This window comes from Melospiza melodia, chromosome Z (genome assembly GCF_035770615.1).
Source record: "Melospiza melodia melodia isolate bMelMel2 chromosome Z, bMelMel2.pri, whole genome shotgun sequence".
Classification (NCBI taxonomy): Eukaryota; Metazoa; Chordata; class Aves; order Passeriformes; family Passerellidae; genus Melospiza; species Melospiza melodia.
The window spans coordinates 12,455,643-12,595,821 of NC_086226.1; the positions used below are offsets into that span (position 1 = coordinate 12,455,643).

Here is a 140,179-nt window from a genome sequence, read left to right on the forward strand (position 1 = left end):
GAATGGCAGAGTGATTAGTCATTTTCCCAGGAACTGGCCTGCATGTGCTGCTCGCTGTCTCCAGGAATGTTTATTAGTCACATTACTCATTGCTTGGGCTGACTCAGATGCAAGGCATGACCCCAGTGCTGAGCAGGGTAAGCTCCTGCCAGTTGGAGCCCTGTCCCTTCTGCTGCAGCTACCTGAGCAAGCCAGCAGGGAAGGCAGCAACCACAAGAGCTTGTACCTCTCTTTGCAATTTAATCAATTTAATCTCCTTCCTTAAACTGCAGCTCTTATTTTTCTTACTAGTTTTCCACATTATTCCCAGAACATGTAATATTCCACTTGGTAGGGCTGAACACCTGCCGTGGTGAGGAGGAGGAGGAGGAGGAGGAGGCTGCCAGGGTTGGGAAGTTGCCCATTCCCTGGATGGACTATTACCCTGAAATAGCTGCCTATTGTAAAAGTTGCTATTTTGTCAGCCAGGCTTTCCTTTTGAGAAGGCTTTCCTTTTGAGAAAAAGTTTTCATTCTGTTTGCATGGCAAAGCAAGCTGGGTGGAAAATGTATTGTTCCAGCTCTGCATGTTCAGCTGCCTCCACGACAGCATCACCCCTCAAGGGGAAAATCTCCTCACTTTGAAGGAGTAGATAAGGTACAGTCCTGGTTTACTCAGGGAGAGCAACAGCCACATCCCATCAGACAGATCCATCTTTTATCACCATTTAATTTCTTGGGTGGTGGAGGGTGGGGTGGAGGTGTTTCCCTTCCCCAACTCTCTCCCGCTCCATTTTTCATTGGTTTGAGTCATTGTGGGCACTGTGATGTTGTGCCCTTGATTCTGCTCTTAGGCATTTCACTCATGAATTACAGCCTGGAGCCAGCGCCTGTGGTGCCTGCAGCTCTGCAAGGTCCTGGCTGTCTGTCCCTGTGGACAGGACTGGCTCATCTGTGAGTGCCTTCTTGTCAAGCCCCTTGTGATGGAGACTGCCTGGCAGCGCTGTGACCGACTGCCCTGATTTCTTTTGAATATCCATTCACTGTCACAGCATTTTCCTTTGTTCATTGTGCACTAAGACAAAGACGACATTGTTCCTCTTCCCCTGCTCTTTCGTTTTAAATCTTCCCTCAGTCTTTCTTTCTAGGAAAACAACCGTGCCAGTTCTTTCAACACCATCCCCACAGGCCATTTTTTCCAGCACTTTTTGTTACTGAGATATATGGAGAAGCATGGAAGGAATAGAGCTGCAGAGCACAGACACCCCATGTCCTGTCTCACAAAACAGCAGCTTTCCAACCTAATTTTTTGTTTTGCAGACTCTTAAATAGTTTCTGTTGGCAGTAGTGGCAGCCTACATCATCACTTTTTGTGGACATGGCAGAATTTTCCTAAATTTTTCTGTCTTTTGAAAACATGGGAAGAGCAATATCTAATATTTTCTTTACCGTTTCACTTGCTTCCATTTTTTTCCCTCTCTACAATTTTTTGTTTTGGTGTCAGCAAAGCAGAATTTGAAAATGGAATCACCCATTTATAATCATGTTTAGGCAGCTTTCATTTGAACGGATTGTTTTTTACCATAATACAGATTTCTTTTAATGGGTAACAAATGTTTCATACAGAGGGACTTTAAGCTTTATTTGTGTATTGAGAGAAGATTTTGGTGGTTGCAGATCCAGGGGAATGTGTACTTTGATGCCACATTGGGAGCAACCAGCACTGGCAGCAAAGGGAGAGTCAAACAGAAGATAAGATTGTGTGCTGGGACCAGACAGAAAACATGGATGGTCTGACCCCCTCTCTCCACTCTCATTGTGATGGTGACATATGGGACAGTTCATGGTCCCTGCAAAAACCTCCTGTGTTCATGGTCCTCTGCTGCTGCTGTGTGTGTGTCTCCATGATGATTGTATCTACTCATTCCAGCTGCCCAGGAGCAGTGTTAAATATACAGCCCAGCTGGGTTAACCTGGTTTTGCCAAGCATTGAATTAGCTATATCTGATCACGTGCAATATCTTCAGAAGATATTGCAAAGCCATCATCCTGTTAATTCTTTTACACCTGAGACACAGATGGAGCGAGTCCTGTCTGGAGCTCTTCCCTGGTGTCTCTGACTAGAGCAGTAGCAGGGCTGGAGAGGGCAGCTGTGGTTTTCACTTTTGGAACAATCAAGCTTCCCTCATTCCCACAGTTCCAAGTGTCTTTTCAGAGCAGCACTCTTCAGTCCCACTGAAAGAGCTGAATCCCCCATCTCCCCAGTGCTCAGAGGAGTTCCCACACCCTACCCAGTTGCTGTCACATCCAAATGCACCAATCTGCTGTTGAGAGGCAAGGAATTGACTCTGACTTTCAAGGATGCCTCCAAAGAGACAGAGAGAGCACAATGCCACCATGCCACGATGGTTTTTTTGTGACGTGCTGTGGTGCAGCACCTGTCATTACGCACATTGCTAGGCTCAGGTGTCCTTCCCAAGTAAAGGTGCTGTGGGTTGGATGAGCCACAAAATTCTTTGGCTGTCACAAAGATACATCACAAATGACAAGCCATCATAAATGGCCTCAAACATAAGGCCCATCACCATCAGCTGGTCATCTCAGTTCCGCTAAAGCATGCTGAGAAAGTGTTCTACACCACCCAAACCAACCCCAGAAACAGCCTGGGCCCTTCATCCTGCCACTCCATCCCAGCACAGGGATGTCCCCCGTACGGAGTCTGCAGGGGCTGATGTCTGCACACCCCCGCCCAGGTGTGCAGGGGGATCACACACCAAACCCCAGCTCTGTTAGAGCCACAAGCCAAGGAGGACACAGGTAAGTGACCTGGACTTTTTCCTGTCCCTGCATTGTACACCAAGAACAGGAGGGCTTCAGTGGCCCCTGGAAATAGTAGGGTCTGTTGTGCTGAGGAGTATTTGTTACTATCCACTCTGCCTATCAGGAAGCCAAGGCTGTGCTTGCTAGATCCTGTGGTTGTTTACTCTGGCACAAAATTCAAATAACTCTGTTTGTACTGGGGCATAAGCAGAAATTAACTCTTAAAAAATAAACTGAAACGCAAAGAATATGAAGACATATAAGAGTGTAAGAAAATATATTTATTAAATTTCATGGCAATACTATGGCAAAATTGTTAAACACATGCTTACTTTTAGACACCCAAGCAATACAACAGGAGTTACATCAAGCAAGCAAACTAGGTTTAAAATGTATGCAAAGTTGTCTCTTAGTGTTAGGTTAGTCTTAAATGTCAACTGCCACACTGAAATAGTATATCCCCAACATGATCCCATGCTTCCTTTTTTAAGCATGCATTTGTTTAACTGCTTAGCTGATAAATTTTCATATTGATACACTTTGTTGAATCAGTATTTTACTTGGCATGCTACAGCTTTATTAAAGTGCCTTGTGATGATTTTGCTAAAATTGTGAAAGAAGTAATTTTTCAATAGCAGACTTGGAAGCTGGAAAATTTCAGTATCATTCAGCAACAAAAATATGCTGAATGACTTATTAGATTTAGTGTGTTATGAAGACTATTTTTTCAGCTCAATCTACTGATTTATTCTCAGCATTAACTTCTATAGATGATTATGTCAAATTGGCAAACAATATTTTCACTAGTATTAAACAAAAGTCCATTAAAATCTTCATAAAAACAGAACATAAAAAACATCTCTAAGCAAATTATTTATGCTGTAAAAAATATGGTATAAAAAGAGCTAAAAAAAACATTGAACCTATTCACAGTATATGTTTAAAGTTACAGCATTATAGTACAATGTTGTGTGTTTTTTTCAGGTGACCTGTATGATTCCACCAGTTCTGATATTTTGTGTGCCACAACAGGCTCAAAGTTCAAATTGCTGTTACCTTCAAGTAGGGTTTCAGATATGATGATTCAGTTGTCTTCTCTTTTTGTTATCCCCAGCTTTACAAACTTTTGACATTGTATCAAAACGTAAAATGTTTCTAAAGCCATTCTTGAACCACATTTAAAAAACATGGACAGAGTGGCGTTCAAGGATTCTTTTTTTATTGTGTTACTACTAAAGGGTGCGACCTTTCTATTTTACTTTGCCCTGCTCGAGCTACTAATTTTTAAAGTTTTCTTAATCCACGTAATGAAAAAGTGAAATTTTCATTTTTTGCTTTGTTCCTGGGTTAGTTTTACTCACTATCTTTTGCACAACATGAGACCAAGTGAGCTGCAAAGGTATTGATCCTTCTAGTGGAAGTTGTCCATAAATCTCCACTGAAGCTTGCTTTCAGTCGAAATGCAGATTTGGGACTGTCCTAGAGATTTTGTTAGGTATCAAATTGAAAACCAAGGATTTCATATGCTCTGGTGCACCACAAAGTCACCTGGACAGTGCTGTCACAGAAGAGAGTGAGACTGGAGAGGGATTAACCCCATCCTCTCATGAAACACCCTGCCATTAGACCACCTCACCTGCACAGGCAGGCTGAGCCCCTGCCCTCCAAAACCCAGAATTCCTCTTGAGGTTTTTTTTGTTTCAGTTGTAAAAGCAGAAGGAATTAATGGATGTTTTTGTGGGGGAGAAGTATTGTCATGCACACTGGGACAACTTATAAAGTTACAGAAAGCCTGCCAATATCATCTGAGGTTTGTTTGTATAACATGCTAAAAGGAAACAAACACTGGTTATCTGAGAAGCACTGGGAAAAATCCAGAGTTATATAAATGAGGCAGGGGAAAGAAAATTGTGGTGGAAGAAACTATTTTACAGCTCCTAACAAGATATCTAAGACAGTCTTAAACTGGAATAAAGGGAATAAAACACTTAAAACACTTCTAAATCCTTGTCTAGTATTCGGGGTCTGGGACTGTGTTTCCAGGCTGGCTAAGGAATAGACAAGGGGAAAAAAACAACAAATACTGCCAACAGCATCTTTGAGCCTCATCCACAGAGGGCACCATTTAATGCAAGCACCACAAGGGTTGCAAAGTGTGTTGGGAGGAGCACAAGACAGCAGGTGCTTCCTCCAGACAAAACTGTCTCAGAAGGTATATATTCATGTACAGGACTCCAAAAAAATCACTTTGGCAATTGTAAGCCGACTTCCTCTGCCATATGCACCTAGGCACATGATGATGCAAGCACATGTGTGCGTAAAGGGTTAGGACTTAGTGTTATAAATATTAAATGCCATTTGCACTGAAGTCTTCATCAAAGTCTGTGGCAGAATATAAGATGCTATTTACATGGGAAGCTCTCCACAGATTTATGGTACACAGAGCCTTGTTAGCAATCTCATTCTTTAAATGTTACATTTTTCTAATATCTGTCAAATTATGTTACTATATTTCTATCTACTTGTAGGGGTACAAGTATTCTATTTACAAAGCAGTATTTATTTAAAAACAGAGCACACAATTTATCATTGCCTTTTTAGAGTGGTGTCTAATCACCTTCTCTCTCCAATGCACCCAATCACTTTCCTTTTTGCTCCTATTCATGTTCAACTGAGTGAACTCATGACCACAGGAAACACCACAGCACTCAGCTTTACCCAGCTGAACCTATCAACAACAACATAAAAAGGTGATTTGAAAATGCCTCTTCAGAGCAGCCTAAAGCTTGAGGTCAGCAGGAGTGTGCTGCTGCCACGTTCCTGGCAAAGTCAAGTTCTGGTCCCCCACACAAACCAAGGATGAAGAAACGTGGCAGATCTGCCAATTGTGCCATGGCAAGCAGCACAGCGACGGGAAATGGTTTACCCATGAAAGCAGCAACTAGGGATCATAAAGACAGCAAATGTCAGTTATCGGGTTCTAGGTCTGCCTATACTGCCACTGCATAGCAGGGGAGGTAATTCACTGCCTGCCTGTAATATTAGCTTGCTATTTTGTTGATATATTAACTAGTAGTTCTGTGAGGTATATCACATGCAGATCTACCATCCCAAAATCTAACACAAACGTGAGATCCCACATCTCGGGCATGTCAAAAAACCGAAAATAATGAATGTGTCAAATAGGAGAGTGCACAACGATACATCAAATGTGACTGATGTTCCACATGTACAGTGAACAGTACAAAAACCCATTACAAAACTTAAATTGTCACATATGACAGGCATGGCTCAAAAATAAAAAGCAGCAGAACCGACGACTTTCTTCAGAAAGCAACTGCTTGGCATTAATACCCTACACCTCCAAACACTGATCCTGGAGGACTGAAGTTAGGCATGACACAATCCCTTCTGGTCATATCCCTTCTGGAAGTTGTTGGATTTTGCTTTTTGTTTGGTTCTTTTTAATTTTTTTTTAAAGCTGCAATTTCTACTCTTCTAAAAAATGAAGTAAAAAGGCAAAATAACTAAAAATAAATGTTCAATAAAGGGTAAGATTTTTAACAAAAGGACGGTAAGGAAATGCTGTTTAAACTTTAGGATTCCTAAGATATTTTTCAGAAAAGAAACGTGTCCGAAGAGGCTCATCAGGAAGCTAGAAGGCACTAGTACAAAGAATCTGATCCCCTCTGAAACTTACAACTGTTATCAAAGCATTTAGAGGCTATGAGAGAGCACCATGCTTTGAAAGAGTATTTGGTTCAAAGACATTCCTAAAGATGCTTCACTGGTTTAACATGGCACTTGGGCTCAGAAAGCAAGTCTGTTCCCTGACTCTCCTGGTCATTCATCCCTACTGCTCCGTGTACCTAGGGGTGGCCGATCACATTACACCACCTCTCCCCATGCATCTGAATTCACTGCTGAAGATCTGAGACAGGCATTTGAAAGGCAGCACTGAATAGGCTCAAAGGAAACCACAGAGGTGAAGCAGCTGAGCTTTCAAGTGCTGGAATGACAACTGTTTACTGGCTCATCAGCACTAAGTGACAATGACAGCCACAGATACCGCACACGCTTGTGTCTCTCCCACATCTGCCCCACTCTCCTTACTGAAGCTATTCCTGTTAAACGACCTTTCTGACCTGCATCCTGAAAATCAGAACACCAGGTATATCGTCAAGAATTAGAAAAAAAAAAAAAAGATATTAATAACTAGGTCAGAGGAAGTTTATAAGATCAACATTGAGGCAGAATATACATTTGTGGAGCCTTTCCTTACCTAATCACTAAGAAATGAAGCAATTTAAAATGTTGTTGTCTTTACTGAATAGGAGGAGCAGCACATTGGAAACCTGAGTATGTGATGCTTACGTGTGATTCACCATAAGAACACTGACAATGGTCCTGAACTGCTTCCTGTGAGAGCTCTGTGTGTTCTCTGCAGTTGCCTTGATTTCCAGTCTCCAAATTAAAAATTGGCAGTACTCTCAAATAGCAGTTTGATTTTGTTTCTTGCAATACACAGCCATATGAAAAGCACAGTTATTCTTCATGGTCAGCTGTTCTGCTACAGAGGGGTTTTTTTTTCAGTTGGATCACCATGCAATACTGATTGCTCCTCTGTACTGAGAATCTGCTCTATAAAAAACCCCTACCCACTACCCATACACGCTGGCCATGACATCATCTGCTTTCAATTAAAAGCATATAGCAGCAAAAACTAAAATCCATCTGAGGAGATGGACACATTAAGCCAAATCTATACTAGTGAAATGAAATATTCTAAAAAACAATAATTATGAAAAACAGTTGTCACTATTAGGATTTAGCCTCCTCCCAGCTACCAGTCACAAAGGGCTTAACTGCTTCCTTTCACATGTTAATGTTCTAAGTAATATGCTATGACACTTCTCTTGCGCTGATGCTTGGTCACAAATGGAGGTCAGCTGCCTGTGTTTCCACTTGCAGCCTGCTAACTCAAAGACTCAACAGATGAAGCCTATGTGCACTTTCTGTCCTTTCAGAGGCACCTTGCACTCTGCCAGACCTGCAGACCAATCTGTTTTTTACTACTTCCCAGCTCACTAGTCCGGGAGGCACACACAGGAGGTTGTTACCTATTATGGTAATTATTTAGTGCTTTGCCTTTTTGTCAGTTCTGAAACACCTCTACACATTCGTTCTATGGAGATGGCAGAGACATGCCAGCCTCTGAAACTGAAACACCCATTGCTGCGATTAGGTTTAACCTTATGCTTGGTTTTATTTTGATGGCCAGATCATGCTGTTTGGAGACCAAATGTCTGTCAAGTCATCCTCCTGGTCTACTCTCACACCTTTACAACTAGCAGCCTAGACAATTCAGTCTCCTTATCTGTTTTCTTTAGAAAACCATTCCCATGTCTTTTTTATTAAAAAAAAAAAAAAAAACAAAACGCAAAAACCAAACAGCAATCCAAACCCCAAACAAAGCACAGTAGCTAACGAAATGGAGTTAAAAAAGAAATTAGTTAGAACTTTATGGAGACCCTTTTTGATCAAGCTCATCTGATGCCTCCCCACTGTTTTACAGCAAGAAACAGGTAAATTTCTCAAAAGTTTCTCCTGTAAGCTATTGAAATTCATGTATGCCACAGCCTGAAATTTACACAGTGAAATGTTACAGTTACAGGTGTCTATAGAGATGCACATGGGAAAACAAGCATTTTAAAAGATTATTGTTCTAAAACTCCTTTAAGCACACAAATGTACATAATTTAAGCTTTCTTTGCATCACATATCTGGTAAAGGAGAGGTAGAATTAGTGGCACTAGAACCTCCCTGGGTTTCTCCCTGCCACTAGAGAAATCCTACCTTGTACTCCCAGGTAGGATTTGTATAGAAGGTCCTGTTGGGTTGACACATAAGATCAAAGATCAGTCAGGCAGCAGGTAATACAAAGCTAATACAATAAAGATCATCCAAAAAGCAATTTCTCCTCAAGGACCTAGTCCTACTACCTCTAATTTCATGTGCCAAACTGCATCAGCAGCTAAGGTGAGTAGACAGAGATTTCCCCATGGCTTACATTACTGCATAGTGCAAAGACTGCTAAACACTGAGGGTGAATGGACTACTGTACCACTTCAAAGCAGGAGATCTGGAGCAGAAGCTATGAAATACAAAATGTATTAGTGCAATACATTAGGCAAGATTAACTCTTTAACCAAAAGATTGAAAAAATATAGAGCATTCTAAGGTATTTTTTAAAAAAAGGAAGTTTTAAACTTTATGCAGTTCTTGTTGAGGTTTCAATCAGTGTTACACTTCTTTTCCCCAAGTTTGTACCCCTGAGTCAAACATTTAATAAACATTGTACAGTAGGTACAGAAATTAGTGTCTAGTCAAAAAGCAACAGATTTGAATGGCCATTGCTTTGTAAGTGTTAAACAGTGACAATAACCTTCCATACAGGAGAAGAAAAAAAAATAGCACTCTCATTTGTTCATTGTTTATAACTAGGTAAAAGATCTCAACAGTTTCCAACCACATTGTTTCTGAGTCTTAGGCTGAGATTTGCTATAAATTAAACCTTCAGTAAGGAAATCTCTTGGTGCTGCATCATTTGAGTCTGCACGGTTGAGAACAACTACAACAAAGCAAAGCAATCTTTCCAAGTTATAAATTGCATGAGACCATGTTTATCTTGGAGCACTGTGGGAGGGTAGACAGAGTTCTTTGACTATAATTATCAGGGGCTGTAAATTCAAAACCCCTTATATCCAATATATTTTACTAGAGTAATAACTAAATTGCTATAATTTTGGCCTCTCAGCCTCTATTACAATGGAATATTAACACTTTGACTAACTCAAACATGGTAACATTCAGCTCACTAGAACTTCTGCTGACTGTCTCCAAGAATAATTCATGCCTTTTGCACTTTTCTTCTTCCTTTCTTAACAATACCAGGCATAAAAGCTTATTCAGAAGGCAGGTTCACGTGCAGTGAGGACTCACTGTTAATCATTTGGTTTGTTCTGAAAAAAGTGTGTGAAGGACCACCCTGTGTTAACGGGTTTAGGAGAGTCTTCATCATCTTTTGGGGGAAGCAGAAACTGTCGGGAATTAATTGAACATGGGCTCCCAAAAGATGCATTTTCATTGTTGCTTTCAACTGATCCGGGAGAGTCCGGAGTGCCCATGTTCCACGCGTTTGTGTTTGCTTGAGGTCTGTAACCTGCAGTTTTATCCAATTCCTCTTCCACAGGTGAATGGCCCTCTATTTTCAGAGCACTGATAGAGAGTTGCATTTGTGGCTTATAGCCTGCTGTAGTCACTAAGTCTATTTCTGGCTCCTCCTCTGGTTTAATTTGAGGCTGATACATTGACTGGATGTCAATGTAAACCACCTGAGATGACCCCCCAGGTTCATCTGTAGGGGGATTTGAGATCTCCTCTTCAATGATAGGGGGGCAGTAGGAGACAACAACGTGGTTTTCCATTTCTGAGTCAGAGCCATCTTCAGGCACAGTGGTCTCTGCTGCTGGGGACATCATCTCTGTGTCTTCAATCTTTGGAGCTGTGGACTGTGTTTCCACCACTTCAACACTGTTGGGGGTGCATGGGTTCATTTCCAGTGTTTTAAGTGTTTTATTCCCCTGAAATGAGAAAAAGGAGAAGGGGGAGACACTAAGCTAAAAGATCTGGAAAACCTGAAAGCAACAAGTTGCTGAAATTACAGCAGTTTGGTGGCTTGTGGATTGTACTCATCCCATGGCGACTAGTATGATACATTAAAAAGAAAAAAGTGCCTATCATTTTCTGGCACACATTCCTGTAAATGTTAGAAGTATTTTATGCAAATTAAAGAGACTTGAGATCTTGCAGTATATTTTCAAGAACTTTCTCCAAATCTTGTCTTTGTACAACCCATTTCTGAAGGCTGTTTAAATACTCTGCCCATCTCAACTAATGTATCTACCGGGATAATGGGATATGGCAGATGTCCATACTTCCTGTTTCTTCTAATAGTTCAACAAAGATGCCTGTGTTACTCTTGTATTCTTATCAGGTACTGACACTTCTCATTAGCTGGAAGAAGAGAAATGCAACAATCCTTTCCTAGCTCAAACATTGCAATTAACTACATTAACAGCAACAAAGCTCTAGATACCACCTCACAAAAGTTACTCAGTAAATTGGCTTGTTTCCCCCTGCCACTGAGTTTTTTCCTACAATTGGAACAGATGAGTCAAAGTTTGCAAAAGAATTCTTTAACTGGTTTTATCTTTTAGAAGCTTAAAATACTAGATTTAAAATAAGGGTTACCTCACAGATGTTCCTCTGAAACTGCAGTGCCTTACTGTTCTCAGGATTTGGGATTTCTGGATAAAATGTTTCTTTAATCCTTTAAAGAGAAAGAATAAACTATTATAAAGATAGCAAGGCCTGAAACAGATTGTGAATACACAAAAGGAGTCAGGACACTTCCCTTTAACTCAGAATACTGAAGACATCTGGTGCAAAGATTTAGTGTGTTAAACTTTCACTGAGTATAATGGAAAAAACAGCAATCCCATTTTTTTTTTAAGTTGGGAATTTAATATGCCACATTTACTAAAAGCTGAAGATGATATGTCTATCTTTGTTTGTAGAGGGCACACAAATTACAGTATGTCGCCAGCTTATTTCCATTTGGGAACTGTTTATAAACGGTGCTCACTGGAACAGAGGCTCCTGCAAAAGCTTTTTGCATTCCTCCCTCTGACCTCTCTCCAGCTCAGTTTCTCCCTCACTTTCCACACGATGTTTTTGCCACCCACCTTTGAACAAAGCCCACTAACATCTTTGGGTATAAAGAGAAAACAGGGAGTAACTAAAATCGGGGAAAACCCTAGCACAGAAGCAAACACTTCCAGGAAAAGATGAGAACCCCAGGCAGGCAGTTACCATTCCCTCTTTCGGTAGCAGAAGATGCTGGCCAACACTCCAAGCAGCACCACCACTGCAACGGGGATGAGAATTGCAATGATTAATCCTACAGCTGGGGGATAAGAAAAAGAGGAGGCATTAAATATATATCCAATATAATCAGTAAGTTTTATGGCTTTTCTAATATTCCCCCCAATTCAAAGACCATTCCATTAAACTCAGCTAGTGCAGCAGGTCTGCAAACAGTGACCTACACCATCACCCTTCTCCTTTGCTGGAATTCACAAATTCAGTGATAACTACAGGAATCAGCAGATATTTCTCTCTGATTGTTTAATTACAGAAGGCTTCATGTGCAGCACAAGACTCATTGGTACAGTGATTCTGCTCTTTTTAAGCACTTGCATTGCATTTTCATGCTACCTGAGCTGGCCAAGTTTCTGGTAATGGCTCTTCCAGGCCAACAACTAATTGCATAAACAGCATTGTCTTTTATATGTTTTACAATGCTTCCAATCCCTGAGCTTTAGCTCCAATAGATCTCCACCGCCTTCTTCCATTGATATTAAATGCTTCAAGCTTGATTTTAATGTTGCACCCCAATGTTTAGTCCTTCATGGGAAATACTTTTTTTCTCTTATTTTCTAAAGTCCATCTCTTTCTTGTAATTGTCTTTTTGGGTTTACTTCTGTTAAGGGATCAGTAAAACTGAATTCAAAGCAGAGAAGCATCTGTTTTCAACTTTAAAACTGATAAATATTTTCACAATGTCTTTCTTCCCACCATGTATTAGCAGATATTCATAATGAGAAACCTGACAAAAACAACTGGCTGTCTGAGAAAACTAAGCTCAGACTCTACTATATTTAGTAGTAGGTTAGAAGTTATTTTTTTTGCATACATTACTATGAACTACAAAATAGCTATAATAGAAAAAGATCTTTCCCTCACTCTGAACTGTATTTTTGTATTTATAAATAACCAACTAAATAAAGGTAAAAATTAGACTGTACGCCCAAACCTACAGGACCAGAATAAACCAACAAAATAAGCTCAGCTTTATATACATTGTACAGCCCATGTGCTAAAGACAGGGATAATCAACTTACAGTCTTCCTTTGTCACCACATAGAGGCTGTTTGGAGGGCTCAATCCACCAGCAGTGTAGGCTTGTAGTTCCAGCTGGTAACTCGTTTTGCCTTGAAGATCAAGTATTTTCATAGACTTCTTTGTTAAGTCAGTGATGTTGTTAACTTTAAGTTCTGGATTCCCTGTTTGTTTGGAAGCAGTAAGAAAAGCATAACTTCATAAGAAAGGATTCAAAAAGACAAACTCAGCTTTAGCAAAACTGTCTTGAAGTGAGCAGATGAAACCAGAAGAACAGTCTGTGTAAAGAAAACTGAAATAAAGAACCCTAGCAACGCTGCTTGCTAACACAGCACCAAGCAGCACAGGAGCGTGGTGCTGCTGCTGCTGCAGATTGACTACATTTCCTTACCCTTCTGAGTGTCCTCTTATGAATGCCAGTCAGGCTTCAGTCCTGACAGGACAGGCAGGAAGAATGTTAAATTTATTTAAACCTATTAAATATAGCCTTGTAACCTCCCAACCTCATCTCCCCAGGGTATCTGAGCACAGGACAGCATGACACATTGCCACTTAGTCACTGCATTACTTTATGGCCTCAGTGAGACAGGGTTTTCTCCAACTTTTGCTTTATATTAGAAAACAACTGGGCTAATCACACAAAGGCATTTAAAATGCCTTTGTCACATATCATGAGCAAATTATAACACTGAGTAATGCAACTGAATTATTATTAAAGCATCTTTTGTATTAAAGTGAACTTAAATTATTAAAAAATAAAAAGGAACAATGTAAGCAAGGAAGTTGCAATCTACACAATTAACTTACCTGATTCTGAAAGTCTAGGCTTTAAAGCATCTTTTTCACCTTTTGCAAAGGAAAGAAGATATCCTTTTAGAAATCCTCGGCATTCTTCAATAGGAATGTCTTCCCACTTTACCAAGATAGAATCTGAAGAAGTTTCTTCAACAATAAAATTTGGTGCAGTTTTTGGAGCTGTAGAGAGAGTTATGAAGGAAAAAAACAGTAAGAAATTGCCTTATTACAAAATGCTGAAACCATGTAAGTATTTAAATCAGTTTTATTTTGGAGCTAGCATTTTCCAACCTTTTCCTCAAGACTCCTCACTGTAAAAGTACATGTGAAAGACTTAGCAGGAGTCTACAAAAATATACAGCAATATTGGACTAATTGTTAATCATTACTGCAGTATTAGATACTAAGCGGTGCTAGAGGAAAAATTTCTCTTCGGTCAGTCGTCTTACAGACCCATTCCCTTCTTCCTGCAACAAAACCCTGAAGATTGTATAAACATTCAGAGGACACATGTTAGCTTTTACAGGCTTTAACTCATAGCCTGTCTTAAAAAAAAAAAAAAAAAACAAAAAAACTACACAATTTTACCAGAACTACTCTTAGCAGTTTACACAAGTTATTATGTATTATATATTATTATTCCAATACCTGAGGCCTACTGAAAGTGTTACAGCAGATAATGTATACAGCCAAGTATAATGTCAGGACATTTGGCTTTAAACCACCATGGCTAAACTCATTTTTAAGAATGCATCCATTTTTCTCTTGATGGTTATCTGTCCAAAGGCAAATCTGAAGTTTAGAATGAATCTATGCTCTTGTGCACTTCTCAGTTCCTAATAAGTTTCCTCTGCATGCTCAACGCATTATTAGTCCCTCAAAGTCTTTATATCTTGAAAGCTTCTGTTTGATCTGTTCATAACACACATGGAAAACTCTTCTGGGAAACCTTTCAGAATTTTTGGAGAAATACAAATGGCTGACAATTGAGTTTCTGGTAAAATTGCCTTAACCTCACCTTCAACCTTAGCAATGAAGTAAACAACACCATTTCCAAGGACTCAGATTATGTCAGCAGTTCAGTTTTCTAGGCAAACTATTTTAGCAGAAAACACATTAAACTTCAAAGTGAAATCGGTGCTGTAGTTACAATACAATACAGCTATGGTGTTAAAGGCTAAAGTCATGTCCAGACACCTGGGAACAGAAAGCATTCAGACACTAACACATCTTCAGGCCAGCAAAGCTCAGCACTGGGTCAAACCCCAGTTACCCAGACAGGGTTGGTGTGGGACAGAATACAATTCTCAAAGTGGTTGTGCTCTAGGATCTAGTTTGGATCTATGAAGTGCTTTCATTTCAACACAGAAATGTTATAGATACTTTTTACATTTTTTGAGCTATACTAAATGTGCTTAGAAGTTGGACTTGATGAATCAGAAAAGTTGCCTCTTCTTGTGTAGAAGGGACCACAGCCATGTGGTTCAAATTATGGCTGTGAATTGCTGTGACACTGTGCCACCACACAAGCTGGAGAACACAGGGTTATTGCATACTCTTGGAACTGCAAGCGGCTGGAGAAATGTGTTACAGTTAAACACAGAGAACAAACAGAAGTCAGCAGTACTGCATGGAGATTCTAGTCTCAGCCTCCTACCAACACTGAGCTAAAAAACAGACACAGACTAAGTTCACTTTTCAGAGATCCTGAATGATAAAAGTGCACTCACGCAGCTCTTTCATATACCCAGTTATGTTTTTCAACAACTGATATCCCATGGATTTGCAGCCATACAGAGAAAAGTTGTATCTCACGCCAGGTTTGAAGAGAGCTGCAAGAGAAAACTACTGTAAGAATATTTCACTTCAGAAGAATGATGCTTTTAGATTTCACATGATGCAGATATATACTTATAAATATAAATATATAAATAGTTATAAATATATAAATATTAAAAAACTACAAAGTATAATGGTATAAATACCATTCCTGCTTGTATTTCTACAAAAGCTATGCCATCAGATGTGGTTTAGAAGGAGTAACCAAATCTAGCTCCCAGACAAAGCTTAGTACTAAACAGAGAAGATTCAAAACAAGCTACTCAAATTGCATAAATTGCCCTTTCCATGGGGAAACACAAATTGAAGTTACCAGAAATAATCGCCTTCCTTTCCTCCCACAGCAGCCATCTGCCTCTTCAGAAATACAAATGCATTTGGAAATAACCAGGCTCACTGGAGCAACAGTACAAAAGATATGCAGAAAACTCTCAGAAGTGACAGTGAAACAACTTAGCAACAAACTTCAGTCCTGAACTGACTTTAAAAAACACAGATAGTCATCATATTTATGCTTCCCATGTCTTTGGTGGGAGCACAGATATTTGATGCTATAATGTGTAAATAATTTACCACTTTCTGGGATTTTCTCAAGTTGGGGCTGTACACTGCTTTCAAGACTTTTTCTAAACAAGATACCACTGTGAAACTGCACAGAAGTCAATTGGGTTTTGCAAGAGTTCAGGTCCAGCCTGAGGGATTCTCCTTGCAGGACTAAGAGCAGAGGTGGATTTGGCGGCTTAAGCCCAGCCCTAGCAGCTGGATAACTCATAAAAGAGTCACATGCTGCAAGAAGCATCCCAGTGAAGAGCTCAGGAGTAAAGCAGTGCATCACAGACACTGTATTGTCTGCTTAAAAAAAAGAAATCTCTAGCTAGCACAAACAGAAACAACATGGACACAGTGTTGTAATTACAGACAGAAAAACATATTGCCCCCATTCTTCCAGGTCTCAATCCCCCTCAACCTTCCTATGTACACAGCTCCAAGTTGTTTCCTTGTATGGAGACTTTAATACTAAATGCTTCTAAAAGGCAAATATATACCCTTACAGAAAGCAGAGAAAAAAATCCCACATCTTTAATGGGTTCTCTCTTTCCTCTTCTGCTGCTACTAGTCCCACCACAGCTGAATTTCATTTCCCTGATCTGCCCACCAGCATCTAGAGACCTGGAATGTGCCCTGTTCCAGGAAATTTCAATAGTTGACAGGAAGCCAACACATGGAGGTCACACTTAAAAAAATTTGCCTCATGTAAAAACAACGGATTAGTCTTCTCCCATCCTGAGCAGCACTGTTTATGCTTGGAATCCAAATAAAAGCCCTAACCCTAGATTACCCATTATGCATTAGGCTGAGTTAGGAAATTTTGGCGTACAGCTAGAAGAGGTAATTTCAAAACAGTTAATAAACACAGGATAATAAAAGTTAAATCAAGACTGATATTTGGATTTGGCAAGACTGTGTAAGAAATTAAAATAAACACAGTACCAAGAAGAAATTCATTTATTTACAGAAGTACACAGGAATCAAACAATCTGCAACCTATAGCTTCATGCTGCTCTCATTCCACTTGCTGCTCAGGGTCTCAACCAGAAAGACTCACAAGAAAGTATTCTGACTTACCAGATTTTATCACTGCATTGGTTGTATTTGAAGGAAACTTCTGCCAGTCCACACTACAGGGTTCAGACCCAGATGAATGACACCATTTTACTATGTAGCCACACGTCATGTTGGGGTAAGAATCCCAAGAAATATTAATTCCATTGCCCATTGCCACGGCCTGATCTGTTGTGACATTGTCTGCAACAAAGATGACACAAAAATCCATCAAAGAGCAGACACTTATCTAAAGCCCAAGATGAAAGAAAGCCTTCCAGCCACAGCACAATGGCTTTATAAACGGCAGTCCTTTCTAGGGGCAGTCATTTCTAGGAACGAGAGGCATGAGTGAACTCAGAATTTGGAGCAGTACATTCAGCTGAGCTTTCTGGAGTGCTCACAATCAGACATAGCCTCCAGCAAATCCCTCAGCCAGCCTTAAGTGCAATGAAGAGAAATGCAGCAGCTCAGGACTGGCTTAAAAAGCACTTTTTAAAGGTAAGGATTTACAGCAGATGTCAGGTTCAAATATGAATTGACACCAATCTGGCAGGAGCCTCCAGCTATAAATTCCTGCTGTCATTTCATCAAATGGTTTGCTTTGTGTTTCTTTCAAAGTGTCTTGCTGTCACCTGCCCAACCACAGACAACCATTTTTCATGAAGAATCAACAGCAATAATCATGTCCCTGGTGAACTTTATGGAGGCTTCAGTCTACCAAGGGTAAATTATACAAGAAAGGAAAAAAGAAAAGTTTTGCCTATAGTCTGTTTTTCTTGTTTCTGATTATCAAAGATCTAGCTGCTCTTGTGAAGTGATCAGATCTGGGAACAGCTTCTGATTCCTGCAGCTGCCTTCCATGGCTGTCCATCACATGGGACCCCGCAGAGCTAAGGGATGGTTTCCAAAGGCCACCACAAAAGGGGTGGCCCCGTGACAGATCTGCAAAAACAATCTCAGGGTTTCAGTTTTCCTTTTTCAGTGTTCTTATTTATGCTCCCCATTGAGTCTATTATTTCATTTTATTAAAGTCATAAACCAGGGAAGGCTGAAGGGCAAGGACAGTTTTCAAGAATTAGTGCTATGAAAACTTTACTCTCACAGATGTGCTGCAAATGTCAAAGGACTGCCTATTTCTAAATAATCTTAGCACACAGCTAAGTGTATAATTGTTTTGTAGCTTGCTCACGGCAAGAAAAAGACATATGAATAATAAAACCAAATCAACTCCACAAGGGCCTTGATACTTTCCCCAGAAAAACTACTATGCATCCAGTGAAACTATATTTCTGTGATGCTGGAAAAGATCATATTTCTAATTAGCAGACTTTAATTTTTCTATTTACAGAAAAGAGTTTTTTACTGGCAGTAATCACATACTGTCTAAAAACCATTTAAATACACATTCCACCTTATTTTCTGAGCTAGATGACTAGAAATTCACCATGGGCAGTACTGCTCATTTTGGTGTATTTACATCTGCAACCTAGACTAGAAGAACAAATAACTACTAGCACTAGAACACTACTGTGTTAGGGGAGCCTGGATCAGCCTCAACTCTCTACAGAGCACTGTTCAAAGACAGTGACAAATTAATTATGGCAGTGTATCCTTTGTTTTCAGTTTTCATAAACTCCAGCTTCAGACCCTCTGCTCTCTTATTGACATTAAAAGCACTTACAGACTGCACACAGGAAGCAGCCAGAAAAGATGTCTGGGCAAAAATGTCATCCAGTTCTTTGAATGAGTCATCTTGTATGGCTCCAGTCAGTGACTCAATTCCTATACCAACTCGGGAGCAAATCTTTAATGAGTACAAGTTGGGTAGCACCAAAGGGAGCCTCAGACATCTAAGAGAAAGCTATAAATGAATGCAAAGCTCTAGCTGCCATCAGCTCTCCCACAACACAAACTTATTATAGACCTCTTTGACTTCCAGATCCTGACTCTTTCTCTGCTGAAGGAGAGCTATAAAAGCATTTCAAATCAACTGTCCCATATAGTTACTTTTCCTTCCAATGGGCAGACTAAGAATATACTACCAGGTATTAGCATCAGTGCTGTGACCAGTTCTGGGCTCCTCAGGACAACAGAGACATGGAATTCCTAGCATGGATTCAGTGGAGGGCAACAAAGATGCTTAAGGGAGTGGAGCATCTCTCTTACCAGGGCAGGCTGAGGGAGCTGGGCCTGTTCAGCCTCAACAAGAGCCAGGAGGGGACCTCATCAGTGTCTGTCAAAGCATGCAGGGAGGGCACAGAGGAGGGACCAGGCTCTGATTGGTAGTGCCAAGCAACAGGACAAAAACTGATGCACAGGGTCAGGAACACGAGGAAGAACTTTCCTGTGCAGTGACCAGGCACTGGAACAGATTGTCCAGAGAGGTTGTGGAGTCTTCCTTATTGGAGATACCCAAGCACCATCTGGACACAATCCTGTGCCCTGTGCTCTGAGATGGCCCTGCTTAGGTGAGGAGGTTGGACTGTGGGCCCTTCCAACCTGACCTATTCTGTGATTCTTTGTTTTGGAGCAGTACAAGAAACATTGTATTTCACATGGCTATGCTTTACACAGAAACAAACTTGTTTTGTATCTCACTGCGAATCTCAGCCAGAACACATTTCTTCCCGTAAGAGATGGCCAAGTCTTACCAGAACCTGAGTTGCCAGAGAACCAGCTGTGACACCTGTTCCCCAGGTGGGCACCGAGAAGCAGACCCATGAATGCTCCTGGCAAACAAGTGCAGACAGGCCTTGCTGTGTGAATCTGCTCTCCCTGCAGAGCATCAGCCAGATATGGAGCTAAAGGTTTGGTGTGCAGAGAAGCGTGGACTCGCAATAACTGCTCTGCAATATTATCTACTCTGCAAGCTCAGTGTTAAGAGCAGAAAACCATTATCAGGCTCAGCTATTTCTGTTTACAAAGCCCTCAGCAAGAGCAGCAGTGTTTTAATTGGGAAGCTAAAGCCCTACCTCCTTTTCAAATACTGGCTTTCCTAGCACAAGTATGCCAACACTTTACCAACCAGCCCAATTAATATTCTCCTACAGAGCTCTCAGGCATTGAACTGACAATTCTCGCCTTAAAAAGCCACACAACACCTCCAAAACTTCTGAATCTCTTTAGCATTTAACACTTCTCAGTGTCTCAACGAGAACCACACAGGAATACACTGAGCTCCCTAAATATCAGGGATCCACACCAATGCTTTTGAAAAACACAATTAGCTGTAAAGACTGCACATTATCATTGTTATTTTATGTAACAAGCACAATTAATTGGTGAGACAGTACTCCAAAAGCAAAGCCTTTGTCCTCCCACCCAGCAGATTTGTGTGGGGAAATAAATGCAAACAAACAAAGCATTATTTTTCAATAAACAAACTCTCCTAGCTACTCCCCAAGCTTCGAAGGTGTTTAATTCTCAGTTGGGAGCACTCACCACTTGGAAGTTCCACGCTTGTTATCCTTGAAGGGGGAGATGAGCCCGCGTGGTTTCTGGCTACAACACTAATTACACAGTCACTTTTTCCAAGTTTTATCTCAGTACTGTTTGAGGGTTCAGTGACTACTTTATGCTCCAGTAGTCTCTCTAGCAGGTGGCAGGACACTTCATGAGACACTATTTTTCCATTGGTTTCAGAAAGGGATAAGGGCTATGAACAGACAAAGAGTGTGTTAAAACCAAAATGCAATATACAGAAGATGACACAGGATAATATAAATTTACTGTTCCTGATCTAGTCTGATGACTGTGTAAGATTATAAGGAAAAAAAGTAACTCAGAGTAATTTGAGAATTAACATGTAAATTCCTAAGTTTTTAATTTTCAACTCAGATGCATTAAACATTTAATTCTTCATGTGAAATGCTTCTCAAAGCAATATTTTAATTATAAAACTTTAATAACATTCTTATTTGGGGAAAAAGATTTGTCTCAATAGATGGTTCTATAAAAAGTTAAGAAAAGCAGTCTGGTTTATTGACTATAAACTTTACTAATTTATAAACGTTTATATATATTTATAAATGTATAAAAGTAAATAGAACACATAAAATATTATGCAATATAACTTTACAAAAAACCATCTACCTTCCAGAAGACTATTACGCTTTCACCAGAAGGACTTCTCTCTCTCCAGATATCCGGTCCTCTTGCAGGAGCTAAAAAAAAAAATAAGAGTGGTAGTATTTTTCCCCAGTAGCACAGCAGACAATTTACCATCTATTGAAAAGTTAGGTTTTTTTTTAGGTGACCAATTTTAAAATACGTATCTTCCCAAGTTCAACATTTTATCATCAAGAGTGAGAGGAACTTACGGGCTTCTGATGTGGTCTGCTCCACCACCCTGCTCCAGTCACTCCACCTCCAGAAGTGGTCAGCGGCCGAGCAGCGCACCCGGAGCTGGTACTTGGTGTCAGGGCGCAATGCATTCAGCTCAGCTGTGTAAGTTGAAGATTTCCGCCCAGGCACGGAGACATTGTGCTGTTGAAAATTTACAGAAATTGACATGATACGTGAATCTTTTTTTTTTCTCCTAAATTACACCGCTAGTCAACACCTAAAAAAGCGATGGTTTTTGTCCCCCAAAAATACTGACAGTGTCAAAGCTGCAGTCAAGCTCAATGAAGAAAATAGTGGGAAAAAAATGCAGTCACCCTGAACAAAAACTTCAGAGATCCACCAAAATAAAGTTCTATACAGTAATTTAAGCATACAGTAACGTGCAAAAAGGAGCAGCAACATGGACGATTCTTCACCTCTGCACACAGCAGCAGGTGGTTGTTACCCATCTATCCCATTCAGTCTCCCTCTCTCCCATTTGCATCAAAACTGCTCACATGGGGCAGGCCAGAATTCTGGTGTTCAGAACCCACACTCCCACTGAACACATGCACATCTTGTGGGGACAAAGGCCTTTTTCCTATAAGACATGCACAGAAGTTCACTAAAGACAATCTGCTTGAGCGGGATGTTCATCATGCAGTCTGCTGCCTTCATTTTTCCTTCAGAAGACATTATCCAGGTCCTACCCAGGCAATCTCAGTTCACAGGTCTTATGACAGGACTAGTGTCTCCTATTATTCTTAAAGTAGTGTGAGTCTAGAGAGCCATTTCAATTTCACAATTAAAGAAATCCTAAGCCCAGGAATATTTTTTACTGATTTTAATTATAACACATGTGCATCACAGCTGCCAAAAACTGGACTCCAAGTGACTTTAAGATGCAACTAATTTTGCATTTCTAAAGCCAAATGACAACTTGAAAAATAATAGAAAATCCAAGTAACAACTTGAAAAATACTAGAAAAGCCAACAATCTCTCATGCAGATGGAAATGCTTCTGAAAACATCCTCAAAACGCCATGTAAAACCCCATTGCAATTTCACAACTACTTTTGTGACAGGGAACTCCTGGAGTTTTTTTATTAAGCAACCAGCAACCATATAACAAAGCTATAAAAGCTTTTGCCAAGCTGTTTGCTGCATACAAAATATCTGTGGGTGAGGGCTCTGATACAGGTGAAGGGAATCAAACTGCTGTGGAAGTGTAAGTCCTGACCCTTTTCCACTATCCCAGATGATTGATGCAGTAGCAGAATTCACAAATGAGTCCAGGCCCCAGATTTTGAGCTGCATATTACAAAAATATTTGTAGTACCTAATTTCTGGTATTACTTAACACAAGTTATTAGAGACAAAATATAAAAGCTTAAGGCTTCTGCACTTATTAAGTGCTCTGAAAGTATTTAAAAAATACTCTTTGAGAGTGTGCATTCTCTTATTTTGGAGGCATGTACATAATGATTATCTTCAGTCTTAGCTGCATAATTTCTCTGCCTTGATTTATGATATTCAAGGACATGCTCAACAGCCGTGCCCAGCTGGCAACTAAGTGCAGAGGATGACAGAATACTGCTAAAAATCAAAGTAGCATTGCAAAAAGAAGCCTCTGAGGTTAATGTGCTCAAATTAAAAATTCAGGCTCCGTGCACCAAGACCTACCTGAAAGTCCACAATGTGCCTACTTGAAATGGTCAGAGGTAAGTACACACAAAGAAACTGGGGGTAAATCTCAGGCCAGCTGAAAATGCACTTCTCATTACGCTTCCCCAGCGAGACAGGTCACCCCACACTAACTTCATGCTGCAGAAGTTACTCCAGGTAAACTGGGGTTTACCTACTCATACACCACATGGGAGAATCTTTCCCTGTCCTGCCTCTGCATCACTGGCATATGAGCAGGTTCAGCAGCTGCCTATTGTGGCCACATGCATGTCAACTGCTGGCAGCAAACAAATGAACTGTTCTCTGAGGGGAAAAAATACAGGGAGAAATTCAGCTGCAGCCTTCAAGATCTGAAACAGCCAGTGTGGGTCAGTCTGCAGGGCAGCAATGCATCCTGGAACAAGAGTGTGTTCATACAGCTTGCACCAGGAAGGACAAAGCACATGGACTGTTACCTAAAAGATCAGCATAAAGCACTATGCACTCCTTTCAAGTACCAAATAACATGGTGCATAATTTGGCTTTTCTCTAGTGTTCAAAACAAAAAAAAGCCCCAACCAAACACAACAGGCAATAACAGAGATAAGCAGGAATATTTCTTACTTTAGTAAATGACTTCTACTCATTACTATGTTAATGACTTAATAAGACTACCAGAATGAAGCTCTTAGTGAGAAATAAATTTGAAATGTGATTAGTTCAGTGAATACGTTTAGCATTTGTTCAAAAAAATTATCTTTTCAAAGCAGTGCTTACCAGTTTTCTCTCAGAGTGACTACTGCTAATTTCAATTTGACACAGAAGCCTGGTCTCAGCAAAGCTGCCATTTACAAACCAACGCAGTTGGATGCTTGTAGAGTTGTTCCCAGTAATAGTTAACTTTTCTGGAGCTTTCGGATGAACTTAAAAAATAAAGAGAAAAACCTTCAGTTACAAGAAAAAAATCCAATTACTATAGTTCAGAAAAATCTTATTTTAGAAGATCAGAGAGAATCAGAAGGATAAGTGTTTCAATCAGCAACTGGGAAAACTGGTGCTGGGAAAGCACCTGCAAGTACTCTCATTCCTGATATCTTCTCAGCTATCAAATATGGAAACAGATTTACTTAAGACTGAGTGTACTGCACACATGATAAGGAGTTGAGACACAAAAAACATTTCTCCTCTTAACTGATTTTATCAAAAGAGTGAACCACCAGCTATTTCAGATGATCACAGGTGACGGATGAAATTTACTGAACTTTGCTCAACTTCTGTGAACTTTTAAAATTAGTACTTATAAAATCTGCAAACCAGGAAAAAGGAGGATTCCTAGATGACCCCACCCCAAAATTCCCTTCATAGAATCTTTCAGTAATATTCAGCACTAACATTCACAGCTATCAGAGTAAAAAAATATCTACTGTTGGATTTGGTCCAAATACCTTAAGGAAATATGTACTGTGTTTTGGAAATAACCTGGACAGTGCAGAAAAGAAAGAAAAGGAAACAAATAGGAAACAGCAGCATATCACCTGGGTGTGAAACAGCCCAGTTAATGATTAACAGAAACAAATTATGCTTTTCCCAACTCTGTCAATTGACTCTGACAATTCTAATCTCAGGCTAGTTGAACTGGGACAAGGACAATGAAAAATGTACTATCCTCATATTTAATTCAGTTTTTTGGGGAACAGCAAAATACCAATAGGAATCCCTGAAATCTCAGCTGGGACTGTGGAGGAGAAAAGGGTGGTGAAGGCAGTGCTACAGAGATGGTCATCTTCCTTTCCTTTTTTAAACTAAAGGTCTAAATGAGAGAAGTTACTTCTTTCTCCAAACCCTGACAGATGGTAATGGCTCTTACCATAGAAAACAATAGTCCTGATATTACCTTCTGTCTTTCCACGTTACTTTTTTTTATGCTCCAAATCCTGCTGCTGTAAAACTGTGTCATATTTTGTCCTATAAGTGGACACTGAAATACAGGGTAATTTACATACAGGTTCATAAACTTGCATCTAAATTTTAATTGTTGATGGATAATAGAATGTGAAACAAAACATAAACTTGCTCAGAGAAGCTGTGGATGCTTCATCCCTGGAAGTGCTCAAGGCAAGGCTGGAGAGGGCCCTGAGCAACCTGACCCAGTGCGTGGCATCCCTGTCCATGGCCGGAGGTGGGGCATGGAGAGTGTGTGTGCTGTGCTGCAACTAAATGATTCTTAAGGTCCCTTCCAACTCCAGACACTCTGGGATTTCATGATAAACAGCAGCTGTCTAATTATCAGACCACATATTAGAATTTATCACGCAGCAGTCTGTCCAACACGGCAGCACTGCTGTTGGCATCTCCCTGTACAGTTCATCTTTGCCTCATGACATGCTCCGAGTTGTTTTCAAGTTCAAATTATTGAATATGGTAATAATCTAGCGACAATTAAGGACAATAATGAAAAGTATACCATGTCAGAGCTCTTCAAACCCAAAACTAACGAAAAGCATGTAGGAAATATACTTTTCCTTTTGTAAGTCATAAGCCTTACCTCTTTGAGTTATATCAACCAAAAGAGATGACTGTGCTTGCCCAATAGGATTGGAGACACCTAATATGAAATCATAGGTTTTTTGATCAGGCAGTACTGGAAAGCCACAAACATGGTCTCTGTTCACTTCATTGACTTCACATGAAACATTTTTACCAGATGTTCTACAAAGTAAAGAGAGGAGGGAAAACCTTAGTTTTTGAGTTAATTCCTAGCAACAATCATAAATCTAGACTGAAAACATGGTGCAGAACGATGGGTTCAGTTCACATGGCTTACAGAATGATTTGATTGCAGAGACATATCTAACCCCACAATGCAGGTTAAAGTGGCATCAGTCATGACTTGCCCTGCTCTCACGTGAAACTCTCCTCTTCCACTAGCATAACATTTCCACTCTCTTACTTCTCAAAAGCCTGGAAAACAGGTAGGTCCTGTAAAACCACCTTGCAAGTCACAGCTAAGATTCTGATTGAAAGTATCTTAGTTCAGATCAGCATACATTTGCATTTAAAGAATTTTCTTAATTGCTTAGTGAACTAGTGAGATGCTATACACATTGTCGTTCTATAAGTCCTGTTAAACATGAAGTCAGGTTTGTTATCTAGAATACAACCACTAGTCCCAGCTGTCTTTTAATAAAAAGCAGGAGAGGCAGTCTGTTAACAGACAAGAACAGTGTTGCATCTTTAGTGATAAAATCTAAATTGTGTATCTGTACATATGTACATATATCTATTTTAATTACAATCTGTGTAAGCCTCTCATTCAGTAGCACAAGTTTAACTAACTTTTTCTTCTTTCAGGCATTTTTACTGTGTTCTAGCTGAGCTCTGAGCTCCCTTCACACTGTGCTCTATGGTTCAGCATGGGGTGACAATAAGGATGAGAGTATTTATCCCAAAATTCATGATATTAATCTCACAAATTTGGGCTGAGCAAAACAAGACTGGACAACATTATTACTTATAAGATGAATATGGGCAGTCAGTGACTGAGGCTCCCTTCCTGTGAATATCTGCCCTGTTTTGTCCACCTCTTTGCACCCTACCCAGTGGCTTTTTTAGCACTGGCACTCTAGGCAACATCTGTGACTGTAACTCAAACCTTATTGCCTCCAGCGTGCTTCTAAGCCACCATGAGACTCCATTTCTCATCATTTTGTGTGACTCAGGCCTCTCCTGGCTTCTTTCCCTGACTGCTCCTTTGGAATGACACAAGAGCCTCCTCTCACCATGGGAATTTTGTTAACTCCTCACTAACTTCTAATCACAACCACCAAGGAAGTGGTTGCACTTTCCAAGTGCTATTCCAATATTTATTCTTTTTTAAGGCTTTACATGGCCTGGCCTTAAAGACTATGTAGTGGGACATTAGTTGACTCCTTCCTGTGGGTGAAACCAGTGTTATTTGTCCTTTTCAATGTTCTAACATTTACTCTGCTTGCTCTAATTCTTAACAGCAGGAGAACAGATGGAGGCTAACTACTATTTTCCCTAGTGGCATTTGGGAAATGCCCCACGACCTGTCTTACAATTATTTCTCAGTGAACTTCTGTCATACTGCTTACCAGAAGCTCAGTAAATGTCTGAAATTATCTGAACCAGGTTTCATACAAAAAAAATTAGTGATCGCCTCCTACTATCTCCCTGTATTTTCATACTGGTCTTGACTACATGTTGACAGCAGCCTGATACAGCAAGCCCTTTATCTGATTGTGGGTTCATAATGGTATAAACCTTAGGGAAAGTTATCCTTAATTCCCACTGGAATTTTGCAGAGCTAGACCAAGGTTTTCCAAATCTAGTTTAGGTACAGCTTGCTGAAACTCTTGGAAAGTATTTTAGGCTCTAAATAGGTATGGTACACTAAGTCCCAGGCAGCAATGGAGGTATTCCAGTTGTATCCTTTTACTCCTTGTAGTGCTGATTATTTTACCTTTCAAATAAACTGTACTTTGTTCTTCGTTCTCCATATAGTCCACTGGGCCTGCCTGGTTTCCAGGTGCATTTTATTATCAGAAAGTTGGGTGTTTCACAGCTGAGGTTTTGGGGAATATCAGGAGCATCTGTAGCAGGAAAGGAAACCAAACAGTTAGCTGATGTTCTGCCATCCTAGTGTGACTTTTGGGTTACTGGTTTCCTGAAAGCATTGCTCTTTTGTTTTGCTGGGTCTAGACTGTGTGCTACAAAAGTACATGGCAATAGATACACCCCAACCACAGAAGTAATACGCTTTTAAAAAGTTACAATAAAATAGATGGATAATTATCAGCCCCATCTGACTAACACTTGACTCTAGAATTCTAAGTGGGTGGGTAATCTGGCAAATCTCATGCAAACATGTTCACAAGCTCCAGGCTCTGACCTGGAAGTGTTTCACTGAAACTCTGCCAAGAGTTTTCTGAAATTCTGAGCATCAGTTCAGCTGCTGAGCAATGCAGGAATGCTGCCGGCTGTGCGTCACATTTTCTAACATGCCAGCCCCACCACTGCTTTGAATTCTCCAAACAAGTCGTGTCAAGAAAATAGTCCCTTTAGCATGAATTCCAAACTGAATTTGAAAATTAAAGCAAGCCCTGAGTGGCTCATCCTCTTCACCATGGCTTTGGAAGTGTCCATCTTTTCCTTTTAAGTCTTGTTCTTTGCGTTCATACTAGAGCAGCATTGAGTGCCTTGCTGGAAAAGATGGGCAGTGCTCCCAGCAGACCACGCAAACATGAGACTAGGCAGAGCACTTATTTCAGGTCTTGTACACTTCAGGTGTATGAAACTGGAAAACCATATGCCAAAGGTAGAGCAACAATATCCACATAGAGATATATATCCCCTTCTCTCTGCCCTAGAGAAGGGGAGTTAACACACAGTGTTAATTAACAACAGCGGCAGACTTAGCTCAGATTATGAGCAGTGAGCCAGAAAAGAACACTTTGTTTTGCTAGACCTAGGCTTAACCAAAGTGTTGTGTATGCATATTTACTTCCTTCACCTTTTCTTCCCCTCATCAGCAAGAGGACCAGAACAAGACCTCTCCCCCACTAAGCAGGTACTACAAAAAGAAACACTGATAAGAAACAGACTTGGCATCCCATCTGTTAAAAAAAAAATAAATTGAAGTAAAATCCTATGGGATTGTCACAGCTTTCATTCTTCATCTATTTACCTGCAAGATTTTCCCACAAAGGCAAATTCTCACAAACAATGTAAAAATGGTATATCACTGAGAAGTAATAAAAGGCTGAATTATGTTTTACATTTCTGAGTGAACCCTTAACAGATCAAGTCAATGACAGGATGCACAGGCTGGAGACTGGAACACATTTTCAAAATTATTCCAGTTTCTCCTGTCCTTTTCCTCAACACCAGGGACCTTAAGCTCAAAGACAGGCATTTGTAATAGGGAATGGGATTCTAATGAGCAGCTATTGGAAGATGACAACTCTCAAATTCCTTGTGAGGAAAAAACATAAAAAGCTTTAAAGTGACCAATTATGGGGAAGAAGAATGAGTTATGTTAAGTCATTTGTTTTAGTAGGTATCTGTTTCTGAACATATGTCTGAGCTTTGCATGGCTACACAGAGAAGATACAGAGTGAGTCAGTATCTTTAAAGAAAACACTAAAAGGATGGTTTAGAAGAATGCTCAGCAATTACTGCTTAGAATCCTTTGCTGTAATTAGCTCCTAAGGAGCTTCTGCCCTGGATGAGCATCTGTTGTTGCTGCAAGTTTAACTGTTGTCTTCACTTGACTGATTGGCAAATGAATGTTAGCACTTACAGTTCTTGCTCTCACTCTCACCTAGTCATGGACTATACTAGAACAGATGTAAAACTAAATTGATAGATACTGGTAGAGACAGGGGTTGAATATTCATATGGCAATAAAATACTTGGCAATCCAGATCATGAAGAAGTACCTTAGAACAATGAGAGAAGCACTGGGGCAGGTTCTAAAGAGGGCTTGCATGGGTACCTTCTCATCCATTCAGACTTGGTGTCTCCCCCATGAGCTAGCCTTTCCACAGTGAAATCAAACAAGTACAATCCCCAGTTCAACTTCAAAACCAAACTTCAAAACTTTTTTCCCCAGGAGGGAAAACCCACAATAGTATTTTTTTCCTAGCAGAACCTTAAGAGTCTCAAAATTATTTTGATTTTCCTAAGGTTAGTAATCATGATACATACATCCTACAAACACGACACTTCCTTCCAACCCATGTTTGAGTCTGCACACTACATTTGTTCCGCTGGTATTTGAAACACTGGCATTTAGCACTCTGATGGCATGGCTTCGACGGCTCAGTTGCGTCATTGTATAGGATTTTGATCCATAAGTCATATTTTTTATGTGCTCATCTTCTTCATGGACACAACAAAACACCAAATCTGAACCTACTGCCACCACACGGTCCAGAGGAAACACTCCACTTCCACCAGGCTCAGTATCTTTTCCTAGCAGGGAAGGAAGAAAACAAACAAGAAACCTCACATGAACAATTTGCTATAAACACAGTGATGATCAGCTAAAATGTGACTGAGGAGCACTCCAATGCATACAAATAAATATTTGCTAGGTTTCATTAACTAGCGATTACATTATTTCCCTAATCATAACATCTCAAAGGCAGCAGCCCATGCTCTTCCTAATGCTAACCACCTAATGCTCATCCTCTGACCTTGGCTTAATTCTTATAAAGAGATAGAAGTCCATGTGGTTGCAAGGGAACAAACATACCAGGGATCACTTTTGCTGGGCTCCAGGCACTCCAATCCTTGGGGCCAGCAAACTGTGTTGCATTAATGTAACAGCGAATCTTCACATAGTGTGATGTGCATTCCAAAGGCATATCTGATGTCCAGCTCCAAGAAAGAATGGCATCTTCATGAGTCAGTTTTGAGTAGTAAGTAACCTGCAAAGGTTTTGCACCAAGAAATCAACCACGACAGAGCTTATGAACACCTGTTAATAATGACATATAATCTCCAAAGTGTCAACAGAATGGCAAATTAGGTGAAGTAAACCATAAAATTCTCCTTGATTATTGGAGTGTTCTACCTAACTTTTATGACTTTACCTGGCCAAAAGTCTTAGTGGCTAAACAGCCTAACAGCTAGGTAGACTGTCAGCCAGAAATACCAGAGGGCAGACATTTGAGGGAGAGCAAGCGCATTCCCAAGCATTTAAAGAGGCATACTGCACCCCAGGAATCTCATAGGCAGCTAAATGTTTCAGCTTCTCCAAAACAAAACTCTTCTAATATTAGTCCCAGGCTGCACATTTCATTTTTTGTCCATTATTAAAATTTATAGCACAGAGCTACAAACTGGCCTGGAAGAACTCTGGTTACAAAAAAAGAAAATAGCAAGCTCAGCATTCAGAGATGACCAAGACTGGAGACACTGTTGGAGATACAGAGACAAGGGTGTAAAGTATCTGCCAAATTCATAAGTAAGTTCTAATTCCAAAGTCCCTGTACCAGAAAAAAAAAATTGCTGTGATTAAGTACCCACAGTACAGTAGCCAGTGTTCCCATAACTGTGAAATTTAACAAGAAGTTACCTGCCAGAAGCATAATTACACTCAGGTCCTGCAAAGCTCTACTATCTTGATCATTCCCAGTTTTGTTCAAGTGACATCTCAGAACATTACAAAAGGCAAAAACTGTACATATATTTTTCATAAAAGAAGAAAGGGACTTACTTGTGTGACTACTTCCATAGCTTCTTTTCGGAGTATCTGAATCTGCCAAAGGGCATCCAGTCCATATGGGAAGACCGATCCATTATCACTCCACTTCAGATTCAATGTGGAAGTTGGAAAGTCAGGCATTAAACTAAGAATGTGTGGAGTGACAGGAACAAAGGCTTGAAAAAGAGGCAGGGGAGAAGAAAAAGTCATTTTCAGGTCATTAGTCAGCAGCACCAGCCCTACTGGTGTGTAACAGCCACATCCCTGTGCTCTCAACTGGCTAGTAGCCTTCCAAACATGTAACTCAACCTCTGTAATTACAACAAGGCTCTGTGGCTACTTGAGCATGAGAGTTCTCAGGAAAGCATAGGTGCTGATGAATCATGAGGTAGCATTTTCTTTTAATACCTCAGCATGTAGATGGGCAAGTAACTGATTGTGAATATGACCCTTTGCAATGCATAGTAGGGATGATATCCCATCTTTCCCAACTTTCCTTCAATACCATAGTGATAAAGGAAATATGGTGGCAGTGTTTGAAGTGTGCATGAGAACACTTCTAGGGAGAATGGTGGGAAAAAAATCCTCAAAAGAAGATGTATGTTTTGCAGACCAGTAGGGAGGTGGGGACTTGCAACAAAAAGTGAGAGTGACAAGGAAGGAGACCAGAAGCACAGGATACAAGAAGCTCACGTGAGGTTCTGAGGATCACAGGGAAAGTGATTTTAAGCTACAAGAAGCATTAAGGGCATGAGATCCTGACGGGGACAGGACAGGGAGAATAAACAGAAGCATCTCTTCTAAAAATGTGTTGTGGTGAAGCAAGAGGTTGAGAAACAGGGAAGTATCTTGGTAATACAAGGGTTATAGCAGTTTATTTGGCGTAGTGCAAGCTAAAACATTTTAAAAATATATGTGATACATCCAGCTTCAGTCCTGACCAAGGATCTGAGAGCCTGCAAAGTGTTCAGCACAATCAATACACTGCCCACAATAACCTGTGATGAACTGAGAGACTTATCATGTTGACCAAATATTTTTGAATTGCATTTTGTATAAGTTCTTGAACTGCTCTTGACTGAAAACAGAACCATGGATAAGAAGTGTTACTGACATCAGAATTTGACTACACTGAAGGAGTAAGCAGGCAAACCAAAGGTAAAAACTAGACCAAGTATGGCAGATTGCATCACTGCCATCTTCTGTTTACAACTTCCTTCTTCGCCTGGAAGGAAGCGGGAAAAAGTCTCATTTACTTATGTAGGTAGTTTAGGAATTTGTTTACAAATGCTTCTTAATTTATAACTACGACTAAAAAGGGAAAAGAGTGAGGGATGCAACATTCTTGCATTTTGTTCTCCTGTCACATTCTGCCCTTGATTTTTTTTATGCTATGAACTATGGGTAAGAGGAGCATTCTTTCTCTTGAAGGGTTAGAGAACACAATCTATAAAAATATGTGGAAGCTTTTCATAGAGTCAGTATATCAACATTCTACATACAGGAATGCTGCCAAAGAAACCTGCAAGCATCTGAAAAGTTGTTAAACATAGTATAAAGGCCTTAGGTACACACATATGACCTGGTACTTACAGATGTCTTTCTGGTGAATTACAAATTCTCTGGTAGAAAAAGCAGTTCCAGAGCTTTTGATTGTCACTGTGATGGAGCTCTCTGGGATTGGAATCTCAACTCTTCTCTCCTTAGTTTTAAAACAGACTTGAGGGGTAAGGTCACTAAAAGGACAAACAGGATTAAGCAGTTATTTCAGCTGATAGAAAACTAAGGCAAGTTAAGTCCTATTCTTGCACACTAATAAAATACAAATTCTCTGTAATAAACAGAAAACTCCATATTGAGTTTGTGAAGGACTTGCTTGGCTTTGGTAAATATCAGATTAATGGCATTCCCTCATCTTTCAAGTCACTTTTATCATAGTGGTAGGTTGTGCAGTGGCTGCATAATGCAACCAACTAGCTGTTAAGAGAACACTTCAAAGCGAAGACCTTGCTTTTTAACCAAAATCATAGAATCACAGAATTGCTAAGGTTGCAAAAAACCTTTAAGGTCATCAAATGCAACTGTTAACCTAGCACAAGCACCATGTTCACCATTCAACCATGTTCTTAAGTACCATATCCACATGCTTTTTAACACTTGCAGGAATGCAAACTCCACCAACTCCTTGGGCACTCTGTTCCAATGCTTTCCAACCTTTTTGTGAAAAAATTTTCTTAACATCTAATTACACTTGAGGCCAACAAAATACATGTTTCTGAAACCTAGTCACCATGAATCAACATTTCGAAATCAGAAAAACAAAAAAACCCAAACCAAACCTAATAGCATCGTCCCCTCCCTTTGTGTTTCCTGACTCACTCTCCCTCCATTTCTTCACAACCCATGTGCCCTCACATGGATTGAAAGAGAAGGATTACCCGCCACGTCCACATCTTAGAACAGATCTTTAGCTCCCTTCTGCTGCTCAGCTCACAGGGAAAGAGCAGAGAGCATGGCAGAGGATTCCTAAGATCCCAGGTGAAAATGTAGCCCGTGCTTAATGTTTGTGCAGAGCTCAGCACAATGTGATCTGGCTTTTGTCTTGAAGATGTAGATATATACAGGAAACAATAATGGATGGGTCAAGTCCCTTTGCTCATTATCACTGATATGCAACTAGAAAGGCAGAAAGTTTGGAAAAATCCAGACCTTCCTCTTGGGGGAATGACGGCAGGAAGGAAAGCAGAGAGAACAATGCCAGACTTCCTGCTGAGGGACTGTTACTCACTTATGAACTGGAACAGGACCCTGGAGCTCCCATCAGCTGGAGTCAAGAGCTTGGGTTGAACTCTTAAGATTCACACAAGATTCTGGGCTAGCAAAGGCCAGCTGAGACTTGAGTGCTCAGAAAGGCTGTTCCTCTTCAGTACTGAGATATTATTAGAAGATGTTTGGGCAACTAAAAAACAAAACCTCTGTCCCTCAGGGATGTCTGCAAGCTCATCTCAGACTTTCTGCTTCAGAGACCCCAGCCTGTCCTGCTTTGCTAAGGAGAAACAGCAGCGGCTACATGACTGTTCCTGTTCAGAGGGCAGTACCTCATGAACTCTGCACTTCTGAACTCTGGCCACAGAGTCATATATATGGTGTTTTTTAAATAGGAATGATAGCTGGCAATGCAGCAGGAATAATGAGACACAGAAAACCAAGCATGTAGGTGGACTAAGTGCAGCCAAGCCCTGGGACCCCAAGGAAAAGTCTGGGCTGCCTGCAGAATTTGCAGGAAAACAAAAAGACAGTACAAATATCTGGATTGGGGGCAGGATCAAGATGCAGAATGGATTTGAACTCATCCCTAGCACATGATAAGTATTTGGCAGATCCACAGCATGGGGAATTGAACATGTAGTTCTCATTAGTGAAAAACACACAGAAGATTTAAGGTTTTTTTAACTTTTCTCAAAATTCTCAACTTTCATTCACTTCAGAAAAGCTGTTTCAATTGTGAAATAATTTTTATGTTTCCTCTAATACAGCTTAAAATTTATAAAGGTTCTAAGACAGTCGCTGAGAGATTGTTCATGTTTTTCCACACAAAATCCACGTGAATCTCAACACTTGTGTCATTTATTCTACTGCTTTGGCCCACAACATCAGAATTCACTGCTTCCAACTCTCATTTCCTTTTGGACTGAACCTGTTTTGAAGCTATCTCTCAGGAAAACTCTGAGCAAGGGATAGGCAGACACACAGAGAAGTCTGAGTAAATAAGAGCATCTTCCAGTCCTTTGAAAACAGCAAGCAGATTTTGGCAGGCAAATTATTAGCATGGAACAGTTTTGCCAGAAACCCTGCCATTGACTGAGTTAACAGGGCCTAGGGGAAGCACCACCCAAGGAAAACTGGTGGGGAGATGCTGGGAAACAACAGCATCACACTTTCCATGGGCAGTGACTGAAGAAAAACTGTACCTTCATCACAATTTGGTATTTTTTAACCAGGTATGTGGAGAGACTTACTTGGTAGTGTAGCAAAAGTCAGTTTGTCCATGTCTTCCTCTAGAAGAGACACCCCAAGTACAGAGCATTTTATGTAAGTTGTGCGTTACACATTTCAAATTCTGGGGGTCCCCTGGAGAGCCTGAAATAATATAAAAAATACAGTAAAAAACTGCAGGTCAAAAATGAGCAACTGTAAAACAACTGCTATTTTTCATATCTGTAGCCATTCTCCTTAAATTTTTATTGCATGCATGTCTGGCCAGTATTTTAAAACTATTGAATGATTTGTGTGCCTGATTAGACAGCCACAGACTCACAGACTTGTAGAGGTACCCGAGATCTGGATTTAAACTCATACATAACAGAGGCAGCTGCCTCTTTCCACAATACTCGTTCCTTGCCTAGCCTAATAAGCAGGCTTTGAGCCAATGGCAAAACCACAAGCTTTGATTTTAACATAATGAGTTTTTTGCTCCCCTCCATGTCATACATGGACGACAATTAATGACAGAAGGACAGTTAATGATAATGTGTGAAATGGCTGAAGAGAGCCAATATATACAGCAAAAAGGTTTCAATGCAGACATTTACACCAATACACATGCAGACTATCAGTGGTTACTATGGAGAATTTAATACCCAGTTTTGCACTGGTTTCCAAGATGCTGCTGGGTGCTGGTGGAAAGCAGAGACCAGGCCTGGCACTGCCTCCATCCTGGGATGGTGCGGGGCCACAGAGGTGACAGGTTTTGAACATACATATAGTAGGAAAGCAATGCAATTACAAGGTACAGAAGCTACAGAGAAAAAGGAGTTAGTGAATTACATTGCAATAAACTTACCTATCTCTTGGCCATACACTAAGCTTCTTAAAAATAAAATAGCTAGTGCTAAAAGGCAGCGGAGGCTTGAGTTCTTCCACATTCTTCTACTGTTTGTTTTAAGAATAGCAGCTTTAAGCAGGAGTAAACGTCATCTTCCAACAAGCTGGTCAGTTCTAAAATTAAATACAGAAATAAATTAAAAAAAAAAAAAAAAGACCAAAGTTTTAAATTCTGGACCTGGTATGCCACAAATACCACTTTTTGTTCCATATACTTTTCTTCTTCAGTAATGCTCCCAGGCATAGCAACTCCTTTTCCTTCATCTGGCAAACAAACCTCTTCTCTGTTACAACAACTCCCTGATTCATGCATTTTCTGTAAGACATTTTCTCAAGAATCATAGACATATAAAACTCTGCAGGTCATAGGTACTCTTCAGGACTATCTAATATTAGGACAGAACAGACATGGCAGAGTATTCTCCTAGGATAAGGCTCTTCATCTTAGATGAAATGCCAGATCTACAAAGATATTGTATACTGTGAATGGGAAAGTCCTCTAATTAAGATCAAACACACCATCTCTTTTCTTCTTTCCTCTGCTCAATTTACAAAAAGCTGTGATTCAAAGCTATGGGATACCCAAGATATTGCAGAACCATATCTGATGACCCAAGATCACTGGTTCAATCCAGTGTTAACTAATAACCCCTGGAGGAAAAATAATGGAGAAAAAAAAAGTGAGCCATTTCTTTATCAAAAAATAATTCTTTCTGTAACTACTGGCCTTAGCATAAACACTTATCTGGAATATTATGTTTAGTGTGTTCACAGAAGATTTAACAAGCTTCTTGTTTTAAAAAGAGAAGGTCAGCTGTTCAGCAGGACCCTGGTAAACTCAGTTTAATCACACATCATCCACTGTTAGATTTTGTTCTCAAAAGGGAAAAACTGCAGGAAAACCTATCTGAAAGCTCAGTCAATACCTGGTGCATGGTTTCCCTGCTACCTGAAGTCTGTGAAGGCATAAGCACCCTTCCAGAGACCATGTAGCCAGAGGTCTTCTCAGCAACAAACAGCAGGAGCTGGGTGATTTTCATGTTAGAATATGACCAAGCCTACCTGTCCTACAGAGCAGCTTTGTTCCCATTTTGTCCAGGATCCTATCTTGAAAGGCTCCTGACCTTGACTCAGAAATATCTTCCAAAGCCAGGTAAACATCATTAGAATAACAAACTTTTACACAAAGTCTCTGTAATTTTAAAAGAAACCCCATTACACTGAAGTTCCCTGCACCACCAGGTCTGTGCTCCCTCATCCCCTGTATTTTTATGAACTTGGTTTTTCATTCGTTTGGGTTTTTTTTAAGGAATCTTCCCTTAGGGGACAGTTGTAAATGTGTGAAATGCTCTGTGTGAGGAGAAACACAGCAGCACTATGCCAAATAATCCAGAGCTGCTCACAAGAGGCCATTTCTCTTGGTCTGCAATAACCAGGTTGAGGGAAAGTTCTAGGCAGCACAAGAGATGAGAGAAATGCTATGGTCAAGACCACTGTTACATATGGAGGGGCACCCATAAAGCTTAGTAATTATTTTAATTTCAGCATGTTCTCAAATAATTTGAAAACCTCACAAAATAAATACTAATTTAAGATATACTGCCACCACAGAGTATATGTTTTCATATATTCCCAATTTGTAATATCCATGCTGTGCAGCTTGTTAAAAGCTGTGCAGATCTGCTGTGCAGATCAGGAGCAGAGGTTGACAAATCCCGGAAAAGACGAATCAAGAACCAACCAACACAGAAAATATATTTATCTCTGTGCCAAATTCTCCCTCTGCATTCTGGTGTATCTCAGAGTACTCATATTGTATTTCTCTAAGTTACTCATGAAAATACAGAATGTTCTCTCCAGGTTTAAACATTGCTCACAAACCTCCAACTTTGTAAAAAGAGTGAATACCACTCAGACAGGCCTGGAAGTTACATGAATAAGATGACTGATTTCTATTTCAGTCTATGAAGTATATGTAAATTTTATCTTTTTCTGCGGACTTCTTCAAAGGTTATTTCCAGTTTGCAGAAAAGTCCAAACCCAGAATTTCAAGCTCTAGAGCACAATTAATTGACAGTCCTCTATCAGCTGGCAAAGTCAAGGAGAGATTAAAAGGCACTGATTCCATTTGAAGAAGAGAGAACTGAGCTGTGATGTTAATTAAATCTCAAGCTTTTCATGTTCAAGTCTCTAAACACATAACCTGTGTAGATACATGCAAAACCTGTTCAGTCATGCCAGGTTTATGAGGTAGATTCAGCAACTACATATGTGTGTGTGTGTATTTTAGGAAAATCTGGTTTTTGCACCTCTTTCAACACGTAGCTCACTGAGTTGTCCTCCTACTGCAGAAGTTTTAAGAGTAACATCATAGCAGTGCATTACAAGAAATCTGAGTCATACCAAGTTCTCCTAACTCAAACAGTTAGGAGAAATTAAGTTTTAATTTCAGTTTCAGAGTCAGGCACAGAAGTGAACCCATGTAGTCTCATGCAGGGTATGATGAGAGTTTTGTAAACTGTGATCTTTCATAACAAAAATAAACTCCCTAGCTCTTATTTTCTTATTCACATTTTATAACTTGCTGAAAAGTTGGCTATTAGAAGCCACATGTCACATAATTAAATGCCATTAGTCAGGAGAAAAGATTCCCATTTATAGCCTTGTTTTAATTAAAAAGTTACAAAATAACTCAAGTACTTTAAAAATAGGAAGTTTACTTTCTTTGGATGAAAGCTGCCTTCCATCAGTTCAAGACTAACTCAAACAAGGCATGGATGTTTTTCCTTACCCTGAAAGATATGAAAAGCATATTATCCTCCAGACAGAGGTACTCTTAGAAGCATGGATATTTATTTAGTACAAGAGAGCTCAACATTGTCACAAGAAGGTAAAACCTTGACCATGGTTGCCTGGAGTGCAACCAGACCAGATGTTACTAAGTATGATTATCTTTATATTGCAGGTCTCTGATTTTAAAAACAGTATGAAGGGTGTTACGTCCATTGTCTCCACTAGAAAAAGCTACTGGAATTAAACCACTTTTAACAGTTGTCCATCTTAAAAAAATAGCACATCCCATTACAATCTCATTTCCTTGGGCAGTATATTCATGTCACTTCACTGGCATTATCATCAATGTTCCAAATGTGCTCCACAACTATCTCCTGGTCCATTTTAAGCACATTACTTTGTCCTATCTCCAGCAGACAAAGAACAGTTTATCCTCTGCCTTGCAGCAACCTCTTACATAGAAGATGACTGGTATCAGATCTCCAATAGCGCCTCCCTTAAAAGCTCCAATTTTTTTCACCATTTCCCAATCTCAGTTTTTAGATGTCTGATCATTCCTGGAATAAACATTTCTCAGTGAACCAAAGCTGCTGTATACATAGTTTTGAAACATCTCTGCCCTGAGGCCTGAGCATAATCAAGAACAATGAAGGAACTTTCCTAAGGCAAACCTATGTGTTTACAAAGCCCATGACATATTTGCTTTTTCCTACATTCAGACCTTGTTGACTCAATATCAGTGTGTGATCCAGCCTCAGATACTGCACAAAGCTGCCACTAGCTGTTTATTTAATACTTCAGACTCCAATCTCATCCTCAAACGGACTGCAAACCTCCCGACTGAGCGTGAGTGTGTTTGCACAGCAAATTCACCTTAAAGTCTTTGCCTGAAAAGGTCTTTCACTTTTGAAATTTTAAAATATGGAAAGAGCCTCCCAAAAATCCATGCTAAAAAAATTGTGGGTGCATACAGAAAGTACTCACATGCAAATTCATGCCACAACAACAGCAGGCACGAATGACAGGCTTCAGTGTAAACTGCCCTTCTCTAAGAGCAGCTCCTACAAGCAGGATTCCATAATAAGTGCTGGAAGGTACAGCACATGGGAATGCCCCGACTTTTGCCCAGGGCTTCATGTCACGCTACCCTTGCGCCCTGTGGTCAGAAAAAAGAAATTCTGAATTTCTTTTTACACAGACAAGGTAGCAGAAGAACAGTTAGATTCAGATTCTTAACCACTGAAGCCAGCAGTTGGTGGCCAGTATTTAGAAGAGGTCAACAGTCATCACGGACTTTTAAATTACTTTTAAAGACATTTTGATGCAGTCAGTGCATCTACGCACTGTATCTATCTCTAATGAGCAGATAGATCAGAAAGGGAAAAGTACTCCAAGACAATAATGGGAAAATATGTGAGGACAGCTTTGCCTCAAACCCTTGTCAGCTGTAAAGAAGGTTAAAGGCTCTGTGACAAAGAAATGAGGGCAGCTAAGATATTACCAGCCTCTTTAGACTTAACCTCTTAAAGAGGAAAGCAGAAAATAACTAGCATGTCTCTTTCTGACTGTGTTTGTTATTACTTATTTCTTGGATTAACTGGCTCTGTGTATCTTTTTTTTTTTTTAGCATAGCTGACCAAATGCTCAATTCTCTTAAAAAAAAAAAGTGTTTTCTTAGTCAGTTGTAACAGACCCGTTCTCTAAGCACAAAAGTCCTTCAAAGCTTTGTTGTACTTTTGAGTTTTCTGGTCTCTGAATGTATTTCATTGTCAAGTGCATGGAAACCACTTTGAAAACAAACAAACAAAACAGCTAAAGAAAAAAAATTAATAATCTTTCCAGACTGCTTTCTGCCTGCAGCCTGATCTGACAGTCACAAGCCTCCAGACACATTTTTTAAAAATGTCTATGAATTGAGGATTAGTTGCCAGAATTTTTATATATATAATTCTGCTCCATAAGCAGATACTTGAAAAGAAATGGTTAAAAAGTCAGCTTATACAAAAGGTTTAGGAAGCTAAGTCAAGAAGTCTAGATGAAACCATGAAATCAGTAAAAATACATGTAGTAAAGGCAAATGAAGAAGTCTCTTTGTCAATAAATTTTATCAAGTTAGTATTTTTATTTTGCCTCCATAGCTAAAGGTATCATAATAATTTATCAATAATGGGATATTAAAAGCTCTCAAGGAAAATTATTACATACCATACCATCAAAATATTGTACAGAATGATAAGAGGTTGCATTTCTGGCAATACTAGACAGCCATCATCCCAAATACTATCAGGCAGAAATGCAGGTGATATGTATGTGCCTAGATCAAACCTTTCTAGAAGAAAAACTACTCTCCTCAGCAGGTGGAGAAAGATCATTTTACTTATCTCTGCTGAAGGATACTAATTCAACCTTCAAAGTGAAAAAAACACACTCACATCCAGGTAATAATGCATATATCAACTTATGCATTCTACTGTTGCCAACTGAAAGCTTCCAAAAAAATTCCCCTATCTGAAAAACCATGCCAGAAGTACACATTTCTGGGAAACCAAGCAAATGGCCAATACCGCTGACAGTAAAAGCAATGAACACAGAAACAGAAGATGAACTGCCTTTCTTTAGCACAGCTGATCCCACAGGCTTCAGTCTTTGACTTTAAAGCTAGCTGAGTAATAAAAAAAAAAAAAAAAGAATTAATAAGATTTATTTGTGGGAGAGAGAGCTTGGCTGTTTTTCAATAGAGTACATTCTTTCACCTCCTTGAAAAAATTTCCAAAGTTGAGACAAAAATCTCTAGTAATCTAGATGCAGGCTTTCCCTCTGTTTTATAACATGGCACTATTCCACTTTATTAAAGATTTGCAGGACATGAATCACTGAAACTTGTTTATAAACGGAGACTGAGTCCCATTTGGGAATCTGGCTTTCCCCAGTTCTGAGGAATTAATTTAAAAATCTGCTATTTCTTTTTCTGAAAGCTGATAAAATAATTTAAGTTTCCTATCTGCACCAAATGCCTTCTAATCTGCAGCGGAAGAAAAGAAAACAAAGACAGGGTGTTAATATATTATTCAGTAAATGTGCAGGAGTACACAAGGCCAAACTCACAGTCCTATGAGACATTTGTTTTGTCAGGGTCTTTTTCCTGTCAAGCACAAGAAGAGAAATTCCCTCCTCACTGCCTCCTCTAGCTGCCAAACAGCAGCATCACCTCCGAGATACCACAGTTAATCTTGCAGGCACCCCAGCCCGCCTCTGCAAGAAGTGAGGAGTCAGGAGACAAGCTCAGGGCAAGTATCAACACTTCAGCCCTTCATTTTCAAAGCTCCTGGTCTCAAGCACCACCTACAGACAAAGGCATTTTAGCAAGAAATTTTACCAACAGGGGTAAAAGTGCACCCCAGATGGAGTAAGTGTGTCACCTGTCTCAGCTTCTAAGGCCAACTTGCAACTGCACCTGCATTCCAGTAGTTTTAGTTCTTCCTTTTTTTTTTCCTGATTCCAGGACTGTTAGACACTATGGAAATACAAATAAGCAAGCTGCAGACCGGGAAAGCTGCAGGCTATTTCCAGGTGGCGATTTGCATGAGAAGCACCTTTCCCTGGCAAGGGCGTGAGATGACAAATTCATGAACAAGTGCCACAACACAAGGATGATTTTACTAAAGCATTTAGCACCTCTTGGAGAGCACAACACATACACAAAAATTGAGACACTCAGGACCTGCCTTTTGAAAGAAAGAAAAACATGTAGCAGAAGCAGACATCAAATACTTCATATTTGTACAATGTATACAATTTTGAGATGGATTTGGAAAGTACAGTTGGAAGACTCCTTCATGTAACTCATGTAAACCAAAAAAAACCCCACCAAACACGAACAAGACAGAGACCACTGGGAAGAATACCCCTGCTGGGATTGATGAGCTGGAGAGAAAAAAGCATAGTGATACTGAAGAGGTGGAGCACTCAGGCAGAGCAGTGGACTGAAAGGGCAATAAAAGCAAAGAAACACTGCAGCAACTGATGATATTTTTCTACCACAATCAAAAGGTAACTTATTAGGTGACTTTTCTTGCTTTTCAAGCAAAATATGCCTTTTGGACACTTTGCCTTTTGCTCTCATATGCCTGCTCTCCATTAAAATGTATGCTAACTTAAAAACTCTTAGTCCTACTAGAGTAATTTTTTTCACGCATTGTTCAGTGCTCCTAGCGTGAGATTTTTCAGAAGAATGAGGATACTTTCAAAGGAAAACTGGGAGTCTCACTCCTGATCTTGGATGTCCTTGCCATATCAATTAGTCATCAAGTACATGTTTAAATACAAGCACACCAATGACTACTAGGAGCACAGCTCTGCTCTCCAGATGGTAACAACAAAAAACAAACTCTTTTGTGAAACACAGTGAACCCAAATACTACCAAAAATAGACTAAATATGTTTTGGGATATTTGCAAGCCTGTTCATGATTTATTGTTGTTACATATTAGGACAATATTATTATAGATTACCCCTAGGCCTTATTAGACATCAGAAAAGGCACGCTAGAAAGGTCTGGACTGCAGAACAGTAAAGTTTGACTTCACTCTGCAGCCATTTCCTCAGCAGGGTTTCTCCATCCAGATGCTGAGTTTCACCAAGTTTGTAAGGACACAGTATGCTGAGATCTCACCTCCTTGTCCTGACTGAACTGAACTTGAGCAGTGTGTTCAAAGGTTACTGCCAGGGTGAGGGGACAACACATTATCAGATAAGCCCAGCTTCCTTAGGAAGTCAGCTCAAAGTAACAAGCACAGATTCTCCTGCCATAGAGGTGCAGATGGAAAACACCTAATCATCTGAACAAAGAACAAAGCAAAGGGGTGAAGGTTAAGGGATGCTACTGGCCAAAAGGGAATTTTTGATCTTCTAGATTATTGTGCTGTGCAGGAGAAGGAAACAGCTCAGAGTCACTTACACACTTGCGTTTTACCCCATTCAAAAATTTTCTTGACATTTACTACAACTGGCAAATTAATATTGTATGGGGACGAAGGATGTACTTTAATAAATCTGATTCAGCTACACACATTTCCTGATATGCTTGAATTTGGTGACCTCATGATCAACACACTTCCTTGAATTCTTGTGCTTTGCAACACAGCATGGAACAAGCACAGTGAGCAAATGCACACAAGTCTGATTACTAAAAAATACCTCTTAGTGGCTATCCACTATGCCTTTTCAATACTTAATACAGGTGAAAAGCATAGAAAAGAAATGCACCCACCCTTATTTTTTTCAGTACATAAGCCCAGAATCCAATGAAAACATACAGAGAAGTTTCCACTTCTCCAGTGCTTATTGCATTTTACTGACACGTAACTGGAAGAAAATATAATCTAATTATTTCAAAGCACCATTTCAGTTTTGGAGGGTACTGTCAGCCACTGTGTAGCTCTGAAAACAGCATGTCTTTGGAAGAAAATGTCAACTGCCCACATTGTCAGCTGCATTTTACTCAGTATTAGGTTCAAGGGCCAGACAACATCACTCAGTCTTTATAAAGACTGCAGAATAAAATTGCTGTTCCTTAGAAGAGTCATGTTATCTGCATAATACTATCCCTGCCGGTTCTCTTCAGCTCATACACCCTCATGAATTCACATTTAAGAAGTCGACCTTATTAATGAGAGTTTATTTTCCTTTATCTGGAAATATCCAAAAACTTACTTTGAACTATATGACCTTTAATCTTCTTTCATCACAGGAAAAGCCTAATTAGTTTTATAAGAGAACACTGATAATTTCTGAAGCAATTCCAAGTGTGTTTTTTTAAAAAAACCGGCAGTGACCCAAGGGTTGGAGTCCTTCATTGTTTACAATAAAACCTGTGGTATTCAAATTATTTTTAAGGTACAATGAACCAAATCCAAAGAAAGTCTCTTTTCACATGTACAAACAGCACATAAATAGATTAAATGCTGAAATGCAGCTTTTGCATTAAATAATATATTGAGAATAAAGAACAACAGTTATGCGATATCCTTTTAGAGTGAATGTAAGGAATGAGAATCACTTACGAGAAATAAATTGATTTTTTTTACTAATCAAGGAAATGGGCAATTCCTGAAACTACAGATCTATATTTTCTGATGAATTCCTGTTGTACTAACCTTTATTGAGATTAAAAGCTCTCAAGACTGGTTGTAGTTCCTTTCTTAATAACTATCTGACAGATCACATGAAGACATACTCCAGCATATTATCATGTATGACCACCCTTCCACTGGGGTGGGAAAACACTTTTCTCTCTGCACACAAATTGGCCCTCAGTGCTGCTATTCCCCTTCCAATCTTGACAAAGGAGAAAGGTCTACAATGCAGCAGGACATTATCAGAACAAGTCAGTCCATGTGTAATTACATAGCAGTTGTATTTCCTTCATTTATTTCCTTCAAATGCTGTTTTAATTGTACTTTGTTGCCCTTGGACTTTTTCACTTACGCATATATACATGCATGTCCCTCCTTTTAAGGTGGCAAAGTGGGAGAATTAAGTACTCAGCAAATATTGACTTCTAGTTAATACACTGGAGACAGTCTCTTTCCTAATTAAATCTCATAGACACAGGCTACAAGAAATTCGTGTTAACCACACAGTTCATGCACGAACATGGGCTCACTCTCATGCCTGCTTATGGTAACAGCACCCCCTCATTCTCTTGCTGCTCACAGCTTCCACTGGAGCCAGGGACCCAAAAGACAGGCAGGCACACTGACCCAGCTTTCTGAGGGCAACACTGCCCCTCCTTTTCTGCTCTGCTCCTCCAACACAGGTCCCTGCAAAGGGTTTATGGCCCACTTGCAGATCTTGTAGCACCTCAGCAACCCAGTGCCTCAAAACAGACTGACTCTTTCATGTTATCCTTTCTACCCATCCAACAGACTTCGATGCTGCCAAGAAACACACAGCCTCACATCAGTTTTAGTGTGCTCCTTACCCCCTCTACAATGCAGCACTTCCTTAAATGTATTGCCCTAACTAAAACAAACCACTTATCACAATGCAAGAGGCACAAGATGTAGTTGTTTTACAAGTAAATTAACACCCAGCTTTCAGTTTCCAATAATTTAGACTGATCATTCAGTTGAGGCAGCACATGGTCTAAAAAGAAAACATGAAGGAAAGTTCAAATTTTGTTTTCAATTTTTGCTAGGTGACTGTAAATAGAATTCAAATATAGACTGAAATCTCTCAGTCCACAAAAAAAGATGCTGAAAATTCTGAAGTTTTTCAGAAAAATATAAATGAGAAGTTTATATTTTGTCTGTTGGATGGGATTTTCTAGCTTAGAAAGTTTATTTTCCTTGATATAAAAAAACCTAGCAGCTGTTTAGGTGTTTCATTGAGGGTCTCAGAATAGAAAATACTGCTATAAAAGTACTATTCAGGGATGTAGTCCTGGTTTCAACAGGGAGAAATAGTAAAGGCAGCCCTGCACCATTAAAATAACGCTCAGAAGAAGAAACAAAGCAATGAAGATATCAGAAGCAATAAAGAAACAAAGCAATGAAGATAAAAGAACATTTTAAAATAATACACATGATGGCTAGGATCCATGGTTTTTACTGCTGTAAAATAAAACAATGCTTTTCTGCAATTTCTTTTAGAAGTTAAGAAAATTGACTCCTTGTAAATAACTCACCAGCAAGTGCTGAGACAGCAGCATCTGCAAGGGTAGTGATGCTACAACTCATTTAAAACTGAAAGCAGCTCATACAAGATTGAGACTGCTACTAATAGGACATAGAGTGAGTCAGTTCTGCAAGTCTCTTCTGACATTGTTAGAATAAGAAAATTAAACAGAAATTCTTAAGACCACGTCTCACATCTTCACATCCCTTTCACATGACCATCATTATAGTATCTGTAACTTGCATCTGCCTCTTCTCCCTCAATCCTCCCTTGAAAGTGAGACTCACCTCCTGAAGCTCTCTTTTGTTTTTCTCTTCTGAAGGGTGACTATAAGAAGGGGCTGAGGAGAGGAAAAAAAACACCTTGGATTTTACACACACAAATCATTCCAACTTTTCTATCTATGCTTAACAGGGTTCTTCCTTCCTGCTATTATTAGTAGATCTCACAGTTTACTCCTCTCAGCATTGAGCTGGCAGATAAAGCACAAAAGAAGGATTTCTTACTTATTAGCTTCTGACACCAATAAATTCTGTATATCTACACAGTAGAATGGAAAACCTTCTTCCTGTGGAAGATTGTTCATCACATTTTTCATGCATTGTTGCTGATATGTTTAACTTTTTTGTTTCACAAGTCAGCAATGAAGCAGCTATTGTTTCCAAAGTGCTGAGCAAGTCCGACTGCGGGAGCAAGAGACGTGCGACAATTCTCAATTGTCTCTGGTGGCTGCAGACTGAGGTGCCAGACACAGGGAAGAAAAGGCAGGGGAAAGGGGAACCTGAAGAGCTGGAGAACTGGAGAACTAAAATCTGGGTGTAGTTGTATGAATCCGAAGTTCTGTTTCAGTTTATTTTCAGTTTCTATTCCAGTATGCTATTCCTTAGGAAAAATTCTGCTCTTCATGAATCTAGTGAGGTCTATCCAGACACATGGCACACGATGCACAAGGCCAAGCACATCCTCACAAGTTCACCTGTCAAAATCCACAGACTGGCAGAACATTTAATTTTATGGTATGAAACACCAACACATAATTTTTTATTCCTTGTGTGAAATATTCTACAAAAGCTCGCTCCAATCTCATCATGAAGCAAGTCATTAGAACTCACAAAGCATTACACAAATAACACCACCTCCAACATCTTTGGAGAGTACTCTCCTTTTCCCATTTCTGCAACTTCCCATACTAAAGAACTATTCACAGAATCTGCACACAGACTATAAATGCAAAACATATTTAGATGCCAATACATATGCCTCACAGATATAAGTATTTTACTTTAGAATACTATAGTTAGAAAATATTTGTAAACCCCAGTAGAAGAGCTTAAAAAAATCAGATACCTATGTAGGTATTAGAAATGCAAGTGACGAATAGCTTATTTTGTCCAAATAAGAAAAATTAAATAACTAAAACCAAACCAAGTGACTATCATTAAGTATGGCAAAAACTAATGGTCATAACTTGAAGAGATTGAGTAGAGGCAATTTTTACCAGTACTTGTTAAAGGTTTAAAGTGATCAGCTCATCAAAAAGTTGGGTTTAGATTGCAGCATCTTATTCACGTTAGTTCTCAGGTCTCATGAAAAAAGCTGCTAAATGCTATCAGAGGTCACCTATGTCCTCCGATGAGAGGTATTTGACAGCAAAGGAGTGATGCTCGTGACTGATTCACTGCAGACTTACACAAGATAATAAGCCTCAGTAACCACATACATACATGTATTGCTCTGGAATTTCAGAAACATAAGTATATGACTAATTCTAACTTACGAATGAAGGTATGCACAAACTCACATTTGCACTATTGGCAGGAGCCCAACTGCAGGAGCTCTTTCTTTAGTCTTCAGTACAGGATAGCTGAATGTTGAACTGTGCATTCACATGAAGCACCTGAAGCTGACAGACTCACACAAACCATTGCTAGGAATGCCACACTTGGGGATCACTCACAAAACATGTGAAATTATAAGTATACGCTATGTGTTTGAGTGTGTGAAGAGGAAAATTAACACTATTTTGCTGAAAGCCTGTTAGTGACCTAATTCTACAGCAGCTATTGTAATGCTGAGTACTTGCTCCCATTTTTGTCTGCAGTAATCACTGCCCAAATTTCAACCCAGAGCTACCTACTGATTAGCAAGTATGCATACACAGGTGAAAAGGATAGCAGACAAGAATCTAACGTTTTCAAGGATACATTCTTTGCACGTTAACACCAGCTGCACCACTCACTAGCTGAAATATGAGGAAGGAACTGGAAAATGTTCAGTTTTCAAAGTATCAGTTATCACAGCTCAAGCAAATAAATACATAAAAGATATTGAAAATAAAAGTCCTAACAACTTTTTCTGTATGGATCAAGCTACCTTACAAAAGCTGTCGATCCAAGAACACAAGAGAAAAACTAGCCATTCATTAGCAGTGGAAATGGTTTCATCCAGTACAAAGTCGATTTATACTCAGGATCAAATTATTACTTTGAACAGTTTGGGTCTGTTGTTGCAAAGGCTAACACAATGCAACTATTTAGTTCAGAGAGATTACTTGGTCCAGCTCTCAACTACCTACACAGAGAAAGGATTTAAACTTAGCCCACTGTATAAGACACGAGAGGAAATGCCATGTAGTAGACCTCCACTGAAAAGTGAACATTGTGAAAAGCAAAACTAATTAAGTATTGGCAAAGGTTCTCACAGGAGGAGTCACCTGATTGAAATAAAAATAAGATTGGATGTATTAATTACTAAGAAAGTCTAAATATGGGTTCAATGCAAGTCTAACTATATTAAAGCCTTTAGTTCACATTACTCCATCAGACTAGATTAGCACAAATCATGCACAGATCTCACTTTAGAAAGAATTTTAATGGTGAAGGAAGAAATATGAAAGGTACAAAATACAGACTTTGAGGTAAGACTTACAATAAAAGGGTCACACAACATCTTGCTGGATTTACATCCAGAGTGATCTTGTCTTTTGAAATATGTGGCAACATTTGGTCTAAAATTTCCCATCATCTTGAAAAACAAATCACCAATCACCTTTAATTTGGAGAAGGCTGTTCTATATTGGGAATTGTGACAATGCTGCTCTAGCAGATGAAATATGAGTTACGTGCCTTGAGACCCGTGCACTAAAAGCTTCCCACAGCCATGACCTTTGGAAATGTGTGGAGCAGGGGGAAGGAGGGGAAAAGGAAGAGGAACAGGTAGAATCTAGGGAACAGATGTTATTATCCTCACAACTAGATGAAACCCTAGAGGAGTTTGACATTTAAGTTCACCTCACACACACAGTACTTCTGTAATTGTGGCACATAACTCAAGACAACCCATAAGTTTACAACAAAAATAAATATTTTTCTTTTTTTTTTTCCTTTTCTCTCACCTCCTCTCTTTTTTCTGCCTAGGATTAAACATTAGAAGCTTATCTCCCTGGTTTTAGCTGCAGAGTAGCTGTAAAAACCTCAGAGGTCACACGTCCCTTGCCGCAAGTGCTGAACCTGATCCAAAACATGAATTATTGTGAAAATTAGTTACAATTGGAATACTTATAACTTACATTCACCTTCAAATCTGCAGAAGCTTCACCTATAATACTGACCATTATAATTTTCTCCTGAAGTTCATTTTATTCAGGAAGCATTTTTGCTCTGCAGTACTATTCAAACCAATTATTTGAGAAAGATATTTTGAAGCTCTGTCCTCACTGTTTCTACACTTAAGAGAGGCCATTAGAGCACCCAGTTCAAGAAGGACAAAACCATGATCTGCCATACAAACATAGTTACATCACATGATGAACAGCACTGCTGTCTTGGCACAGGAGCTTCTGGATGACTGTGCTAAATCCTGTTCGGAAAGGAGAAGGGCTGCCAGGCTGAGGCAGATATCACCAAATAACCCCAAAAGACAACTGCCCAGACCTGCCCCACGCTGAGCAGAGTCAAGACTCTTCTTTCACTTGTCCAAATCTCTCTTTTCTATGGATTCCCCAAGGTATGTGGGATGTGCAACTCTCAAACATGCATGCCGTTTGAAATGCAGCCAATAAAGGAAAAGAAAGTATGAATATCAGATATTCTCAGGCCACCCTGATGTACAGCAGTGTGGAGGTGTCTTCACCCACAGCCTAAATGCTGCAGAGGGGCTCACCATCACACTGTTTGAGACCACCCTGAGTCTGGGCTAGACAACTTTGCAGCAAGTGGCCCGGGTCACCATCTGGCTGCAAAGCAGCTTTTCCTGTTCTTCTGTGTTCAAAGTGTTTGAAATTAAGAAAGAACAATTTTTTAAACCTTTAGACTGAAACGTGTGTCATGCCCAAGGGCACAATGTGGAGGGCATTCAAGGGCATCAAGCCAGGTGGGAGAGAGCTGGCTTGCTCTGCTCACCACCCTAGCCAACCTTGCCATAGGCCATAACCCCACCATCCAGAAAAAATGCTCAATGTGCCTGAGTTACATACAGTCAACTGAGCCTGCATTTCCTCTTGGAGAGAAGTAACTGACTTATTCAGGGAGCAAAACTAGCTTAAGAGGTGGCTGAGGCCCAGAAGTAAAACATGGACTATTTCTGAGCCAGACTGACAGTGTAAACCACCCTCAACCACCCCTGTTGCTTGTACTTTCATTATACCTTTAAGCAACTTGTGCAATAATGACAAAATTATGCAAGCACAAGAAACATTCCAGCATACTTTTCAGACAGTGTTTATCACCTAAAGAAAACACTCAAATACATTGCTTTATTTAAATCTCATGATTATGCACTACAGGCAACCTTGATATGAAACTATCAAGGTTCAGTCAATATTATAAAGCTGTTATCAGTGCAGCTGTAGGTACAAAGCAAGCATAAATGCACACCTCTATTTTTGGAATATATGTATACTCCATAATAAAGTATTTTTGACTGTTGATCAAAATGCAGTGAGCTATACTGGCAGAGAACATCAGCATAACATTACTCATCAGTATAGAGCCATTCCCCTCCAAAACAAAAGAAAACAAAAAAACAAAAAACCAAAAAAATCTCCAAAAACTCAACCAATAATGAAAAAAAAAAAAAAAACCACCACAATAATTTCCTAACCAGTGATACTGTATCACTGAAACTGGCTGACTGGGGAGAGAATGCTGCAACATAAAATCAACCTCAAGAAAGCATATCTTTATCTACTTAAGGAAATTTCAGAAGACTGAGGCTGACTGAAAGGCTGTGCTTTTGGTTTTTCAGGAAACTGCCCCTGAATTGCTATGGGGTATGGGGGTGAGAAAGGAGACTGCACCCTGACACACATGGCCCAAGAGAGGGGGGAGGTGGTGCTAAAACCAACCTGCCAACACAGCAGCCCATCATCTGCTCTGGGCTGTGCCGAGGGCCTGATTTTTGGCAGGGTAGGAAGCAAGGCAGAAGGAGCAGGGAATTGCCACAGTGCTGTCCTTGTTTCCATGACACGTGCTTTTATAACTTGTGCTCCCTGAGGTAAAAGGCACAGTTTGGACTCAACAGCTGACAGCTCAGCAGTTCCCTGCCCGTGGGATAAGGGAAAGCTGGTTCTGCTGTAGCAACAGTTGACCTCACTGCAGTGCCAGCTCCAGACAGTGCACAGAAAGGAGGGGGTGCATATGCCCTTCAAAACCTTACACCCTGACCAACATTCATACCAATGGCTTAGGAGCTATTTTTAGCCTAAGCACTTTCTGCTTACAGTGAAACCTGCTGCTAGGAATGATTCCAAGAGACAGCAGCAGGGAAAGGCAGACAGCAGCAAAGTGGCAAAAGGCCCTGTTGAGCTTCTGGTGCTTGCAGGAGTTCAAGGACCTTACAGACACACAGCAGCAGGGCTCCCACAGTCTGTAAATGTAGGGACTGCAAACTTTCCAAAGGAAGGAGGATATCAGTGAGCGGCAAATAAATGATCATGTGCATGAAAAACAGCCCCCAAATACATTTCCCAGGGATAGATAAGAACTTCCAAAGATTATTTATTCTAATTAAAATCTGTTAGTTTGTAAGTCAGTATGGAAGGAAGGCAAAGAACACAGGGGACTTCTGTATTTTCTGGTGGTAAATATCCTAGCTGCCCCTCAATCCTGCAAAATACAGGTAAGAAAATAGGTCTGTTCATCAAGGAATTTATATGGCCCTCATCATTGCCATGCTAATGACTCCGGAAGAAATCCATACGGTTCTGGTAGATCATGCCTGAAGGCATTTAAGCATGTATAAAATCCAAATTCTGATGCTTCAACCTAATAGAGATGTGTTTGAAAATCCCACTTAGTTGCAGGTAAGTATTAGAGAGAAAAAATAAATAAAAGGAGAGGTGATGATAAACTTTGTAGGCATCAGCATGCACAGATGCAGTCTCACCTTTGACAGGACCATACCACTTGCCTGATGCTTAAACACTCAAGATTCACAAAGCAACTACTCCCTGCTTGTACCTGCTGATAAAATGAGCAGAGAACCAAAGAATCAGGTTCCAAAGAGAAAAAAGCTGCTGCTTTTCTTTAAAGACATAGGAGAAGAAAGCAGCAGGAATGTTCCCTTTTCTGAGGCAACCCAAGTCGCTGCAGCACTTGCGGGGGTATCAGAAACACCTCAGGCTACCCAAAGTGTCAGATGAGTCAGGATGAAGACTCCTCCAGCCCTTCTGTCGATTCTGAAGGCTAAGCAACAACTGACTCAGTGCTAAACTCATGTCCTTGTGAGATGACACTCACTGGAAGTGCAGGATCGTGGACTCCAGGTCTGGGTCCCAAAAATTATGGTCATCTTTTACATTAAACTGTTTATGGAACAAAATGTATCAATCAGCTTTGGAGCACAGAGCACTTCTCAAGTCTTATCTAGAAGGAATTTTTTTTTTTTTTTTACACAAATTTGATGCCTACCAGTCAAGAATAAGCATAACTAAATTTCAGGAGCAAAAGAAAAATATAATCCATCTGCATCAGCCTTGGGAAATATGGCATTCTGCAAGATAGAGTCAACATTTACAAACATCTTTAAATACATCTTTAAATATATCTTTTCATAAAGCACATAATTTGCTGTCAGACACTCATTGGATTAAGCAATCCAACATTTATACCCTAAAAGAGCTGTTTCTAATACATTTAGAGATTCTGTTCTAGCACTGGATGTCAATGGGTCCATATAGATGTCAATAAATTCAGATTTTTTTTAAACATTCTCTAACACCCTCATCTGCATGATGCTGAACTAGATGTGACCTTATAGCCAGAGACTGTAACTCAACAAGTGCTTGAAATTAAAGTCCTATGAATACCTGCTAGAGCAGCAGCAGCAGCTTTGCCACCTGTGAAAAAGTCCTCCTCTCTTTGAGAGGAGCATCTCCACCCATGCGGCTGCTCCCATGTATTCCTGATTTGCCTTCGGCAAGTCTGAGAGAATGCCCTCACCGGAAGGTTAAGTCTCTCCCCTTCCTCAGCACACCTGTAAAGGGATTTTGCACAATCTAATTCACAGATAATGCTTGCCACTGGTTGCTCTAGGTGACTAAAGTGGTGTGTTTGGAGAGTGCACAATGGAAACTGTTATCACTTAGAAATGCTGATAAAAGTTTGAATAGGTGAAACAGAGATAAGATGAAAGGATGTAAATACTTAGTAAACAGAAAGCAAACAAAATTGGGTGATCTACTGACTCCCTAAAAGTTATATTCCAAACCAGCTCCAACTTAATGATTTGTAAGCCTTCCTTTTGTGACTTTCTGCAATTTTTCCAAGGTATATCACAGCCCTGCAGTCTACTGAGACTAGTCTGCCTTTTTTTAGACCTCTCCAAAGAAACCTGCAGATCCATCTCCAGCTAATGGCCATGCTGACAAATAAAAATCAAGTGCAGATATGGTGCTTGCTACTCATTCTGTGGATACACTCATGACATTTGCTCCTGTCTTTTGCATATCCAATCCCTTCCCTCATCAAATTTTTGTTTTGATCTTGATTCAAGTTGTGGCCAAATCCAGCAAACTTCTAGGTCTATTCTCACCTTTATGTACAGAAATCAAAGGTTATCTTTATCACCAAAATCATGCAGCATAAAATGGTTGATGAGCTAAGGACAAGCAGAGACTTACTGCAGATCAAGGCATTCATGCATTCTTCCCTACAGGATGTGCAAAGCTTTATATATAGAGCACGTGGGCGCTGATGGATCTACACCAAAAAAACATACTGTCTCAGCTGGCAATGCCACATGCTGATTTGAGAGGGAACGTGGCATGACACAGAGTTCAATCTTTCTCACAGTTACTAAACCTACTTAGTCTTATTAGCAGTCAGGGTTCATGCCGTGGGGTTGAACTAAGGGTTTAGGAAGAATTTAAATATTTCTTCTACAGTAAGGAGAAAAGGCAGAATGGACCCCCAGGTGAGATATCAAAGGCAAGTTACACTGTCTTACTTAGGTAACAGGCTGAGTTTCAAATACAGCAGAAATCAACCCAATTCCCAAGCTTTCCTGAATGAACTTTGACAGGACATGGCCTTGATAATGGAATATAAATATATGACTATTTTTGCAAAGGTAATTACAAGTGTAAAAGTCTGTCGAAAAGAATCAGAGTGACGATTCCTACACAGCAGCTCACTATCCCACTCTCCTCAGTAATAGGTAATTACAATACTTATCCAGATTTTCACTCTCATTCATAGCAAACTTCCCAGGCATTCACCACCAATGACAACTGAAAAAGCAAGCAAGCATATAACCAATTCCTACCGAAGTAACACACAGCATGCCAGTACAAAACAGTCGATTCAAATGTACACGTTGAATCTTACAAGGGAATAACGTTCCTTACAGAACTGCCTCAAAGGCTTTCACAGATCGTTTTCAAACACGGTACCTAGACACATCAGAAATTCAATCACTCAAAACAGACACAGCTGCCGCTGTGCCACAGCCCCTGTACAGCCAGTGCACAGAGAGGCGCCCAGCATGTCTGGATGTTCCCCAAATGCAGAAGGGGTTTTGGAGTCCCATCCTAAGGTCCATTTTTCAAAAGGGTGTTTCTTATTATAAAATGAAATGAAATGAAATGAAATGATAAAATAAAATAAAATAAAATAAAATAGGCATAAATAGTATTTACCCGCTGCTCACTCCTCGAGCCAGCCAACCTGCCGGCCAGCAGAATGAGCTGTTGACAAAACACAGCCTCTATTTAAGTCGCGGGCTCCGGCAGCGGCAGAGAGGAGCCGCCGGTCTCCCCCCGCGCCCCGAGGGAGCTGCCCCTCTCTCCGCCCGCACCGGCTCCGAGCCCGCCGCGCCCCCGGCGGCGCCACCTGCGCCCAGCCGCGGCCGAGCCCCGAGCCGCACGACACCAGGCAGGCAGCGGGGGCTCTCCGAAAATCCCCGCCGCCGCCGCCGCGCTGGGTCCCGGCGGGGCTGCCAACCCCCCCTCCGCCCCTCCCGGCCGGCACCTCCCCGGGGCGGGCAGAGCGAGGGAGGGATGGAGGGAACATCCATCATCGCGCCCCTCGGGCCGCCCCCTCCCAGGTGCGAGCGGCCGGGAGCGGGCGCCCGGCGCGGCCCCACACTCACCCGGCGCCGCCCGGCCGTGCCCTGAGGGGGCCGCATGCCGCGGGTGCGCGGGCGGTGCGCGGCGCGGCCCAGCTCCGGCGGCAGCAGTGCGCAGCGCCGACAGGAAGGAGGGATGGAGCCGCGGAGGGAGGGAGGGAGGGAGGGAGGGAAGGAGAGGGAGGGAGGGAGGGAGGGATGGAGGAGCGGGGCTGGCGGGCTGGCCGCGGGAGGAGCCTGCGCCGCGCACCGCCCGCCGCCGCCCCCGGCCCTGCCCCGGGCACCGCCGCCCCCCGCCGCCCGGCGCGGCCCGGTTCGGCCCCGCTGCAGCGGCCCCGGTGCTGCCGTGCCGGAGCTGCCCGGCGCTGCGGACTGACGGCGCCCTTGGCCCTGGTGCCGTGAGGGCCTGGCTGGCGGGGACACTGCAGCGCCGGCGGTGAGGCTGGGTCCCCGCGGGCTGCGGCGAGTGTGCTGCCGGAGGATGAAGGCGCGGATCTCATCTGAGCCTTTCGGGTTTCCTCAGGGATGCGGTCAAATACCCTTCATAGAAAAGTGCCTTGAATACTTCCAGCGCTGCCAGACCTCCAGGGCTGGACGCGGTGGGCCTGGCTCCACAGATGCAGGCGATTTTTGATTCGTTTTATCTTGTGTTTGCCACTAGTTTTTGAGGTCTGAGACTTGACCTCCAGCATTTCTTTGAAGCCGCAACTGTTGCATGTCAGCCTCTCTTGTAAATTAAACTTGAAATCCTCACAATCCCACAGTCTCAAGAGTCGGGCAATTAAAAAAAAAAAAAAAAAAAAAACGCCACGAGACCCATAAAATCAGAAGAGTTGGCAAGCCTGTGGCTCCTCTGTTGTGCCCCAGTCAACCACAGGAGAGTGGGGAGAAAAAGTGAGTGCTGGATTTTCCTTGTGTTTTTCTGCCTACATTTTCCTAGTGCAGTTTTCCAAGTTGCTGCAGATTTTTTGTATCTCTCACAACCCTGATGACAGAAAACTGCAAATACTTGCATGGAATTCCTGGGCCAGACTTTTGTCCCATGATGGCTGAGTAGATTTCAAGTCCCCAAATCCAGACTCTCCTGCCATCCTGCACATTGCCTGCACAGTTTAAGTGAAGACAGGCTGTTCTGTAGAGAGGAAGTGTGGCACTGTTCTATCTCCTTTCCAGCATTTTTAGTTGTGCAAACAGAACTGGACATGCAGTAGACCAGCAAGATGTGCCTGAACGTTGTGGTTCAGTCATGCATCATGATACATGACTTCAGATCTGTTCTAGCTCAAGAACACCTTGATTTCGGGGCTTGAACCCTGAGATACTTGTCTGTGTGTTGACCTCTCAAGAGGAAGGATTGAGTCTCCTTATACACCTACAATTCCTGGATTACTTTAAACCTTATTGGTTTAAAATAATTGATTTATTCAGCCATTGGCTGAATCCCAAGCAGAATATTGATGCACATTGAAACACTCACAACTCCAAGGATGAACAGACTTTAAGACAAGACCCCCATTAGGGATCTTCTATTTCGTAGGTTCAAGCAGTTGCCTTTCCAGCACATCAGTCATCCTTTCACAGTACCAAATCTCTCCTCACTAAAAAGGCTGCTGGATGGCTAATTCTGTGGTGAAGTCTTCAGTGCAGGCACAAAGAGGTTTGATATGTCAGCTGCCTAAGAATATTTTCCCATTTAGTTCCCATTCTAGCCCGGAAGCCCTTCTACTTTCTTTCATGCAAGAGCAACCAAATTCCAATGAAACTGGGAATACCCGTAGCACCACAAGCTTTGAGGAGAAGGTGGACATTTCGTTGTACACACCTGTTCAAGGGAGGACTGCCTCTGTCTTTGTTTCCAGATCTCATTAACTGCAGCCTGGTGCCCTCTCTAGAGTCTGCATCTAAGTTTCATGAGGATGTAACATGTACTTTGTGCCATGGATGATAAACACAAAGGCAAGTTTCCATCCAAGAAAATGACACAAGAACTGTCTTTAAAAGGCATTGAAAATATTAAATGAAATTGTACTACCTTCCTTTTCTGCAGCTCGTGCTATTTCAACTTTAGTAAAGGCTCACAGGCATCTCATTTGTCCAAAAGCCCTGTAGCATGATACCATCAGTAGTGGCAGAAGATCTGCAAATTTTCTAGATCACAAAACCAAACAATAGCAATTTTCACTATTTCCTCTGTTTTATTAGCCAGATAGCTTCCCTGTAATTCACAGACATTTCATAGAGGAGCTGTGTATGTTTGAAAGTTTTTTTAAGCAGAAAAGTGTGATTGTGAAATTAGAAGAGAGTTCCAGGACAAAAAAGAGCTAGGGATATTCCTCAATTTCTATTAATGTTTTGATATTGTAATAATGAGTCAATTTTCAGTGACTCAGTTGGAAGTTAAGAGACAGAAATTTCTAGGTATGGTACAATTTATGACAAGTCTGTATAGCACAAGTTTCAAGAGGATAAGACTACAGATGGTTGTTATCAGTTATCTCTTTTTTATACAGCAAAATATAATCATTTTAATATAAACATCTCCTAGATAAATGAGTGGCCTAATTACCCTGCCACTTCTGATCTTCAGTAAATATGCTGTGCATGCATACAGTCTCATCATGATGTCTTCTCCATAAAATATCATAGCTGCTATATTTTATGAGGAAATTTATCTGCATAGAGAACATACAAGAAGACCATTTATTTTGTTTCCTGCCTTATCTGTGTTTTCCAGAAAACTGAAGGACAGATGCTGGAACACACAACCATGTCTTAATATAGTCAGTGTAGAATCTTGTCACTGATGTCAACAGCAGCAGGGCTGTGCCTTTCAACACTTATATTTTGGACATTGAGGGGGAGAGGTTTAAGTCTCTATGGAAAGTAGGTTGGCTTCAGTTTATTTCAGTCTATCTCAGGGCTTAGTATTACTTAGAGAACAACAGATCTGCTGTCTAGGTCAGAAAAAATTTCTTCAGCCATGTAATTCCAAATGAAAGTGAGAAGTCCAGCTAGGACATTTTCATTAATGAGAGTTTCCTGGAGCCATTTAGTCTTGTATTTCAGGGTGTGTTGGTTATTTATGGCAGAGGAAAGGAACGGATGTGTTGATGTTCTGGAACTTTTCCTTTGTGCATTGTTTCTCATTTCACAGTTGTATTTGGCACCCACTTTCCTCCAGCCAATAAAGAATATTAGAGAACTTCCTTTGCTGAGAAGCTGTGTGCACATTTTACAAACCATACAGTTTAACCAGGAGTTTGAAAGGTACTACTTCTACCAGTGTTTACAAAAGCCAGAAATTGCAAATATATAGTAGTGCCGGCACAGGTCTGCCAATGGTTGTTTTTATGGGCTATCAGTTCCTGTTTTCTTTAAAACAAAATTATATAATACAACCAGCAAAGTAAATTTGGGTCTAACTAAATGTGTTCAGGAAGGCCAATAACAAAACTCAGATTGGCTGTGATAAATGCAGGAGTAACCTCTGCTCATGCCAAGAATAACCTTGAGTACTGAGGATAGTGCATGTATTTTTGTGCGCTTACAAAGCAACAGTTCTTTCCTATGAACTCTCAGTGGAGGCATCTCTTGTTGTCAAGCTGACATGGAGCTTTTCTTGGAAATGAGGACACTGATCCCAGAGAAATAAACTCTTGGTAATTAATACTTTTCAAATACAGAGCATTTTCTTCATCATTAAAGACCTATGACTGTAAAACCAGGGACATGTTGGCAATATATTGCTAAAGGGCTTCAAAAAATTCCCCGGTCTTTCTTGTCTGTAGGAAAACCATGTAGCCCTTTGTGGTTTTTGTGTTTACAGGGAGAAGCAATGAAGGACTTTGATCTACTGACCTGCACTAACTTTGATAGTGCCATGAATTTAAAAAGAAATGGGAAGAAAAACACTACTTGCCAAAACCAATTAAATTTAATGCACTCACATTCCTTTCACTGGGAAAAAAAATCTGCCTCAGATGCCCGGGAAATACATGGTGTTGAAATATTGGATTCACTGTCCGTAATAGGACCCTTATTATTGGCAGTGAAAGTAAAGCTTCTCCCTTGCATTAGAGAGGGATAGGAGAGGGATTGCATTGCCACACATTGCCAAATGCCAAGATCTTTGTGTCTAACCAGGGCATTTGTGTGTAGGATAGAAGTGAGGGTACCAGGTGTTGAGTCTTCACTGAGTACCTTGGGTCCATCTTCACTGGCAACTGCAAACAATTCCTTTGAACAGGTCTTTTATATCCTCCTGAGTCAAGCTGCTGTGGTCTGATCTTGCCTCAGACCCTTCCTTGCCTCGCTCTGCAGAACCTTTGGAAAAGTTTCTGCCCATCACCTTATATCCTCATTTTCACATCTTTATGGCTCCTGTCTGCTGTCCTGTTGAGAAGATGTCATCTGAGCCCATGTTATCAGAGCACAGTTTTGGGGGTGGGTGACAAGTAGCCTGTGCTAAGGGAACTGAACTTTTGGTCTTGTCTTGTGATCTTGATGTAACCAGCACACTCCTCACCATTCCTTGATTTGAGTAAGCTTGGTCATGCCCATTGTGTCTAGCAATGCTCATTCTTTCCACCCTTGCTCTAGTGTGGCTTCTGATGCTCTCACAAACAGGCATTTCCATTTGTAGTTCATTCAGCTAAGTCTTAATACCTCAGTTAAACACATCTACAGGGGGGACTGCGGTGAACTGGTGCCTGAGAAGGGTCCTGGTGCTGAAGTTCCCCTGCTGCAACAATCTCCATGCCGTAATCAACTAACAGCTGCAGGCCTGCTTTTCAGTCTGAGCACTTGTGCCATCCTGCAGGTGCTCACACTGTAGTGTAAAGTAGAGCACATGCTTAATCATCACGCTGGATGCATCATATTGCTGAGTCTAATACAGTAGCATGAGAGGTCAGCTGTTGAGACAGTGATGTAGGACATAGAATAGTTCTTGGGAATGAATAAAACCATATATACATTTTTGAAGAAGCATCAACAAATCATTGCAATCTTGCTGATTGTGGGAGAGTTGGTGGAATCAGTCCTAGAACTAAGTATGATTTATAGATATGAAATTGAAGAAGCATATTTTGTACAGTACTGGAAGGGCCTAATTACATAAGAAAAAAAAAAGGATTTATGAGAGTCAGAAGCAATTTAGATTTGTAATAGCCAGAGAAGCATGGAAATCTGAAAATAAAAGATAGCAAGAACATCTTAGACATTCATATGCATGTAGTTTTACAAGGCTCTTCACTGGCTCCCTGACAGCAGCGTATCACATTCAAACATCCTGTCGTTTCAACTGTGCTCCTTATTTCACAACTCTTTGTCACTGTTGTGTTGGCTCTATTTCCTGTGCAGCGCCTTTCCCGACAGTCAGTCACACTTTTCTGATCACCAGTTTATCAGCTACATACTGCCATGCTTTATCTATTTCTAAGAGATCTCACTGAGAAATGCCCTCTGTACTACAAGGCTTAGTAAGTTGTTGCTTCAGATTTTCTGTTCATCAGCCCATGGCCTGAACATGTCCAATGAATGTTGGATAAATTTGAAGTACTCTAAGCTGTTATGAACTTTAGATGCACTCCAGAGCTGATCTCCATTCAACCAGAATTCATGTAACTCAAGCTGAGCTGCCAGTTTCAGTGAATCCCAAGTAAGTCCCTAGAATTTTCAAAATTCTCCTTGCACAAAGCTTCCAGGCAGCAACACTCTGTCCCCACATTGAACTGAATCCAGGGAAAGAAATATGACTTCTCCAGCACTATCCTTGGACAGATCTGCTAGCCCACTCACTGCTTGGAAGCTAATTTCTATGCATCAGCATAGAAGTAGTGAGACAAAGAGAGCTCAGCTAGAGAGGAGGTGGAGATATGTAACAAATGCTTTTCAGGAAAACAGGAAGTTCTGTACTCACATGGTTCACAGCATTCCTTCTGCCAGTCTTTCCATGTCGTTTTTCAGATGTGGGTTTCAATACTTCTTGACGCAGTGCATCAAAGCTTGGGATGTTACAGTACTAAACAATACACAAATAAGATGCCTCAAAGTGTGGCCTTGGAGGATACGATGGAAAAATGCAGTTATTAGAAGAAACTTTGTCCTTTCTGGGCCTGATTAAAAATACTGGGGCTTTTTGTTAGTGTTTTATTTACCCTTGTTAACCACAGTTCTCTTGTAGGCTAATAAAAGGTCTGCATTTGAACACAAACAGAAGTGCTAACCTTAGTAAAGCAGATATTTCCAGCATGTTTGGAAGTCAGGCTGAAAGTAGTTTTCATAAAAGCAGGCAATTCTTTGCATGAGGTTACTTATTACAGCAAATTCCATATCTATTCTAGGAGTTTCCACCAAGGTGGACCTATTTTTGTTCTCAACCTTATTTTTATTATTGTCTACAATAATAAAACTCTATAATGACATACAATTCTAACCTAGTATTGACTTAATTACATATCTGTGTACCTCCTTACATCCTCCCATCTGGTGTAACAAGCACTTTTGCTTTTCAGTAGTTTGAAGACTAATGGCAATTTTAATTTGCCTCTGCATAACCTGGTAAAGCCAAAGGAGCTGCCTGCACAGGGCCTGATTTTTTGAAGCATCCGTGCTGCAAGGCTGAGCTTCCTTGGCAGAGAACAATTTCCTGCAAAACCATTTTTAGAACATGTGTGGACAGCAGTGGAGACACCAGAAGTGTATGTACATGCTGAAAGTTGTGTGACTGTGCATGCTTTGTCTTGTTTCCATTCTTGGCCAAGTTGAGTGTCCAGGCAGGCATTCATTCCCCACTGGGGCCACATGAGATGCAGACCCGCCAGGGGTCACAGAACCACATCTGTCAGCACTGAGCTAAAATGGATTCACGGTCACTTGTCTCTGTTCTGTCCTCCCTGCTCTGAAACACAGCTCACCTGGGGGGCTGCAAAGCACATTCTTCAGACAGGTGCTGTGAGGCACAATCTCATGCACGTTAATGAGTTGATGCATGTGTTGGCCTAGATTACGGTTTGTCAGGTACGTTTTTTGCCACCAGTGTGAGCTTCAGCATCCATCACATGTCTCTTATTCTGTGATTCTGAATTGTGTAAACATAATATTTTGCGTATTTCCACACAGTAATACAGACTGAGGAAACAATTACTTCTTTTCTTTTTTTAAAATTTTTTTTTGCTTCTTTTTTCTTTTTTTTTTTTTTTTTCTTTTTTAAGATTCCTTTTTTTATTATTATTATTAACCTCCCCTCAAGTTATATTTTAACTGAATAGATTTCCTGCTGTGAGCTACACTAAGTACATCAAGCCTCTGGAAGGCTGGTAGGAGGTAGGAATAAACAGGAATCAACAGGCAAGGGCAAAGATTAAAGGGCTATAGGGCTGGAGTTAACATCCAAGGGCAGAAGCTGAAGGAGCACTCCTGCTGTGTGTCAAACCACAGTCCTGGGCTCCAGGCTGACAGTCTGGTGGAGGTGCTGAGTTCAAACTTCAGCTTTGTGCCTTAGCCATTGGATTGGAGTATTTCAGGCACAGCCAGGGACTCAAGCACGCTTGCAATCGCTAGGATGAACTGACAGTACCAATCCGAGGAAAAAAGGAACTTGCCTTCTGTCCATTTTCTGAGGCATCATAGTTGAGGGATGTGAGCTGTGTCCCTAGTTGCAGAGATCATCTGGACTCTACTCTTTGTGAGCCCACATCTGAGCATGACAGCAGTGCTCACCCTCCACAAAACTCTATAACTGATTCATTTGGATGCCCACTGGAACAGGGAAGCTAACTTGTCTGGGAGGAGTGCCTGACTTTGAGGAGAACATACATGCCAGAAGCTTTTATTAGGCTTTTATCTGCAATTTTAGAGGTAGTTCAGTGAAGCCTCAGTGAGGGCGTTTGGTTTTGGCATTCTGGCTGCTGCAATCTCTAAGTATTGAAGGCCTCTTCAGCCTGTGCCTGTTCCCTGCTTAATGCATGGGGCTGCTGTGAAATGCTGCCTGACAGATATATATAGACACTGCAGCATTTGGCAATTTGATGTTCCTCCTACTTGGATAGGCTACTAGCTCTCTTTCACTCTAAGGAAAATTGCAAGCTTAAAAGTCAAGGTCTTGACACACTCTCTGCTGAACCTAAAATGTATAATAAAGCATCTAGAGAACACAGGAAAAGGCTCTCAGGAAGCAACCTGCTGAGCACAGAGCACTTGTTCTAGCCAAAAGGAAATTCCTGTTGTTTCATTTGTTTTCTCAATTTTGCCTTCCTCTACATAGCTCTGTAAGCTGAAGTTTTGTTGTCTTTTGACTTTTGTGTACCAACAGGCAGCAATTCTACCATGCCTTGTTCCAGACCCCTGGCCTCACATGCAGTCTTCTGTCTCATGGCTGTAGTTGGCAAAACTGATGCCAAGGAGGACTCTGAAAGTTTTGGCCTGTTAAGATGTAAAATACACACACCGTGTGAAGTCACATTTAGATGGAATCTCTTCTGGCTTTGTAGATGATAGCGTTAACATCAATATTTTGTGTCACATCTTGCCCTATCTACTCAACGGTTCTACTCAAGCCTCAATTGGCATTTGTGGCCCTGAAGCCCTCTCTTGGATTTAATCACTAGGGAAATTTGTTTCTCTGTAGTCACAAGGGAGAAACAAGAAATGCCATCATAAGTGTGCATACAGGCTTTGAAGGCTGGATTGGGAAGTGGAAGAGCTGGAGCGCAATGGGAAGGGGATGCTCTTGAGGCTTTTCCGTGCCCCCAGAGTGCTCTGGCCGCCTCCTTAGGCTAGAGGGCACTGTCCACTCTGATTTTGAACCGTAGACCTCCCTTAAAAACCAAGAGGGAAGCACTGGAGGCAGAGGGCTGAAGCGAGAGTAAAGGTGGTGAAGTGAAGAAGTGTGAGGAGCGGGAAGTGCAAAGTTTCTGATCCCTGCTCCAGGACATGCTTTTTTCCCCCGTTGTATTCGGGTGCAGAAACCGTGCGTTTTTCACACAGAACAGTGAGGCTTTCTCAGAAAGCTGAGAAGAAACTTGTATTTGCCCGTGACAGTCAGACTATGATTCACCCTGTCCCTTATTACAGGCAGCAACCTTGACAACTGTCTTGTGCAATCCTACCACTTTCCCGGACTTCACGGGAGCACAACCCTTTGTGCTGAGCTATTTCAGAATGGCCTGACTCCTCCCACCCGCAGAAGAGAAAGCCTGGACAGAAAGATGTGCTGAAACTCTGAAACTCCCGCTTCTTCGACACTAATGTAAGCTGTGCCATTAACGTGTTTTCTTTTGTCATTCGAGTGGTAGAGGGTTCTTCCTAGCCTTCCCCACATCCAGAGGAGGCAGGATTTACAGCAGCCATGAGTATGTGCCAAAGCTCTGCAGCAGTGAGAAAAGGTGTCTCTGGGGGATTCAGGGCTGGTTATTCTGTTTCCAGCTGTGAGTACAGAGCAGCACCGTCCTGCATTGATAGCAGAGCAAGCCTCACACAGCTCCAGTGCCCACAGCCCCAGAAAGAGGCTCTGGAACTAGGAGATAAGCTTATATGCGGCACAGATGACAGTGGTTGCATAAATCATTGCTTTTTTTGGCAAGAAGTGGTTGCCAGAGAGACTGCAGGCTGCTGTTATTGCACATGGATGTGAAGTCTGGTCTGGTAGTGCAACTGGCTCCAGAAAGAGGGAGTGTACCAAAGGCTTCAGGGGGAATTTGTACCAGTTGGCCTGTGGGATGGGTTCTCACAGCTGGTAAGAAGAAGTACAACAATAACTCTGCTTCCAAAGGGAGCTACTCATCAGTCTCAGATTGACACAGAAACAAGTATTTGAGTTTTAGAAGAGAAAATCTGGGAGCAGTCCTACCTTAAACACCCAAAAATTGTTAGTTTTTCTAGCTAGTACAGCTCTGCAAATACTATTGCCTCTCTATTTCTGTCCTTGTTTTAATTGGATCATGGTTGTTTTTTTTTTTTCTTTTTTGTTCTCCCTTCCCCTCTCCTTTGCTCTTTTGCTTAGTTATTCTGAAGCTGGTTAAAAGCTACCCTAGCACTTGCTTACAAAGGTCTATAGTCTGTGGTGCCAAGTGTCACAGGAATTTCCAGGGAGCGAGCCCTCATTCTATTCTGCAGCAGTCACTGACCAAATGTGATGCTACTCTTAACTTTTGAGACAAAACACTAGCTGCAGAACCAACCCACTAAATAGTCTCCCAGACATGCCCTAAAGTTTCCCCTCTAATTTCAGCACTGTGCAAGAGATAACTTTCACAAGAAATCTCTGTACTGGAAACAAATGGGAAGCTTGGCACTCTAAAGATTAGAGAGGAAGGGTTATCCTTCTGTTTAGCTAGGCATTTGCAGCTTACAGCAGTTTGGAAAGATAAAGCTATGTAAATGTTAAATTTAATTGAGGGATAAAACCAGCTCTGTATTTACTAGAATGCATGTTTAATATCAAATCTGGCCAGGCAAAGTGACAAATCCCTTGTCTTTGATGTATTCAGGATCATATCAGGCCTTGCAAACTTTGCTGTCAGTTTTAGTGGGAAAAGAACTCTATACCATAAGACCTATACTCTCACAAAACTTTTCCTGAAAAAGATGAACAGAGCAGAGAGGATAACTGTAGTGACATTATCACTAGAAAGATTGTTACTTTATCACTGTGACTCTTTCTTCCCCATAATTTTATTCCTAATAGCCCATTAATGATGTTTAAAGGGTGTGCGTTATTGCTTGCTTTGGAAACAAATGTAATTAACATATAATTTGTGATTTTTGCAATTTTGCTTTTGAAATTAATGCAACATTGAATAATATTTGCAAGTTTCAAAATCTATACATTTTGATTTTTCTTGAGGAAGAGTTTTATTCATGAAAACCTCTTTTGTTAGTCGAAAGGGAAGCAACATTGGGCAGCTTCCCTAAATTTAGTAACAATCGCTGATCAATCTATACCCAAAATACAATCAATATCCAAATTTCACATATCACTTCTGTTATAAAGCTTAGTTTTCTTTTTGTTCCAGGCTGGTAAATTTTCTATATTCTTTTGATTTATTGTTATAAAAGTATTTAGTTTGGTTTTACAAAACTCAGAAAGAGAGGCAACAAACACACTACCAAGGGACTATATTTCACAACATTTTACTTTTCCAGTCTGTTTTTTTTGTGACCTTCAAAATCTCCTGTTAAGGCCTAGTAAGTTCTGAAGAAAGGAACCTATAGCATTTTAAAATAATCCAAAATTATTTAGATAATGAAGAATCTGTAGCATTCTATGAACAGAGACGAAGAACTCCATGACAATATTTTTATATGACTCCTTCATCCAGCAAAATCCAAGGTCCTGATGGCTTGTGAAAAGCAAGAAAAGTTATGCAGATCCAGACCTAGAGAAAATAAAACATATAGAGCTGCCTTAGGCATCAGCAGTTTCTACCTCCCTGATGCTCTTTGGAGTGTGATCTTCTTGACAGGATTTTGATGACAGGAGCTTGGAATCTCTACAAAGTACATCTTTTGGCACTGATCTCCCAGGTTTGCAAAAGACATATAAAATATTGTGTTCTTGGTTTCCCAGTGAAGTCACAAGACTGTCTTGGGTGTTCCAGTATCCTTAAGACATTTACCCATTTTCCCACTGCCTCAGAATAGCAGAACTGAAACCAATATTTGTCCAGGGAATGCGTGAGCCTATTGGTATTTGGAAAAAACATCAAAAAGCATTTTCTCTCACCCAAACTTTTGCTAGGATAACTTTTCTGATACATATTTGTGAAGGTCTGCATGACCAATGAACAAATGAGCAGGAAAAGAAAGTAGCATGAAAATAGAAGTCACTGCAGAAGCACATGCCACAAGCAATATAAAGTTAGATGAGATCTCCTGTGAGTGGTGGCTGAAAGAAACAGGGACTTAGGGGCAGTGGAAGAGCATCCAGCTGTGAGGGGGTGATCAGGAATACAGGCTTACTGGGGTCTTTGCACATAAACACAAAAGGTCTGACTCTGTCGCTACCTTCTTCTCTGAATACGAATCATCTAAAACAGCCTAAATTTTGTTAGTTGCTCAAATGAAGTGGGGGACCTGAGAGGAAATATTACCTTTAAGGCTCATAAAAAACTACCAGGAATGATAGGATACATGAATCTTAGGAATATCCTAGGAACAAAGTATAATTTCTGAAGACTGGACAGGTGCCCAGTGTCATGTTTTGCTTTCAGCCTGAATGGTTGCTACAACAGCCCAAAAAGCTGGCAACTGAACTGAAAACTTAAATACAGGGAATCCAGTCTTCATCTACAAGTAAGTCTTGTATAAGCTGTTTTGAATAGATTTTGGGGCTTTGCTCTGCTTCAGTCAAATGATTTAGAAATGGCAGCATATATGACATGAGAAGTAATTTTCACTGGCAATTTCTGTATTGGAAACAATAACTGGAAAGCATGGGGCTGTAGTGGTTAAGGTGCAAAAGTGGAGGATTACTCACAGGACAGTGGCCACAGATTTACAAATCCAGTGATTATTGAATTCTGGCATGAAATATTGTTGTGCTTTTGCTACTGAGCTCAGCCAAACAGGATAATCACTGTAGAGACAAGGAGATTAATTTAAAAATTGATGAGCTCTCACTGCTGATATTTGTTTCTGCAATCACAAACCAACAGTTTCGAGCTGAGATCCCACTTCTGTAATAAAGTGAAAATGCTTAAATTAGAAAACAAAGCAAAAAAACAGAGGAGGAGTAAAAGAGGGGCAAATACACCAAAATGCACCTGTCACCAACTTCAATAGAAGCACTTTCATATCAGAAAATGTCTGCATTATCTGTCAAGATCTTGATGTTTCTCTGGAAATTTCAGTGCAGAAAGAAGGCTAAAAATCATTTGTAAGAATGAACGAAGGTGCTTTGGCCAGCTTTCTTTTTTTTTTTCTTTTTTTTCCGCAATAATCCTATTTTTTATGCCTTCAGCTTGTGATTTTGTAAGAACACATTTCCACTGACTTCTCCTGAGTGACATAATTTGATGATGATAGACGAGCATTCAGTATTTAGTGATCCCATATGATTTTCATTGGAGTAAAATAAAGAAATGCACTGGTGATTTTTATAGATGAAGGCTTAGAATAAGATCAGAAGTTTTGAATAATTTCATATTTAGTAGCACAGACAGGTGCCAGCTTGAATGTCTGAAAACTACATGTGGAGATAAGCAAAAAAATTGCCTTTTGAAGACACTCATATTGTACAGGAAGATTATCAGCAAAATTGTTAAGATTAAGTGTTTATTAAATGAAAGGTTTATGCTGTTTATTTCCTATTAAAAACAGGAGTCTAGAACATATTTTATAAAACTCAATCCACTCACACAGAAATGACAATGATAAGATGTCCTTGAACTTGTAAGGGGATGAAAAACCTTTTCTGAAGTCCTTTATCTGAAAATCATGAGCGTTCAAAGTTCATTTGTTCGAGAGATGATGCATGCAGCAACAGATGGACCCTCCCGAGGAAGCCTGAGTATATTCAAAAGCTTCCGACTGATTCCAGTAAAAGTCCTTGTACAGAAAGTTCCAGCTCACTTCTTGTTTACTCGGTTAGCTGCTGTAGAGGAGTCACATAGGATTTCCCTAACAAATCACATGTTCTCATATTGCAGCATCCTTGAGCCAAATGCATAGAAAACCTTGGGTAACCTTTTCTTCTTCAATATAAGCAACGAGAAAAAAAATCTGTTTTCAACATTTTTGGCCCCTGCATTACATAGATGATGGCCAAATAATGACCTATTCAGCATATTTCCTCCTGCACTCTGAACAATATCTGTATAATTTTTCTGTCAGTCTTACCCTTAACAGACTGGAATTTATAAGTAAGAGGGTCAGACATATAGTAACACAACATGAATGTAGGCTTGCAATTTTGAGTATTAGTTCACAGGAAATTGCTCTGTTCTAGATGCTGTGAGCTATTTTCCTGTGCCTACTGAGAGACAAAGAGAACTATGGCTGGAAAAAGCTTTGAAAGAGCTTTTGGAAAGTCTGGCTTCCAAGATCTGCTTCTTTCTTAGGTGCTTCAAAGTCACACATGGCCTCGCCCTTGAGCACTTGGCTTTCATAAATAATTCTCTAGCACAACTCCCTTCAGTCACTGTTCTTATTGCAAAAGATGCCTAAAGATAGCCAATACAAAACCAGAACAACACAGATTTCTCCAGATTCCTACTCGAATGTGTCAAGCTGAATACTTGTCCCAAGAAGGAGCGACCTGAATTCTGACCCCTGCTCCAAGAACTCTGCCCTGAATCCACTCACAATTTAATATAAATAGCTCTTAAAGCAGGACCAGAACCCAGAGTTCCATTAGGTCTAAGTAAGTGCCACAAATACTGAATTACTGCTGTCTTTTTCCTGCTTGGTGAGATCTGAAGTCTTTCTATAGCATTACTTGTTTTTCACAGAAGGGGTAAAAAAAGATATCGATTGCTTGTGTCACACACACTGTTTAAGGGATACCTGCCTTGTTTATGCAGTTTCCTACCAAACGTGTAAAGCAGTTTAGGTCACTAGTTTCTTTACAGTCTACACAAAAGAGAGCTGCACTTACTCTTCAAAATACCCATTACATTGAAAATATCATGATTTTCAATGTCATGGGTATTTCAATTTTCAAAATAAATATATAATTTCCAGTTCACACTGTTGCTGACTTGCCCAGAAAAAAATTATATAGGCTTTCTTGTAGTAGCTGTGAAAGAGTTTTCATTCCACTTGTGGAATGAAAAATAGCACACTCATGACTTGGGAAAATAGGAGAGAAGGTGATAAGAATTTCTACTGGTGTTTAGGGGCAGCAGATTTTTCATTACACTGTTTATTTGTTTTCACTGATGGCATCCTCACTAACTTGTGCTCATACCACATGTAAAACAGAAGCCATTTAAGCACAACTTATTTTTTTTAGAAGACTTTATGACAGATTTTTTTTATTTTCTTCATTTCATGCAGAGCAACTCAGAAAATATTTTATGTTAATGATGGCTTTCTCAGCAATCTTCTTCCACAGAAGGCATTGACACCACTGACACCACAGCAACATTAATATTGATAAAATATGTCTTTAAGAACAGCAATCATTCCCTCCAGGACTGCATGTTAATAGTAACAGGCTTTGTTTAAATCTTTGTCATGGAAAATCTCCCTTTGAATCCAGTGGGTTTTGGATAAGTTCCTTGGACTCTGAGCTGAGAAAACTTTCTTCACTAACATAGATTCATTAACTTGGACAAGTACCTGAAGAGAAGCCATGATACGTTCTCAGTAGGTGACAAAAGTTGCACAAAGAGGAATTTTAGTGATTCAGTGATGATAACAGCCTAAATAACCAGTCTCTGGCCATACTAGGAGTCAGAGTTGTCTGGTGCAAACTAGGCATCTAATTCTTATGAAATAAGAATTACTTCATCAGACTGTATCTTGAAATACAACCAGAAGTGAAGCTCTAAACTATAAAAAAATGTACTGGAAAATATTCTTTCTCTTCAAAAAATACTTTGCAGCCCAGGTCAATAGTTCAGACACTCATTTCCAAGGTGATCTGTGCAAGTTTTACTACACATCCTTCCCACATTTGTACAGCACTGAAGAGTTAATGTCTTCAGTAACCTTTTCATTTTTGCAAAGCATAAACTTTGCAAAAACACAGTATTTTGTCTAAATATTGTGTTTAGTTCTCCTAACCAACAGAAATTAAAGGTTTTGGAAATCATGTCAAGGTCACTGTATAGACTGTGCACAAATTTTGTGGTTGCTTTTGTGTTCTCCGTGACTCACCCAAAGTTGTTTTTGTATTCTTAAAATATAGATTTAGCTTCAACTTTGGTTCAGCTTTTATAGTAACATTTGATGCACTCTGTCTTCAAATCTGGAAGATATTTCTAAAGTAATTTATCTTCGTTCTGTGCCTCTCACTCTTTCCAGAAAGCACTAGTGAATCTTTTATTTCTCTATTCAATTGTAGATAAAACTTAGCGGAAAGCTAAGTTAAAAAATAATTCTGTTATAAAATCACTTATGGGAGGGAAATACCCTTATCTAGATTTCCAAGCCCAAAGGTGTCATTTTCCTCAATGATTTCATGAAAGAATATGGAATAAAGAGTTTGGCAATCAGTAGTGATCAGCTGCCTTTGAGTGGACAAGGACAGTTTATACACTCCTGCTTTAGATAATTGGAAAGCATACTTAAGCATGACCAAAACTTATGCTCTTGAAGTTAAAAAGTCGCTGTTTTTCCCAATTTAGGGCATGTGACATGATTACTTTAGGAAAACTGCAATGTAACTTCATAACCCATATTGCTACTGAGGTGTTATTTGGCACCAGGCATAACGTTTTAAATGCAAGAACCAGGAACATTATTATTCACTACTGTGTATTTTAGAGCAGAAGTAGGTGCATTCTCAAATACTTAGGCAAAAAGCTAGAGTCTCCAGAAAATAAATGAGAAAGACTTTTCCTTCATAATGGCAATTAAATCTGGCTTGAAATCCACAAACTGCTTGATAGTTCTGGGCAGAAAAGCTCCTGCAGCAAATGAGCAGGGAGCTACATCTCAATTTTTGTTATTTCTTTCAATCCTGTCTGTGTGGCCAGCCCAGCAGTATAGTGTGCATGATAAGCACAGCTCACTTTTGCTTCAGAGACACCAGGAGCCGGACATTCCCCTCGTCTTTTCCAACTTGTGGAATGTGTTCAAACCTCCGCTTAAGCTGAAGTAGAACCGCTTAAAATGTAAGGCTCCTCCTTTGTTTATTTTGAGACCTAGATGAGTAAACTCAGGAATGATGTAAATGGTGATATGGCTTGGGATCTGGGCTGCTTGATACTTGGCAGACCGTAATCACAACGTGTTCCTCTGTTACACGCCTGTCTCCTGCGGCGTGTGGGTATGCCTGCGAGGCACAGTTCTCTGCTGGTGGTCTGTTTCATTCCCACATACTTGCTGCTTTCCCCCTTCATGGATTTAGAGAACATAATGACTCATGACTCCCCAGTTTGCCCCAAACTCCTTCTGCTAGAGCACATTTTTTGTGTAGCTTGTCACACGTGTTAAGAACACAGTTTTAACTTAGTGCTTCCACTTTGTTTCTTTTGATTGACCAGCCCCAAGTGGCAATGGAAGAGCTTTACCCAGATGCTTCTTGGTCTGCCTTGGGTCATCTTAACCACACGCTTTGACCGCTGAAGCTATGGGGATTAAATGACTATTCATGTTCTCTGTTGACCCCCCATTATTCCTAATTAATTTTCTTACCCACACATGCTTGAGCAGTATTTTGTTTCTGAAGTTATTTCATTTATTTGTCTTTTTAGTAAATCACCAACTTCTATGTAAACAAGATGAATTAAAATTGTCTGGTATATTCTAAACTCTGGCATTATAATTTAAAAATAAAGTAACACATGTTTCTAATACATTTACTTTCTCAGATTGATATTAATTTCCATATTCCCATTGAAATTCTGATTGTAAATTATCTGAGGTACTTTAACTGCCAATGATCTCTACAAGTATCAGCTGATAGAGAAACTTGTCTAAAATTTTCTTATCTGAGTTGACTTTTTCTTCATTTATATTAAGTCCCATTTTTCTTTCTACTTCCTTGAAGTGTCCAATTATTCTTTGTATCTCATTTTCTTTTTTCTGCAAGCACCAAAATTACTAGTGACATCAGAGGGACTAGTGAAGATCACCTAATTTCTGTTCCTCCAGAAAATATTATAGCTGTGCTATGACTCCCAGGACATCTTAAGAAGACACAACAAAGTCAGTCTTTCTGTGTACTCCCACTCCTGTTTTCCAGAAACCATATTTCTATTTAGTTGTTCTCTTCTGTGTAAGGGGAAGGTATTTACAGTGTCACAAAAGGGTACAATGAGTAGGAAGTTTTATGACACTTATTATTGTTTATTTCAACACTTCCTTATAAATGATGGAGAAAAACTATTTACATACCAACAAAGTCAGCTTCTGTAGTCTTTGATCTATCTCATTCCACCATCCCACAAAGTTCTTTCCATCATCTCTCTGGTTACAATTATTTGGTTCTAAAATTCCCCATTCTTTATTTTTTTTTCTTGATGAAGGCTTAAACTGCCTTTTACATGTCCCATAAACTTATCATTCTCAAACAGCTCAGCTATTTTTAACACATCAATACTAAGAAAGTCACTGAAACCTTCCTCCCTCTCTCCCTCTGTCCATCACTGCATCCTTGCTATCACATTCACAGTTGATCTTGTCTCCATGTGTTGTAACTCACATAAAATACTCCCACATTATGTGCCTTTTCCTTTGCTCCATTTTTTTCACCAAATCCTGAAAAGCCTGCATGTTCCTCTGGGTGCTTTTTTGCCTAATCATGATTTCCTCACACTTAGAATAGGACCAGCTTGGGGGTCCTGTACTCACTGTCACAGGCCTATCTCCACTTATATTGCCATGAGCTCTTTCAATGCTTCTTTGTCCTTACACCTAGAATTCTCCTGAACTATCATCTTTGATCTGTCATGATGTCTCCTAAAGCCTGTTTTTAATTGCTACCTATTCTAAACTGTCTTACAGATACTCCAGGATATTGTGTTATACCTGTAATTTGTCTACTGATTTTTCTTGCCATTTTTGTGCTCTCACACTCTTATAACCCTTCTGCTTTGCCTCTTGAGACAAATTGTACAATCTGATTACTGGGAACCGCTTTGATCATAAATGGATATGCTTGAACATTTTTATTAAGAACAGTTTTGTACTGTTCAGCTGTATACTTAACTGTGACAAAACCAATTAATAATCTAATAAACTTTAATAAATCTAATAAACTTAGATCCCTGCTTCCACGTCTTTCTTTGCTACTTTTGTGCTGAAGCCACACATCACTATTTGGCACCACACTTTGCAATATTCTTGAAGACTATTATCACAATCAGGCAGAATTAATATTGTATGTTTTTAGGGATTTCTTTGCTGGGAGCACATTTTTATATTCTCTATGTTCAGGATGCTCCACTAGCTTGAGGCACTGACAGTTGCTTGTTTTTTCCTTCAAGGATTATAAAAATGGAGAATATAATTTTAGAGGCTTGATAATATATAATTGGTGATATAGAGAGACATAATCCTATCTTCCTTGACTTTCGTCCTCCTTCTGACCATTGCTGCTAAAATAAATAAAGATAATCCTCCCTGGGAAGCAGAAGCAGTCTTGGATACCTTTCCTTCCATTTGGTAGAACCACCTGTGAATGATATTTCTCTCTTCATGGCACCACTCATCATGTTATTTCAATTAAACTGTTGCTTGTCTTCTCTGAGAAAGACAGCATGGAATATAACCAACTGCATTAAACAGGCTGTCATGTGCATGTCATTTTATATTTTCTGCACTATAGTTTGGAGTATTCCTGCCCTGGGTAACAATGTTCCCTGCATGCCTTGTTAGGATTTGTAGAGCAGAGGATATTTCTTGCACCTCAGAATGGAACACTAAGTCTAAACTTCAAAGGCTCCTAATGAATGAAGGCCACACTTCACAGAATTTGAGTGCTTCTGTCCTTGCTCGCCTTTGAAAATTACAACCCAAACACAACACTAAATGCAGCTGTCAGAGATTTTGAGACATCTTACAGAAAATACATTTTCATGCTCTTTCTGTCAGCACTTATTATGTCAGGAGAAGAGGCATATTGTCCTCTACAGCTGTTGTTATTCCAATATTCCTTTTTCATAATAAAATCAATTGAAACTGTCTAGGCAAAAGAGAGCATGCTCCCATCATGTCATGTCTAGAAGTCTGTGGGAATTCCTGTAAAGGAAAAAATCACTATGTGGCCTGCAAAGCAAAAAGGGCACGAATGCCTTTCTCTGGATATCTGCATATCTGTCTGTGCATATCTGCAGGGTGAGATTGCCACTGTAGATCTAATTTAACTGATAAAGAGAAACGATGACTTAGAGTTTCTCCTCAGAGTGTTTTAATCTCAAATTCCATTGTTTGTATTCCTAGGGCACAGTCACTCTTTCCTGCTGTTGAGATGCCAGGATCACAGCTACAATGGAATAGGAAGAAAAGCCATGCAAGGTAAAATCAGGCTGCTTGTAAAGGATTGATTCAGCAAATTATATAAGCATTTTTAAACTCAAGAGGATATTTAGTTTCTTTGTTGAACGCAGATGGATGTTAGAATAAAGCATAGCTCCATTCTGAAATGCTCTGTTGAGTCATTATCTCAAAACTAACAATGACTCAGTGCAATAGAGAAGACTACAGAGTCTTCTGCTACTCAGCACTCTGCAGCCTGAACCAAGTTACTCTCTCCCAAGCTGCACATGGAGAGTTCTGTGTTTGTCACTCACGTGTCACTTGCAGAATTGTGTCAATTGTCAAGTGTTTCCTTGGCTCTGCTTCTCAACTGCCAAGCTGTGAAGAGTTCTGCAAGACTCCTACAGGTAAAAGCAAAGGGAGATGAAGTAAACAGGCTGGAATTGTCAAGAAAGGCAGCAGAAAGAACAGCAGCTGTCTCAAAAAGCCTTTACCTCAGAAGCCAATATCCTGAAGTACCCAGGGAATATGCTCTGCTCACATTCTGTGCTGTAAAAGCTTTCAAATTTAAAAGGAGAGAAACAAGGGAAACTGAGGAAAATTCTGAAATACTAAGTACTTGGGATGCTTCCTATGCCATTGTAATAGGCGCATTTTCTAATGGATTCTTATGGTAAATTATTATACAGTAATACGACCACAGGATATACTTGATTGCAAATCTGGCCTCTGTACTTTAAGAATCATTTCTATATGGAAGCGGATGAGTAGAGGAAAAGAGCAAGACTGGCATGGAAATTAGGTCTGGGCTCAGCTTTACATAATTCCACATCTCTGAATCTTTGAGAACATCACTGGTGGTCAATTCTGCAACAACATTCACCAATGTGAAAGAGTAACTTCTTCTCACCTAGATAAAAGTAGCAGCCTTTGGGTGAACACCCAGCACCTTTTGCTTGTGGCAAACCAAGAACTGGAGGTGCAGTAGCTGACAGAGACCCAGGAGTACTGGAGCTTAGAGCTGCCTGAGACATGATGGGGGAGTCTGTGTGTGTATACCTCCAATTTCTGTGAATCAGCATCTCAGCTGAATCAATTTGTGTCCAAATAAGTTGTTCTCATTAAAAACAAACAAACAAACAAACAAAAAAACCCAAAAAACCCCCTCCATTAATAACTTAATAGCCTGTTAATTAAAACACTCAGCCTGTGACCTGGGATCTTGTCTGGTTCAAATTTGAGAGCAGATATTTCCTATGTCAAATGGAGCAATTGTCTTCTATTTCTCCTGTAGAAGTTACCTCACTCAGTACAAACTTTTGAAATAGTCTTTAGGAAAGAAAAAAAGAACTGCTGCTGTGGACACAGCTCTGGAGTGCTGTGATTCCTATCCCTCCTCCCAGGAGGTACTTCTATATTTTATGAGAAGCAGAAAAACTTAAGCAGTCTAAAACATCTAATTCAGTGACTCTAAGGCAGTGACTGGAGACCTTAGCTGGGGGATGGCAGGACCCAATTTTAAATCTTTCTTATTTAAAAGATTTGGAGTGAGGATGTAAAACCAATTCTTCCATTTACAGGGACTTCCTCTTGCTATCTGATTTTTGAACGAAGGTCAATAGAGAGGTGTAATGCCTGATGGTGGAAATTTCAGAAATGTTAAAGGAAGGAAGTCAAACACGGTTCTTTTAAGCAGATAAACAGCTACCTAGCAACTGATTTTAGAAGCTCCTAGTGGTAACATGGTACTGAAATCGGGGCCCTAAAATACAGGAACTTTTTGTTCTCATAACTTTAGATTCTGTAAATTCAGAGGCTGTACTGAAACCTTTTTCTTTCCCTTCCACAGTAAGATTCTGCATTGTCACAATCAGATAATCATTCCTACTTAGAAAATCATTCCTACTTGAAAAACTTTGGTGGAGATCCCTATCAAAGCCACAATGTGCCCTTTGATGCAATAAAATGATCAGCAATGCCTAATGCCTAGTGTGGCAGTTCTGGGCTGGCAGTCTTGAGATACTGGATGCTGAAAATTGATGGAGTCTTGATATACTGGATTCTGAAAGTGTTTTCTCAGGTACAATAGATAACTAAGTAAGATAGATGTGGTGCTTAAGCTGTAAATAATCTTCTTACATACATCTTGGTCCAAAAGATTGAATGTAAGATTTTTGAGTGGAGCTGTTCTTATTCCATTCCCAGAAAACTCATCTGCTTTTTTGAGCCAACAATGTCATTACTTTCCCCTACAATTCCTGACCCATTTAGCTTAGAAATTCTATGACTGCTAATGATGAAGAATTACTGTACAATTAACTTTAATATAGCTTTTGGAACTGTATAAAAGTAATGACTAGGAAATTGTAAGTCTTCTTTTCCTCCAAAACCTTGTATAGTGCTGAATAGTGTGTACTGCAGTACTTTTGAAAGTCATCACTTCAGAATGGGATTATTTGATTAAAACAAACTCAGGAAATGGGTTTATTCACTATCTGAGTTATGTAAATAAGGAAAAAGCCTTCATTGTCCTTAGGACATTTCACAAGCACTAAATAGGTAAAACAAAATTACTAAGCCTATCTATTGAAATCTTTATCAAGTCAAGTATGCTATTGTTAACTACATTCAGCACTTAAGAAGGTAAACAGGTAGATGTGGTTATGGTTCTCATCTTGCCTTACAATTGCTATCTAGATTTATGTTTATGTGGGCATGCTCCCAATGCCTGCATTCATATCAACACCATTTACATGCTTTTAGTAACCTTGTTAAGAGCTTCTGGTCACCAAAACTTTACTTGTGATTCCCTATGCTTTAGAAATACCCTGAATTAAGTGAATCTACCTTAGTAAGCGCCTTAGTATTCAACTACCAACAGCATGTGTAGACATTTACAGCTTTTAGTCTTCTTTACTGCATTGCCCATGAAGAAACGTTGCAAGGGAGACCACTTTCAAAGGCATAAAATATAATGTAAATGCAAAATGTCATTTGAGAAGGTTTAATTGCATCAGAATAATGCAATTACGTGAACTGAACATAAGGAGAGCTACAGCTAATATTTGTGTGATGCTTGGCTCAAAGAAAATATTTACCGAAAGAGATAGGGCAGAGTGCTGAATTTGATGAGTCTGGAATTAAGCACAGTAAACAGGATAAGCATTGACTCTGAAAGTTCTTGCTTTATAGAGAATATTTGTGAAATAACCAAAGGAAAAGAGGAACAGGAAAACAAGGGAGCTCTGCCAGTCTCCTTTGTAGGAGTAAACAGGATTAGGTATAATGAGATTATCAAGTAATTCTGTGTGGCAACACCCACATAAATCAACAGACAGGGGGGAGGGAGGGAGATGGACTCTGCAGTGACTGTTAAGAGCAGCAATGTACCAGCCATAAGAATAAGGCTCCCCACTCCCTTGCCCCTCCTCCCAATTTGGAGGGCTATAATTAAAACTGCAACCAAGTTACAGTTTTAGTTATAGGTTTAGTTTAGTGTGTACAGTTTTAGTTATAATTTTAGTTGCAGGTCTATAATTAAAATTGTAACCAAGCATGGTGTCTGATAGAAAGAGTTTTTCTGTCAAGCAGTCAGTGTGTTCAAGCAAGACAATAGGACAAAAATGTTCCCATGCTGACCTTTTCCACAAGTCACTGTTTGTTTTTTCCTTAATTCTCTGGAAGCATCATTAAAGATGTACAAGCCATCAAAACCAGGGTAAATGTGGTTTCTGTCTGTTGCCACAGAAATAGCTCCATAATTAGGAGAGTAAAACCCATCCTGGTAGAATATCCTCTTTATTAGTGACATTCTACCTGTATCAGAATCAAGCTTGTGATAACCTCTGGAGGAATACAATCCCACTGTCATTCCTGTTACCAAAGTCTTATCTGATCTCTGTTTTTCCTTTTCCTGTGCTGTCACTGGTGTACTCAGAGTTCATCAAATTTCCTGTGCTATTTAAAGAACTTCTTGGGCTGGTGTATTATTTTAAGCCTGCCTCTGTGTGCTTTAAAATATCAACAGGAAGCATTTACCCTACACAAATCATAGTTACTGTACATTGCTCAGTTCATACAGAGAGACAAATTTGGCACATTTCATATATACACAGGATAAAGTATGAAACCAGAGGATTCTGGACCACATAACATTTTCATTTTCTGCCCACTCTTTAAGTATACTTTCCATATTAAGGAACCCTACCACAACTGCTTGGGAAGGTCTCTGAATACAACTTGGGAAGTGGCTTGTGTGTCACGCTGGTAAAGGTTGTGTTGTAGCAGAGGCTGTAGTTATGACTAAGGAAAATGAGAACTGTGACTTCTCATAGCAACTGGCAGTGAAAACAGAACTGTGCTGTGCCAGGATCTTTTGGGTCCACCACTTGCAGAGTTATTTCACCCACATGAATCTGAGATCTTCTACTATGTGTGTTCTGCGTCAGCTCAGTTAGAAACCTACTCACACCAGGGCCCCCAGAATTATTTATCCCTACGTAATTTCCACATGATCTCTTTTCTTCTGTGGAGTCCAAGCAAGTAGAATGTCGCCTTATTTGAAAGTTTTGTGAAAGCTATTTATTCCTATCAAGTAGGAAAATGATGGCTTGTTATTTATCGGATAAATTTGCATGGAAAGGTTCTAAGGTTCCTTGCCAAAGCCATCAGGACTCCTTACTGCTCTGTCCTGGATCACAGGCTGCCACTTTTGAGAAAGAGGAGTAACCTGCATGCATAGGATTTCTTTCAAGCATGACTGTAGGAGGATATAGACCAGGTGTTTAACAAACACACATGGTATGAATACACCACATATGAAAGAAAATCTATTTAATACTAGTGACATGCACCTTTTTTTTTTTTTTTTTTTTTTTTTTTTTTTTTTTTTTTTTTTTTGGGTCTGTGATATTGAAAATGAAAAGCAAACAATAGGTCAGCTAAACCCAAACCAGGTTGTTGCCAGCTGGGTTCCAGAGATGTAAAGATGCCAAGGAAAGCTGATTCCTGAGTGTAAAAACAAGTATCAGGAACAATGAAACAATTTTTCTCAGCTATTTTGCTTGCGCAGGAGGCATGTAGCTCTATAGATCTGAAATCCTCCTGCAAATGTTAGTGCTGTCATGTGTGTTAATACCTCAACAGCTTGCAAGGACAGAGACATCCAAAGATAAGCTGGAAGTGATCTCTTCCCCACCAACATCCTCTTGCATGTGCAAGGGCAACTTTCTTGCCTTGAGTTTGACAACCACAAATCCACACAGATGCTTCCCAGGCTAACATATATGGAATATCATAATGGCTAAGGTTGGAAGTGACCTCTGGAAGTCATCTGGTCCAACTGCCCTGCTCAAGCAGGTCACCACTTGCCTAGGACCATGTTTACATGGAACGTGTGGACTATTAGAGTCTCTGAGGCTAGAAACTCCCCAGGGAACCTGTGCTCAGTGAGCCTTACAGTAAAAGAGGAATGTGTATCCTGCTGTCCAGAGGGAGCCTCCTGTGCTTCAGTTTGTGCTGATACCCTCTCAGCCTGTTCGAGCATCTCTGGAAAGAGCCTGGCTCCATCTTGTTTACAGATTCCCTTCAGGTTTTGTACATGTTGATGTGATCCCTCCATGAGCCTGCCCTTCTCCATGCTGAGCATTCCCAGCTCTATCAGCCTGTCCTAATAGGAGCAATGATCTAATACATTAATTATCTTCATGATCCTCCTCTGGACACTCCAGTACTTCTGCACAAGGCTTTTTATTTCCAGCAATAGCAAAAAGCACCCTATGGGGTCATTAAAATTCTGTTTGCCATCACAAACATGCTGAAGGAGGCAGGGTTCCTGATGCAGTGTTCTACTCTCCAGCACTGCAGACAGTAGTGCTCTCCACATGCAGCACCTTCCTTTCACAAGGGCGAGCTGGCTGTGAGCAGTGGCTGCACTGACCTGGTGTTTTTCAGTACCTCCCGGAATAATCTTCTCCATAACCTTACCAGACACTAGAGTGAGACTGAGAGGCCTGCATTTTCCCGGGTCGTGCTTCTTGCCCTTTCAAAAGCTGATTCTCTTGCCTTCCTTTCTGTTTAGGATTAATCTCTTCCTGCCTCCTAGCAACCACTTGCCATTATGAATCCAGCCAAGAGAGCCTGTAAACATCCGCAGTGTAAGTACCTAATGCAAGTGGAGTTAATGAACTGTTGGTAAGTGCTGCTCCCTCTAGCCAGCACAGCCGGAGATCTGCACCACACATGCCTCTGTCAGCACTCTCAGGAATGAGATCTTGAGATTATCAGCAAACACAGCAACTGATAACTCGTGCTTGAGTAACTAGGGGAAAATATGCTGTTCCCTTGACATACCAAATCAGATGGACTTGCTGAGGACCCTATGAATGCCTTACAGGGCTGCTAAGGTGCTAACAGAAATATGTTCATCCATGTAACCAGAGTAGCTGCATTTGGTACTTATTCTATCATCAGGGGAGATAGGGAGAGGAATTAAATCAAAACCTCAAAATCTGAGTTGGTCTTTGGGGCTATCTCTTTCTCCACAGTGAGTTAAAACAGCTACAGCTAGACTTCTGACTTGGATTTCTCAGCATCTGAAGCTAGGTAGGATGAATCTGGGTGAATCTCAGGAACCCCTTTTTTTTCACCTGTATCATTATTTCTCTGTACGAATAAGCAAAGGATGTCTAACCAGATTGGTGTCATCTGACATTTTCTCTGCATAATTTGAGGACCTGAACTGCCATGAGCATCTCCAAGATGCACCTTTATAGAATCATTGAACCACAGAATTGTTTGGGTTGGAAAGAGCCTTAAAGATCATATAGTTCCAATGGTTGCCTTGGGCAACCATTATGTCATGCAAAACTGTGATCAATGTAGATGCTACTGAAACGTGAACATTTACATTACACAATTTATTTAGCTCCTCCTGGGGGTGCCCTCTAACATTCTAGCCAGCTGTGTTTGCAAGAGGCAGATATCTACTCTGCTTATTTTATTGATGAAGTAAAGTCATTCACCTTGTGAAAACAGTCTGCCAAGTCAATTCTTCACACTCTTTCTAGTAACAGAAAGTTTAGCAAAAATATTGGTTTAGGAGATTCCTGCCTCTTGCCCCATGGCACGATCCAGAGTTCTTTTGATTGTCCTAACACTGTGCAGTCTGTGCAATCACATTATAATGTAGATCATTGATCAATTAATTTTTAAAAGAACCCTTCAAAACCCGAAGATTTCTTACTCTTCAGATTGTATTTAAGACAGCAAATGCCACTGTAATAAATAATGAGGTTGTTGTGTGGAAAAATCTGTTATAATTTTCAGTTGGATTCAGATCAGGTTTACTCATTGGCTTTGGCAAGTGAACACCCAGGTCACACAAAGAGCACTCTAAGTAACGTATAATGCAGTAAATGGCATGTGGAATACTCCAGAGAGCTCAGACAGGAAAGGTGGGATTCATCTCACTTCATGTCACACCTCTGCAACAAGGATCTCTGCTCATTTACAGATAATGGTGAGAAACAGCCTTTTAAAAAGGTGATTAATTTCAGATGATAAGATTAATTGTGCTCTGCTAAGTGCCTGTTTCTCACCACTGATTGTAAGGAAGTGTGCAGTCACTGGCTCAGCTGTGGACTATCGACAGCTGTGAATTCCTCCCTGCCTTTCCTGGCAGAGACATGTCACACTCTTGTGTGTGTGTGCACAGGCACACCCGTGCACATGCCTACACACAAACACACACATTTAATTCCAAGATAACATACAGGTATGTATGTTCCCATGTATAACCCCTTTCCCCTCTGATTTGCTGCCACTTCTCTTCATAAAGTGACCATGATATATGTTACAAACTATGTAGGGTCTTCAAAGCCGAGAAGAAAGGCAACAGATCAGGCTTCCTTCTCATGTCCAAGTCCTTCAACTTCACACCTGCTCGCAAATAGCAGCTCTCAACTGTCAGCAACAGCTTTCTCCTTGCAATCAGTTACTTTGGCTAAGCAAAAAATCAAAGCAGCAAAAAGTATTTGAATTAGCATAAAAGACAGACAGTCCTCGGATGTCCATGCTGCAGTAGGGAGTTTAAGCACTCCTCCTTGTTAACTCTATTAAATGATGTAAGGATGTACAAACTCCAAATGTTCAGTGTTCTCCCTTTAACTAAGAGGAAATTTTAAGTTAAATAAGTTAGCTAATAACCATGTGGCGAGTCAGAGTTGTTTGCTGTGGTTACTGTTTGCTGTGTATTCTCCTTGCTCAGATGTTCATATCTCCTTCACTATGCACTAGCAGTTGGTGGTGAACTAACTTCCCTTTCCTAGGCCTTGGGAGTTAATCCCATTTCAGTCATGTAAACAGATGGAGGTTCTAGGACTGAGCCACCCTTGGTAGCTAGAGGTATCTCTTCAATCTGCATTATTCAGCCTGAACTTCACTGTGGCTCCTCTCTCAGCCTGGAGGCACTAAGTGTGTTGGACCTGCAAGAGTGAGTGGCATGAGAAAACCTTCCAGTACAGTTTCATAAGCAGAAGTGAAAACTATTCTCAGGTTCTCCAACATGTGGAGATTGTTGGGTCCACCTAGCTTCTTCCTACAGAAATATAAGGGATGAAATAAATTTTTGACCTCCTTCCTGCTTCTTTTCTAGGTGTTTGGCCTAAACCCAAGTGCACAATATACTGTGACATTGCTTGTCAGAATGCTTTCCTGCCAGAGTAATTTGCAAACTCAAATTATCCATTACAATCCCATTGCAAGGTGCAAAGGAAACTAAAAAGCTGGCAAAAAACTGCCACTTGTTGCAGCAATTTCATGTGGGTCAGAGCTTACCTTTGGGTCTAGGCATTTTAAATGATGGGTCAAAGCAACACTGAGGCAGAGGACAGCATCTCCATATTCCCATCAGTGTGAATGGGAATGGAGGCTACTCACTACTTATGCAATCCTTAACTTTGATCGTGTCACCCCTCAGTCTCAAAAAGCCAAAGTCTTCAACTATTTAAAGCAGCAGAATAGTGACTTGTAAGGTCTCAAAAGCACTTATATCTCCACTCCCATCTAAAATCCCAGAGATTCAACCTTTAAATACTCTTTTAATATGGCTTTAAATATGGCACAAGTAATAGAAATCCCAGAGGCTGTGATTCTCCATGTCCTGAACAAACACTGTGCCTCCAGAACTGGTTCTTATCCCTTCTACAGTATCTCATTGTCTCCCTGCAATGTCTGCAGACACTGTGGCACCATTTGGGCAATCTCTAGTGGTCGTCTTCTCTGCCAGTTCAGTGTTTGTAATTTTTATTTCTTCTTGGTTTTGAAGCGGCTTATCTGGCATGATGTTATTACAATGTTGTTATTTGCTGGCCCAATGAAAGTATGATTAAAGAAAAGAATATAAACAGGCTTTGGAAAAATATGTAATTTAAATTCTTACTGATAAATTTAATTCCTCTGTAGACTACCACTGAGTTTAGAATTAGAGGTGGGCCTCAGTCAGTTTTAACATCTGTACCCATAGCCACAGGATGAATTCACAATAGTTCCTTTAAAAGTCTTTACAACAGAATAAATGACTCACTTATTTAACCTTAAACTTTCCAGAAATTGGTACATTCAGATGCCAGGGGGAACGGTGAAGCGTCAAGCAAGAGTCCAGAGCCCTGCTGCTCTGCGGTTATTACTGACTTTATCTCCTGGGAGCAGCCTGGGTGATGATGCTTTCCAAAGTTACAGTGGAACAGTCAGAAATTGCCCACTGGTAAAAATGAAGTGTAAAACATCTTTTCTTCTACTACCACTACCTCACCTGAAACTCAACTCTCTTTCAGTGGATGTTTGAAGCAGAAGGAAGAACTTCAAGCCCACTAAGTACAGTCTTCTGGGAACTATCAGATTTATTCATTATGAATTATTCTCAGCTGCTCTTCCTGGGAGGAGCAGGATGAAAGAACCTATAAGCTTTTTGTAATTGATTTGTGATGGGTCAGGTTCACAGAGCACAAAATAAAATAAAGAGCCTTCTATTCGGCTGAAGTAACCCAGTCACTAGTGCAAGGAAAAGCAAACAAAGAGCTTCCCTTAGCTCAAACACTGCGGTATTCTCAGCCTGTGAGCACTGACTGACTTGCTGTTGTGCACATATAGCCGGGCTCTGGCCTTCCCCACGTTTTCCTTTTCAATAGCCACATCCTGGCTGGCCCGCAGGGCACAAACCCAGCACGACCACCCGGGCTGGGAGTGTGACAGTGGCAGATGCAGCAGGGGCAACAGCAGCTGCAGGCAGCATGGAAAAGCACCCTCTTCAAATGTCATAAAGTGCTGGGTAAAAGATGCAGACATGGAAAGAGCTGGAATCCTCCAGGTCGAGGGCATTCTCCTCTCCCCACCAGCCTGGCTGGGAGCCACATTCCTGCATTCCTGGCTCTGCCACAGAACAAGCCAGTGTTGTAGAGGCAAAGGACAAATGCTTTGTTGTGGGTAATGTATGTCAGGACAGCTCAAACAAAAAGCCAAAGTTTTACAGTTCTTCTGAGGGCCATATCCTGCGACCTGAATTTCACAAATTATTACTGGATTAAGTTATTCTGTAGCCTCTTTTGATACAACCCATTGAATTTAAAACTGTTTCTCTTGCACTGGGAAGAATTTCCTTGGATTAGAATGTGTCCTTCCTTATTGAAATGTTTATGAATTGATTTAAAAATGCCGCGACACTGGGGCATCAATGATTTTCTGCTGGGATTACTAAAGACCCTTTTACCTTGCAAACCAAACTCTGAGATTCACACAAAATATGACAAGAGACTCACGCTTCCATCAGCAGTTTATATGTCACTAAAGTCTGTTTCTTTTGTGTGCTGAAACAGCAGAACAGATAAGAAGTAGGAACAGATACAGTGTTCTGATATTTACTATATTTTAGCCAGCCATGCCTTAGGTAAATTACTCATCTATCTGTTTTCCAAGGGGTGAGAGATATGGGTTTTGATATTTGGCATTGGTGTTTTTGTGCTATGTGATGGCTGAGACACACAGGCAAGGGAAAAACTGGGAGGCTGGATGCATTCCTCATTATATTCTCTCATAAACTCCTTTTCTTCTTCACTTATAAACCCTAGGGAATAGAGAGCTTGCCAGTACTGCCACTACCATATAGGATCTTCCCTGTTTAGATGTGTAGGGGAGAGGAGAGATACAACAGACTGTCAAAATGAAACTTCATGATTACAACACTGGAACCCAGAATATTTTATAACTTAAACTTTCACTGCACTTTTTTCTTTTGCTGTAGTGTCCTTAGTGGTTGCAGCCCAGGGAACAATTAGGTTGTCTTCACAGCAGCAAACAGCTCCAGGGAACTTGTGTGATTCTTGATGAGCTGCCTTCCCCCCTTGCTAAAGTGTTCAGCAGTGGGACAGTGGGGCACAGCTTTGGCTGCAGCCAGGTGTGGGTCTCCCAGACAATTCCCAGGTATGCTTCCAGGAGTCAGTCACAGCTAGGGGCCTGGATACAGCCAACCCATCCTGGAGGGCAAAATTGTTCAACTGCACAGACACAGCTGCTCTGCACCAGTTAAACTCACTGCCAAAAATGATTTCTCTTTCCTATCATAGGATATTGCTAGTCTGCCTTTACTGTGAAAAACCCAGCCTTGTCATGCTGAAGACAATTGATAGAAATGGAATATTAGAAGGTTTAGCTTTCAGGTACTGTTTTCCCCTCCTCCCACTTCTTTGGCTCTCTCTCCCCCTGCAAAATCTGTTTATACATTCATGCAGTGGTCTGAAATATGTTAAAATCTGTGAGTTACTTGGGTCCTGATGAGAAAAAGGAGGTAAGTTTAGGTCTGGAGGGCTGGGGGTGGGAGAGAGCAAGAGCTGTTGATCATGCAAATTCTGACAGAGCAGGAGGGACAAATGACAATAATCAAAATGGATGTTTTTGTGTGTGAGCAGTACAACTTCTGTTTGTCTTTAGAAAGATATCCACCACAGGCTCATTTGCTATGACCTGAGCCAGAGAATTGCACATCTCTTTAATAATTCATTTTTTTCCACTAAAGTGGACAATACAGGACAATTTCAAACCTTTTTTTTTTTTTTTTTCCAAGCAGTTTCCCCTCAGTTTTTCAGTCTGAGGTGACTAGATGAAAACTTTTGAAGAAAGTTTGTTTTCTGAAACATGATCTGAACTAAAGGCCATTCAGAATAATTTTCTTCATGGAAACTGTTCTATTTTTGCTAAATTTGATAACAGCTTGTTTTTACAAAATAAGACATCGATGCCAAATTGAAGCTGGCAGTATAATTTAAAGAAGTGTCACTCTGGATATAAACAGGAAATGTTTAGAGTGCTGATCCAATGATTAATGAATGTTTCCACGTCTATATAGCAGCCAATTTTCCCTTTCCTTGGAGATTACTCCATTACATAAGCTACAGAAGGGCCAGAACTTTGGTTCCATGTATTGAAATATACAAAAAATACATCTGTACAAAAGCTGGCATGGTTTTCTCCCTTTGAAATCAATTACAGGCATCTTCACTGACTCCAGTGGGAGGGAGAAGCAAGCCAGTGTCTGAAAGTTTCTTTGCTCACACCTCTTTTTCTGGGCCAAAGCAGTTTTCCTCTGCAGGATTTTTCAGCCTTCCTCCAGTTCATTCATAGAGACCACTCCTTAAAAGCCTGACTATAGTTTAGTGAGGAACCCCTCACTTTCCTCCCTGTTAAACATGCTAATATTTTTTACTGAAAGAGGGAGCTACTGAACCCCATGGTATGGCTCCAGCCAGACAGCCACAGCAGCCTTTTTAGGCTGGCCCTAATCGAAATGCACATTAAAAGGGAGCCTAACAACAGAGCCGTCTAGTTGCCTAAAGAGCACCAATTTAGGATAACAATAGCAAAGGGCAGAACTTGTTAACTAGTACATGCTGTCCCCAGACCAGCAAACCAGTGAAAAGAAAAAAAATAGAGGATGTATTTTTGTCATCTTCTCTATTCTTTTTGTAAGGACACAGAAACCTCAGGCACCCAAGGGAGCCCAAGACCTTCAGGACAGCTGCTTAACTTGGCACTTTAAGTTGCAAGCCAAGCATATCAGCATTCATTTGGTGTAATTTCTGAGAAGCAGAAACTGCACTGACCAGAGCCTTTGTAGGCAAACTGAAAATAAATATCAGGTGGAAGAAGAACAACATGCTAGTGTTTTTCTAGTGAACTCATAGGCAAGTTGAGACTTACCCTTGAGAGCCAGCCAGGTGCTCCTAAGTTTCTGCAAGGTGTCAAGAGAGCTCTGCTTATGCTGGAAGCAGCAGGAGGGAGGAAAACTTCACAGAAGACAGAATTACAAGTCAGCATTTGGTTTCATTTTGTCCATTCTTTTTGGAGATGTTTTTCTTCAGTTTTTTTAAGCCCAAGACTGCTTTTGCCATATTCTGGATATCCAGGCTCTCCAGCAGCCTTTTGTGAGGAGGAGAAATCTCTATGTAAATATTCACCTACAACACAAAAAGTGTCTGAGGTAATAGCTTGGCAGAAAAACTCTCTTATGTAAGAGGAGTTGCCCGAACCTAAAATGTCTCTGCCACATAGCTTTCAGGAATGAAGGGTGTTTAAAGTTAATAACTCACTGTGTAATCTTTAACTTGCAAAAACGTGATTGTTCACATCTGAAATAGGTCGCCTTAGGAGAAAAAAAAAAAAAGGAAAATGGCATGCTTAACTCTATTAATTCTAGGTAGGAAGGAAAAGCTGTATGTAATATATGGCTTTATTTTGTAGGAATACATGTGTTACGTATATATTACATATTTATTCTGTGGATGTGCATAGCAGCTAAATTCAGGTCCCATTAAGGACCTGAACTCCAGCTTGCTGAAGTCCATGGAACTGCTATTGACCTGAATGGCTTTGGAAAACTCCCAGTCCTGAGTACTTAAAATTAGAAGTCTCCAGAAATGACCCTAAAATGACCATTTAATTAAGGCTTCAAACTGAAATGAGACTTGGGCTCTGAAAGTCTGGCTTATTTCTTGTGGCACTTTGACTCAAACTGCTTCTCTGCTGGTTCTAACCAAAAGACTGCCTCACCTATTTGGAAAACAATCCAAGGCCCTTGTTGTTCTTAGCAATGACACTGACTTTCATTCGCAACAAAGTAAACAAACTCAACTCTGTATTTATCCTTTCTATTTTCCCTGTTCTGCTTGAGTGTGTGGGAATGTGTGTATTTTCATTTCTTTATTTATTTTGTGATCACTTTTTGCTTGCTGAAGCCACAGCTTTCAGAGTCATACCTGAGTGTTCCCAATATAGTCAGACACTATTTCAGGGAACAGACAGTTTTATTCCCCCTGTTCAAAGAGATTGGCTATGTTGTCATGTATCTGTAGCACAATTTCTTTTTCAAGTACAGACAGTTATTTGCTCCACTACATCCCAGTAGACAGCTGTCAGTTTAATTGTCTCCTTCTCATTTAAGCAACTTGGGCCACCCTACTAGCATAGATGTAGGAAATAATGAAACTCTAGGGCTCTGACTAAAGAATGGGGCTGCATTACTGCCACGCATAGAGTTATATATTTGGAGGGAAAAAAAAAGAAAATATATTAATCTGTGCAAAATAACATCATATTCAACCCAAGAGTTAGGATGCACTGCTTTTAGTCCCATGTGAGTTAGTAGGAATATAGAATTATTCTGTATTGGAGCACTTTTGTTCATTACCAATCATGAAAATATTCTGCAATAAATTCTATGCAGAAATGCAGTCTATGCAGTCTATTTTATGCAGAAATGAGATTGAAATCATATCTTTGAAATGTGGCATAGGTAGTTTGAGTGCTCCTGTAATTGGAAGAGAGTCATTTGGAAAACCAGTGGTAACAATGCTTTGGACAGACCTTTCAGGGTACAGGGAGGACTGGCTGTTCCTTAAGGGAAGAGGAGCCAGGAGCTGAGCAAAATACAAGACTATCAGGGCAAAGCCCAAACCCCACCCTGGCCAAGGACGATGAGCAGCATGAGCTCAGAGATGGCAGCCAGAGTCAGCAAAGGATCCAGATTATCAGTTGAATTCATGGTAGTATGTCAGGTCTGACGGGAAGGCACAAAGCAAATCCACAGATCAGGACCAGGATAAGATTTGATGAGGGCATCCCAGGGGAAGACACAGCTCAACAATAATGGAGCAGGTCCAGAGTAAGGAGACAGTCTGAGAACAAGCAAGGGAGTCGTTCTGCAGTCAGGGATCATCAGTGGGATCCACGGCTACTGTGGGCTGTGGCTGAGCTAGAGATCAGTATTCCCACAACATAATTTCAGCAGGGACCAAATCCCTGACATGGGCTGAAAAGAGGCACCTGGCTGCAGGGGCAGAGTGTGTGGAGACCCAGGTGAGGCTGGCCAATGCACTTCAGGCCTGTGGGTACACAGGGAGCACTGACAAGATCCTGTCTCAGTAGACACAGTCTGGAGATTTAACCGAGTGATTCAGTCTGTAACTACTGATCCTGCATGTATGAGGAGTCCGTTCCTCCTAAATTCATCATCTGATAGTATGATCTTTTAATATAAATCACATATAATATTTTAAATATTTGTTTTGTGAGTTTATTTATATAAGGAAAGTATAGTGTAATTTTAAAGTAATAAAAGTGTGACTTGATTTTTCCTTAACTATTTTTGTACTTTGGCTTGGCTCATTCCTGCCTCCTTCTCAGCCTTCATTCACTCTCATACTGACATTATTGGAAAAAAATTCATTTTCAGTGGCAAAAGAAAACATTTTTTCTCCATGCCCTTATAACCATACCACTGTTTTTGGTGGCTTGAGCTATCTGATGTTCATGGTTAATCAGCCATCTGTCACACAAGAATCCTCTCCAACCAGTGAATATTTGGATGCAAGCTTCAGTCAAAAACTGTTTCAGAAATAGAGATGTCTGGTTAGCTACTGCATGGTCTGTTTTTTCCTGCAGGCTCTAAAGAAGGGGTTTATGATGGTATCCAGCCATGACCTTGATAATGAAACACAGACTCTCCATGACAGGAGCACCACAAGTAACACTGAAGCAGGGACAGAGAAAAGAATGAAGACTCAGAATAATAACAATAACAACAACAACAAAAAGCCTTAAAAGATTGTTTTATCTCTCAACTTCAAAGAATTTGAGAGCAGGTTTTGTGTGTATACAACTTTGTAAACACTCCTGTGTTCTTTCTAGCGTGTCTGGTTTGAGTCCCCAGATAAACAACCCAGTATTTCACAGCAGTGTTTACAATCAGCTCTCTCATTTCAGGCTCTCATTCAGAGTTAAACTCAATCAAGAGTTCAAGAATGCAGGGTCTGCCTTTGAAATTGTCACAAAGATGCCATGTTTATTCATGTAGACTTAGCTTCAAGTTGCTTCCAGTTATACCAAGTACCAGCTCCTTTGTTTATGTGTTTGTATGAAACAGGCACAGGGTGTATGGATTGTTCTGGAAAACCCTGTCCTATGCCAGTATATATGGAGGCTGAAGGTTAAAGGAATGGGAGAACTTACAGATTTATAACCATAATATGATATTTTTCCGCAAGATAATTGTTGAACTTGAGGAGCTACCATATTTTCTATATCCAGCTGTAGCTGCTACACCAGTCAGAAGGAGCACAGTAAAAGGAATACTGACGTAAACCCCCTTAAAACATTTCATTTCCCCATATACCACACACAGCTGCAGAATGTTAAGCCAAATAGTATAAATGCACCTTAGCTGGCTGTAGCCAAGCAATTTTTCTGCTGAACAGGACCATAATTTTCACTGGATTGTTTCAACTCTGGAAGTTTGTGGCATTGTGTATGACATGCAGATCATTAGTTCAGCAGCCTTCTCTTGTTAATACATCCCTGAAGTAAAGTATCCTGATTTCTTGTTAGGAAATGATCCAGAAAGCTTGTTTGTCCTGGCAGTGCTTTGCATGCAAGTTAAAACTTAGCTATCCATCTCTGCACCTTCCTGTCTCAGCAGATTCTGTGTCTGTAAAGAACAATAGCCTGTCAGCTGATACAGTCTGACAGCCTTTTCTGGAGAAATCAGACTTGAACCCACGAGCACAATGGTTTTTTCCACAGCCCTGACTTTTATTGCCATAGTTACTTAGTCTGGTGGCTACTTTTCCAGCATGCCTTTCCTTATGAAGAACCACTAGTAATGCTTTGTCCATCCCAAAGTTAGGAGGACTGTTTCACTGTGTACACCCCAGATTCTCCACAGTGTAAGACTAACAAGGAATTATGTTAGCCGTGCGTAGGCAGACAGACAGGCAACTTACTGTCAGGTAACACAGATACTCTGCATGGAGATTAAAAACTCCTAACAACAATGCTAAAAAGAGAAAATACTCATACTTCTTGCATTTCTGTGAAACAAGAGAAGGGGGGGAAGTAAGGTTTGTCCTGTGCTGAGTAAACCACTGCTGTTCCATATCCCAGGGCTGGAAGACTGCAAAGGCAGTAACAATGGACTCTAAAGTGCAGCCACAATAACGAAGCTTAAATCTAAAGGAAAACTTTCTTCTAAGAAGAACAGTGAAGATATAACATGGCTAGGTGACAGAATTCAAGGCTGAAATCTCCATTTTTGGAGAATTTAAAGAATAGGCTATGAAAATTTCTGTTAGGAATGGGAAGGAAGGAAGAAGATGCCGTTAACCCAGGAAAAGGACAAAGCTGAAACAAGCTCTAAGGGTCCTTTTGCAGCATTCTTTTCTGGTTGTTTCTCTGTCAGCACAGATGACACACAACCCAGAAAAACAGGGTTATTAAAGGAGATTAAAAAAAGTTGACCTAAGTTTGTGAAAGAGATCAGAAACTCCACAGGGTTATTGTCTTAGGATGTACCATAAAGAGGAGTGTTCTGATTTACCTGAGTCACAATTTAATATATCAAGGGTCTGTACAAGTGTTTGTTATGGGAAGCTATTCTTAGAAAAACTTAAAATATATGTAAGCAATAATAATTAGAGTGCTGATGGCACATCCCCACACTAGCACTTGGAGTGCCTCTTAACAGAATTGCTTATGATAAACAGTCCTCAACTAATTGTCTGGGTCCCCTCTGGAGGCAGTGGGGAGAGACAGATGGCCCTTGAGATGATAGAGCCCATCATTCTCAGAAATGCCAGCCTTCAATGCCTGTTTTTCTGTTAACTGGAGAGTGAACCTATGCAAACACTGAACATTAAAGCTGGAATGATGTAAATCAAATTTCACACGTGAGGTCTTTACATTGATGTGCTTTCTGAAAAATAAGGAATAGCACAACTGCAAGGAAAAAATTATGCTTCTCTCTAACTGTATGAATCAAAATAAATTCCTCATGGTCTCCAAATGCCAGAGGTCCATACATCAATCACTCAATTGCAAAACACCAGATTTTACTAAAGTAATTACTATAGCCCTATCCACATGTGAGTTCTATTAATAAAACAAAACAAAACAAAACAAAACACCCAAACTAAACAACAACAACAAAAAAACCCCAAAAAACTAGAGGACAATTATATCTCATAGTTTTTACAAATCAGAACTAATGCACAGAGATATTAAATATCAGATTTTTCAAGTTCATGAAGTTGATACACATAACACATTCTTTGAAAGACTTGTTAATTTATTTTACCTGATAGTACAGTTATTAGAGTTGAGAAGGAATGCAAGATGTTGCAATTTGCAGCAACTTACTGTGGCTAAAAATGAGCAAAAGCTAAACTTTATGACTATAGAACTTCCATAGTAAAAAAATCCTAACCAAACCAAAACAATCCTAAATCTTGAAGTAATGTCACGAGGAGGTTTTCTCATTAAACAAATCATCCAATGGGAAGAGTTGTGTAATGTTTCTGACTTATAAACATATGAAAACTAACCTAAACTTTCTCTGCTGTTGAGAAATGCTCTTTAATGGTGAACCTCAGCACCTTTGGTTCCCATTTTCAGTACTAATGAGTTACATGAGATTGTAGCTAAAGCCAGTGCTGTAAGCTACCAACTTAAGCTGTCAGTGAAATCCCTCACCACTGCTCACAGTCCTGTCTCACAAATGCAACAGCTAATGACTTATTGGATTAAGTCAGCTGGGAGTGAAGCGATGGTTGTGTCAGAAAGAATTGAGCAGGTATGCAGCTGAAGTTAGTATCACCAAGCTGACAGGCCAGAATGTGTTTGTTTAAAAGTACAATTGAAAAGGTCTCAACACTCAGCTTGCTGTTTTGTAGAATCTGGATGAAAAAGATGTCATGCATTGTACTTTGTTCTCAGGACATATTTGCTGCACTAATGGTTAAAACTCACCTGGAGTTAAAAACTGTCACTACACATTTCAAAAACCCTACTGCAACACAGAGTGTATCTCCTAAGCAATGCCTGCAAAGTGGCAAACACTGCTGGCTCTGGGACTGTCTAGTGATTTCCTGCCCCTGAAGATGCAGGTATCTGGGTAGGGAGAGCAGTGCATTGGGGGCTGTGGGCACATGGCCAGAGCAGAGGAAGCTTCCCAAAGCTTCCATGCCAGCCAGACTCAACTGACACTTCCAGAGCCAGGCCACAGCACAGCCTTTCATTTTCCCTATGAGCTGTGCTTTGTTCAGAAAGCATTTTCCTTGCTGCACTGCTTGAGGGCAGCCATAGGGCAGGAGTGCCAGAATGTCCTTCCTGACCAGCCCACCTCAGCACACTGAGAGCAACCAGAGACACCAAGGCACGTGTGCCAGGAGTTCAGGAGAGTACACATGGTACAGTGCAGAAACAGGACAGATTTCATGTGAATCATGCCTTTATTTCCTTCATGGTGAGGCAAAGCCTTGCTAGAATGTAAACTGATTCCCTTCCAGTAACCAATGTTTTTAAGACTTGCTGATGAAAGCAAGTTTCTATTGATTTGAAAGAAACCAGTAGAAAAGATGACAAGGTGACACAAAACTTATCTCGGCATTTCATGTTGCTTTATTTTAGTTGAGAGACCAATTTACACTAACATTTGGAAATCAAAAAATTGTCTTTATGCTCTTTTTCTTTTTCTTTTTCTTTTTCTTTTCTGTGGTTTCTCAAGAGAGCTGTACTGTAGAGAGAAACCAGCTAGCAAAGGGCAGAGACAGCAATCAGGAATGATTACACCATACAAAAATGTCAGTGGCATAACATGATTTAACTGTGATGCCACAAATTATAGATGAATGTAGAGGCAGAAAAAAAATCAAAAGCAGAAAACACACTGTATCCTTTATATTCAAATCCCCTGATTTGTTCCAAATTCCTCCAACCAAGTCCAGGCATTTACAGAAACTAGATTTTTGCACATCATCCCCTGAGAAATGGGTCTAGAAAAAAGTAGAAAAGCTGACTGGAGGACTCAAGATTAACCAACACTCATCCTGAAATTTGGACAGGTCATGTTTACTAACAACCAAAGAACAGATTCCTATACCAAATGTGCTGATGTAAAGAGGCTGGAAGCTGTGTGTAAGAACAGAATGTTTCAAAGGACATACAGAACACTGGGGTTCAAAGGTCTGGAACAACATGACCTCTAAAATTCTGCTCCAGCCAAAAAGAACCCTGTATGCAAAGACCTGAAGGAGGAAAAGGGGGATGTGGAAGCTTGCTCTCAGTGTTTTATTACCTGTTTTTTCTTATTGATGTACTATCAGCATGTGCTTGAGCTGAAACCCACCTGAGTGCCAAGGATAGTCCACAACTAGGGTTATCCTGCTCCTGCATGCATCTACTAAAGCCTAGAAAGATCCTAGAGACTCTGGAAGGTCTCTGCCTTTGCTCCATAGCAAGCTTATGTAACACAGGGCAAGAGTGTTTTGAGAGGAGACACCCAGAGCCAATCTGCCTAATTTGTTGTACATGTTGGACAGCATTCCAGTTCTGAGAAAAAAAATTCATGAAGACTTCATAATTTGGCTCTGGTCTACATAAGAAGGAGAACTAGACAGTTATATTTTTCTTTTAAAAGTAATCCAAATCAGCTAACAACCCAACTGAAACACTAGAGAATCCATTTTAGCTGCTCACTTTGCTTTAACTCTGCTGGAATATTTGTTTTATGTTATTTCTGTGAGAAAAGCAACACCCTTCCTGGCCACCTCACTGCCGGTGGTGGGGTGCTTAGGTGGGAGCCTGCAGTGCACTTCCACAGAAAGTCAAGACAAGAAAATGCTTTCTTGGCCTTCCCCTGTTTCAGTTCAGGATTGTGTCTGGGTCCATCCTAGATTACGGCAGAAGTTTTGCTGGTTCAGATAAATGGCAGTCTTTGCCTTTAAACCCTGCTGCTGCCCATCCAAATCAGTTTACTACTGCTTGAGAAAGACAAGAGTCAATTGTTTTTAAATATTTTTTCAGGACTCTCACTGGCATGTTGCAAAGCATTTATGTTAAAGGAATAGATGATTCCTCACAATATTATTAAATGGTAGTATTTCAATCTTTTGTGTACAGACAGGGGAGGGCACCTCTACCACCTACACATTGGGTACTAGGAAAGGCTTAGACATCTTGTTCTGAGGGTACAGCTTACTGCTGTAAGCACTTTCCTCCTGTATATCCTCTCATGTGAGCAATGGCAGACACAGATATTGCCTCCTTCAGCTTCTCCACGTCCTACTGAAACCACTAAGCACAAAGTTAGGTACTTGCCAGAAAACTCTTCAAACACAAGGGCTTAAAGCTCTCAGGTAAAGGATAAATCTTGGAGAATTCTAGATCTTGGCAGATATATGCCTGTTTGTCTGACCCATTTTGTGATGTAAACCATTTTGAAATGGCAATTCTGGAATTCCCCAGAAAATGGAGAAAACAGCTCACACTCAACTGCAGTGTACACAGAATGACTAGTAAAATACTTTGCAATCCCTCACAGTCTTCATAAAAAGCATAAACATGACATGTCCCTCAACAACAGGTAAGGGACATATAATGAAAAGATACTCGGGTTACAAAGACAGACACCACAGGGAAATAACTTTGTAAAAAACCTAGTAAAATTTTAAGGGCAATGCAGTTCTCTTCATTCTGTCATGCTCTTTTTCCACTCCAGTGTTTTTTCAACTGAGTCTTTCTTTCCTCTTGAATAATCTTATTGAAAATAAAATGCATGAAATCTAGGTGCAGCCTTGTCTTCAGCTAAAAAAACCCTTTGAGGTGGTTAGAGAATCACATCTTATTAAGAACTGCATGAACGAATAAGACTAAAAAACTTGGCCAGCCCAACAAACTGCAAACAAGGGTGATGCCACCAGCCAGAACACATGCACTGGCCCATCAGGTGGCTATGGCAACTGTTGGATCTTTTTTTTTAGCTCCCATGCTTTTTTTCACCACTAGAACTGCATGACATTGTGAATCTTTCCAGTGATATGTTAACTTTGTCTCAGTCAGCAAACCCTTCATTTTTTCCTAAGGGGTTCAGAGACGATTGTAACTGAGCCCTTTCATCAGCAGTGGGGTGTGCAATAGATAAATGGCCTAATTCTCACTTGTGCCAAAGTGCTTATGCTGATATTGCCCCTAATATAAGTGTGATGATAAAGTTCCTTACAATGGTACAACTCTGTTCTCTTCTAATACAGAAATGAGCTTTACTGATACAGCTGCATTCACACTACAGCCTGCCTAAACTTAGAGGTTTTACTGGCAGAGAGACACTGGTTAAGAGTGTGGGGAAAAATCATCACACACCTCTCTGACAACTGTGCTGGCAGACACTGCAGAGGAGTCCCTAGATAGACAAAACGAGTTTCTGCAGGATAGCTGCAGCCATCTGTGAATATTCTGCCTGCAGGAGAAGCAAGGTTGTTTGAATCAGCTTAACTCCCTTTCACTGAGGTTGACCCAAGGTCTGAAGCCATGGTCATACCAGCCTAAAAGTGAATAGTCATTGAATTCCAGGAACTGGTAAGGGCAGTAACAGCAAAACAACTCTTTTTCCAGTGTACATATCTTTTCCCCGAGGAAGGAAGTGCACCACTATAACTACTATAAATAAGGCCTGAAGAGCCTGAGTTGTATCTGTTAAATTACAACAGGAAAGTTAAAATAGCCCAAAAGCTGGGCTAATCTGAGGCCGCTTTCTGAGTAAAGATAACTGCATTAAGAGATGTAGTAAGAGATGTTTTAGTACAATGTATCAAAAAGTTAAGCAGATCACATAAATATACTAAGCCATGGCAATTTATTAGGTGGTAAAAATAACACTGTTGTATGAGAAAACAAAATTGCAGACTCGGGCAATGTCAGGGAAGCTGTACTCAAACAGCAAAGGGGGTTCTGAAGAATGGCAAATTTGAATATCTCATTTGTGATTCAGAATCTGGGTAGGCTGCAAAATCTTCCCTACTGCCTAATCTACAATATTTTGCCATGTACAATTTTCCTCCCATTGTTTTAAGGGACTAAAATTAGTTCAACAAGTGACTGTGGAAAACATGTATGGATATAACGAAACTTGTATATTGTGCTCTCAGTGCGACAAAAGTTAGAAACTGTTTACTTTAGATCTTGATCATCCTACTAGACTCTGTGTATTTCTGCAGCAACCCCTAGATTATCCTCTAGGAATAACTTTTTCTGACCAAAGTTAGGCAAATGAGATGTCCTGTATGAAACAGCCATAAACTTTATGGTGGTGTTTCATTTAGTATTTCACCAATGCTTTTTTATCACTAGAAGTTGAGCAAGTAAAAATGGCAAGCTCTCAGCACAAGGTTTTTTCTTCTGTCCAGATCTCCCCTGTGCTCTCACTGCCTGCTTTCCACAGCACATTCCAAACACATCACTTTCCCTCTTCCCAACCCTCTGCCTTCAGTGCCACAACAGGCTCAAATGGCTCTTTCTCCTGGCAGCACTCACCACTATTACTGTAATATCCCTGGAGGGCTCTCGGGGCAATGAGTGCACCAAGACACCTTAATTAGCCAGAAGAGGCTTCACCCACTTCCTAACAAATATCTTCTTCCTTTCCATTCCACCTCTTCAGTTCCTAGGTGTGGCAGTCCAAGGATGGCTTGCAATACATCAGTTATTGAGAACTCCTCTACAGCTCATGGATAATGCTCTCAGTGATATGATTTACTTTCATGTTGTCCTGTGAGGATCAGGGAATTGGACTCAGTGATCCTCATAGATGCCTTCCAACTTGAGATCTTCTATGACTCTATGAAATATAGGACTCTAGGAATTATGCAGAAAACCTTACAGAAAACTCACAGGCCAAAAGACTCTGTGTGCAGTCTCTTGTCACTGCTGGTAAGTGTGGATTGGGAAAAGAAATAGAGGAAGTGAATCAAGTGAATCATTGCACAATCAATCAAAAGGTGCCAGACAAGCCTTCAGGGCAAATACAAGACAGTGTGACAGATCTGTGCACACAAACCACTGGGGACACAGAATGGTTTCTGCAGTGTTTCACTGCCCACAGCCCAAGCTCCCAAAGGCAAGATCACTCAGGAAGAACTGTTTGACCAAGGACACAGAGGCTGACCTTGTTTCAACACAGATTTCTCTGAAACTATCTGCAGCAGAGGAAAGACATGCAAGACAGAAGCCCAGGAGAAGAATGCAAAGTCAACATGTGGGTTAATTGGAGGGTGGAGTGGGTGTTACAAGTCCCAGTACACCGAAGTCTGCGCTTACTGCTCAACAAACACAGCAGTGCAATGTTTCTGAATGCTCTTTTGCCAGTAAGTGTGACAATCAGGATGCCATAGCTCAGCAGGGAGGCTGAATTTATATTCTTTTCCTTATATGTAGCTGATGGCTGTCTTGCAAATTACGGGAAATGTGGCACTTTCCTTTAAAAGCAAAAATGAAAATGGGCTTTTTGTCAGAAGAGATATACTAGAAATCCATTAATCTCACTTTCTTGGCACTAAAAAGCAGAGTTCAAACATCCTGCAACCTCTACTGATAGCTAATAACTTGGCTTTCTCGGAGCTAAGAATAAAAAAAGTAGAATTCTTACCAGAAAAATCAATGTGACTCCTCCTCTTAATTGTATCTTCCATGGAGCGCATATATTGAATGCAAAGATTTGCACACTATTTTGACTGCACTCCACTAAGTAAAAAGCAGTGGATACTGCAACTGCAGTATCTACTGCTGAGTAGAAGAGTATTTTCTTGTGTTCTGCAGGCTCCTAGAGCATTCTGTTTCTTGTGTCCTGCAGGTTCCTAGAGCATCTCCACTGCTACTTACATGATTGCTCAGTTGTTGAACATTAGACATTCACAATGAGTGCTTGCAAAACTGATCCAATGACATAAAAATCTTACAGTCCCACTGCTGAACTGTTCCTAATTACTTTTGCATTTACTTTACCACAAAATCATGTCATTTAACCTTAAAAATGTATGTATGTTCCAACTGTGTAGGAAGACAAACGATACCAATAATTATTTATGATTCATATGGGATGTTTAGCTTTGCAGCATTAACACAGCACTCTCAATACACACATAATTGTTTAAAAAGTAGTCACATCAAAGGATAATGATAGTGATAGATGAGAACAAGAAGAAATGTAAATGCCAACAACTACTTCCATAAAAATCAAGTGATTGGAGGTTCACAGGAAAAAAACCTAATCATCAAACTGATGGGAAGGTAGATCAATCAAAGCAAAATCAATACAGCCTGGAAATCTGAGCATTTTATCAATCATTCTTCAAGCCTAACTGCCAATTAAGTAAAAACAGTTTTTTGATAGTCATGCATGATTTCTAATATGTCCCATGACTCATTGATTTATAACTCTGGTGTCAATTTTGCTGTCCCTTCACTTAGGAAGAGGTCTGACAATCACCAGTGGGACAACATCTTTCAATTCGGAATGGCCCAAAAAAAGTGTTGCATGCCCAGAATATCAAATCCACTGATTTGTCTTTGTGGTGACTTGTCATTCCTGTTAGCTGGGGATAAACTGCATTTGCTGAACAGTATTAATAACAGTTCAAACAAAAAATGACTCCTGTATGAACCTACACACATTTACCATGCTCTCACCTAGGTATTGAACCACAGGTATCTACTTGGTATGCAATCACATCATTACAGAATGGTTTGGATTGGAAGAAATCTTAGAGACTATACAATTCTAACTGTATAGTCTAATCCCTGGCGTCCCTATAGCCATGGGCAGGGATGCCTCCCACTAGACCTGCTGCCCAAAGCTCTATCCATCCTGGTCTTGAACAGTTCCAGACAGGAGGCATCCACAAACTTCTCTGGGCAGCCTGTTCCAGAGCCTCATCACTCTCAGTAAAGAATTTCTTCCTAATGATTAACCCAAACCTGGCTTCTCTCAGCTTAAGGCCATGCCATCTTGTCCTATCACTACATATCCTTCTAAAAAGTCCCTCTCCAACTTTCTTACAGGCTCCCTTCAGGTACTGGAAGGTGCTATAAGGCCTCCCCAGAGCCTTGTCTTCCCCAGGCTGAACAACTCCAGCTCTCTCAGCCCGTCTTCAAGGAGAGGTGCTCCAGCCCTCTGATCATCTTCTTGGCTTCCTCTGGGCCAGCTACAAGAAGTCCACATTCCTTCTACACTGGGGAGCCCAGAGCTGGCTGCAGTGCTGCAGGTGGGTCTCACAGAGCAGAGCAGAGCAGAGCAGAGCAGAGCAGAGGGGCAGAATCCCCTCCAACAGCTGCTGCCAATGGGGCTCTGCATGCCCACTGCACCCTTTGCTTTTTGGGCTGTGAGTGCACAGGCCTGGCTCAGGCCCAGCTTATCCCCAAAGTCCCTCTTGGCAGGGTTGTTCTCAATCCTTTCCCCATGCAACGTGTGTTTGTCTTTGGGATTACCCTGATCCAGGTGCAGAATCTGGCACTTGGATGTGTTGAAGGTCAGGTGCTTTGCAGCAGACCATGTCTCAAGTCTGTCTAGGCCTAAGTCTTGAACTAAAGGCAGCTACAAATATGATAAATAATCAGAAATAAAGTCTGTGGCATTCATATAAAAACATTAACACCCCTGGCCCATACCCTGTTCAGCGTCTCCACACTACACAATCCACCCTTTCAGTAAGATCCACTGCCTTCCCTGCTGCTGGTCCTTTAGGTGGGCATGCAGATTCCCATCACAGTCACTGGTCATGGTCTGAAGAAGGCACGTGCACCCCTTCTACACTTGATCTGGATTTAAGAAATGCTCATGGGACAGTGTGGAATCCTTTCAGCCCCCCAGCTGTCATCTCTGCAGCTTGAGGGGATGGCTTATTTAGAGTCACGCTCTGGAAATCGCACTGTGGCACGAGCTGCCCAAGCAGATCCCAGCTGCTCTGTGGGAGCCATGGAACCGGGCTGGTTCTCTTCTCCAGAAGATGCACTGGGGCTGTTCAGATGGTCACAGAATAATTCCACATCTGGAATATATCCCGTAAATTTGAAGAAACCAAAATTGTTTTCCCTTGCTTTTATGCTGCTGTGGTACGTTGTGTATCCTCTTTGCAGTTGATACTGAACAGCCCTACCTGACTGCTCAATTGCTTGGTTTATATAAAAAATTATGCAAATACCTGTATCATTACCTCACGCTCCCTCTGTAACTGGGTTTTGATGGAAGTTTCCTCCCTTTGCCAGAGTTGCCTAAAAATATAGTCATGTTGGTGCAAGCTAAATTTTGAAAACTTGCCTTATTATCAGACATCTCTTTCATGCAAACACCTATACACTTTAATGTAAATGTGAAAGAAAAACTAAACCTAATGCATAGTTCACTTGTTTTGTGTACTTTCAACTTTATTTATCTATACAAAGTTAATATTTTCTTTTGCGTGTTTAAGAAATAAACATTTCCTTGTTTCTGTGCCTGCAAATAAGGTATACATATGCTTGTATAACTGATTTCTTTTGTAAAAGCAATTATTCCCCCATCAAATTCAACGATCTCCACTGAAAAATGAGGAAAAAAAAATTGAAAACAGGCTTTGCAATATTTGGAAATAAATGGTGCTTTCATTATGTAAAAGCATTAGGGCATCTCCAAGGTATTCCAGATATAACAATTTATAGTAAATGAGATTATTATTGCTGGGAAAAGAAGCACTTAATGTCAGTTTTCTGTGGGAAAAATCAAAACAGACTAATCCAATAGGGGTACTCAAAAACATGCAGCAAATATTTAAAAGCTTCAAAGATCCAAAACAACAAGGGAAAAACTCATTCTGAGGAAGTAACTTGGAACAGGATGCTTCTATTCATCCTTATCATAGGGAGGTAGCCTTACTGTCCTGAAAATAAGAATAGGAAGCCTGTTTTATCATTGTGTTCTTCCAACTTACACCAACTTGTCTAAAGTAGTTCTACCAGCACAATTGTGGAGTAATGCAGTGTTAAGTCAAGCCTGGATACAGGGACCTGAAATAGAAATTGTTGAGCATTGAGAAGATGTGAATTGCTGCCTGAAAATCTCACAGACCTCTGTGGCTCGCATGAGCAAAGCAGTCATGTCAGAATGAATTTGGCTCAACACACTGCTATAGCAATCAGCTAGTAATGGCTCACCTTCCAAAGACAGCAACACTACAGGATTAGTAATCAGCCATACAGCCACATAGCTGAACTGTTAAAAATCCAAAATTAACCTTGAAAATGAGAAATACGTGGATAATATTCCCTAGATATGCATTCAAGGAATGCATCAGATGTTGATCTCTATTCCTTGCCATTTTTGCTTTCAAAGGATGACAGTCTCCTTCTCCCACAGAAGCCTCCATGCCCTGCCAAATGGCTCAGCTTAAGTCAAATGGGATAGAGGCATTTGGAACTGCAAGATCAGTAGTGCAAAACAATCTGTCCCAAGGACGTCGAGGAACAGTCCCTATCCATTACAAAGTACATTCTACCTGAACTCAGTCCCATCTTGTGCTCCCATGTGCTCTGCTTTGGCTGTCACGAGATGACTCATGAGGCACAGTGGGGGCTCAGGAGATTTATCTCAAAAAACTACAGATCTGTTATCAAGTCTCACATATCTGATATTCATGCTTCCTTGCCACTGCTCCTCTGTTTCACCTACTGAAACACCTTAAGGAAACTTTTCTGGTTCTGATGTTTCATATGCCTGTTAATGCAGAAAAACTGATTAAAGCAAAGCACACGCAGAAATTCTGAATGGCTACTCTAGATGTTTTAAAGTTTATATGGTGTAAAGATCAATTCTGATGTCAGGATTAGTGTATAAAATGACTCTTAGCACAACTGTTTGCAGTTTGAAGAATTTTTTTGCACTTTCCATGCAATACGGGTTTGAGTTAATTAATCCTCATTAAAATGCCAACTTGAAGACAACAAAGTTAAGAGACAGAGAGATTAAAGCTAAAATGCAATGAAAACATTTGTTTACCAGCTAAATGGCCTCACTGACCTTAGGAATGTGTTTGAAATCTTCTTAGGCACCTAACAGCTGAGTATCTTCTATACTTGCAGCCAAGTTTCTGAAGATGTTTAAAGAGCTCGCTAAATTTTAATTATGAAGTAGGAATTAGATGACACAGATAAAAAACCTGACACTAAGAAATTCATGGAAGACCCCATGGTGAGGACTGCGAGCACACCAATAGATCTTGGAAGGTCTGACCAGCATCACCTGGGACTCTGCCCTTTGCCCACACGGAGGAACTCCCTGCAGGCTCAGACCTGGCCCTTTCATTCCCTGGCTGAGCTCTGTGGCTAGCACACCTGCCTTCAGCCCCACCTCCTAAAGGCCTCTTGGGGCAATGCCACAGCCTAGTTAAGTCCTTTGCCTCATCCCATCTCCTGCTGCTCCTGACAGGACTCCCTGGATGGTTCCTGGGCTGCATCACCTCCTCTCCAGGTGCAGAGCTGTTGTGGAGCATTCTGCCCAGCTGTTGTGGTTGGCTTGTCTTGGTTTTCTTACCTTGAAAAGTGGTCTGCTCCTGGAACTCCTCCTGGCACTAAAGACAGAGACAGATTTTATGAGTTCTTCCTCTACTAGAATGAGTGCATGTAAGATCAAACACAAAACTAGTGGGTTTTTTTTTTAAATAAATGCTTGCACATTTCTCTTCGACGCATTTGGTCAAAATGCAGTCTCAACATCTGCATTTTAAAAACAGAGAAATGTCCTGAAGTTCTCTAGTACACACTGAAACTTAGTAGAAGGCAGAACTTGTCCAGAATGGCATGTAATCTGATGTAAATGGTTAAATAAATAAGGTGGGTGTCACTGATAAAAAGAGCTCAATTCTGAAGACCTGTGATTTGTCTTCCCCATATGTTTGTTTTTGTTTGTTTGTTTTTTTTTTCCCATTAAACAGATCTGATAAAAGCTTTGGAAACACACAGGCATTAATATATAATGAGAAAATACTGTGTTGATTATGCAGTTGAGAAGAAAATCAAGATATCAGGTAGAAAGAGCACTTAGAGGGAAAAAAAAAATCAAAACATGGTCAGAAAAAGGTGAAGGCAGTAAGTAAATTAATAGAATCTTCCACAAATGAACAAAGTCAGGATCCAATTTGGCAGGTGGTGGTGGTTGTGGAGATTAATGCTGTATGTCAACACTTTCTGCCCTATCCTTCACAGCATGCAGAGCAATTCCATTGAAATTCAATTAAGGAAGAAAACCACATGATTAAGAAACACGGACACAGTGACTGTAAAATATGCAAATTGTGCTGCAATTTTTGAAGACATAAAAGGTAAAAAACCTACAGAGAAAAACTCATGGAGGGAAATTAGTCCAAACACCATTAGAAGTACATTTTCAGCTGAAAGCATGAGGGAATTCAGCTGCAGAACTTTTATTAAGCTTAATTGGTGTCATGGTGTAAAGTCCCTGTGCATCAAGTTGCTAATGCACTCTATGAAGAATGGCTTTATGCTTCTCTAGGTGCATTGAGGAAGAGAGTGAAAACAGTCATTTCACTGCATTATAGGCTCTGAACACCTAAATTCTTCTTTCTTGAACATATACTATTATTGTCAGTTTTGACCTACATGATAGCAAATGCCATTTGCAGTAGAAAAAAAAAATTTGTATGTTGCTAACCACTCTGAACCAGGAAATGAGCCAATTCCTTTCTTTTTTTTGACTCAAGGGATTGGTTTTGCCTCTTTTCTTAACGCTCATGAATTCTAGTAATGTTCTCACTATGAACATGTGGAATAAGAGCTCAGCTGAATGCTTCAAATTAGGCCCCATTTTGTCTAGCTAAGTTCAATATGCTGACATGTGTGCTGTGACAACCCAGGGGGTGAGTGATTTACTGGCACCAGAAGATGCCAGTGGGAAAAAATGCTCCCAAGTTAGCATTCCATTTCATTCTCCACAACAAATTGATGACGTGTTGGAAAGCACTGAGAGGGTTGTGGATTTAGAGAAAGAGGCATCTGAAGCCATTGACAGGGTGAATATATTTTGCACCTTCAATATTTCTTGCTTTTCTCGGATTACATGTCTATCTTTATCCTGGCTGTCTTCTATTTTTGTAGGAATGAAGTGGCCACTGAGAAGACGGATGAGAAAGTGTGAATATTTGTTATACGTATGTATGATATGCAGTGCTTTCAGCAAACACATCTTCTCATTTTAAATGCTTATGTATTTCTTGTTCTTCTTTCTAATTGAATATTTATTTTTAAAGAGATGAGAAATCAACTTTTATGAGGCAAGTTATACTGCAAAATGCACCATTTCAATGACAGATGATATGGTTACAGGAATTTACGTGTGCAGAGTTAACATTTCCATTTTCAGAGAAAATACATTCAGATTTTTGAAAACAGGGAAGTGAAAGAACCAACATGTGTTTAAACATATGTGGCTTGTTCCAGCCAGTAGGGAGAGTCTGAAATGATGGAGTTAAATTCAGTGCAAAACTGAGTTGTCTGAAAATGGCGCTTATCACAGCTTGTCAGGACTTGCCTGAATCAGGATTACGATCAGAGATACTCTGGAAGACCAGCTTTCTTTTGAGGAGAAATTTTTTTGCCACTATAGCTCCAATTAAGGAAAAGTTACTTATTAAAACAGTTACCAACAGTTACTTAAAGGTTACTACAGTACCCATGCTGTGTGACTCAGGCCCTCTTCCTAAGTAACCTACTATAGGAGTTTAATGGAAATAGAAGTTTATTGGAAATAGTTTACAAGGAAGTAGTTTAGAAGACAACTCACACAGAGGAGAATGAGTAAAATTTTATTGATAGTTTATTCTGTGGAGCAAGGTATGTATCCTTTTCAGAGCAGCTGAAAGGTGTAGCTTTAACCAGTGCCCTATGAGTGTGTCAGAGCACAGGTTGTAGTGGAGGCCTCAGGATGACTCTGTGAAGGCTCCATTAGTTTGAGCCTGGCTAAGCTTTAACATTTTTGGGATGTTAATGATAAAATATGCATATAAACTTGTTTTAAAGTAGAAAAGATCATACCAAGACAGATTAGATATTAACAAGGTTTGGAAGCATCCTAATTATTGTGGTGTTGGATTCAGGCTTTCACTCCATCAGTGTAGGGTTTCTGACATACAACCAGTTCCATGCAGCTGCTCAGGTTCACAAAAAACCCACTCTTTCCACCATCTCTGAGTTCTGGTTGGGGTGTGCTTACTGATTTTTCTCATCAGCTTCCCAGTCTCTCTGGATCCATTCATTCTGCTAAGTGACACAAGGGCAGGGACTGTTCCCATACCCTGTGTCAAATGGCAGGGTTCACACTACACAGAGCTGGCTCTGGGTCTCCTTTGTGTTCCATGTGGTGATTATGCAGCTCTACAATTTTTTTCTTTTTTTGGTGTTTTTTTTTTTTTTTTTTTCTCTCAGTTCAAGTTGTCTAAGAATAGAAGAAGGGCTGTGTTCAAGGCTAGGGATTCAACATATGAATGCCTATTGGGAATAGCCTGGGAATAGCCTGGCATGCACCGTACTCAGGCAGTATTTCAGAGGGTGCTAGCTGACACAGGCCAAAACTGTACCAGCAGCTAAGCTCCTCTCCTTTTAGAAATTTAGAAATTTCTACTTTTAGAAATTTAGAATCAGAAACACAACATTCATTACTCCTTTCTGCCTGTTCCACTCCATAATGTGCAAAGGGCTCTTTGCCCATCTTTCTGTCCTGCTCCTGTCAGGCACATCCAGGTGCCCTCCAAGAAAGAAGGGCATTGAATGACCCTTTTCTGGCCATGAAAAGCAGATGTCCTCTCTGTTATTTGCCCTGCTTCTCCCAGAGGAATGCACAGAAAGTTACAGTAAATTGCAACCCTTATAGGGCTGAAGAAAAGACAGAAGAATATTAGAGTGGCTGTCAGGCACTGCCCCAATGCAGGCACAGGCTCAGAAAGGCATTAAGCTGCCAAAGGCCAACAACAAGTAGGACAGGGAACCCAGCAGCAGGTCACACTGTTCAAGTTCTTGGTAGGTATCTGTTACTGTTCCCGGTCCGGGACAGGACGCTGGGCAGGAGGTTTTGCCAGAGCTCAGCAGGCTTGTCAGCATGGCAGCTCTCATTAAGTGACTGCAGTAAGGATGATGTGACCCTCAAGAGAGGAGGAGGAAGGGGAAAAGATATTCTTCATCTTGCCCATCATGTGGGGTTTGGGTAGAAGAACGGCAAAGAGGTTCTCTGTCTCGGGAAGCCTTGGCTCCTAATTCCACCTAATCAATTATCAAATCTAAGTGTAGTCTTATTATCAAGCACGTTATAAGGATTTTCATGTGTTTGTAAGCACTGGCCTCCAAGGAGGAGAAAGGTTTTTAATTATATGAATGTTGTAATCTTAAAGCCTACATTAAAATATATTATTTCCAGCTGTTTTGCATACAGATGACTCAGTTTTAGAAAATCGTACCCTTTTCACAGATAATCCCTACCCAAAGGCAAAACACATGACAGAAATTACCTGTTATAATTTTTCATTTGCATACACTCATGCAATGATTCTATGATATTTACTTGGTACTGGGGCACAGCAAAATGTGCATAAAATTATCTTTCAGTGTTTAATAATACATGCATTTATTTTTATGCACAGACAGTTTACCTTTTTTCCACTCGATATATTTTAAAATATTGTCACTTAAAAAGAACCAACAAACCATGAGATCTACCCAAAGTGATAGATTAATATCAACTTATTATAATTTTGCCAGTACAGGCATGAGGCAATCTACACCAGAGAAAGTGAGCTTTTTATTCTTCCTGGGTAGCTGTAGCTTTTTAGCTGCGTAACATTGGATAGTACATATCATAAGTAAAACCTGTGGCTGACACAGCCCATGAAGCTCATACATAATATGGGAAGTTATCTCAATGTGCAATTTACTTTGGAAAAAGTCAGAGACTGGCCTTATTGCAAACCCTCTGAAAGAAGAAAGGAAGCACTCTATGTTTGAGAAAGCCACCTCAAGACATGTGTAGGCCTTGCAGGTGACTTGCTCTTTGCTATTGACAGATGGAGACATGCCAGGACACGTGGTGTGGAGTATTTCCTTGCAAAACAGGGTCCACACATGGCACAGGGGAGCAGAGCCTGGCTGCAGCTGGTCAGTGTTTCAAAGGACATGATATGAGGAACAGATTAATTGTGCCTTCTTGCCTTGGCTATAGCACAGCAGAATGATCATTACTCTGCTCAGGGCCACGTGCGCTGAGTGCTTTGATTAGAGGAGTAAAAAATCAGACCAACCAGCTGCATCTTGTATGTGGAGCAGGAGAGAGCCCGTTGTGCTAAGCTCATTCCTGTGAGAATCTATTGTATAAAACACGTGTGTATTTCTGTATTTCAAACATTTCTTTGAATGTTGTTGGGAGACAGACAAGAGGATAGAATGTGTCTGTGATGAGACTGGATAGCAGAGTACACCAGAGTACATTCTGCAGAATACACCAAAAATGGAAGAAATTATGGCTAGGTTTTAAAAAAACATTTTGGTGACTCAGTCTCAAGGTCTTCTGTATTTTTTAGAATGTAGTCATGCACCCAAGGCATCTTAAAATGCTTTTGTGCATTTTAAGAGTCTAGAAGCAAATGTTACTGTCCTTTTGATTTACTTTTTCTCTTTCTCTCCTCTCTCTGACAAACACTGTCATAGAGGTTCTTTATGTTTTAGAACTACCAGCTGCAAAAAAGGTAAAAGGAATTGCCCTTAACCTTTTCCTTGAACTTTTCACCTAAAATTCTTAACAGGACTAGTGTTTAGGGTGGAATAAAAATCAAAGGCGATAACCCCAAAGAGTATAGACAGGCATTTGCCAAACATTATGCCCAACTATCTCCAGCACCTCCAGTTTCCTTGCTCTTGCCCCCAGATTATCTTAACCAGAGGTCTCCTAGTGTGCCAGCTATTTACTTCCCTAAGAAGGTATGCAGGAGAGAGCCAACTGATAACACAGTACAAGCCACTTGTCAGCCCAGAACAAGAACAACATTTCTAAACACTTTGTTATTAATAACATTGGTTGTTATAAGAAATGCAGAGGTCATACCATGTTCAAACATGACTTTTCATCAGAGCAAGATATAAACTTCAAGTTAAAAGTTGTCAATGTTTCTAAGAACTAGAAACCAATTGATTTATCATTGTCCTTTCTCTTTGAAGCAAAGATCTGAAATGATACTGACTGATAAGCAAGAAAACTAGCAATATAAAATTGTTTAATTTACGTTATCATATACCTTCTTTTTCTTTTGTCAAAAGTTTACCACTTAAGGAGCATTGCTAAAACATTCTGGTTTGCTCCTAGTTTTGGCAAAACACCAACTCTATTCCTGAAAGTAAAATAAGGAGAAAACAGATCATATCAGATTTTAAAATTTATTTCCAAACCCTCAAGATTTAGACTAAGTCCTGCAATATGATAAAGGGACAATCTGAGAATGTTAGACCTTGTGTTGCTTGCATGAAAATCTGTCCAGATTTGGCCAAATCACAAATGAATAGAAATACCATTTACAGGAAAATGTAGGAACACTTGAGCTAAGTCTGAACACAATGCAGTGCCATGCAAATATGGTTATTTGGGTCCCAGTCCAGTGTCTCTCAGAGGCACTGCACTGTATTTACACCCTTTATTGATGCCTAAACTTCTGCACAATCTAAGTAAAGCGAGCAAGCACCATCTGGTTGTGCGCGTTCAAGCATTTCCCCAACTGGAGCTGGCAGACAGCCTTCATCTTAAGCAGCAAGTCATGCCATTGATCTAAAAAGTTTCATAAACATGAATCATCAGATCAGAAGGAAAATAGATTGTTCAGGAGAAGACTGCAGTGAACAGCTAAGAGACCTATTTCTTCCTACCAAAACACTAACGAGCAGTGATAAGCAGGCTGTCAGTTCTGTGTGCTTGTAATGTTGCTCTACTACAGAATTAGACAGCTCCTTGCTCCCCTGATTGCTCTGCTCCCTGAGAATCTCTACACATTTGTGCCAGCTGCCCTTGGCTGGGCTTAGACCAGCCCTGATTATAGTAGCTTTATGTTTGTTTATCACATACATCCTGAGAATCAGGAAAAACCTTACAAACTGCAGTTAGCGATACGGTGTGATGAACAGTTGTCAATGTTTTACAGGGTTTCTTCTGACTAGCTTCTCTGCTTTGAATCTCTTGGCAACAAATGCTAGCAAAACAGACTCAAGAGATGCAAAAGTGAGGAAGGAAACAAAACAGTAAGCTGCTTTTATCGCATGAGTGCTAAAATCGCAAAACTCTGCCGCAATTCTCCTCAAATATGGGATGCTGAAAAGGGTTAAAAGAGAAAAAGCCCCATTATTCTGTGCAAAATGTTCAGTGCCAATCTCTAAAATCAAGCAGCCCTAAAGATTAAGAGAGGTCCTTCATAAATAGGTACTAAAATACACAGCCCTGTGTGTATTTTCAGTATTTCAATAGAGGTACTACAGAAATTACTGAAATCACTGCCAGAATAAACCATGAGTCCATCTAGGTCTTCTCCTTGCCTGTGTACAGTATCCATGTCACTTGGTGATTCTAGTCTAATTCATATTTAGTTTAATTGATGAGGCTTCAATTTTATCTTGGGCAGTTTAAGCTGGAGACAGATTACCTAATGCTCCTACCACATTGTCTCTGTTGTTGTAACTCATACCCACTTCTTCCTGTCTTCTCTGCAACATTGTATTCCTTTCCCTTTTTTTCCTGCAAATTTGAAGCTGTACCACTCTTTCCCACAGTCTTTACTCCTCCAGACTAAACAACTGCCTTTTCTTCCATCTTTCCAAACAGGTCATGTTTCAGACCTTCTGACCTGTAACTTTTCTGCAGTACTAATCACTCAAGGACATTATTCCCTGAAATGATGCAACTCAGCTATGCCAAAGTTAGGCAGGCTGCCCAGTGGAGGCAACAAATCATTAGGTTAAAACCATGCTCCTGTGTTGCTGATTCCTCATCCTCAGCTTGCCAGTTTGTTTTAACTATCTGTTGGATGTCATCATAAACTTCTTAATCCTCTTCCCAATAGATCTGAGCAGCACAAAGAGCAGCCATGCCACGCACACCTCCTACTGGGAATTTCCGTGGCCCTTTGTATAGACATCCAATAGCATTCAGAGTTTCAGCTGAAGCCCTTTGCAGGCTTGACAGGTGCCTGACCTCATAGCTGTTTGTGCAAAATCACTCAGCACCACTCAGGTGGAACGCCTGATCAAAGGACCTGGGGTTTTATATAATTTCTCCCTGGCATCTTTCCTGCTCTCTAGGAGAAGAGTTGAACCTCCCTGTTGTGGTCTGACAAGTACAGCAGCTTTTTCTGAAATCCTTGTTGTTTCCCATACTAGCACACTGACATTTTCTTTATGGATAGAGACCAGAGCTGACCACTGCTAGGAGTGCTGGGTAGCTCTAGCTAGACATGAAATGAGTTCCAAAGGGTGGAAGAGGGGTAAGAGAAACACACAGCTTTATGAAGATGAAACACAGGTAGTGCTGCAATGTAACAAAAGTAATGGTTTTGTGGAGGATGCTGAGTTTAGCCTTTTGGCTGCTCTAATGGAACAAATTGGTGGAAACTGTGTACAACTGTGCTGCCTGGCAGCAGACACGTAGGGGATGTTCATTTCCAACATCACCTTCTGATTCATTTATTTTAGGCTGTCTGTGTATCTGGAAAATGGGAAAGCTACTCCTGACTGCAGTGGTGGATGACTTTGAGGTCACTGTAGGAGTAGGTAGGTAGAAAGTATTTTTGTCTCTGTTGCACAGGTGAGACCTTGCTTGTGCTCTTCCACAATCCAGTACATATCTGCTATACAAAGCCTGATAAAACTGCTCCAAGACAATCAGTTTCTTTTCCTTACCACTCAGTTGCACTGGAACATTTTCTAGAGGAAAGCCAGGCCAAAGGAAAAAACATGTTATTAAACATTAAAACAGTGTTTGCTTTCACTCACAGCGGCTGGAACAATTCTTCCCCAGGAGACTTTCCCACAAGATCTGTTCTCTCTTAAAATGCTCATTTACTCATTACTTTTGCTTCCTTTGTCTTGGAATTTCTAAGCAAGTGATTACTTTAAAGTTTTCAGAAAATATTTTTCTTTTTCTAAAAGTGATGTCACTTGGACCCTCTGACTCAGTTTTCTGTTATCCCAGATGCAGAACAAACTTGTATAAAATTCTAGTTATCCTAAAAACAAATGAGGATGTTTCTATAGGGTGGCTGCACCACATTAAACATATTAACTCTATTTCGTAAGGTTTCTGCGCAGCAGAAAATACCCGTGGTTTATGGGTGGTTCTGATCTCCTCCAGAAAGAGCAACAACCTGTGTGCCTGGATTTTCCCAGAAAAAAAGAAATGGTGTTGCAAAGCTCTAGATGTCTTGTAGGCAAACCTTGTCCTAGCTTCCCTATGTGACCGCTCTGACAACCTTTTTTGAGAACAATTCTGTATGTTTGGGATGCCTGAAGGTTCATGCCTTTGGAGGGAGGGATATACTAATCAAATTGAAGCAATTTGGAAAAACTGTTTCATTCTCTGAAACTTCTGAATCTTTCTGAAGATGTTTAAGGGCAAGACAGAATTTGCTACTGGTGTTCTAAGCATGCTCTGATTCTCTTGGTTATGGTCAAAAGTGCTAAATTTAATGTTTGAGTGGGGACAAGGAATTGTGCTGAAATACATTCCACCTGGGAAAAAAAGCAGGAGTCAGAAATAGATCAGGAATCAAGTAGAATTGAAAAGTGGTGCTGGAACCCATTGAAATCTAATGTACATATTTACTTCTAAAATTATAATAGATAATGAACAAACAACAACAATAATAACAACACATGGAAATATTTCAGGGTTAGCTTTTATTTTCACCATGTAGCTTGATGCTCTTTTACTTCTCACAGTCTATAGGAAAAGGATCTTTGAATGTCTGAGAATCAACCCTTTTGTCTTTACCTCTTGTGTAGAAAAAAAGCAAGAAATATGATTTATGGAGAACATGACGACAAGGAAGTGAAACCTGTGTTATTAGCTGATAGGACTTGGAGCCATGAAACATCTCTCTGCAGGAGTTGTCAGAAGCCTTCAACTGCTCCTAAGCATTCTCTGGCACACAGGGAGGCCTTTAGGGATAAAAGCTATGCTAGTGCCTACATGTAATGTAGAAGGACATGGATTTAATTATAGCTCTTCCCTGAATCTGTATGCAGGCTAGCATTCCAAGCATTAGCTGGTCTGTGTTTTCCCTCTTATCCTCTGCTAGTGTGTAAAGCAAAATTCAAGAGAACACAGAACAGTCTCTGATCTATGTGTCTCCCTGGAGTGAAGCATTATGAGCTCCAAACTTTTCTAAAAAGAAGTCCTGTAAATAAAGCCATCTCTCATCCAAAGAGGAGGAGCTTTGTTTCCTCAAATTTTCTGGGGTGAGCCAGTTCATGTTAGTGCCAGAGCAGTGAGAAAAGGAGGGGGTACCTGTGCTTATCATCTGTAGTTCAGTATGCTGCAACAGTACTTGGAGAACTCCTGATTATCTGCAGCCAAAAAGTGCTCCAAGAGATAAGCATCATTATTTGATGTTTCTGCCAACCTCTTCCACTTTTCAAAGGCACTATGTAGAGGCTTGCATTAGTTGTGCTCTAACATGGGATCAGGGCTGTCATCCTGGAACAGAGAGCTCAAAAGTACTTAAGATTTGTCTAATTATACTTCAGATGTTTGAAAGATGGAAGTGGTATTTATCTCTAAACTTTGCGTTATGAAACCACCGTTTGGCAAATTAAAAGCCCTCCTTCTCTCATCAAACATTTACAGAGAATTCAGGTGGTGTCATTTCACTATGTCAAGAGAAGCATTACTGTTAGTCATGGCAGTGAAAAATGGATTTTTAAAAGTCTGGAAAATAGAGACACAGAATTGGTGTTTATCCCAGCAACTTAAATCATACGCTGACATCTTAGGGTTTTTGAAAGGTAAACTGCATGGCAAACCCTTGGTGTTCAACCAATTCAGACCATAAAATCATAGAAATAGAGAATCATAGAATGGCCTGGGTTGGAAGGAATCTTAAAGACCATCTTATCCCAACATTTCCAGCATGAAAAGGAAATCTTCCACCAGAGTAGATTATTTAGAGCCCCATCCAACCTGACCTTGAGCACCTCAAGGTTTGTGAAGTCCACAGCTTCTCTTGGCAACCTGTTCCAGTTCCTTACCATGCTCACATTAAAGAATTTCTTCCAAACACCTAATGTAAACCTATTCTCCTTCAGTTTAAAACCATTACTCCTTGTCCTCCCCTGCAAAAAGTCCCTTTGCAGCTCTGTTGTGACCCCTCTGGTAGAGGAAGTCAGGTCCTGGAAGGTGCTGTGAGGTCTCCTGTTGTAGTGTGTTCTGTTAGTTTATTTAATTACTCCCCTATTTTCTGTATCACTCCCCCATTTTCTGTAATGGTTCTGCCCTCACCAGTTTTTCCCGCCATTGTGTTGTCAATTATTCGGTTACCTTGGTTACTCCCGCCACAGTTTATGTCAATCCTCTCTGTTATATGATTTCCCCTCCCCTGTGTTTCCTTATATGTGAATTTGTTCTCCTCCCTGGGCCCAGTCAATCACTCCCCACTCCTCCTAGTTTGCCAGAATCTTCTGTGCTTAGGGAGACTTGATTGGCTGTGCTGCGGGGCCCCTCCTTTACATTGTTTCTATTGGGTTTTCTCTCATGCCCGTTATCCTAAGTCCACTCCCTTGCCTTCCCCTATTGGTTCCTTGTAAACCCCTCCCATGAATTCCTGCCCGCTTTGTAATCCTGTTGCACCCTTTGTTCGAGATCACTCACTGGCAGACACGTTCGGTTCAACATCTGGGTGTCTGTCACTCCCTGGTTGGCACGTTGGGCTCTACAATAAATCTGACAAGTCCCCAGTGAGTGTCCGGACTCTTTCCTCTCGTTGGCCAGCAGCGATTCCGTCCGCTCTGAGCACAGCCCGAAGCCTTCTGACGCCGAGGGGTGCTCACGCATTTGCAGCTGGGTGTTGGCCGCCCTCCTGCCAGCCGGACACCTGACCTTAAGGCCACCCACGCTGCAGTCTCCTGTGAGCCTTTGTTTCTCCAGGATGAACTACCCCAGTGGTCTCAGCCTTTCCTCACAGGAGAGGTGCTTCAGCCCCCTGGTCATCTCTGTAGCCTCCTCTGGACTTTCTCTGGAAGGTCCATGGCCTTCCTCATGCTGTGGACCCCACAGTTGGATGCAGGGCTCCAGGTGGGTATCACCAGAGTAGAGGGAGAGAATCCCGTCTCAGCCTGCTGGCCACACTGCTCTGGATGCAACCCAGGATACAATTGACTTTCTGGGCTGCAAGTGCATGTGGCTGAGTCATATTGAGGGTTTTTTTTTCACAAACACCTCTTGAACCTTGCCCCAGGGCTAATCTCAATCCATTCTCCACCCAGACTGTATTTTTGCTTGGAATTGTTCCAACCCAGGTGCAGGACCTGGAAACTGGCTGTGTAGAACTTTGTACAGATCCACCCCTTGAGACTGTCCAGGTCCCTTTGGACAGGATCCCTTCCTTTCAGTGTAGTTACCACATCCCACAGCTCAGTGTCTTCAGTGAACTTGCTGAGGATGCCCTCAATCCCACAGTCCATGTCCCTGGCAAATTTGTTAAACAGTGTCCCAACACTGATCCCTAAGGGGCACCACCAGTCTCCACTTAGATATTAAGCTGTTGACTGTAACTCTTTGAGTGTTACCATCCGGCCAGTTTTTTACAAAGTGGCCCATCCATCAAACCCACGTCTCTCCAGCTTAGACACAGGGATGTCGTGCCAGACAGTGTCAAATGCCTTGCACAAGTGCAGGTAGAGGATGTCTCTTACCCTGCCTTATCCACCACTGCTGCAAACCCTGACCAAATTAGTCAGGCACATTTTGCCCTTACTGAAGCCATGTTAACATGGTGATTGGCTGTCAACAGTAACCTCTCTGTTTTCCATTTGCCTTAGCACAGTTTTCAGGAGAATCTCCTCCATGATCTTACCAGCCACTGGTAAGACTGACTGGCCTGTAGTTCCCTGGGTGTTACTTGTTTCCCTTATTAAAAATAGGGCATTATCCAATGTTTGACTGGACTGCCACAACTTCTCAAATATGATGGTTGACTCCTCAATAACTTCCCCAGGACTCATGGATGGGTGTCATCATGGACTTGTGCACCTTCAAGTTCATGAACCTAGTCATGTCCTACAGCAGGCGTTTCTTCATTTTCCCACTATTTGCTCAAGGATGGCAGTCAGGATCTTGAAAAGGTGTTTTTCATCCTGGCAGAATATCACAAGAATGGACTCAATCTCAAGAAACATTATGTGAGAAGACAGAAAGCATTTGTAAGACATCATCCCAAAAGAAAAGGCACAGTTCAGCTCGAGAACAACATTAAATATAGACTCCTACATTTTTTTAAACTTCAGTGGTTGATATAGCCAGGCTGGTACAGCACTCTGCAGTTATGCTCAGAAAGTCAGACTTCAGAAATAATTCACATGGATATTTCTTCAATATGCTTAACAGGACTATGGAACTATTGAAAGCCTACAAAAATCCCATGTGCATGTCAAGTAGTAGCTCAATCCATAAAATATACCACTGAAGCAAATTGGAAAAAATTTTGTGATGCTGCAACATCCTCGCTGATGACATTAACACCTCCCATTTATTATCAATGGATATGGATTTTATTAACTTGTAGAAAGACAAGTATCTTCAGTAGAAAGACAAGTATCTTCAAAGGTCCTCAAATCTTAAAATATCACACAGACATTTCAAGAAAACTTTTGATCCTATGTTTAAAGCCTGAACTCCACCTTCTCTAACCAGATGGGAAAATAAATTATATTTCTGCACTGAATTAGTCCCTTCAAAGCCAGTCATGATTAGCTCAGAAACAGCTGAGGGATTTCAGCAGGTCCCATGGCTATAACCCTCCCTTCCCTTCTCTCTCTGGTCTTCTTGAGAAAATCTAGTAAAGCTCCCCCACATTTACCAGATTGGGTTTGGATTGGGTTTTTTGTTTGGTTTATTTTTTTTCCTGAAGGCTACTATATAATACTTATCCTCAAATGCTCAATCAATCCTGAGACAGAACAATAGTGTAATTTCACACTGAAAGCTTAAATTGAAATATTATCCCCTTGTGAAAGCCCAGTCTAAAGCATAAACCACTAGCTGGCTGTGCCCAAAAGGCTGTATCACATTTACTCTCATTCACAACTTTTAGACTGTTGCCACTATCTCAGTCCTCAAGTAGGGCAGCCACAGATTTGAACAAAAGACCAAGAAAAGGATAATTTTCTTCAACACCTAATAAATTTGACACAATTAAAGGGAAATTTTGTGTTTGTGGACAGGAAATCTTTCGCTTCCAGATGCCAAAGCTAAATAATGAGGCATTGTACTAACTGCAAAAGTAAAATACTACTCACTATTACTTCCAGGCTAGCTTTGGTAGTAGAACTAAGGTATTGTATCTTCTAGATCATATTTCCCTGTTTTACTTGGCATATTATATCTTGTTCAATACTCTTCAAAATACACCACCTTGAGAGAATATCAGTAGGATTGGCTGTTTTAAGGAGCTTTGATTCATTGCACATTGGCTGAGCTTCTGAAGGTCTGAAGGGTGGCTGGTTTACTGACATTCAATTAATACTCTCTGAAAGTGATGGATGTCCTATTTACAGAGTAGCCTATAACTAAGAGCCCGTGTCAGGGACTTCACCAATCTCAGGCAAAAACATATTTGGAAATCCCCCTTTTTCTACCCCAGTTTTTGGCTGTATATGTATGGTACAAGCACACGGCTCCCTGGTCCTGGAGAAGCCACACACCCCTAAACCAGTAATTTTTCAAAGTATACTTCTTCCCCTTTCCCAAGGAAACCACTGGAAGTTTTACCATCTTTCTCCATCCTCACTTTCTAACTACCTGTAGAGAGATCTGTTCCTGGTATGAGGCAGTGTTTTTAGCTCTGTTAAGATCCTGCCAGGATTTTGACTATCCCATTCCATCCCAACCCATCCCATTCCATCCCACCCCATCCCATCCTGTCTCACCCTGTCCTGTCCCGCTCTGTCTCATGCATTTCTTCCACCAGCTCCCTTTTCCATGTGCACAGTTTGCAGTTCACCAGTATGGGAAAGCTTTTCAACGGAGAAGAAATCACCCATAGCTGTGTTCTTATTTTACTGCTGAAAACGATATTTAATTGCCAGCAATGCATAACTAATGCAGCTATAAAAAACAGCACTGAATTCTGTTTTCCCTCATGTATCATTGATAAAGCTGTCAGCTAAAGCTTTTCTTTTTTACTTTGGTCCCTGGAGAGCATGATTGACCTAAAAGGAACTTTGTTGGCTTTTAGAAATACTGGTATGTTTGAAGTCATGATGAAGGACAGATGGAATTAAAATCCCACAGAGCTCTTTTTAGAAAGAGTTTTCTAATGACAGCTGGATTTTGGCCAAGCCATTGTCTCTGTTTCTGAATGTTGACAGCACCAACACTAAGCAAGTACCTATATCTGGTCAGATGACAATCTCAGTCTAAAGAACAAAAGCAAATAAATTGTTCCAGCATCCAAAAAAAAAAAAAAAAAAAGGAAAAACACAGGTTGTTTAGGTAGTTATTACTCCTTTCTAAAAGCAGTTTTTGTGCTTCAATTCAGTAGAAAAAGAAAAAAAAATATTAGAAAAAACAAGGCTGCATTAGAAGGAAAGTATTCAGGGAAAAGGGAATGTGCTTAGCAGGTAAACACAAATAATCTCTTCTATAAAGAAATATGTTTCTTCATAGAAATATAAAAACATAATAATAATATAAATTATTAGAAATTATTGGAATATATTATAGAAATATAAAACCCACAAATCTATTCTTGTAAAGAAATGCTATAAGGGAAGATGAGAGTACGTTTCAAATCTCCTTTTTCAACAGTTATTGTCAGACATTTGAACACTCCCTTTCCCTCTGCCTTCAGAAGCAAGCAACAAGATTTGGCTTTTGGGTCACTCAACATTAAAATATTTATTTTTATTTTTGGAATCACAAGCATTCTTAATCTCTTCAAATTTGAATGGCTCCTTCTTTGGAGCTATTTTCTCTCCTCTTACCTACCACTGATTGAACTCCTGCTTCCAGTCCTTGTACATTTTTTAGGCCTCCTCTCCTCTCTATGCTTTCTTATTAAACTCACTTGCTGTCAACTCCAATTTCAATTATGCCACATTTTGGTTTTTTTCTTTGAACAATCTTCTCATATTTATTTTCCTTCAATTCGGACTTTTCCCAAAGACTGCATTACAAAAAAAGCAGAAGATAGGATTAGGAAGTGTTAGGATCTATGCTGCTGCCTCAGAGTTCTTTTGACTCTTTGTCCTATGCTTGAGCCTTGTGTGTTAATCTTGAAGAGTGTGCTGGTTCCTTGAAATCCTTGAATCCAAACTGAGAGATTCAGGACCACTCTCAGAGTGACTGTGAAACCTCTTTTGTCAGTATACTTGTATAAACTTTATTGTCACAAATTATTTAGATGCTCTGAGTGTTGCAATAGATTTTTCAAAAACCTTTGAACACCTTTGAACCTCCTGGTTCGCTCTTTGGAAGATCAGAATGTTTTTGTAGTTCCATAGAAAGTTTGTAGCCATTTAAAGCTGTGCCCACAATTTTTTTTTCCCAACTATGTCAATAAATAGGGGGAAAAAAAATCCTTCACCTAATATCTTGAGAAAAACCAGAACTATGGCACAGTCTGAGCAGCTCCAGTTAACAGTGAACTGAATGGTGCTCCTTGCTCAAGAGTGAACTGGCACGGCCGCAGCAAAGGGGCTCCATCAATGAGTTTAACCTTGTGACACAGTTTAGCTGCTGGAATGGGCATTTCTGCTCTGTCACCAAAACAAATTAACCTCTGGTATAAACGTCATTATTCTTTAATCTAATACTGCAAGAGACCTAAACATTCAGAGCTGGATGATGACGTGCCCTTCCAAATAAACTGTTTTACTACACCAGAGAGAGAACTTGACTTCTGGTCAGAGAAGAGGCCCAGCAAAATGTAAAGTGTGAGGACTTCAGATCAATCAATAACTTTCCTTACAACCTGTACTAAATAATTTGATCTCTTTTCCAGTGACTTCAACACCTAAAAAACAAATGGCTAAAGTTTGACATTTAGAACATTTCTTCTTCAACATCGTGGCTGATCAAATGTAGCAAAGGTTCTCAGGTATAAATAAAAAATTAACTTGGAAATTTCTAATAGTAATGAGCAGGAGGCTATTTATCAGGACAAAATAAACATATCTCATGCTGAGCAGAACACAAGTCTACATGTCCCTAACACAGATGGGCAGTGAAGGAATGCTGACAAAACAGAGCTTCCAGACGCATTCATCAGCTGCAAACTAAATGTCAGGTGTTGCCACAAAGCCTACCATCAATGCTTTTCAGACATGGCATCAATGTTATTTTCCAAGAAACAGGTCACATAGACATAAATACAGAGATTTTGTAGGTAAGGACTGTGTTACAAAAAAAGTCTTATCTACAAAGATTAAACTAAGAGAGGAAAGCAACTTGCTCAGGGTCATGCAAGAAAGACAAGCCATATCTGCAAATCAGAATTGAAGCAAATCCAAAACCACTCAGTCCTTACATACAACACTGATTACTCCCTCTGTCCATAAGAAAACACAGCAAGAAGGAAATCAAAATACCAGCAAAAGGACGACGTAAATTAGACCATATTTGCTTATTTAAATATCAGAAACATATTGTGCATAGTAGTCAGCATTCAAAGATACATTAAAAAATAGATAGATTTGATTAATAAACAGCATAATTACACCACAGATAGATTCATGCTACATACTAAATTGCATTATTTTATTACTTTTTATATATTATATATATTTATTAAGACCTAGGGAAATGGAAAGTTTAAGTAACGCAGACTGCCAAAGAAAACTTATATCTCTATGACCAAACCCCCCAAAAAGTGTGAAAGAAGTGCTTTTAGAATAAAGATACAAAAACCCCTCCTGTTTCTGGGAAAAATGGAAAATACACAGGAGAGCCTTTTGTGTATTTTTACACCAGGATGTGGAAGTTACATGACTCTACATACCACGCCAGTCTTACATGTTATACAGGAAAAATCTCCCTAATTAGTCTGCCTAATACTCTAAAATTAGAAATAAACTTAATATCCTTTTTTTTACAGAAAACATTTTAAAAAGTGAATACCGGCAATATAATTTAGAAATTAGCCTACATTTTGCCTCCTTCAAAAAATGAAAAATTTCCTATATGCTCCTTCCATTTCTTTCAGAAAAAAAAAAAAAAAAAGGAGAAAAAAAGAAAGAAAACAAAATTCTTGGTGCCGGTATGTTCCCACTTCAGTCACTGAAGTCCTGTTTTCTAGTCCTGAGTCTCCTACCTGAGTGCCCACATGCTGCCCTTCAGGAGTGCCCACTCATGACGGGCTCATGAGTACTACTGCAAACACAGGAAGTTTACTCCTGCTAGTGTTGTGTCCAAGGCCCAAAAGACTTTCCTTTTTCTATAAAAATCTCAGACCTACTTTTTAAAACACATTTTAAGTGGTTCATAACACCATAAGTCATTTCTACAGATGGCAAGTGGGGTGAGTGGCTAGCAGAAGGATTTTGTGACTAATTAAAAGCAGATCACAGGCATGTCAGCTAAGTTTATGGTCTCGAGATTTGCCGTTCTAAAGGCAGCCTGTGGTTACAATGAGGGGCACTTCAAAAAGGCAGGCTGCATTTCTTGAATCAAGGCGTTGACTCATGCTGAAAAAACCTCCTTTCTTAGCTCAGTCTCAGAAGAGGTGGCAATGGTGTGATGTTTATGCAAGAAATCCTGCATCTTTGTGATTGCACAGCATGCTTAGAAAGAAAAGTAAGATCAGTAATTACAAAGCTGCCATCAGAACTGGGCTGTGAGAAGACTTTGCCTCACTGAGATCTCAGATCTGACACACAAGTTCTAACATTACATCCACCTCGCCTGCAAGTGCTCCAAAAAGAGAGCTCCAGGTACTACAACGAAGAGAAACAATCTTAAAAATATCAACATTTTCAATGCCATTTTCCAAGCATAAAGATGGGACCATTTAAAAACAGGACAAAACTGGGTCTATGCCGCATACAACTTTGAGATCTTAAGCAGCCTCTCCCAGTTCTATCTCCCTAAGTTTCACCCCAATTATCCACTGATCCAGCATCATCTGAGAATAAAAAGAGAGGCTGCAACTTCTTTCTTGTGCTCAAGATAGATGACAGCAAATGTGTCTTTCACTTCTGCATGTGGGCCTTCTATTTATGGCTGTCCCATCAGCCTGGGACTGGAGCCTATAATGAAAAATTGTGGAAAAATTCTGCCTACTGCTGCCCTCTATATGAAACTGCAATTTCATCACAAAGCTGAAATTCTAAATTTATGCGGATCATCAAAGATCCTGTGTGAAAGTGTGAAATATGAGAGTTACTGAGGAAATCCTATGGCAAAGGGCAAGGCATTAATTCCTCTCTGTTCTTTACTCTTGTGTGACTGTACTGCTTTGCATTTTTCTTACATAAAAATGATAGGATGCACCATCCCTATCACACTGAAATAAAGATGTGGATACAACTGCCAGACATCTTGGTCAAATGCACTCAGAAATCCTGCTGAGACTAGACAAATTTTGATGAGTCTGCAGTGTACACAAATGTCATGCAAAATCTTTTGGCAGCACTGATCTTCTCTCTTAATGTTTTCAGTTGAGAACTGGTCATATCCTGTAGCATCCTCCACTCACACATGCACACACTGATAAAGATGAGACATGACATTTGTGCTGGGGACTTCAACTGCAGATGAAAAATTCAATCATTTCTGGCAGGCCTTACCATTCTAATTTCTCAGAAGACTCGCAGGTGACCCCACTCAACTTCCTTCAGCTGTACTCTAGGAAATAAACTGATCCAATGCTTCCTGCTTTAGCCTGTGATTCTTAAGTGCTTGCAGTGCTGATTTGTGGAGACAGAGCAGTGGTTATTAAAGTTCAAATTAATGTCTTACTTGATTTGCACAACCAAGATGCTCTCTGTATAGGGTTTACTTTCTCTTGAAGAAAGCTGACTGGTCTAGATGTCTAGATCACTTTCATTCCCTGTTACCAAGTACACCCTGTGACAAAGCACAATATGGCCATTGGAAAACTCTGCTTGCCCTCTCACTGCATCTCTGTGTTTGTGAGCTACAAAGAAAAAAATAAAATGTTTCTTTCAGTGTAGCATCTCTAATCTCAGATAGTACAATCAGGCTATTGTTGGTAAGGTTTGACTGTGGGCAATTTTTGTTTGCACTTGAGATTATAATTCCAAGCAGATCCTGACCTCCCTGTGCTTTATAATGTTTCAAAAGTCTGCTGTAAAATGCAAACATGAGTGCCTTGTTTCAGTATACTTCTTGAAAGTCCTTCTAGTCCAAACTTCTAGTAGGAACTGATACATTTGTTAAGCACCAAGAAGGGCAGAGATATGAAGAATGGGAAAAAGGAATCAAGTACTGTGCAAGATAAAAGTCTGTATTTAAGAAAGAAACTGAATGTACGCGACAAAGGATATAAAGGAAATTCTTAATTGCTCACATGCTAAAGCAGCAACTCCAGGTAACTGAAACCTGAAACCACCCTGTAACTGGTAGGAATTGTGGGAAAGACTTGTGGAAAGGAATTGTGGAAAAGATCAATGACTTTGGAAATCCTGAAATCTTGAATACCCATATGAATGTGTGCACTAATACAATCCCTTACAAGGCAGCGAAGGTCCATAAGGAGTGCTCATCTAGACAATTATAATGAAACACTTGGTAAGCATTCAAACTACTAAAGAGCTGTAACAATGGTTAGGCATACATCCTCTGTTATAAGACGTCTGCTGAATGGCGTCTGCAGATGCAGAGAAATAATTTTTATAATTTCTAAAAAGACTGCACCAAACTGCTTTTGTCAGTTTTCCAGGACTGCATGCTATCTCACGTTTTCAGAAATAATTTTAATTTGAAAATAAACATCAGATTTTTGGACAGCACAAAATTAAGGGTGTGGCAAGTGAAAAGGAAGGTAAGCAGATAATAACACCAAATCATTTGGGTGAGGTGAAGTCCTTCATACTAGAAACTTAAGTGGGTTTAGATGAACAAAAGGAGGCAAAAGTATCCTACAACAAATTTGGAAAGGGCATGGAGCCACGTGGACAAGGAACTCACTAGAAATGTCAGTGATACAGCAACAGAACAGTAAAGGAGGAGGAAGAATTCAAACAGAGAGAAGAGGTAGTAGTACTGCTTACTAAATGTAAAATGTAAAGATCACTGTCCAAATACAGTCTGGACAAGGCCAGGGAGGAAAGTTTCTTAAGTGCTGACATGAGACTCGGCAGTCTTTTTAGAGGAGTTTTGGCTAGCTGTGTAAAATGATGAGATCACTGTCCAAATAATTAAATTCTACAGCCTACATTTTCAGGAGATTTTGAGGAACTGAATGAAAGATACCTCAAAAAGGTCTTTGGTGATGGAAATGCCAGAAGTACCATGATGGAACTATTACACCATCATGGGGTGTAATATTCACCATTCAAAGGATCCACTCACCTTTTACTCCCAAAGGATTTGGTGGGTCTGAATACCCCTGGTAGTAATAGCAACTTAATGATTCACTCACACTCTGCTAACCTGAAGGGGATTTAAATGACGCAGGAAAAACAATACAGACAAGATCTTTTTATATCCTTACATTGTGAGTAGTGACTGTGACAAGTAAACTATCGCCAAAATACAAATCATATATCTGTGAAGCACAGACTACACAAAGTTGTGAAATTTAAGAGGTCTTAACCCATTAGGTCATACTGATTTTGAAGTCTGAATATAATCCAGAAGATTAAAAAAATTCTAAATATAATGAATCTCCTTTTCATTGTTACTTCTAATACCCTAGATGTTGTTGTCACTGTTTGCTGGTTTTGTAACATCTTTGTTTTCTCCTGTCTCTGATCCATGGTTTCCTCCTTACACAACATTCACACAACCCCACTCCATTCTCAGTACTACAAGGTGAGAATCCACCTTGAGGTAAGCCACTTGGCAAATCTCATGGTATCTCTCAAGGCATTTCATTACTGCACATTACCACAAAGAAAACGTGCAGCTCTGTGCAACCACAACAGAGTTATGATTCTTTGATCTCTTCCTATGAGTCAAAATTAACCAAACCCAGGGCAACCACAGAGTCTTCAAAGTATGTATAAAGATTCACTAGATTCTCAAAAGATTAATAATGCCAACCAGCTACACAAGAAAGAAATAACTGGTCTCTCACCATTCCTGTTCTACCCACAGAGGATGTTTGGTATTGCTACATTATGAAATTTGATGAGGTCAAAAAAGAAAAACTGGTACCATCAAGCCGTTATTCATGTATTCTCATGTCAGATTTATACATCCTTCAGAAAACTTTCTGGGTGAACAGAATTGGTGAGAAAGCAGATGAGGTGGCATTACGGTCAAAACCAGTAGATGACACAAATTTGCTGAAGGAATACTTTCCTTTTATGTAGATTGATCTAATGAAGTTTTTTTTTTGTTTATTCTTGGATAATGACTCAAAAGCATGAGTAAGCAACAGAAAATATTTGTTATACGAAACCTATCGCTTGAAAGATGTACAAAGGACTTCACATGAATTTGAGGGGAATTCTTGATTTCTTTGTGACTGCTAAGAATAAATTTTTAAACATGTGAAGTTATAAGCTAGTAATTAGCAGAATATTCAGTGTCTGGGACAGAAGACAGAAGTTTCACTGTTTCACAGTGGATGAGTAAGGATGCACAAAGGATTGCTCTAATTGATCAGAAAATGACATAGCACAGCAAAGAATAGGAGAAAGATGTTGAGGGAAAGTGAGAAAAGGGCATGACACATGATTGTATCATCAGTGAGTAAGCCTGGATGTTTCAATGATGTCCATGGTGTTTAAAAGGTAAGTTTTGAGTTATAAACTACAGTAGGAAACTCTCAGAAAATTCCCTGGCATAGTCTTGATGCTACCAGGTACCACATAATACAAAGAACAATTCCTAGCACAGATACAGAACAAACTAAACCCCATTTACCCAATATGATTGTTGTGTGGCTCATTCAGGAGGAGAAAAATTCCTAGAAATACTAATAATTTATCCAGTTCTTTTTATTGATATTTACTTCCCCACATTACTTATAATTTTTTCAATTCTTAAACCATTTGCTGGTAAATTGATGGCACTTAACCTTCTCATAAATCTACTTACTACAAATCCCCCACTCTCATTTTCTGAAGTAACATCACTTAGTCTCTCAATCAATAACCTAGGAATTATCATTGACTACACCCTCCCTTGTCTTTACTGACAGGTTAGATCTCAATTCTGAGCATCATTCCCACATAACATTTCTACAACTTAGGCTCTTCTAGCTACACAGCTAGCTAAAACTCCTCTAAAAAGACTGCTGAGTCTCATGTCAGCACCTAAGAAACTTTCCTCCCTGGCCTTGTCCAGATTGACCTGCTCATATCTGTCCAGTATATTATTGCCAGCATTTTCACTGGTTATCTTCCTTTCAGAACCACTTCTCTGACTTCCCTTCCTTGTTTTTCAAGGCCTTTCATGAACTACCCCAAGCACAGACACCCTTGCTGTCCCTTAACCAGAGGGCTAGGAATCACCAGGCACTCACCATATCCCTCTGAGATCTGAGTAGAGCAAGAACATTGTCCTCAAAAAGATGACAGTAGCTCCCTAGAAGATCCACAATTCTCTCTGTGGTTTGGGGCTAAGCTGGGTTCTAGCATGATCTCATGGTGCCAACTTCAGAAACCCTTGCTGGCTTACTTTCTCCCACAGAGAGGAGCTGAGAATACTCAGCAGCCTGTTCCCCCCCAGCCCTGGTGACAGGACATAGGCTCAGAATGGACCCCATGCTTCAATAGCTTGACAAACTCATGTTGTCTGTTTGCTTCCCCAGAGCAACTTCACTCTCAATATCATAAAGTTGTCAAAATTTCAACCATAGCTGGAGTATCATATAATTGTGCTATCACTACTCATCAGATAAATAATATTGTTTCTTTGTGGTTCCCTCTGCATATAAGCATCAGCTGTCTTTTATTTCAAATTTCTTCAACTATTTACATATATTTTATCTAATATTTGTGTAGGACTTGGCATAGAAGAGATGGAGGCATTTCCTCAATAATTTAAACACTCGGCTATTGCTGGCCCTTTCACCAGGGTGTCACTCAACCTCCAGAGTATTTTGTCCTGCAGAATTCTGCATGCATCTCTTATGATTACACTGCATGAAGTGTATGGATACTGCCTCAAGAGAAATGCTCCTACTTAAGTAGAAGGTATTTGCTGTTCTAAAGCAGCATCACTTTGGTGTACACTTTAAATCTTCACAGATGCTTTCAGTTGCTGTCACTTTCCACATCTGTGGAATACAGATGTTACTTTCCTTCTGGTCTAAATCTTCCAAAGCCAGTGTTGTAGCCATTGAAAATACCACAAGCAGCTGGCACAGCTATTTTAAGAGTAGAAACCCTCACAAAGTGCATCTAAACCAGCACCTTCCTCAACCACATGACAGGACGAGCAGATGATCCTGGAAAAAGACAGGAATGTGAGCTGTGAATGCTGATTCCTGGGATTTGTGCAGTTAGGTTGTTGAGCAACTGCATTTCTATCTCGGAGCAGAGACTGGCAGCAGAGGGCTCCCACCATGTGTCCCACACAAAGGAGTGGCCACATCGCACAGAGACCTCTGGAGCTGCACACTATGCTGTGGAAGCAGATTGAAGGGAAGGACTTAAAATCTACCACATAAAAGTTTTCGTGGCCTCTTGCTCTCTTCAATTTCCCTCTGTTGTCTCCAGCTTTTGTGCTTACCCTGCGTCTCAGAGCAGACAGAAGATACTTTGCTTGCAGGCATTTAGCTTTCACATTTGTTTTACAGAGCTTTTGTAACTTCCACAAGCCATTTCAGGAGTAGAAAGCTACATACACATTAAAAAAATAAAATAAAATAAAAATTAAAGAAGGAAATGGCTTTTTCCTACTATCCATTACAGCCCGCATGATAATAGCTTTATCCTGCCAACGGCTGAGAATCTCCTGTAAGGAAGTGAGTTCCCTCATTATTTTAATGTAATTTGAGTGCACTCAGTGCCTTGCAAAGGCACTTGACACCTCAAAGGAGCAGATGCTAAATGCTCAGTTCATTAACCATCTGACTGTTACCCTTAACCTTTTTGATAAGAGGGCTTATTTAAAATGCCCCATACTGCTGCTCAAATATTAATAACTCTTCTCCTGAACTTTCTAAAATAATATAAATACCTCACTAATCATTACTTAGTTATCTCCTGCAAATAACAATGCATGAGACAGATACTTATCTTGAACTTTTTATATAAACGGTACTCTCTATCTGAGAAACTGGCAGTTTGCTACAACCTATTTGGCAACCAAAAATACTCCACTTAATGCTCACTAAGTAGCTTCACAAAACTGTCGGGCTAGTTCTCCTGAGGTTTTCAAAGCCAAACAGAAATTTTTCACTGCTAGACTCAGCTTTCTTTTTCATGGTAGACAGAAGAAGTACTGAGGGCACACTAATAATGTACTTTCAAAAAATATTTCCTTTTCCATAGAGGAAACAGCTGACACTGAAGATTTCTTTAATTTTTGGTAAGTATTTGGAGACAGTGGTTTATTGGTATACAAAACATCTATAAACACACTACTGCGGTATTCAAGAGGGCAGTAAGAATGAAATAAACTCTAATTTTCTCAAATTAGAAGCAGCCAGACTCTGTTTGCCCTCAACTATACTTCTGCTTGGAAGGCAAGGTACGAAAAATGAGGAAAGTATTTATGTTGTTTAGTCCAGAAAGTACCATGAAGCTTCTTCTCTATGGACTTTTACTTGGATGAGCACGAAAAATAACGACTCGGAAAAGCCACAAAAGGTAATGAGATTCTTTGACATTAATCAATGAACCAATATGTCTATAAACATATGAGGCTGTGGAAATTTACAGGAATGTGAGGACCTTAAAATTTCAATGTATTGACCTACTGCGCCATCTAGCCTTCTCTGGAGGACATTTTCCCCTGGAATCTGTTGTCATGGAACGGTGTGTATCAATCAAGAAGTGGATTTAAATACACTGAGTATGCAGTGGAGTACTTCCATGGGTAAAACACCCTAGTATGACAGTGGTATTTTGCAGTTTGGGCTTCTCATCTCTAAAGGCTTTATAGCTAAAGAAAAGCTGCCCTTTCTGAAAAAGACATGATCTGCAAACCCTATACATAAATAATCAGAGAAAAAAAAACATCATACTGCTAAGTGGCACAAGTGCAACTTTGTGTGTGACCCACTCCCTATGCAAACACTCTCTATGTCACTAGAAAAGCCACTGGCTGGCAGCAATTATTTTTCTTAGGGAAGCAGTGTGAAGAAAACAGAACTTTTTTGTTCTGGTTTTGTCTGGGATTCAGTTAATTTCTTCTCCATAGCTGGTACAATGCTGTATTTTGGATTCAGTATGAGAATCATGTTGATAGCACACTAGCATTTTGATTTCTGCCAAAATTTGTCCGAATTCAATGACTCTTTTTTGTGTCTCATACTCTGCCAGTGAACAGGTACATAAAGAAAGCTAGGAGGGAGCACAGCCGGAACAGGTGACGTGAACTGGTCAGAGGGATATTCCACGGCATTGAACACCATCCCCAGTATATAAACTGGGGAATTACCTGGAAGCAGGGCTGATCAGGGTGCAAGAACTGGGTCTGGCATTGCTCAGAAGGGGGTGAGTAACTCGATTGTGCATCAATTGGTTTTGCTTGAATTTTGTTTCTTCCCTTTTTTATGTACTATCATTCATACATTTTACTTTTCAATTTACGTTTCAACTACTTAATTTTCCTTACCTCAACCTACAAACTTTCCTTTTGATTCTCCCTCCCATTCCACGGCCCTTTTCCCTGCCTAACAAAATTCAGATGCCCCGCTTCTGGATGGCAGATTGCAGGAGCTACTTGGCACTGTCAAACCAGCCCAATTTGGCACTGGTGCCACCTTCGGTCTGGGAACCATCCTGCGTATCGTGGATTTTCAGGAGCCAGCCGGCCACTCCCAGCCACAAGCCCTCAAACTCAAACCATGGCCCGTTTCACTGAAAAACAAAACGAGGGGGGGGGGGGGGTGAGCAGCTGTGTGGTGCTTAGCTGCTGGCTCCGGTTATATCAACTTCACAGACGAAGTTCTGTCTGCATCAGAGGCTTGCTGATACCACTTTAGGGCAGGAATGACTGCTGTGGGAATGCCCACAATCCCCTGATGCACAGACAACACTTGAGAGCATTCCCATGAGCAGCTCTAATGACATATTCTTTGGGCAGCTCCTTGCCGAGCCTGCCTCCTCCCCACTTGATTGTCATTAACTGGCACTGTCAGCCACAGCGCTCCCAACTCCTGCCGCCCCACACTCAGGAATGATTGCTCGGTGCTCTCAGCCCACTAATCCAGGATGTGCTTCCAACGCCTCCACGAGCCAGGCTTCCTCAGCTAAGTGCACTGCGCAACGCAACACAACCCAACACTGGCCTCACCACAGATTCTTTTACTCAGTCTGGCAGATTGGAAACACTGCACTAACATTCATCAATCCACTGACCTTAAGCATCCAAGGCATCAAAGCCTCAATTTTCTCTAAATAATATATAGCCAGCCTTTTATACATTCATTGTGCATTCACACTATACCATCTTCTCTGGTGGATTTATTATTAATTTGTAATTGATTAATTGCATATTCATTCACTAAATACACAGCCAAGTTTAAGCAAGTAATAACATTATTTATGATGTATATTTTGGCAATTATAAATCTAGGCATCTCAGCTTACTGAAGATATAGTACATGACATAAATGTACTTAAAATTACAAGATTTCTGCTCTCCAATTTCTGCCGTCCAATTTCTTTAAATTTCACACATTCTAAGCCAGACTCTACATTTTGCGGAAAGGGGAAAAAGATAACTAATTAATTCTCAGGGTGGAAATTTGAATTTCTACTTCTGGAACATCCACATAACACCCAGCTCTTTTTATTTTTCAAAAAAATGCAGTAGGTTTTTCAACCAAGATGTTTCAACAATGTGTAAAGAAAAGATCCCAACTGCTGCTGAGGTATCCTGAGTTGCATTTGAGAAAGCCTACCTTGTCTTTTGGAGCTTGATTCTACTTTCCACAGACTCTACTGAACAAGACTTTCAGGAACAAGAATGTTGAATACAGCAATTCAAAGCCAATACATGGAAAAAAACAAAAACAAACATTTTTTTTCCATTTGCATTACCAATGGGCTTAAAAAGTCCTCTTCCAATTCATTTTATTGACTACTGAGACATAAAGGCACATAAAGGTAGCACTCCGATTTCAAGCTGCTACTGTCAGTCATTCATTCAGTTGAAAAACTCAGTTGTTTCTTGCAGGCCCGTTTGTTTTCTTAAACTTCAGTCCAATTGACTTAGCAGTTTCTAGTAGTCATATTTAATGGACACTTGTTTAGAGCTGTCCCACTGTCTCCAGCACTTGATTGGAAATCCCTCTGCTCATTTTAACTAACTAGCTAAGAAGCCTGAAACCAGCTAGTTGCAGCATCCCATTCAATTTCAGCCCATTCAACTAATTCAGATTTTTCGATGTGGTCTACAGTAAACATACCTTGAAACTGTGTGTAAAGCAAATAATTGTGCTTAGAATAGCACAATTCTATACTCCCCAATAGTATTAATTGCGGAAAGTGGAACATCTATGTAAACAACCATTTTGTTGTAGCAAGCCTCGCTTTCTACACTTACCCTGTGGAAAACAGTCCTTTGCCTCAGTCTCAGTTGTAGCCTATCTCGTTTTGTCAGTGGATTGCGGTGTCCCAGAACTCAGGAATGGTTTTAGGCTAGTCCCGTGCCACCAGAGGGATTTTGGAAGACAAATGTCTTTGTGTCATCTCCTGCCAGCTGTTATCTACAAATGGAATGCTGGATTTGCGTCTGAAAGCACTACTGTTGAAACACTGGCATGATTTTTCCATGAGATACCAGGCAGATCTGTTCTTACAACAGTGTGAGGGTCCATAGAACAACAAAAATCTACAGAGAACCTTATTTTCCTCCTTCTGAATATGTCCAACTCCATTATCCACTCAAGAAAAGCAGTTTTTTCTGGACACTCATATATAATGTACTGTAAAAATGTCCTGGATAAGTGCTGTCTAATGTAACCATAAGGGTCATCAAGTAGCCCTACTACTGCTATAAATAATAGTCTGATCCCATAGAGAGAAATACTGTGCTTCTTTTTCATCCTAGCAAATTATCTCACAGAAAAAAAAAACCCTACAACTCCAATAACAAGTAGGTATAAACCATATTTGAGCACACAGTCTCAATATACAAAAGTGGACAACTATTTTGTTCTACCACACCGTGCTGTTTGCTCTTCTCTCCTGAAATGTTACACCACACTCTCCATGTTTTATTAGTCCAAGAACGGAATGAATTTTAACCCTAGACTTCGACGGGAACCGGGAATGTTTGCTTTTGATGTCTCTTTCTCTAGACTACCACAAGATAGCAGCAGAGAGCTTCTCCCGAGGAAAGCTGATCTGAAAATAACACTGAATTGTCTCAAGTTTGGGCCCCAGAGAGTGCATGTTTCTGATGAGCCAGGAAACTACACAATTACATATTGAGGCTCTTAGGCAGAAGCTAATTTGCCTTCTGGAATCCTATCTACCTAACCATTAACCTGAAAGTCTGAATACACTTGGCATTTCTACACTCAAATTCCTTGAGGAACTAGACTTCATGTGTACAGAATCGTTGCAGTGTCAGAAGCATGCAGCCTGCAAAAATGCTTTTGGGGTCAAAAGGTAGGTGTGGGGATTCCCAGGAAGCTCATTCCAGAGTATGACTATTGCATGTTGCATGTGCTTTTCCTTCACATGAAGATATTGAGGCCCACTCTTAAAATGCGAAGGCACGCAGTCCCTTTATAATAGCCTACTGACCAGACTGCTCAAGCTGAAAGTAAAGAGAAGGACTCAATTCCATCCTCAGTTGGAAGAAGTTCAAATACATGCTTAGAATGACCACAAGGAATGACTGAAGGCAGAGATTTAACAGTAGTGTAAATGGATACAGCCACTGCCCTCCATTTAAAGCTGTCAACTCTTCAGAAAGACACAGAGGCACGTGGCCTGGAGAGACTGACTATTTGTGCCTCATCCAGTCCAGTGGGACAGAATAGTTCTGTGACATGATTAGGCTGCAATTTATCTACTCAAAGGAGAGCCTAGGACTTTTAAAGATTCTTGGAAGGTGCTGTTCTCTAAACCACAAACAATCTCAGTGGTAAATAAGTGCCTAAATGATGCAAGTTGTTATCTGTTAGTAATGAATCTATTATCTTGCACTGCTGAACCCCACTGCATTTCTAACAACACTACAAAATTTTAACAGCTTTAGTTTCCAAGTAAGTTAGGCAGGGAAAAAGATTAGAGACTACTGTTAAATTGACGTACATAAATTTGGCTTATATGACATTGTGGATGAAGGACTACAGACAAAAAAATATTACAGTGAATTTTTTTTAAGTTTTTGAGCTGGGTTTAAGTATTTCAGCATAACAAAGCTACAGACCATCCACTTGACATTTGGGGGAAAATAAAACATAGAGGTTCCACAGAATCAGTGAACTTCATGTTTCTCAGTGTTCACCGCAAAACCGGGCTTTGTGAAAAAAAGCAGACCTGACATAATTTAGCACAATATAAACCATGTATATAGATTAAAAGACACTTGAAGTTACTTTTTAATTCTAATGTTGTTACTTCCTACATTTCACTGCTTTTTCATCTAAATAGCAATCTTTTACAATAGGGATTGTTGGGCAATTATTATTTAAAGACAAGTAACTGATGATTTCTTCTTCATTAACCCCATAACTTATTTATGCTACTGTGATTTTAATTCTTTAGAAGAAACCTACACTTGTTACTTATTAGTTAAGATCATATCAGATAATACAAATATAACACCTGCACCCTCTCTTGTCAGGAACTACAATTATTACTTGATCAAAGAGGTATGCCTGGAGGAGAGACTGTTGCTGCAACCACACAAGTTTGTGTACAACAAACTGCAATTTGATACAAGATCAGGCTTTGCCCTTTATGGTGATCTACCAGAACCACAATGGAAATGCCTATAAAAAGCTCAAGCCTTATCTGTGTATGGCACTCAGGATCCACCTACTAAACAAATGCAAACAATTAGACTTTTCCTGCCTCCTACATTTTGTGAGACAATTTAGATTGCATTGAAGAATCCTAGCTTGACTCCAAGCTGAGAGCCTATTGAGAAATAAAGAGTACTATGCCTATGCAACATGGTTGTACAGTTTCAACAGCTCCTCTGAAGCTGTGGAATGAATAAAATTACTTCCAGAGAAACTCCATGAATATTTATGAAAACCTCTTAGCATTATGGATGCTCTAAAATGTACATCTGAAATTGTTCAGTGCAATTCAGCTCAATAACTTTTCTCTGAACTCTTTCACTCTGTAGAGTACTTCGGCAACTTGTGACTAAATAGAAATTGTTATTAGGTAGGATGAAATCATGTATGAAGAACACTGTTTATGGAAGACAGTGGTTTGCTTTACTTTGGGTTTGGAAGTTGCCACTGTGCATTCAGAAAGCAATTAGCAGTGGCACGGAGCTAAAAAGAAACAGTAGTGGAGTTCAAAACACCTGTCTGGCTGTACCCAGCCAACAATCTGTCTGATAAAACAGAAGATGGTCAGGGTTTCCAAATGACGTGAAGATATGAGGGATCACAATCATATCAGAAAACAGGATTAAGATCCAAAAGCATCTTGACAAGATAAAGAAATGGTGTGTCAAAAGGGAAAGAGCAATGTTGTAGTGTTAAGCAGAAATAGTTAAACAAGGAAAGGGTTGGCAAGACAAAAATGATCTGTGACTTATGGAACATCACAGGTAGATCTTAAATAAACAATGTCTCCTGAGGAAACAGCAAACATAGAGACAGATAGGAACAGAAGTGTCACCTGAGAGTAAATACAGTGTTTATAAGCCTCCTGTTAAAAGAAATGTTGTGTCCATCAATTCTTTGAAACTGGACTCAAGAGACGTGAATAGCAGTGAACACAATCAACATTCTGTAAATCATGGAAAGAATTTAGTTTGTTTAACCTAGAGAGGCCTGAGGGGGTCCTATTATTAATCTTCAATGCTTCAAAGGCTGCTGCAGAACAGGAAATAATAACTTGGTCTCTATTAGTTTGCAGGCAGAGAGCAGTGGGTATAAAGACCTACTAAGCCTTTCCGAAAAAGAGAACTTTTTATCACTATAGTGATATCTGAGCCAGAAGGTGTCCTTGAAGGCAGTGGAACTTCTGGGAATGGGAGACTTTAAGAAAAAAACTTGAGAATCAGATGGGGTTCATCCTGCTTTGGGGCTTAAGATGACATCTTTCACAGTAAATTGAATATTAATTTGCAACCAAAAGAACTTCAGATTTTTTATCTAAATTACTAGATTTTAATAAGAGAATCAACACCTCTACTAAACTGTGCAGAAGCTCATGCATATGATTACTAACTAACTGGAATCAGAAACTCTTGAAATACAAATATTTCTGCTTTACTTTAAACAATGCAGTAAAGTCTTTCATTACACTGGTTAATGAGGAACATTAAACTACCATTAAATTTTTCTTGTTTCAAGTCCTTGATTCAGTGCCTGACAAAGGGAACTGTGTTTTGTACCATATGTTTGCAGGTTTTTTTGGTTTTCCTTTGAAATGGTCCTGTTAACATAGATAGCATTGTTCCAATGGCTTACTTTCTTCCTGAAGGGTGGAGAAATAAGAAAATTACCTTTTTATTACTCATAAGGGGCAGATTTACTACATCATGTAATATATGGGTACAAATTATTAATATACCAACTTCAGTGGTAGATTTTGCAAATTATGCAAGTAAGTTATGTAGCATTACAAGAACATGGTGTTACAGACGTCAACAGAGAAAAATTAGTTTTTGATGCCAAGAAGCTACAAACACTTGAGATATAAAAGAGGAAATATTTTATTTTAGGACCAGCTGACACTCAAATATGAAAAATAAAGAACTACCACCAAAGTGAGTTTATTCAGATATGTTGTAAAAATGACACTTTTACAGCACCATTCAATGGCAAGGTTCACTGTGTTCTCTTGCACAAAGGACGTAACAGTGATTTAAAGCTACCGATACAAAAATCTTCCTGCATTATAATACTAGATTATGCATGGCATCTGTCAGTTACTGAGCATCTGCTGTTGGTGGGATGTCTCTCTGCTTTGATGACCAAACTCAAGAGGTGTCCCTGCTCAAGGGGAGATCCCATGCAAACACCAGCGTATGAGAGAGAGCTTGAAAAATGTTCATTTTGGCTGACATATTTCTGGAATAAAGTGGTTGCCTGGTAGTCAAATTACATGCAATGGGAAGTATACCTGTGAGATTCCTTGCACCCACAACTTTCTTTGTTCCTAGATAAGTGAGTCCTAGTAAAGCTACCTGCTATTCATGTGTTATTTACACGATCAGTGAGCCAAGCTCTTATGCATCAATGCTCACCTCTTTTATATTTTTATAGAATGGACTGGAACTAGAAAAGTTCTTGCCCTGGTAATGCCCTGGTCTTTACCTTCTTTGGAGCCTGTAATAGCTACTCTTAGTTTGGTTAAGGAGTTGAGTACATTTGTCACACTTGGTCAGCTTGTTTAGACATTTTAGCCAGACACAGATACTCTGCAAGAAGAATACACATAATTGAAAATAAAGCAGTTATTTGGCTAACAGAGAGAAGAGCTAGCTAGAGTTTAATGAGCTACTAGACACAGCATTACTATACTCACCACTAATATTAAACTACTCAAGAGGTCTTTGCTGAGCAGGCAGGCATGAGCCAAAAGGGTAAGGGTCAGTTCCCATGGGTCTCTGGAGAGGGATCCCAGCATTTCTAACTTGCAGTCTTCCTTTAACACTTAAGACACAACACAAGGGCTCACAGCTAGTCCCCAGCTGACTGTCTAGCTTGACCAGGCTTCCCCACATCACCTTTATGATTTTACACCTTTTCATGCTGTTACTTTCGCTCTGAAATCCTTGAATACCAACAATCTCATG

The 140,179-nt window shown here is 40.3% G+C and overlaps 1 protein-coding gene across 3 annotated transcripts; it reads right to left on the reverse strand.

Moving 5' to 3' along the window:
• Positions 1–3,058: 3,058 nt before the first annotated feature.
• Positions 3,059–89,778, reverse strand: LOC134432583 (leukemia inhibitory factor receptor-like). 3 transcript variants are annotated; one of them, XM_063181431.1, is made up of 20 exons: positions 89,536–89,778; positions 36,125–36,279; positions 35,301–35,421; positions 32,875–33,017; positions 31,294–31,457; positions 30,328–30,502; positions 29,778–30,044; positions 27,532–27,661; positions 25,594–25,757; positions 23,826–23,971; positions 21,380–21,545; positions 21,153–21,223; positions 20,502–20,715; positions 17,082–17,261; positions 15,347–15,448; positions 13,629–13,796; positions 12,824–12,985; positions 11,733–11,826; positions 11,112–11,190; positions 3,059–10,441 (listed from the first exon to the last, which is right to left on the reverse strand). In XM_063181431.1, exons 2-20 carry the CDS (start codon positions 36,204–36,206, stop codon positions 9,803–9,805), a joined length of 3,267 nt encoding a protein of 1,088 aa, XP_063037501.1. In that variant the 5' UTR covers positions 36,207–36,279; positions 89,536–89,778; the 3' UTR covers positions 3,059–9,802. The 3 variants fall into 3 exon arrangements, with proteins under 3 accessions (XP_063037501.1, XP_063037502.1, XP_063037500.1); XM_063181432.1 differs by lacking the exon at positions 89,536–89,778 and adding an exon at positions 56,224–56,295; XM_063181430.1 differs by lacking the exon at positions 89,536–89,778 and adding an exon at positions 55,772–55,930.
• Positions 89,779–140,179: the final 50,401 nt, after the last annotated feature.

What these genes read in the sequence shown, in the direction of transcription:
- LOC134432583 (XM_063181431.1), bottom strand. Translation starts at nt 36,206, where the DNA reads ATGTGGAAGAACTCAAGCCTCCGCTGCCTTTTAGCACTAGCTATTTTA. An exon ending in AAGTACAGTTTATTTGAAAG is followed by an intron (nt 25,758 to 27,531) that starts GTAAAATAATCA and finishes TTTACTTTGTAG; the next exon opens with AACATCTGGTAAAAATGTTT. An exon ending in AAGCGTGGAACTTCCAAGTG is followed by an intron (nt 17,262 to 20,501) that starts GTGAGTGCTCCC and finishes TCTTTGTTGCAG; the next exon opens with ACAATGTCACAACAGATCAG.